We start from the raw sequence: 144,179 nt of genomic DNA on the forward strand, positions 1-144,179 counted from the left end.
TGGTTCAAAATGGCAAAAGGGTTGAGGCTGAGCAACTTTTAGTTACAAGAAATCTCAAACTTCAGACTTTTATGAAGAAACTATAAATACTGGAGAGGTTTAAAAAAATCATACTCAGAGATATGGCACTTTATAAGAGTGAGCCTATGTGAAATAAACACACCATGTGATCAAGCTGCAGTTATTTACAGTGTTCATAGGCATTGTCTTCTCAACCTTCACACATCAAATCATTTCAATAAGCCCATACAGTTTTTTGGGAAGTAATTACAACTAGAAATGATAGCAAAACCATATTCTCAAAGGACAGTGTTGTACAGTAACCTAATGATGCAGATAGAATATCATTTAGTACGTTTTAAAAGAATTATGAAGAACACCGCCAATGACATTGTGCTGTGTCCTTTAATGTGTAACACAGTACTTTAAATATTAAAGAAATATAATGCCTTTAAATGATTCAAAGATATCTACTAATTTTCAAAATTTATTTAAACCCAGGAAAAGAGTGCACCTATTTGTGTCATAACATATATAAATTCATTTCAAAAAAATTTGTTTATAATTTGTCCAGCAGTAAATGGTAAGTTTTGCAAGAGAATATATAGTCCTAATACACTCACCTCTGTCTACATCCTAGAGTCAAATATTACTTCAGTCAATTTTGTATTATTAAAAAGAATGTAAAGAAATATTCAGCGTAAACTGACAAGTTTAATAAATGTCACACATATATCTATTCATTTATTTGACAAATATTTATTGAGCTTATAGCTGAACAAGCACTGGGCTATGTGCTGAATGCATAGCAATGAACAGGAAAATAATGTCCTTGTCCAAATGGAAAAAACATGCTAGAGCCACATTAAGTAGTTTATATGTACACTCTGTGAATCCTGAGCCAAAATAAGCTAACATCATTAATTTCACCCATACCAAAATCACATTAGGTAGACTGACTAATAATTTAAAAGTTCACTAAGAAGAGCAAAATTTCAAAACTGTATGTTTCATATTCTAAAATCATTATTTTTAGCTTCTCTAAAAATTAAGTTTTGGCAATATATATGCATAATATATATTTTATGATATAACTGCACATATATCTATATATAAACAAAATAAACACATTTTAATGTTTCATTAATAATTTTCCAAACTTGAAAAATATATCTTAAACATGTACCTACAAAGCAACAGGCATTAACTGAATTCAATAAAAGCACAGAAATATATACTTTACAGTCATTATTTGATTTCTAGCCCAGATTTATATTGAGTCAAAGCTGTTACCATCTGTTTACTATTTGGTGGCCAGTCTTAAGTGAATTGGTAATCTTAGTCCAGCTCATTTCTTGCTAACTCAGATCATGTTAAAAAAACGACTGCCACTAAATTAGAAATAACTGAAACCAATGGTGGTCTAAATATCAACTTGAAAGATTGCTGGAATCCACTGTTCAATGAGCATGGCAGCTTACATATCACTTTTAAGGTTTCATACAATAGAAATGTCACAGAATTGCTGGTTGGTAATTTCAACATAGTTTTAGAAAATTAAAAAAGAAATAAAGAAAAACGGCAACAAAGAGGCAACTTTAAAGTTTTATAAGACTAGTAATGAAGTGCTTCAGTTCAGTTCAGTTCAGTCGCTCAGTCATGTCCGACTCTTTGCGACCCCATGAATCGCAGCACACCAGGCCTCCCTGTCCATCACCATCTCCCGGAGTTCACTCAGACTCACGTCCATCGAGTCCGTGATGCCATCCAGCCATCTCATCCTGGGTCATCGCCTTCTCCTCCTGCCCCCAATCCCTCCCAGCATCAGAGTCTTTTCCAATGAGTCAACTCTTCGCATGAGGTGGCCAAAGTACTGGAGTTTCAGCTTCAGCATCATTCCTTCCAAAGAAATCCCAGGGTATGTACTTGTTCATTCAAGATTATGAAGTTATAAGTTCATTTGAACATATTAATCACAATTATAAGTGATAAACAATATGAATTTCATATATATAATATATATAATAATATATACACATACACACATGCATATAAACATACACATGAAACAAATCTGTGAAATAATGCTGATATGTATTTCTCCTTACCCTCTGAGCACTACTGCATACTGTCAGTCAGTGACAGTACAATGGAATATCTCACTGGATAATATTGTCTAAGGAGTGTTTGGAACAGATGCTACCAGGCATCAACCAGATCATCCCTTAGGACTAAGAATTGCTAGGAATGCTGCCAAAGAAAGGCTTCAGCTCTCAGCCATCAGGCAACAGTCAAATCACATTCAATGACTGGCCAGACACAGGGATATGAACCCCTGGGTCCCTCACCCCCACAATTCTTAAAATGTGCTTCCCATTTCAAAAGCTCTTTGTGGAACCAACCGAAGCCTCCATCAAGAGTTCATGACACAGATGTAGAGAACAAACTGATGGTTACCAAGGCAGGACAATGGGGTGGGATGGATTAAGGGGTTGGGACTGACATGTATACACTACTATGCATAAAATAGGTAACTAATGAAAAGCTGCTGTACAGCACAGGGAACTCTACTCAATGCTCTCTGGTGATCTAAATGGCAAAGAAATCCAAAAGAAGATAATGGCAACCCACTCCAGTCTTCTTGCCTGGAGAATCCCAGGGACAGGGGAGCCTGGGGGGCTACCGTCTATGGGGTTGCACAGAGTCAGACACGACTGAAGCAACTTAGCAGCAGCAGCAGCAGCATATGTATACTTATAGATGATTCACTTTGTTGTACAGCAGAAACCAACACAACATTGTAAAGCAATTATATTGCGATAGAAAGACGCATGTACCCCAGTGTTCACTGCAGCCCTACTTACAATAGCCAGAAGCAATCTAAATGTCCATCAACAGACATTTAGAAAAGATGGTGCACATATACAATGGAATATTACTTAGCCTTTAAAAATAATGAAATTCGGTCATTTGTAGAGATGTGAATGGACCTAGCGTCTGCATTACAGAGGGAAGTCAGAAAAACTAGTATCATACATGAATGCATACTTGTGGGATCTAGAAAAAACAGTACTGATAAACCTATTTGCAGGGCAGGAATAGAGAAGCAGGTGGACATGGGAGAGAAGGGAAGGGAGGTGAGGATGAGTTGGGAGAGTAGCATTGACATATATACACTACCTTGCGTAAAACAGTCAGTGGGAAGCTTCTGTATAGCATAAGGAGTTCAGCTCAGCACTCTGTGTGTGACCTAGATGGGTGGGATGGAGGGTGGGAGAGAGATTCAAGAGGGAGGACATATATGTAAACGTATAGCGGACTCACTTCCTTGTACAGCAGAAACTAACACAACATTGTAAAGCAACTATACCCCAATTTTAAAAAAATACCAGGGGAGTTTCAAGAGGTTTTCACCTTTAGTAAATATACAAATCCACTGTAATTGAATCCGTTCAGTTCAGTTTAGTCACTCAGTCATGCCCAAATCTTTGCGACCCCATGGACTGCAGCACTCTAGGCTTCCCTGTCCATCACCAACTCCTGGAGCTTTCTCAAACTCATGTCCATTGAGTTGGTGATGTGATTGAATAAAAGGCTCTATTATATTGACTTTAAAAATTAATAAAGAGAGTTCATGACAGAATTTTCCCTTAGCTCACTCCCGCTTCCATCTCTTCTCTACCCTGGTATTGATCACAGATGCATGCATGCTTGCTAAGTCACTTCATTCGTGTTTGACTCTTTGCCACCCTATGGACTATAGCCAGCCAGGCTCCTCTGCCCATAGGATTTTCCAAGCAAGAATACAGGAATGGGTTGCCATGCCCTTCTCCAGGGGATCTTCCCAACGCAGGGATCAAACCTGTGTTCCTTAGGTCTCCTGCATTGGCAAGCAGGTTCTTTACCACTAGCACCACCTGGGAAGCCCACAGAAACATTCCCTAATAAATCACTTACAGACTGATCTCCATCTCAGTCTGCTTCTTGTGAAAGCTGCAAGTGTTCTGACATATTCTGCCAATAATCTTCCCTTCTTAGTGCTCTCTGGCATTAGGTGAGCTCACCACGGTTTGTTTATGTCTTCATTCAAGCCATTTATTGACACAGTTCTTAGAGAATTATTTAGATGCATGACAAAAATTGTTCAACCAGTAACAGAGACCCACACACAAAAAACGTATCACAGTGGACTGAAAATTGAGTTTCTGGAGTTTGGAATCCTTCAATAAAAATTAAGTAAACAGTGAGTAATGAAAAACAGGCAGCTAGAGATTTGTGGGAGCCCTTTGACATTCTGAGGAACACTGTGAACATCAAGGCAGCTTGAAATGAGCAGAAATTCCAGCTGGAATTCAGAGCTTCATGCGTTTCAAAGAGAACAAAAAAAGGGAGATCAATGAGCAATGCTTGGATAGGATCACAACAGGACTACACTGACTTTACCCCAAATTGTACTCATTCAGTCAGTGCTCCCATATTCCTAGGACTGGATCACCCACTTGAAAGAATATTTGGCTATGTTGAACAGCAATGAAGAAAAAGAGCTCAAAATTCTGGACACAGTGATCAATATGATGAAACATTTGCCTTCATGAAATTCAGTAAGTTTCAAAGGAAGTCATTTCAAGACTAACACATAATAACTTTTCTAACAAAGTTATTTCATCTTAAATATACATATTCCTATTTTTTATAGTTTCAATATGATAAAAATAAATACATTAAAACTCTTGGTATAACACAATCCACTCAATTTATGAAGCTCTCTCTTCACTAATGATGGAATTAAATGATGCCAAATTACTGAAAATGTGTTCTTCCAAAAGCACCATCTGGATTCTTGATAGAGTATTGGCAGCTGGAATCTTAGTTCTTAAATTTAACAGTACTCTTGGGCCTCTAATTTGGCTAGTCCATTATAAGCTAGGTTAACTAACAAAGGGTCACTCTGCTTTGGTTATGTAACATTCTTTTCTCTTTCACTTTTAGAAAACAATGTTAGTTTCAAAATGCAAGAGATGAAATTCTCAGCCATTCATTGTATTATATTTAACACTGTTGGTCCCTAAATACTTTCATAGAGAAAAATGATATGAATTATTATTAATTCATTCAACTTTATTCATTTATGTAAGCTTCTAAACCCATGAGATCTGAGAACACTTTCTTTCATTCAATATTGTAAGACCAGCCCTTAGGAAGGAGAAGGAAATAGCAACCCACTACAGTATTCTTGCCTAGAGAATCCTGGGGACAGAGGAGCCTGGTGGGCTGCCGTCTATGGGGTCGCACAGAGTCGGACAAAACTGAAGCAACTTAGCAGCATCAGTGCTTAGGATAGTGCCTGTAACTTATTAAGAATTCATGTATTATTGAATATACAAAAAAAAATACACAAATGAATGAATGGATAAGTGCATGAACTAATTCTTCTTTTACCTCCCAGAATGGGCCTGAGTTACTTGTGCATCACATGCATTTTTTCAATTAACTAATTAATTTCAAAAGTAAACATGAGCTAAAACTTAATCGATCATACCAAAGCAAAACTTGTCCCCTAAGTATAAAGAAATAGCTTCAGGCAAAAGTTGACCTGAAAAAGATTTCATTGATTGCATCATAAATACACAGATTTTCATCTTGCACTGCCTGAAAAGATTCTAGTTTTGGTTTAAACTAATTTAGAAAAATCCTAACCATTCACAGTAATGTCTTCCCAAGTTTTATTTATACAACAGAGGTTTTCTTCTACACAGTTGGAAGGAAAAAAAGCTAAATCAAATATAATTTGAATTTTCTCTAAGGGAGAGGGAATTTTTAGTTGAGCAAATCATCCTAGGTAGAGATTTCTTGAGTATTTTATACCAGTAGTTAACAAATCAAGGTCCAAAAAATTATCTGGGCAAAGTAAGAACAGAATTTCCAGACCTTGCACAAATTATGTTTCCTAACTTACAAAGTCAAGACAGAAATGGCATTTAGAGGGACAATTCACTGTTGATACAGGCCCTTAAAGAAATAACTTAAGAACTGTCATTGTTTGCAGATGGCATGATACTATACTTAGAAAATTGTGAAGATCCTACCAAAAAACTACTAGAGCATATCAATGAATTCAGTAAAGTTGCAGGATATAAAATCAATACACAAATTTCTTGCATTTCTGTACACTAACACAGAAAGATTAGAAAGATAAATTAAGGAAACAATCCCTTTTTATCACTGCATCAAAATGAGTAAAATACCTAGGCCTCTCTCTGCCTAAGGAGACAAAAGACCTCTGCTCTGAAAACTATCAGATGCTGATGAAATAAATCATGAAGACACAAACAGATGGAAAGAAACACTATGTTCTTGGATTGGAAGTGTCAACATTGTCAAAGTGACTAGATGACCCACGGCCATTTACAGATTCAAACAACCAATACCATTTTTTTTTTTTTTCACAGAATTGGAACAAAAATTTTAAAAATCTGTATGGAGTTACAAAAGTCCCCAAAAAGCAATCTTGAAGAAGAAAAATAGAGCTGGAGGAATCAAATTCCCACACTTCAGATAATACTAAAAGGCTACAGTCATCAAAAGATTATGGTACTGGGACAAAAACAGAAATTTAGAGCAATGGGATGGGACAGAAAATCTATAAATAAAGCACACAGCCATAGCTAATTAATCTATGACAAAGGAGGCAACACTATACAGTGGAGAAAACAGTTTCTTCAGGGAATGTTGCAGGGAAAATCGGACAGCTGCATGATACTATGGAATAATGAAATTAGAACATTCTTTAATACCATATACAAAAAATAAACTCAAAATGGATTAAAGACCTAGATGTAAGACCTGATGCTATAAAACTCTTAATGCAAAATACAGGCAGAACACTTCGACATAAATTGCAGAATATCTTTCTCTGTCTCCTGGAATACTGGAAATAAAAACAAAATCAAATGGAACCTAATTAAAATCAAAATCTTTTGGACAACAAAGGAAAATATTAACAAAGCAAAAAGACAACCCACAGAAAGAGAAAATGTTTGCAAACAGTGTAATGAACAAAGGATTAATCTTCAAAATTTATAAATAGGTCATGTAGACTGAAGCAACTTAGCAGCAGCACGTAGCCCTATATCAAAACAAATAACACAATCAAAAATGGTCAGAAAAAATAAGCAGATATTTTTCCAAAGAAGACGTACAGATGGCCAAGAGGCACATGAACAGATGATCAACACTGCTAATTATTAGGAAAAGGAAATAAAAACTACAATTAGCTAACACCTCACATCAGTCAGAGTGGCCATAATTAACAAGGCTAAGGACAATAAATTCTGGAGAGAAAGTAGAAAAAAGGAAACCCTTCTGCACTGTTAGTGGGATGCAAATTTATACAACCAGTATGGAGAAGAGTGTGCGTGCATGATGTCAAGTTGCATCAGTCGTGTCTGACTCTTTGTGACCTTATTGTTCGTAGCCTACCAGGTCCTCTGTCCATGGGATTCTCCAGGCAAGAACGCCAGAGTGTGTTGCTATGTTCTCCTCCAGGAGATCCTCCCAATCCAGGGATCAAATCTGTGTCTCTTATGTCTCCTGCATTAGCAGGTGGCTTCTTTTCCACTAGCACTAGGTGGGAAGCCCAGAGTATGGAGTCTCCTTAAAAAACTAAAGCCAGATCTATCATATGTTCCAGAAATCTTATTGCTTAACATATATCCAGAGAAAACCATAATTCAAAGGGATACATGCAAGCTCAATGTTTGCGGCAGAACTGTTTATATTAGTCAAGACATGGAAGCAACTTAAGTGTCCATCAACAAAGGAATGGATAAAGATGTGGTATGTATATCCAGTGGAATATTACTCAGTCATTAAAAAAGAATGAAATAATGCCATTTGCAGCAACAGGGATGGACATGGAGATTTCCATACTAAAGGAAGTAAGCCAAACAGAAGAAAACAAGTATCATATATCACTTTTATGTGGAATCAAAAAAAAAAAACAAAAAAAACAAAAAAAAAGGTACTGATTGACAAAATAGAAACAGGCTCACAGACTTAAGAAAATAAACATGATTACCAAAGGGGAAACGTGGTGCCAAGGGATAAACTGGGAATTTGGGATTGACATATACACAGTTATATATTTAGAATAGATAACCAACAAGGACCTATTTTATAGAACATGGAACTCAACTCAAAATTATTTAATAACCTAAATGGGAAAATAATTTGAAAAAGAATAGATACACATATAACTGAATCACTTTGCTGTGTATCTGAAACTAACACAATACTGTTAGTCAACTATACTCCAATATAAAAGAAAATTACAAAAAAAAAAAAACTTTAAGAGGCTAGCACTCAAGATTAGAAGCTCCACTTCTTTTTTTCAATGATTCTAGAGTATATCTAGCTCTTAGAAATCTATTTAAAATAACCTCAAAAGATGTATCCATAAATCATAATGTCAACTAGTTATACTGCACTCAGTGCTGATCATGTCCATTAAATATACATTTACCCTGTGCTGCTGTAAAATGAAAGCCAGAATATGGGAGCTGAGGTAGTACTGGTCTAGTTTGTCCATGGCAGGAGAAAAGAAGAGCTGCCTTTCCTTGGCTCCAAAAGGAAGACACACCTCCCTGGTGGCTATTATTTTCCTCTCTTGCTGTTTCTCAAGGCAAGGCTGGAAACAGCTTTCAATACCAGCTCTGTTTAAGGATTTTGGCAGGTTTCCCCACCCCTCTCTTTTTTAATGTTAAGCAATTAATTAGCATTAATTAGAATCAATACCTTACTGGAGACTATTATTTTTGCATTGTCATAAAGGTCTAGGGTTATAAGAAACTAATTTTTTCTTATATATTTTTATTGATTTCTTTCTTAGGTGACAAAGTTAGTTTGAAATTCTAAGCTACTATTTTAGTTGTAAATTTCTCAGGGTACTTTTAGTACAATTTTGGCCTATGTACAGGCCTCCATTTAAAACTATAGGTTTTCTCTATCAGATGGATAACTTGTGACAACCTACTGGATAGCTCAGGAAACACTACTCAGTGCTCTGTGGTGACCTAAAGGGGAAGGAAATCCAAGGAAGAGGGCATATATGCATACGTGCGGCTGATTCACTATCCTGTACAGCAGAAACTAACATAGCATTGTAAAGCAACTATATTCCAATAAAAATAAAAGATAAAACTATAGGTTTTCTACAGCTACATGTACCCTCATCAAGCAATAAGAGTTTACGCTTTTGGTCCAAGTCTGAAATACTGTATTTTTACATATCTTGGAGCACTGACCTTGTTCTTATCCTAGTATCAGTTCAGTTCAGTCGCTCAGTCATGTCTGACTCTTTGTGACGCCATGAACCACAGCACGCCAGGCCTCCCTGTCCATCACCAACTCCCAGAGTCTACCCAAACCCATGTCCATTGAGTCTGTGATGCCATCCAACCATCTCATCCTCTGTTGTGCCCTTCTCCTTCCCTCAATCTTTCCTAGCATCAGGGGCTTTGCAAATGAGTCAGCTCTCCACATCAGGTGGCCAAATTATTAGAGTTTCAGCTTTAACATCACTCCTTCCAATGAAAACCCAGGACTGATCTCCTTTAGGATGACTGGTTGGATCTTCTTGCAGTCCAAGGGACTCTCAAGAGTCTTCTCCATCACCACAGTTCAAAAGCATCAATTCTTCGGTGCTCAGCTTCTTTATAGTCCAACTCTCACATCCATACATGACTACTGTCCTAGTATGGCTCCTTGTTATTTTCAGACTAATTCTAATATTTTATTAGACTGTAGTTTCTTGTAGGCAGGAACATTGTTTCATTACATTATGCACTGCAACACTAAACAGAAGATCTAAACTACCTAGCAGTATCAACAAAATGTAGAATGGAACGAATTATTTCACCAAAATAATCTATTACTTTTATGCATAGAGGCTGCATAGAAGAAGAGATTTTATGATCTTTACTAACTTGCAAATTTCTAAATCCAAACAAAAAATATGTATTTGTTTGAACATATCTTATGATTCTACATGGAAAACATATTCATTCATTGTAAATGAAATCTTGTAGCAAACTATGCTAACCAATGTCTAGGAAAATGATACATGGCAGTGCTCTATCACAAGGTACAGACTGCATTTGACTCTATTACCTGGGATTAAATGCTCCATAATATATATCATATCTATCATTCAGGAATTTGTCATATTATTATGTAAATATATTGATTCTTATATTTCAATAAACCAATGAATAGAGATTCTGAATGGAAGATGAAGAGAAAACTAAAACACAACTTTGTCAGTAGATTTTGTGCCAAGACTTCTTTTCTGATCCCAGATATACAAGTGCAGAGAAATAAATGTTCTATTTTCTTGCAAAGAAAGAGTTAACTGAAATTCTTCACCACTTGCTAAAAAGAACAAGCAGCAGGTCAAGGAGACCTCTCCATAACAGGCAACCAAATACAAGTCAGAGATGCAATTAAGAGCATTGAAATTTCAAAGGAACTGTGTGTATCTTAAATAAACAAATCAATAAATTGTACTTATTCTCTGAGTTTGAATTGGTTCTAACTGAGATAAAATGATCTAAGATACCAAATTGCTTAACTATATGTTTTAAATCATTTTATTTCTCTAGTTCAAACTGCACTACAGCTCTATATAAAATCTTTGTAATATTTTTATAACAGAAAGCTCAGTACATAGTGTATTAACTAGTGAACTATCAATAATATTTAGTTTAACTCAGACTGGAAGCCTCCCAGATTATGAAAATCATAACAAAGTCCTAAATGTGCTTGCACTTTAAGGATTTTACTCTAAAAAACTGAATAATCATCATTTATACCATCTTTAGTCCATAAATGACCTATACTCTCAAAATACAGATTTTACAATAATTTTCTCAGATGCAGTTCAATAGTATCCTAGATATTTGAAAGTATAGCTGGTAGTGCTTCTGGAATTTGCCAGTTTTTGGTTTTATTGTTTGTACTTATGTTTGGTACTTAATCATATATTTGTTAGATATTCTTGTTAAAGGAGATACTTTTCTGTTAACGGCCATGTTAAACATGAAAAAGAAACTGTGTAATAAAAGATACAGATAAAAAGCAATCTTTTCAAAAATTTACATTTTTAAATTAAAAAGTAAAAAGCTTACTTACCATCACTATAAATACATAAGGCATAGTTAACCTCTTGTAATTTTATCTAAGAGTCCCTTCTTAACTTCATATTGATTTTCGACAGAGCACAGGAAAATGGAAGCTTGAAGAAAAAAACCTATTGAGTTCCAGTAATAGTGAAATTGAAACAAATATATCCATTAGTGTGAATTCCTTTGTAAGGAAATTTGGATTTAAGTCTAGAAAGATTAGATTGTTAACAACATCAATAAAATAGACATATAAAGTCAGGTGAAAAAAGTGTCTCTGATTAAAACATTTTGTTGTTGTTGTTCAGTTGTTGCCAAGACACCTCTGACTACAACCTTGTGAACAGCTGCATGCCAAGCTTCCCTGTCCTTCGGTATCTCCCTGAGTTTGCTCAAACCCATGACTAAGGCTCACATTAGGAACTCCTTATTGCCAAATTCAGACTTAAATTGAAAAAAGTGGGGGAAACCACTAGACCATTCAGGTATGACCTAAATCAAATCCCTTATGATTATACAGTGGAAGTGAGAAATAGATTTAAGGGCCTAGACCTGATAGACACATTGCCTGATGAACTATGGACAGAGGTTCATGACATTGTACAGGAGACAGGGATCAAGACCATCCCCAAGAAAAAGAAATGCAAAAAGGCAAAATGGCTGTCTGAGGAAGGCTTACAAATAGCTGTGAAAAGAAGAAAAGTGAAAAGAAAAGGAGAAAAAGGAAGATATTAGCATCTGAATGCAGAGTTCCAAAGAATAGCAAGGAGAGATAAGAAAGCCTTCCTCAGTGATTAATGGAAAGAAATCGAGGAGGACAACAGAATGGGAAAGACTAGATATTTCTTCAAGAAAATTAGAGATACCAAGGGAATATTTCATGCAAAGATGGGCTCAGTAAAGGACAGAAATAGTCGGGACCTAACAGAAGCAGAAGATATTAAGAAGAGATGGCAAGAATACATAGAACTGTACAAAAAAGATCTTCATGACCCAGATAATCACAATGGTATGATCACTCACCTATAGCCAGACATCCTGGAATGTGAATTCAAGTGGGCGTAGGGAAGCATCACTACGAAGAAAGTTGGTGGAGGTTATGGAATTCCAGTTCAGCTATTTCAAAACCTAAAAGATGATGCTATGAAAGTACTGCACTCAATATGTCAGCAAATTTGGAAAACTCAGCAGTGGCCACAGGACTGGAAAAGGTCAGTTTTCAATCCAATCCCAAAAAAGGCAATGCTAAAGAATACTCAAACTACCACACAATTGCACTCATCTCAGAGACTAGTAAAATAATGCTTAAAATTCTCCAAGCCAGGCTTCAGCAATACTTGAACCATGAACTTCCAGATGTTCAAGCTGGTTTTAGAAAAGGCAGAGGACCCAGAGATAACATTCAGAAAACTAAGATCATGGAATCTGGTTCCATCACTTCATGGCCAATAGATGGGGAAACAGTGGAAACAGTGGCTGACTTTCTTTTGGGAAGCTCCAAAATCACTGCAGCTGGTGATTGCAGCCATGAAATTAAAAGATGCTTACTCCTTGGAAGGAAAGTAATGACCAACCTAGACAGCATATTAAAAAGCAGAGACATTACTTTGTCAACCAAGGTCTGTCTAGTCAAGGCTATGGTTTTTCCAGGAGTCATGTGGGGATGTGAGAGTTGGACTATAAAGAAAGCTGAGTGCCAAAAAATTGATGCTTTTGAACTGTGGTGTTGGAGAAGAGTCCCTTGGACTACAGAGGATCCAGCCAGTCCATCGTAAAGGACATCAGTCCTTGTGTTTATTGGAAGGACTGATGTTGAAGCTGAAGCTCCAATACTTTGGCCACCTGATGCAGAGACTCATTTGAAAAGACCCTGATGCTGGGAAAGATTGAGGGCAGGAGGAGAAGGGGACGACAGAGGATGAGATGGTTGGATGTCATCACAGACTCAATGGGCATGAATTTGGGTGGACTCCGGGAATTGGTGATGGACAGGGAGGCCTGGTGTGCAATGGTTTATGGGGTTACAAAGAGTCGGACACAACTGAGCGACTGAACTGAACTGATGTTAACATTTAAAATATATAATGCTGATAAAACTGGAGTAATACTTAAATTGTACTTTCTCATTGTACAGTAGATATTAGCTATGTAATATGTGTGTCCCCTGATGTTTCTTTTTTATGCTTTATATTATAGCAATTTTTCATCACATAGAATGAAGAACAAATAATATAGTTAATACTCATATACCTATAATCTAGATTGGGCAACAGTGATAGTTTATTATACTTATTTCTCTATATTTTATGAAATATTTTTAAACATATTACATATACTACAACATTTCATTCCTAAATATTTTAATGTGTAACACAAAAATATTATTCTACATGGCCAAACTATAATTTTCACTACCAACAAGATTAAAAATAGTCCCTTACTATCATAAATACCCAATTAAAATTCAAATTTCCCAAACTTCCCTAATAGTCTTTTACAGCTGTTTTGTTCCAATTGTGATCAAATAAAACCATAAATTTAATGCATGGTAATTTTTATATCTCTTAGTTTTTTTGTTTTTTTTTTTTTTTTTACTTCATTTTACTTTACAATACTGTATTGGTTTTGCCATACATTGACATGAATCCACCACGGGTGTACATGTGATCCCAAACATGAACCCCCCTCCCACCTCCCTCCCCACAACATCCCTCTGGGTCATCCCCATGCACCAGCCCCAAGCATGCTGTATCCTGCATCGGACATAGACTGGTGATTCGATTCTTACATGATAGTATACATGTTTCAATACCATTCTCCCACATCATCCCACCCTCTCCCTCTCCCTCTGAGTCCAAAAGTCTGCTATATATCTCTTAAATTTTAACAATCGCTTTTCTCCACTTCCAGCTCTCACTCTAGAAAGCTGGAAAGTTGTCCTTTAGAAGGTACCAATTCTGGATTCATCAGGAAGTTTACTCATGTTATCATTTAATAAGTTCATTTGTGTATTTTGTATACGGAGAATTTAATGTATATTCTTTAGAAAGTATGTATATCTATGAGATAAATCAGATTTAGGTTAAATACCATGGAAAGGTTACTTTATAAGCTGGCAGTGGAAGTCAGAAGGGTGATAAATTTAGGGAAGGAGGGATTAGTGAAATGGGAGGTGGGACAGATTCTGCGGTAGAGACAGTGGTCTGTTTTGTTTCTAGATGTTAGTTATGCATGACTGTCCAGAACTGGGAACGTTAATTAAGCTGTGAACTTTTAACTTTAAAATGTTAATTTTAAACTTAATTGTTTTAGAAAGAAAAAAGAATATCACATATGCTCCTGATCTATAGAATCGTGTCATTATGTACATAATGCTCGGTTATCTTAACAGTTTTTCTAAAATGATCACACTGAAGCTGTGACAACCTTAACTTTCCCTTACACATAATTTTTTCCCTTATGGACAGGCAGCTATTTGTGGAATGATGTTTTGGTGCCCTGAAAATATTAAGTTTACCATTAATCTTACATCAAATAATTTTAGTAACCACTGATGTTCCTTGCCTAAATCTATTAATCAATTTCTTTATTCATTAACTGTAAAAAGAATGGTGTTTATTCTCCTATAGTTTCTAAAATTAATACACAAATAAAAAGCAAATACAAGTCACTGCTTGTATGCTTCAATATATAGAAAGTTGTGGCTTATACAAATGCATATGTACACATACAAGTGCATGTTTTAACTCTCCCCTTATAAAAACCCATTATACTATAAATTTCATATTGTAAATTTATGCAGTATGACTTATGAAAATCCCTCCAAGTGTGTTAGTATATACAATTCAATACATCATTTTTTTTAATGAATCCACAACAGTATAGATATACAATCATTTCTTCAGCCATTATTTTTCCCATTTTATGTTGCTATCAAGAATTTTGCAGTTTATGTCCTTGGGTATGTATGTGTGTATACACACACACACACACACTCTCTCTTAATTCTTGAAGGATTGTATTTTAAACCTTTTTAGATATTTTCATCTTGCTTTCCAAAAAAGAAAAAAAATTTAGAACCATGTACATTTTTTCTATTGGTGTTTGAGAAAAGCTATCTATCTTATGCCAACTGGTATAAAATGATATTTTATTATTACTTTCTCTAATAGTTTGAGAATCTCTGCTTTTATTTGCAGAATAGTTCAATTTTTTTTGTTGTTGTTGTTAGCCTGGTTAAATTCTTTGCCTTCTATATGTTTGATTTATTTATACTTTTACACTCAATTGATAAGAAATTTTTACAAACACCATTATCAGGATATAGAATTCTAGCTTTAAGTATTTTTTAAAAAATTTTAAAGTCTTTTTAATGATTTTAAGAATCCATTTTAGTGATATGAAACCTGATACCTCTCTGATTTTTATACTCTGTTAAGTAACAGTTGTTATTTTTCTTGATGGCCTCATTGAGAATTTCAACTTTATCTCTGGAGTTCAGAAATTTCACAAAATTAAAAATGAGCCTCACTTTATTGTTTATTCCTACTCAATATTTGACTATCTTAATTCTAAATACTCATGTCTTTACTTCTTTTAATCAATTCCTTCTAATTTCTTTTTCTTTTTATTCTCTAGAATTCCTAATTGGCTATAGTCTGCCTTTTGACTTTTTCCCTTAATTTTTAAGAATTCTGCATTTTTTATGACATTCTAGATTTTTGTTTTTAGTATGGTCTAGGAAACAACCTCACGTTTATCTTTCCACTACCTACTTTGTTCCTAAGCTATGTTCACTCCTAATGTAATAATTTTACCAATATTTTAAAAGTCAACATTCATTCCTTATTCATTCATTCATGAATATTTACTGAGTACATGAGGAATGTATTGGAGACTACAGAGGTATAAATAGAATACTGTATGCAGTGACACACAGTGATCCTATTCTGATAGCTCATCTGAGGATAAGAGCATTGCCCTGATGCAGGTGTGCAGCTGCAAAGTGAGAAAAGATTATTTATTGAAAATGCAGACTCAAGTATTCTTGCCTGGAAAATTCCATGGACAGAGGAGCCTGGGGGGCTGCAGTCCATGGGGTCACATGACTGGGCACACACGCATGAGAGGGGTGGAGGGAAACGGAAATGGGTTGGTAGCAATAAACAGAGGTAGAAGTAAAAAGAACAAACAAACATGAAAATGAAGAGTGCCTATGTCAGAGTGGAGAAGCTCACAACAGATAACATTGCATATGTGCTTGCTAGTTGATAAATCTCAGCTATGTCCATTGTGTACAACATCTGATGAGATGTTCAGCAAGGCTGTAATTAATTACTGATAAGAGAAATAAGTCTCAGAAGGCAAATCCCTAACATCACTGAAATTTCTAATTCTCTTTTATCTGCTTGTTTTCTTTTCTTTCAAATAAACCACAATTCCCAGGGATCTCTGGAAGAGTAATAATGCTATTTGATACTCTAGAAAGGAAGAAGAGAAAACTGATACTGCCTGGACATGAAGAAAAGTGGGATGAAGAAAGTCACCTTTTCTAAAGTGTATGCATGTCTTTCCATATAGCAAAAATAAAACAAAAACAGAAAAGGAGTGAAACTACTGAAACAGAGAAAGAGAAGAAGATAATGTGTACAATAGGCAACGGTCAGGAAGATAATGAAAAGAAACAGCCCCAGGACATCACTTGTCTTAGCATCATTGTCCCATCTGCTCTCTAAATTCTATGCCTTCAAAAGTAGGAGTGAAGAGGAGACCCCTAAAGCCACAGTGCCCTTGCTAAGATTGCTCTTCTTTAGGCAGGTGGAAAGGATAGTTAGGGTGTCTGGGATGACCATGGACAACTGCTATATTTTAAATGGGTGATCAACAAGGACCTACCGTATAGGTCCTTGCTCAATGTTATGTGGCAGGGAACCCTGCTCAATGTTATATGGCAGCCTGGATCGAAGGAAGTTTGCGGGAGAATGGATACATGTAAATGTATGGCTGAGTTGCTCTGCTATGCACCTGAAACTATCACAACATTGTTAATCAGCTATTCTAGAGTAAAAAGTTTAAAGTTTAAAAAAATTAAAAATGCCATCTTACGTTTTCAAATATAAAAAAGCCATATGTTCCACTGGCTTCTGAGAAGTGCCAGGATTCCCAATGTTACCCATTACAGGCCAGAACAAGGTATTGGAAAGAACAATAATTTGAAATGAGCTATGGGCTGTGGTTGTAGCTACAGTACACAGCCTCTGAAATGGCTTCCAAAGATCCATGACTTCTTCATCCATGTCCTCATATCGGTGCCTTTGTGCAATCCACTCTCCCTCCACTTTCCGGCTTGCTCCATCAATATTCACAGTCTCTTCAGTACAACCTGCCTTAGAAATTCTGAGCACTGACTGCATCATAGTTAGTTCACTCGCTAAGTTGTGTTGAACTCTTTGCAACCCATGGACTGCAGCATGCCAGGCCTCCCTGTCCATCACCAACTCCTGCACTTTATTCAAACTCATGTTCATCGAATCAGTGATGCCATCCAAAAATATCATCCTCTGTCATGCCCTTCTCCTTCCCTCAGTCTTTCCCACCATCAGGGTCTTTTCAAATGAGTCAGCTCTTCGCATCAGGCCAAAGTTTTGGAGTTTCAGCTTCAACATCAGTCCTTCCAATGAACACCCAGGACTGGTCTCCTTTAGGATGGACTGGTTGGATCTCCTTGCAGTCCAAGGGACTCTCAAGAGTCTTTTCCAACACCACAGTGCAAAAGCATCAATTCTTCAGCGCTCAGCTTTCTTTACAGTCCAACGCTCACATCCATACATGATTACTGGAAAACCCATAGCCTTGACTAGACAGACTTTTGTTGACAAAGTCAAGTCTCTGCTTTTTAATAGACTGTCTAGGTTGGTCATAATTTTTCTTCCAAGAGGTAAGCTTCTTTTAATTCCATGGCTGCAATCACCATCTGCCGTGATTTTGGAGGCCAGAAAAGTTTATTGTTTCCCCATCTATTTGCCATGAAGTGATGGGACCAGATGCCATGATCTTCGTTTTCTGAATGTTGAGCTTTAAGCCAACTTTTTCACTCTCCTCTTTCACTTTCATCAAGAGGCTCTTTAGTTCTTCTTCAGTTTCTGCCATAAGAGTGGTGTCATCTGCATGCTGCTGCTACTAAGTTGCTTCAATCACGTCCAACTCTGTGTGACCCCATAGATGGCAGCCCACCGGGCTCCCCCGTTCCTGGGATTCTCCAGGCAAGAACACTGGAGTGGGTGTCGTCTGCATATCTGAGGTTATTGATATTTCTCCTGGCAATTTTGATTCCAGCTTGTGCTTCATCCAGCCCAGTGTTTCTTATGATGTACTCTGCATATAAGTTAAATAAGCAGGGTGACAATATACAGCCTTGACATATTCCTTTTCCTATTTGGAATCAGTCAGTTGTTCCATGCCCAGTTCTAACTGTTGCTTCCTGACCTGCATACAGATTTCTCAAGAGGCAGTTCAGGTGAACTGGTTTTCCCATCTCTTTCAGAATTTTCCGCAGTTTATTGTGATCCACATAGTCAAAGGCTTTGCCATAGTCAACAAAGCAGATATAGATATTTTTATGGAACTCTCTTGGTTTTTCCAAAATCCAGCAGATGTTGGCAATTTGATCTCTGGTTCCTCTGCCTTTTCTAAAACCAGCTAGAACATCTGGAAGTTCATGGTTCACATATTGCTGAAGCCTGGCTTGGAGAATGTTGAGCATTACTTTACTAGCATGTGAGATGAGTACAATTGTGAGGTAGTTTAAGTATTCTTTGGCATTGCTTTTCTTAGTGATTGAAATGAAAACTAACATTTTGCAGTCCTATAGCCACTGCTGAGTTTTCCAAATTTGCTGATATATTGAGTGCAGCACTTTCACAGCATCATCTTTCAGGATTTGAAATAGCTCAACTGGAATTCCATCATCTCCACTAGTGATGCTTTCTAAGGCCCACTTGACTTCGGATTCCTGGATGTCTGGCTCTAGGTGAGTGAAAACACCATCATGGTTTCTGGGTTGTGAAGATCTTTCTTCTATAATTCTTTTCTGTATTCTTGCCACCTCTTCTTAATATCTTCTGCTTCTGTTAGGTCGATACCGCTTCTGTCCGTTATTGTGCCCATCTTTGCATGAAATGTTCCCTTGGTATCTCTAATTTTCTTGAAGAGATCTCTAGTCTTTCCCATTCTATTTCTTCTTCTATTTCTTTGCATTGATCAATGAGGAAGGCTTTCTTATCTCTCCTTGCTATTCTTGGGAACTCTGCATTTAGATGCTTATATCTTTCCTTTTCTCCTTTGCTTTTTACTTCTCTTCTTTTCATAGCTTTGTAAGGCCTCCTCAGACAGCCATTTTGCTTTCTTTCATTTCTTTTTCTTGACGACAGTCTTAATCCCTGTCTCCTTTGCAATGTCACAAACCTGCATCCATAGTTGATCAGGCACTCTATGAGATCTAGTCCCTTAAATCTTTTTCTCACTTTCACTGTATAATCATAAGGGATTTGATTTAGGTCATACCTGAATGGTCTAGCGGTTTTCCCTACTTTCTTCAATTTAAGTCTGAATTTGGTAATAAGGAGTTCATGATCTGAGCCACAGTCAGCTCCTAGTCTTGTTTTTGCTGACTGTATAGAGCTTCTCCACCTTTGGCTACAAAGAATATAATCGATCTGATTTCAGAATTGACCATCTGGTGATTTCCATGTGTAGAGTCTTCTCTTGTGTTGTTGGAAGAGGCTGCTATGACCAGTGAGTTCTCTTGGCTAAATGCTATTAGCCTTTGCCCTGCTTCATTCTGTACTCCAAGGCCAAATTTGCCTGTTACTCCAGGTATTTCTTGACTTTCTACTTTTGCATTCCAGTCCCCTATAATGAAAAGGACATCTTTTGGGGGTGTTAGCTCTAAAAGGTCTTGTAGGTCTTCCTAGAATCATTCAACTTGAGCTTCTTCAGCATTACTGGTCAGGGCATAGACTTGGATTACCGTGATATTGAATGGTTTGCCTTGGAAATGAACAGACCATTCCGTCGTTTTTGAGACTGCATCCAAGTACTGCATTTTGGACTCTTTTGTTGACTATGATGGCTACTCCATTTCTTCTAAGGGATTCCTGCCCACAGTAGTAGATATAATGGTCATCTGAATTAAATTCACCCATTCCGGTCCATCTTTGTTTGCTGATTCCTAGAATGTCGATGTTCAATCTAGCCATCTCTTGTTTGACCACTTCCAATTTTCCTTGATTCATGGATCTAACATTCCAGGTTCCTATGCAATATTGTTCTTTATAGCATTGGACCTTGCTTCTATCACCGCTCCCATCCACAGCTGGGTGTTGTTTTTGCTTTGGCTCCATCCCTTTAGTCTTTCTGGAATTATTTCTCCACTGATCTCCAGTAGCATATTGGACACCTACCAACCTGGGGAGTTCATCTTGCAGTATCCTAACTTTTTGCCTTTTCATACTATTCATGGGGTTCTCAAGGCAGGAATACTGAAGTGATTCACCGTTCCCTTCTCTAGTGGACCATATTCTGTCAGACCTCTCCACCATGACCCACCCGTCTTGGGTAGCCCCACACGGCATAGCTTAGTTTCACTGAGTTAGAAAAGGCTGTGGTCCATGTGATCAGATTGGCTAGTTGTCTGTGATTGTGGTTTCAGTCTGTCTGCCCTCTGATGCCCTCTCTCAGTGCCTGCCATCCTATTTGGGTTTCTCTTACCTTGGACGTGGAGTACCTCTTCACTGCTGCTCCAGCAAAGTGCACCTGCTGCTCCTTACCTTGGATGTGGGGTAGCTCCTCTTGGCTGCTCCTGTGCCATACAGCCACTGCTCCTGCATGATACACTCAATCAATTCCTGACTGTATCAGTTGTCATGAAAAATACAATTGTCCTCAACTACCTTCATGTCTTATCAGATATTTATCTCCTAATCCCTAAACCCTTTCACCCTGCACTCTATAACACAGAGTTCATTATTAGAAAAATATTCCAGATCTTTTTTATTGTTCCTGTGAATATTCGCTTCTGATACCGGACTCCTCCCTGAAATCCAGACTTCCCTTGCAGCTCTCTCAATTTTCTTATATACATCCCTTATCCTACTAGGCCTGAAGGTGATGAAGGTGTCCTTGCTTCATTCACATCATTTCTCCCAACCTTACACACACTCAAAAAAAAAAAAAAAAAACAACTGTAGATTTGAGGCTCTATTAGATTATCTCACCCACTATCCATTTTATCCTGCATCATGCAGAGACTTCAGTTCACTCCCTTTGTTTCTTCAAGATTATAGCTTCTAATATAATCTCCACAATCATTCTCATAACTTTGATAAGTTTTCAATCAACATATAAGTAGTTTTTCTAACCCACTGCCTCTGAATGTTTTGACCTTCACTCCAATGATTACCTTATTCACAGTCTCTCTACCTCACCTCAGGATGGTCCAAATGGTCATTATCAAAAAGTATACAAACATACCAAGAATAAAAGAGAGAGAACACAAATAAAATGAAAAAAGATAAATAATAACTGATATACAGAAAATCATAAGAGAATACTATGAACATACTATGAACATTCATAATACTATGAATATATGCCAACACATCTGATGGCCTAAACGAAATGGACAAGTTTCTAGAAACATACAGCAAGCACACTAAAATTTAATAAAGAAAAAATACATCATTTGAACAGACTGATCACAAGGAGTGAGATAGAATCTGTAGTTCAAAAACTCCCTACACAAAATAGTGCAGGACCATGCTGGCTGGATGAATCACAAGATGGAATCAAGACTGCCAGGAGAAATATCAACAACCTCAGATGTGCAGATGATACCATTCAAATGGCAGAAAGCAAAGAAGAACTAAAGAGTCTCTTGAAGCTGCAAAAGGAGAATTATAAAGCCAGCTTAAGACTTGACATTCAAAAACTAAGATCAAGGCATCTGGTCCATCACTTCATTGCAAATAGATGGGGAAACAATGAAAACAGTGACAGATTTTATTTTCTTAGGCCCCAAAGTCATTCCAGACAGTGACTGCAGCCATGAAATTAAAATATGCTTGCTCCTTGGAAGAAAAGCTATGACAAACATAGACAGCATATTAAAAAGTAGAGACATTATTTTTCTGACAAAGGTCCATCTAGTCAAAGATGGTTTTTCCAGTAGTCAAGTATGGATGTGAGAGTTGGGCCATAAGGAAGGCTGAGCCCTGAAGAATTAAAGCTTTTGAATTGTGGTGTTGGAGAAGTCTCTTGAGACAGCCTTTGACAGCAAGGAGATTGCAAAGAGTTGGACATGACTTACTGACTGAACAACAAAAGCAATATGGCTAGATGAATTTTACCATACATACAAAGAACTTATACTGAGTCTTTTCAAACCTTCCAAAAAATTGAAGAGGGGGGAACACTCCCAAAGACTTTTTATGAAGCCACAATCACCCTGAAACCAAAAACCAGAGGAATATACAACCAAAAAAGAAAATAACAGGCCAATATCTTTGGTGAATATAGATCCAAAAATTCTTGACAAAATATTAGCCAACTAAATCCAGAAACACATCAAAAAGATTATATATCAAGTGAGACTCATCCAAGGTTCATAAGGATGGGTCAACATTTGCAAATCAGTCAATGTGATATAACACATAAACAAAAGGGAAAAAAATGACATGATCATCCAAATAGATGCATAAGCATTTGACAAAATTCAACAAACATTCATGATAAAAACTCTTACCAAAGTGGGTATAGAATAACATAACTCAATATAATAAAAGACATTTATAACAAACTCACAGCCAATAAAATACTAAATGATGAAAGACTAAAAACATTCCCACTAAAATCTGGAAAAAGACAAGGATGTTCACTCTCATTTCTTTTCAACATAGTATCAGAAGTCCCAGACACAAAAATCAGACAAGAAATAAAAGGTATCCAATTTAGAAAGGAAGATGTAAAATTGCCATTATATGCAGATGACATGATACTATATATAGAAAAACTAAAGACTCCACACAGAAACTACCAGAACTGATAAATTCAACAAGGTAACAGGATATAAGATTAACATACAGAAATAGATTGCATATCTTTACACCACCAACAAAATATCAGAAAGGGAATTAGAAAAACAGTATCTTTTAAAATCATATTCCCCAAAACAAAATACTTAGGAATAAACCTGACAAAAAGGATGAAGGAGTTATATGTTAAGAACTATAAGCATTAATAAATGAGGCTGAAGATAACTTAAAGAAATGAAAAAAATATTCCATGCTCTTGAAGAACTGTGTGTACATGCTCAATCACTCAGTCATGTCCAACTCTTTGCAACCCCAGAGACTGTAGCCTGCCAGGCTCCTCTGTCCATGGAATATTGCAGGAAAGAATACTTTAGTGGGTTGCCATTTCCTACTCCAAGGGATCTTCCTGGCCCAGGGATTGAACCTGTATCTCTTGCACTAGCAGGTGAATTCTCTACCACCATGCCACCTGAAAGACCATCTTGAAGAATTAATATTGCTAAAATTGCCATACTATCCAATCTACTGACTTAATATGATTCCTATCAAACTACCCATAACATTTTTCACAGAACTAGAACAAATAACTAAAATTTATATGGAACCATATAAGGCCCAGAAATGCGAAAGCAATCCAAGGGGAAGAAAAAAGAACAAAGCAAGAAGCATAATCCTCCCAGACTTCAGACAATATTACAATGCTACAACCATGCTACTGGCATAAAAACAGACGTGTATTAAAGCAACAGAAGAGGGTACCCAGAAATAAACCCAGATAATTACAGTCAGGGTGTTCTTTGGAAGGAATGATGCTAAAGCTGAAACTCCAGTACTTTGGCCACATCATGCAAACAGTTGACTCATTGGAAAAGACTCTGATGCTGGGAGGGATTGAGGGCAGGAGGAGAAGGGGACGACAGAGGATGAGATGGCTGGATGGCATCACTGATTCAATGGACATGAGTTTGAGTGAACTCCGGGAGATGGTGATGGACAGGGAGGCCTGGCGTGCTGCGATTCATGGGATCACAAAGAGTCAGACACGACTGAGCGACTGAACTGAACTGAACTGAATCTTTAACAAAAGAGGCAGGATACACAAATGCTAAATGAAAAAATAAGAGCTGAAATAGATCACCACTCCAGGTTTGATGAATGAGACAGGTTTGCTCAGGGCTGGTGCACTGGGATGACCCTGAGGGATGGGATGGGGAGGGAGGTGGGAGAGGGGTTCAGGATGGGGGACATATGTACACCCACGGCTGATTCATGTCAATGTATGGCGAAAACCATTACAATATTGCAAAGTAATTAGCCTCTAATTAAAATAAATTAATAAATTACAAAAAAAAACTACAAAAATAAGCCCAAAGCAAATAAGAAATTGGTAACTGTTTTTAGTCACTAAATCATGTCCAACTATTTGAGACCCCATGGACTACAGCAGGCCAGGCTTCTCTGTCCTACACCATCTCCTGGAGTTTGCTCAGATCACGTACACTGAGTCAGTGATGCCATCAAACCATCTCATCCTCCTCTTTCATCCCCTTCTCTTCCTGCCTTCAATCTTTCCAACATCAGGGTCTTTTAGAATGAGTAGACTGTCTGCATCAGGTGGCCAAAGTACTGGAGCTTTAGCTTCAGCATCAGTCCCTTCAGTGAATATCCAGGGATGATTTCCTTTAGGATTGACTGGTTTGATCTCCTTACTGTCCAAGGGACTATCAGGAGCCTTCTCCAACACCACAGTTCAAAAGCATCTGTTCTTTGGCTATCAGTCTTCTTTATGGTCTGAATCTCACATCTGTATATGACTACTGCAAAAACCGAAGCTCTGACTATATAGACCATCGTCAGCAAAGTGATGTCTCTGCTTTTTAATACACTGTCTAGGTTTGTCATAGCTTTTCTTCCAAGGAACAAGCACTTTTAATTTCATGGCTGCAGTTACCATCTGAAGTGATTTCAGAGCCGAATAAAATAAAATCTGCCACTGTTTCCATTTTCCTCCATCTATTTCTCATGAAGTGACAGGACTGGATGCCATGACGTTAGTTTTCAGAATATTAAGTTTTAAGCTAGTTTTTTCACTCTTCTCTAAATTGGTAATAGGAACATGCATATTGATAATTATCTTAAATGTAAATAGATGAAATGCTCCAACCAAAAGACAGAGACTTGTTGAATGGATACAAAAACAAGACTCATATATAGGCTGTCTGCAAGAGACCGATCTCAGCCCTAAGGGGAGGGAAAAAGATATTCTGTGCAAATGGATATCAGAAGAGAGCTGAAGTAGTAATCCTCATATCAGACAAAATAGACTAGAAAGAAAAGAATATTACAGGAGAAAAGGAGGACACTACATAATAAGCAAGGGATCAATCCTAGGAGAAAATATAATAATTGTAAATATTTATGTACCCAACATAAATTCTCAGTGGAAAACTAACTCCAGAAAGAATGAAAAGACAGAGTCAAAGCAAAAACAACACCCAGTTATGGATGTGACTGGTGATGGAAGTAAAGTACGATGCTGTAAAGAGCAATATTGCATAGGAACCTGGAATGTTAGGTCCATGTATCAAGGCAATTTGGAAGTGGTCAAACAGGAGATGGCAAGAGTGAACATCAACATTTTAGGAATCAGAGAACTAAAATGGACTGGAATGCATAAATTTAACTCAGGTGACCATTGTATCTACTACTGTGGGCAGGAATCTTTAAGAAGAAATGGAGTAGCCACCATGGTCAAAAAAAGAGTCCAAAATACAGTACTTGGATGCAATCTCAAAAATAACAGAATGATCTCTGTTCATTTCCAAAGCAAACCATTCAATATCACAGTTATCCAAGTCTATGCTCCAACCAATAAAGCTGAAGATGCTGAAATTGAATGATTCTAAGACCTAGAAGACCTTCTAGAACTAACACCCAGTAAAGATGTCCTTTTCATTAGAGGGGACTGGAATCCAAATGTATGAAGTCAAGAAATACCTGGAGTAATGTGCAAATTTGGCCTTTGGAGTACAGAATGAAGCAGGGCAAAGGCTAATAGAGTTTGGTGAAAAAAGAAAAATGCACTGGTCATAGCAAACAGCCTCTTCCAACAACACAAGAGAAGACTCTACAGATGGACATCACCAGATGGTCAATTATGAAATCAGATTGATTATATATTTGCAGACAAAGATGGAGAACCTCTATACAGTCAGCAAAAACAAGATCAGAAGCTGACTGTGGCTCAGATCATGAATCCCTTATTGCCAAATTCATACTTAAATTGAAGAAAGTAGGGAAAACCACTAGACCATGCAAGTATGACAAAAATCAAATATCCTAGAACTATATAGTGGAAGTGACAAATAGATTCAAGGAACTAGACCTGATAGAGTGCTTAAAGAACTATGGACAGAGGTTCATGACATTGTACAAGAGGCAGTGATCAAGACCATCCAAAAGAAAAAGAAGTGGAAGAAGGCAAATGGTTGTGATAGGAGGCCTTACTAACAGCTATGAAAAGAAGAGATGCAAAAGGCAAAGGAGAAAAGGAAAGATATACCCATCTGAATGCAGAGTTCCAAAGAATAGCAAGGAGAGAAAGAAAGCCTTCTTCGGTTATCAATGCAAAGAAATAGAAAAAAACCAATAGAATGGGAAAGACTAGATATCTCTTCAAGAAATTCAGAGATACGAAGGGAACATTTCATGCAAATATGGACTCAATAAAGGACAGAAATGGTATGGACACAACAGAAGCAGAAGATATTAAGAAGAGGTGGCAAGAATACACAGAAGAACTGTACAAAAAAGATCTTCACGACCCAGATAATCATGACAGTGTGATCACTCACCTAGAGCCAGACATCCTGGAATGTGAAGTCAAGTGGGCCTTAGGAAACATCACTACAAAGAAAGCTAGTGGAGGTGATGGAATTCCAGTTGAGATATTTCAAATCCTGAAAGATGATGCTGTGAAAGTACTGCACTCAATAAGGCAGCAAATTTGGAAAACTCAGCAGTGGCCACAGGACTGGAAAAGGTCAGTTTTCATTCTAATCCCAAAGAAAACCAATGCCAAATAATGTTCAAATTACTGCACAATTGCACTCATCTCACATGCTAGTAAAGTACTAGTCAACATTCTCCAAGCCAGGCTTCAGCAATATGTGAAACGTGAACTTTCAGATATTCAAGCTGAATTCAGAAAAGGCAGAGGAACCAAAGATCAAATTGTCAACATCCGTCGGACATCAAAAAAATCAAGAGAGTTCCAGAAAAAAACATCTACTTCTACTTTATTGACTATGCCAAAGCCTTTGACTGTGTGGATCACAACAAACTGTGGAACATTCAATGGGAATACCGGATGACCTGACCTGTCTCCTGAGAAATCTGTATGAAGGTCAGGAAGCAACAGTTAGAACTTGATATGGAACAAGAGACTGGTTTCAAACCACAAAAGGAGTATGTCAAGGCTGTATATTGTCACCCTGCTTATTTCACTTACATGCAGAGTAATCATGAGAAATGCAAGACTGGAGGAAGCACAAATTGGAATCAACATTGCCAGGAGAAATATCAATAACCTCAGATAAGCAAATGATACCACCCTTATGGCAGATAGCCAAGAAGAAATAAAGGGCCTCTTGATGAAACTGAAAGAAGCGACTGAAAATGTTGACTTAAAACTCAACATTCAGAAAACGAAGTTCATGGCATCTGGTCCCATCACTTCATGGTAAATAGATGGGGAAACAGTGGAAATAGTGAGACTTTATTTTTGGGGCCTCTAAAATCACTGCAGATGGTGACAGTAGCCATGAAATTAAAAGATCCTTGCTCCTTGGAAGAAAAATTATGACCAACCTAGACAGCATATTAAAAAGCAGAGACATTACTTTAACAACAAAGGTCTATATAGTCAAAGCTATGGTTTTTCCAATAGTCATGTATGGATGTGAGAGTTGGACTAAAAAAAAGCTGAGTGCCGAAGAATTGATGTTTTCGAACTGCGGTGTTGAAAAAGACTCTTCAGAGTCCCTTGGACAGCAAGGAGATCCAATCAGTCCATCCTAAAGGAAATAAATCCTGAATATTCATTGGAAGGACTGATGCTGAAGCTGAAGCTCTAATACTTTGGCCACTTCATGTGAAGAACTGACTCTTTTGAAAAGACCCTGATGCTAAGAGAGATTGAAGGTGGGAGGAGAAGGGGATGACAGAGGATGAGATTGCTGGATGGCATTAGTGATTCAATGGACATGAGTCTGAGTAAACTTTGGGAGTTTATGATGGACAGGGAGGCCTGGCATGCTACAGTCCATGGGGTCACAAAAAGTCAGACACGACTGAGCGATTGAACTGAACTGACTGATGCACCCAATACAGGAACACCCAAAACGTAAGGCAAATGCTAACAACCATAAAAAGGGAAATCAACAGTAAAACAATAATAGTGGGTGACTTTAACAATCTACTTACACCGATGTACAGATTATCCAAACAGAAATTTTAAAAAGAAAACAAAACAAAACAAAAAAAACACACAGGGCTTAAATGACACATTAGATAAGAACTCTGTTGATATTTACAGAGCATTCCATCTGAAAGAATACACTTTCTTCTCAAGTGCAAATGGAACACTCTCAGGACAGATTATATCCTGGTCACAAATCAAACCTCAGTAAATTAAGAAAATTGAAATCATATCCAGCGTTTTTTCTGATCACAATACTATGCAATTAGAAATTAATTACATGAAAAAATACTAAAAAAACAGAAACACATGAAGGCTAAACACAGGCTACTAAATAACCAAGAGATCACTGAAGAAATCAAAGAGGAAATTAAAAAAAATACCTAGAAACAAATGACAATGAACACATGATGACCCAAAACCAATGGGATGCAATAAAAACAGTTCTAAAAGGGAAGTTTATAACAACATAATCCTACCTCAAGAAACAGGAAAAATCTCAAGTTAGCAAATTAACCTCACATCTAAAGGAACTAGGGAAAGAAAAACCACCACTACCACAACAACAAAAAGTTAGTGGAAAGAAAGAAATCATAAAGATCAGAGCTAAAAAAAAAAATGAAATAGAAATAAAGAAACAGTAACAAAGATCAAAGAAACTGAAAGCTGGTTCTTTGATAAGACAAACAAAATTGATAAATCTTTAGCCAGACTCATCAAGAAAAAAAGACAGGACTGAAATAATATTAGAAATGGCAAAAGAAAAATACAGATATAGAAAGCATCATAAAAGACTACTTCTACTGAAAGCAACTATATGCCAATAAAACGGACAACCTGGAGAAATGGACAAATTCTTAGAAAAGGACAATCTTCCAAGACTGAAACACAAAGAAAAAGAAAATATGAACAGACAAATCACAAGTAATGAAGCTCAAAATATGATTAAAAAGCTTCCAGTTAACAAAAGTCAAGGGCTGAATGGCTTCACAGGTGAATTCTATCAAATATTTTGAGAAGAGCTAACAGTAAAAAAGTTGGCTTAAAGCTCAACATTGAGAAAACTAAGATCACTGCATCCAGTCCCATCACTTCATGGGAAATAGATGGGGAAACAGTGGCTGACTATTTTTCTGGGCTCCAAAATCACTGCAGATGGTGATTGTAGTCATGAAATTAAAAGACACTTACTCCTTGGAAGGAAAGTTATGACCAATCTAGACAGCATATTAAAAGGCAGAGACATTACTTTGTCAACAAAGGTCCATCTAGTCAAGGCTATGGTTTTTTCAGTGGTCATGTATGATGTGAGAGTTGGACTATAAAGAGAGCTGAGCACTGAACAATTGATGCTTTTGAACTGTGGTGTTGGAGAAAACTCTTGAGAGTCCCTTGGACTGCAAGGAGATCCAACCAGTCCATCCTAAAGGAGATCAGTCCTGGGTGTTCATTGGTAGGACTCATATTGAAGCTGAAACTCCAATACTTTGGCCACCTGATGCAGACAGCTGACTCATTTGAAAAGCCCCTGATGCTGGGAAACATTGAGGGCAGGAGGAGAAGGGGACGACAGAGGATGAAATGGTTGGATGGCATCACTGACTCAATGGACATGGGTTTGGGTGGACTCTGGGAGTCGGTGATGGACAGGGAGGCCTGGCGGGCTGCAATTCATGGGGTCGCAAAGAGTCAGACAAGACTGAGCTACTGAACTGAACTGAACATCTAACCTCCTCAAACTTTTCCAAACAATTACAGAGGGAGGAAACTCCCAAACTCATTCGATGAAGCTACCATCATCCTGATACCAAAATCAGACAACTATATCACAATAAAAGAAACTTCCAAGCCAATGTCACTTATGAACATAGGCAAAAAAAATCCCCAAGAAAATACAAGCAAACCAATGCAATCACACCTTAACAGAATATATACCATTATCAAGTAGGATTTATCTAAAAGATTCACAGGTTCTTCAAATATGCAAATTTAAAAAATATGGTACATATTGACAAACAGAAAAATAAAAACCATGTAATCATCTCAATAGATGCAGAAAAATATTTTGACAAAATTCAAATGACACACATTTTGACAAAAACTATCTAGAAAGTGGGCAGAGGGAACCTACATCAACATAATAAAGGCCATAAATGACAAACCCACAGCAAACACCATTTTCAATGGTGAAACAAAAAGCATTTTCTCTCAGATCAGGCACAATACAAGGTTGTGCACTTGGGTCACTTCTAATCACCATAGATTTGGAAGTCCTAGTCATGGCAATGAGAGAAGAGTTTGTTTGTTTTTAAAAAAAGGAATCCAAATTGGAAAAGAAGAGGTAAAACTCTCACTGTTTGCAGATAACATGATACTATACATCGGAAATCCTGAAGATGCCACCAGAAAACTATTAGAGGTAATCAATAAATTTGGTAATATGGCAATATGAAAATTAATGAAATATTTTACATTCCTATACACTAACAATGAGAGATCAGAAAGAGAAATTAAGAAAAGAATCTCATTTACTGCAACAAAAAGAATAAAATGCTGAGGACTAAATCTACCTAAGGAGACAAAAGATCTGCACACAGGAAAATTTAAGATGATGAAAGAAATTAAAGACAACATAGATGGAGAGTTATACCATGTTTTGGAGTGGAAGAATCAATATTGTGAAAATGACTATACCATCCAAAGGAATCTACAAATTCAAGGCAATTCTATCAAGTTACCAATGACATTTTTCACAGAATGAGAACAAAGATTTTATGATTTGTATGGAAACACAAAAGATTCTGAATAGCCAAAGCAATCTTAAGAAAAATGGAACTGGAGGAATCAGGCTCTCTGACTTCAGACCATATTACAGAGATACAGGAATCAAGACAGTATAATGCTGGCACAAAAACAGAAATATAGATCAATGAAACAGAATAGAAAGCCCAAAGATAAACCTATGCACCTATGGTCACTTTAATTATAGCAAAGGAAGCAAGACTATACAATGGAGACAAGACAATCTCTTCAAAACATGGCACTGGGAAAACTGGACAGCTACAGGTAAAACAATGGAATTAGAACACTTCCTAACACCAAACACAAAAATAAACTCATAATGGGTTAAAGACATAAATGTAAGGCCAGACACTGTAAAACTCTAAAGAGGAAAACACAGGCAGACACTCTTTGACATAAACCTCAGCAAGATCATTTTTGATCCACCTCCCAGACTGAAGAAAATAAAAACAAGCAAATGGACCCAATTAAACAAACAAACAAAAAATAAGAACTCTGCATAGCAAAGGAAATCATAAGATGAAAAGACAGACCTCAAACTGGGAGAAAATATTTGCAAGTGAAGCAATGTAAAAAGGATAAATCTCTAAAATATACAGACAGCTCTTGCAGCTCAATATAAATAAATAAATAAATGAGAAGACACAAAAAGACATTTTTCCAAAGAAGACGTACAGATCGCCAACAAACACATGGAAAGATACTAAAGATCACTAATTATTATTAGAGAAATTCAAATAAAAACTACAATGAGATATCACCTCACACCAGTCGGAATGGCCATCATCAAAATATCTATAAACAATAAATGCTGGAGAAGGTGTGAAGAAAAGGGAACCCTCTTACAATGTCGGTGGGAATGTAAATTGGTATAACCATTATGGAGAACAGTATCCTTCAGTTCAGTTCAGTTCAGTCACTCAGTTGGGTCCAACTCTTTGCGACCCCATGAATCACAGCAGGCCAGGCCTCCCTGTCCATCACCAACTCCTGGAGTTCACCAAAACTCATGTGCATCGAGATGGTGATGCCATCCAGCCATCTCATCCTTGGTCATCCCCTTCTCCTCCTGCCCCCAATCCCTCCCAGCATCAGAATCTTTTCCAATGAGTCAACTCTTCGCATGAGGTGGCCAAAGTACTGGAGTTTCAGCTTTAGCATCAGTCCTTCCAAAGAAATCCCATGGCTCATCTCCTTCAGAATGGACTGGGTGGATCTCCTTGAAGTTCAAGGGACTCTCAAGAGTCTTCTCCAACACCACAGTTCAAAAGCATCAATTCTTTGGCACTCAGCCTTCTTCACAGTCCACACATCCATACATGACCACAGGAAAAACCATAGCCTTGACTAGACGGACCTTAGTCAGCAAAGTAATGTCTCTGCTTTTGAATATGCTATCTAGGTTGGTCATAACTTTTTTTCCAAGAAGTAAGCATCTTTTAATTTCATGGCTGCAGTCACCATCTGCAGTGATTTTGGAGCCCCAAAATATAAAGTCTGACACTGTTTCTACAGTTTCCCCATCTATTTCCCATGAAGTGATGGAACTGGATGCCATGATCTTCGTTTTCTGAATGTTGAGCTTGAAGCCAACTTTTTCAGTCTCCTCTTTCACTTTCATCAAGAGGCTTTTTAGCTCCTCTTCACTTTCTGCCATAAGGGTGGTGTCATCTGCATATCTGAGGGTATTGATATTTTCCCAGCAATCTTGATTCCAGCTTGTGTTTCTTCCAGTCCAGCGTTTCTCATGATGTACTCTGCATATAAGTTAAATAAGCAGGGTGACAATATACAGCCTTGACATACTCCCTTTCCTATTTGGAACCAGTCTGTTGTTCCATGTCCAGTTCTAACTGTTGCTTCCTGACCTGCATACAGATTTCTCAAGAGGCAGTTCAGGTGAACTGGTTTTCCCATCTCTTGAAGAATTTTCCACAGTTTATTGTGATCCACACAGTCAAAGGCTTTGGCATAGTCAATAAAGCAGAAATAGATGTTTTTCTGGAACTCTCTTGCTTTTTCCATGAGCCACTGGATGTTGGCAATTTGATGTCTGGTTCCTCTGCCTTTTCTAAAACCAGCTTGAACATCAGGGAGTTCACAGTTCATGTGTTGTTGAAGCCTGGCTTGGAGAATTTTGAGCATTACTTTACTAGCATGTGAGATGAGTGCAATTGTGCAGTAGTTTGAGCATTCTTTGGCATTGCCTTTCTTTGGAATTGGAATGAAAACTGACCTTTTCCAGTCCTGTGGCCACTGCTGAGTTTCCCAAATTTGCTGGCATATTGAGTGCAGCACTTTCACAGCATCATCATTCAGGATTTGAAACAGCTCAACTGGAATTCCATCACCTCCACTAGCTTTGTTCGTAGTGATGCTGTCTAAGGCCTAGCTTGGCAGAAACTAAATACAATATTGTAAACCAACTGTACTCCAATAAAAAATTCATTTCAATAGTCAAGTCCTAGAAGCAACCTAAACAATCATCAGTAGATGAATGCATAGAGGTGGTATATATACAATGAAATGTTACTCAGCCATAAAAAAGTCATGAAATAATGCCATTTGTAGCAACAGATGGACCTAGAGATGATCATACAAAGTGAAATAAGTCAGACAGAGAAAAAGAAATACCATATGATACACTTATATGTGGAATCAAAAATAATGATACAAATGAATTTATTTACAAAATAGAAACAGACTCACAAACTTTGAAAACAAACTTATGAATTCTGAAGGGGAAAGGTGGGGGGTGCTAAACTAGGAGTTTTGTATTAACATATACATAGTATTATATATAAAATACATAATCAACAAGCACTGACCCTCTAGCACAGGGAACTCTACTCAATATTTTGTAATTACTTATATTGGAAAAGAATCTGAAAAATAATCGATATATGTATACATGTATATATAATACTGAATCACTTTGAGAGACACAATATGGCAAATCAACTATATTCCAAGATAGAACAAGAATTAAATATAGGGAGAGAAAAAAGGAGGCAAGAATATGTTAACAAAACAACCTCTTCATCAAGTGGTGCTGGGAAAGCTGGACAGCCACTTGTAAGTCAATGAAGTTAGAACACACTCTTTCAACATACACAAAAACAAACTCAACATGAGTCAAAGACTTAAGTATAAGACATGGCACCATAAAACTCCTGGAGAATATCATAGGCAAAACATTCTCTGAAAAAACTGCAGCAATGTTTTCTTAGGTCAGTATCCAAGGCAATAGAAATAAACACAAAAACAGACAAATCGGACCTAATCAAACTTAACAAACTTTTGTACAGCAAATGAAAGTGAAAGATGCTCAGTTGTGTCTGACTCTTTGCGACCCCATGGACTATACAGTCCATGGAATTCTCCAGGCCAGAATACAAGAGTGGGTAGCCTTTCCACTTTCCAACAGATCTTCCCAATCCAGGGATCGAACCCAGGTCTCCCACACTGCATACAGGTTCTTTACTGCTGAAAAAACCACAAGGGAAGCCCAAGAATACTGGAGAGGGTAGCCTATCCCTTCTCCAGAAGATCTTCCTGAGCCAGGAATTGAACCTTTGTACAGCAAAGGAAACCAGAAATGAAACAAAAGATAACCTATAGAATGGAATAAAATATTTGCAAACCATGTGACTGATTAAGGCTGAATTTACAAAACATATATGTAGCTCAAAGAAGTCAACAACAAAAACCAGCCACCCAGCTGAAATTGACATTTGGAAATAGACCTAAATAGATGTTTGGCAATTCAGATGGCCATTGGGCACAGGAAAAGATATTCAACATCAGTAGTTACTAGGGAAATAAAAGTAGAAACTACAAAGAGGTACAACCTCATTAACAGTCAGAATCAGTTCAGTTCAGTCGCTCAGTCATGTCCAACTCTTTGCGACCCCATGAATCACAGCACGCCAGGCCTCCCTGTCCATCACCAACTCCTGGAGTTCACTCAAACTCACGTCCATCGAGTCCATGATGCCATCCAGCCATCTCATCCTCGGTCGTCCCCTTCTCCTCCTGCCCCCAATCCCTCCTAGCATCAGAGTCTTTTCCAATGAGTCAGCTGTTTGCATGAGGTAGCCAAAGTACTGGAGTTTCAGCTTTAGCATCATTCCTTCCAAAGAAATCCCAGGGCTGATCTCCTTCAGAATGGACTGGTTGGATCTCCTTGCAGTCCAAGGCACTCTCAAGAGTCTTCTCCAACACCACAGTTCAAAAGCATCAATTGTTCGGCACTCAGCTTTCTTCACAGTCCAACTCTCACATGCATACAGGACCACCAGAAAAACCATAGCCTTGACTAGACAGACCTTTGTTGGCAAAGTAATGTCTCTGCTTTTCAATATGCTGTCTAGATTGGTCATAACTTTTCTTCCAAGGAGTAAGCATCTTTTAATTTCATGGCTGCAGTCACCATCTGCAGTGATTTTAGAGCCTCAAAACATAAAGTCTGACACTGTTTCCACTGTTTCCTCATCTATTTGCCATGAAGTTATGTGACCAGATGCCATGATCTTCGTTTTCTGAATGTCAAGCTTTAAACCAACTTTTTCACTCTCCTCTTTCACTTTCATCAAGAGGCTTTTTAGTTCCTCTTCACTTTCTGCCATAAGGGTGGTGTCATCTGCCTATCTGAGATCATTGATATTTCTCCTGGCAATATTGATTCCAGTTTGTGCTTCTTCCAGCCCAGCGTTTCTCATGATGTACTCTGCATATAAGTTAAATAAGCACAGTCAGAATGGCCATCATTAAAATGTCTACAAATAAAAAATGCTGGAGAGTGTGTAGTGAAAAGGGAATCCTTCTACACTGTTCGTGGGAATGTAAGTTAGTGTGATCACTGTGGAAAACAACATGGAGATTCTTCAGAAAACTAACAATAGAATTACTATATGATCCAACAATCCAACTCCTAAGCATATATCCAGACAAAAAGGTAATCCAAGATGCATGCATCCCTGTTCATAGCAGTATTATTCATACTATTTAACAGATGGAAACAAGCTAAATGTCCAATAACACATAAATTCATAAAGAAAATGTGGTACATATACACAGTACAATATTACTCAAACATAAAAGAACAAAATAATGCCATTTGCAGCAACATGGATGGACTTATATATTAATGTACTAAGTGATGGCATCCAGCCCCATCATTTCATGGTAAATAGATGGGAAAACAATGGAAACATTGACACACTTTATTTTCCTGGACTCTAAAATCACTATAGATGGTGACTGCAGCCATGAAATTAAAAGATGCTTGCTCCCTGGAAGAAAAGCTATGACAAACCTAGACAGCATATTAAAAAGCAGAGACATTACTTTACCAACAAATGTCCATATAGTCAAAAGTATGGTTTTTCCAGTAGTCATGTATGGATGTGAGAGTTGGACCATAAAGAAAGCTGAGCACCAAAGAATTGATGATTTTGAACTGTGGTGTTGGAAAAGGTTCTTGAGAGTCCCTTGGACTGCAAGGAGATCAAACCAGTCAATTATAAAGAAAATCAGTCCTAAATATTCACTGGAAGGACTGATGCTGAAGCTGAAGCTCCAATACTTTGGCCACTTTTAGTTCTTTGATATAAAGAACTGACTCATTGGAAAAGAACCTGATGCTAAGAAAGATTGAGGCAGGAGGAGAAGGGGATGACAGAGGATGAGATGGTTGGATGGCATCACTGACTTGATGGACATGGATTTGAACAAGCTTTGGGAGTTGGTGATAGACAGGGAAGCCTGCTGGCGTGCTATAGTCCATAGGGTTGCAAAAAGTCAGACTGAGCATATGAACTGAACTGTAATAAGTGAGGTAAGTCAGATAGAGGAAAACAGATGAGAATGACACTCATATGTGTAATATAAAATATGACACAAAGGACCCTATCACTGAAATAGGAAACAGAATCATGGACATAGAGAACAGACTAGTAGTTGCCAAAGGGAGTGGGCTTAGGGGAGAGATGGAGTGGGAGGTTGTGGTTAGCAGAAGTAAACTTTTATAAATGGATAAAAAACAAGGTCCTAGTGTATAGCACACAACTATATTCAACATCCTATGATAAGCCATAATGGAAAAAGAATATTTAAAAATTAGTGTGTATATATAAAACTGAAGCATTTTGCTACAAAGAAATTAACACATTGTAAATCAACTATGCTTCAATAAAAATAAATAAATTGTTATCTAAAAAGTACATAAATAATTAACGCTGGAGAGTGTGTGGAAAAAAGGAACCCAACTACACTGTTGATGGGAATCTAAACTGTATGGAGGTTCCTTAGAACCTCCATAAAAGAAGAGTTGCCTTATGATCCAGTAATCCCAATCCTGGGCGTATATCTGCAGAAAACTAATTTGAAAATATGCATGCACCCCTATGTTCACTGCAGCACTATTTTCAACAGACAAGATGTAGAAGCAACTTAAATATCCATCAAGAGATGAATGGATAAAGACAATGTAGTGTGTATACATATCCACCCACACACATATAGGTACATATACACATACATACACAGATGATGGAATATAACTCATCCATTTAAAAAGAATGAAATAATGCTCCTGGCCATTTGCAGCAACATGGATGGACCCAGAGAGTATCATACTAAGTGAAGTAAGCCAGATAGAGAAAGGGAAATATCATATGATATTGCTTATATGTGGGGGAAAAAACTAAGAACACAGCATCCAGTCCCACCACTTCATGGCAAATAGATGGGGGAAAAGTAGAAGGGGTGACTGATTTTATTTCCTTAGGCTCCAAAATTACTGTGGATGATGACCCGCAGCCATGAAATTAAAAGACATTTGCTCCTTGGAAGGAAAGTTATGGCAAATGTAGAAAGCATATTAAAAAGCAGAAACATCACTTTGCTGACAAAGGTCCATATAACAAAGCTATGGTTTTTCCAGTAGTCACGCTGGACCATAAAGAAGGCTGAGTGCTGAAGAACTGATACTTTCAAATTGTGGTGCTGGAGAAATTCCTTGAACTGCAAGGATATCAAATCAATCAGCCCCAAAGGAAATTAACCTTGAATATTCATTGCAAGGACTGATGCTGAATCTACTCTGGCCACCTGATGCAAAGAGCTGATTCCCTGGAAAAGACTCTTATGCTGGGAAAGATTGAAGGCAAAAGGACGTGGTGACAGAGACTGAAATGGTTGGATGGCATCACCAACTCAGTGGACATGAATCTGAGCAAACTCAGGGAGATAGTGGAGGATAGGGTAGCCTGGCATGTAGTATTCCATGGAGTTGCAAAGATTTGGACACAACTTAGCAACTCAACAACAACAAATAACCTCTGTTCATTTTCTTTATATGAAATAACCCTTTTCTTTAAAGTTTTCCTCCTGTCCAGTGGCCATTCCTAAAGTTTCACTGCTGCCTCCATCATCTTTCTTAGTAGAATATCCAAAATTTATTCAGTTCCCAGACCCAGTCCCCTTTATAGTTATCCCTATACCCTTGATGGACCTACAAGTTCAATGGCTATAAAATCATCAATACATTCATTATATCCATATATATTTACCCCACTGTCTATTCAAACATATGAACCAGATGGTCCTTTTAAACATAAGCCATATCATGTCTCTCATCTCTTAAAATTACTGAAATTCCCATCATCGTGATACCCTATAATATCCTACCTGATCTGGCCTCCCTACTACCTCTGACCACATCACATACTATGTGCCTCTCTGCTCACTCTGCCCCTTGTGGATGGCTTTGCCCAGCTATTTACCAAGCATGGAATTTCTTCAAGATTATTGTTTACTGTTCCCTTTGGCTGGGATGGTCTTTGCTCAATACTTCAAGACTCATTTCTCACCTCTCTCAGTGTCCAATCAAAAGTTACTCTTTTTAAGTTATCTTTTACAAAACTAAAATAAATAAATCCTCACATGCAACAGTATAACAGTCTCTAAATATTTTTACACTGCTTTATTCCAGAGTAATTTTCATCCTCTATGTACACATGTGTGTATGTATTTTTCCTTTTTTATTATTCTTTCTAGAATATAAATTTGATGACAGTGGGGGCCTTGTTTATTTACAGTTGTATCTTTAGAACCTAGATGCATGTCTGGCATACAGTGAGTGCATAATAAATATTTATCAAATGGATACATTCATGCAAGAAAGATGGGATCAAATTGTACAAATTCTGGGGTTGGGAGAAAGCGATTTGGACTTTATTTAGTAACCAGTTGATAGTTCTCAGATTTTTTAAAATATTGACATATTAGAGCACTGCTTTAGAAAGATTAACCCAGAGTGCTCTTCAAGATAACAAGACAGGTGGATAGGCAAAAGGAATAGAAAGCAGTAAGGAAGTTTTGCACTAGTATATTGGCCAGGTAGACATAAATAAATAGATGGGTATTCTAATATTAATATATCCAGGCAGGAAGACACTTCAGATATAATTTAAAAATCGTAACTGAGACTTCTGATAACTGTACTAATACATATGCTTTAATGGATTTTTCAAAACGGCGCTTTACTGTTGAGATTGACACTTAGAGCAGACTCTCCCTGAAATTTTTGTGGAGATTAATATCTCCTTGAATCCCATCTGGTTCAGGAGTTTCAAATCATTTGATAAAAGTATCTATGGATTAGTTCCCTTAACACATCTGCCAAGGGAACACATAGCCTCTGATTTCTCCCCACCATGCCCTGCTCTTACGGGCTCCAGCTGACCCTCTCTCTTCCTTCCACCCTCACGACCTCTATTTTAATTGGGTTTTCAGCCCTGAAAACACACATCTGGTTCCCAGCCCGCCCATTAATCTGAGGGCTGCACTCCATAAACTGACAGACCTCAAAGCTCATCAAAGGGCAATATTTACATGAACCAACAGAAAAGCTTTCATTAAATAAGGGCTGGAGGGATCCCATTTAAAAAGATAATAGAGCTGTCAGTTTTCTTGATAATTAATGTACTTTTCCATAAAAGTCCAAAACCATATTTATGAACCAAAACAGATAAGCACTTTATATGTATTCTGATTTCTCTCTTTCACTGAATTTCTTTTGAGAACACAGACTATGTGTCCTAGTGTTCTGAATATTTAACTTTTGTGATATACACCCTGTACTCTCAAGGGATGTCTAAAGATGGGAAAAAAAAAAATGCCTGGGTTATCCCGTATCTTGTGTAAAAGTGTCAGTTACTCAGTGGTGTCCAAGTCTTTGCCACCACATGGACTTTAGCCTACCAGGCTCCTCTGTCCATGTAATTCTCCAGGCAATAATATGGGAGTGGGTAGCCATTTCTTTTCTAGAGGATCTTCCCAATCCAGGGATCGAACCCAGGTCTGCTGCACTGCAGGCAGATTCTTTATCATCTGAGCCACCAAGAGTGCTAGAGTAGGTAGACTGTAACCCACCAAGCTGCTCAGTCCATGGAACTCTCCAGGCAAGATCTGGAGCGGGGAGCCATTCCTTTCTCCAGGGGATCATCCCAACACAGGGATCAAACCTACCTTACCATACAACAGTGGGCTTCCCTGGTGGCTTAGATGATAAAGAATCTGCCTGCAATGTGAGAGACCTAGGATCGACCCCTGGGTTGGGAAGATACCCTAGAGAAGCAAATAGCTACCCACTCCCATATTCTTGCCTGGAGCCTGACAGGCTACAGTCCATGGGTCACAAAGAGTCAGACACAACTGTGTGACTATCCTATAACATTAGATATGTTGTATTTAAAAGCTTAACATTTTTCATTCCATATATAGTCACACAAATTATCCCATAGGATACATTTTTCAAAAAAATACAGCAGACATAAGGAAGAAACAAATGACATTTAACATTGGTTTCCTAACAACCTAACATGTGCCTCAAGGAAATAAAAATAATTGTTAGCTAACTGTAATTTGATACACCAAGCCTTCTATATATAACACTCCCCTTGTTCATCTCAGTGGCGCTCTGGTCACTCTACAGTCTGCCCTCTAATGGAGTCATGTCTCCACTGCCACCCTTGAGCTTGCCTGTCCGGTTCCTTGATGACAAACCTTCAACATATGTCAAGCTGACATTGCTAAAATCCGATCATGTGATCTTGTCCTTTTCTAGTTGAAAAACCTCTCAGGGTCTCGCTTGTATAGGTCTATAATACGAAAACTCTTTTGGTGAGCACACTCCTGACTTCTAGTCATGCTATTGAATACATAATGCAACCTTTTAAAGATTCCTAAATATCCCATATTGTTTTACACTGTTCACATGCTGTTCTTTTTCCAGAATGCCCATTATTTTTTATTGAAGGATAGTTCATTTTTTGCAGGGCTTCCCAAGTGGCTCAATGGTAAAGAACACTCCTGCCAATGTAGGAGAGTCAGGTTCAATCCCAGGGTCAGGAAGAACCCTGGAGAAGGAAATGGTAACCAACTCCAGTATTCTTGCCTGGGAAATCCCATGGACAGAGGACTCTAGCAGGCTACAGTCTTTCGGGTCACAAAGTGTCAGGCATGACTTAGCAACTAAAACAATGCAGTTAATTTACAATGTTGTATTAGTTTCAGGTGTATAGCAAAGTGATTCTGTTATACATATAGTCAGTGTGTGCGTATATATACACACATCTTTTAATATTCTTTTCCATTACTGGTCATTATAAGATATTGAGTATAGTTCCTTATGCTATACTTGTTGGTCCTTGTTGGTTATCAATTGTATATACAGTTCAGTTCAGTCACTCAGTCGCGTCTGACTCTTTACGACCCCATGAATCGCAGCACACCAGGCCTCCCTGTCCATCACCAACTCCTGGAGTTCACTCAGACTCATGTCCATCGAGTCCGTGATGCCATCCAGCCATCTCATCCTGGGTCGTCCCCTTTTCCTCCTGCCCCTAATCCCTCCCAGCATCAGAGTCTTTTCCAATGAGTCAACTCTTCACATGAGGTAGCCAGAGTACTGGAGTTTCAGCTTTAGCATCATTCCTTCCAAAGAAATCCCAGGGCTGATCTCCTTCAGAATGGACTGGTTGGATCTCCTTGCAGTCCAAGGCACTCTCAAGAGTCTTCTCCAACACCACAGTTCAAAAGCATCAATTCTTTGGTGCTCAGCCTTCTTCACAGTCCAACTCTCACATCCATACATGACTACTGGAAAAACAATAGCCTTAACTAGATGGAACTTTGTTGGCAAAGTAATGTCTCTGCTTTTGAATATACTATCTAGTTTGATCATAACTTTTCTTCCAAGGAGTAAGCTGTCTTTTAATTTCATGGCTTCATGGCTGCAGTCACCATCTGCAGTGATTTTGGAGCCCCAAAAAATAAAGTCTGACACAATTTCCACTGTTTTCCCATCTATTTCCCATGAAGTAATGGAACCAGATGCCATGATCTTTGTTTTCTGAATGTTGAGCTTTAAGCCAACTTTTTCACTTGCCTCTTTCACTTTCATCAAGAGGCTTTTTAGTTCCTCTTCACTTTCTGCCATAAGGGTGGTGTCATCTGCATATCTGAGGTTATTGATATTTCTCCCAGCAATCCCATATATACAGTAGTGTACATGTTAATCTCAAACTCCTGATTTATCCCCCCCTCCAATTCCTTCCACTTTCCCCTTTGATAACATTAAGTTTGTCTTCTATGTCTGTGAGTCTATTTCTGTTTTGTAATAAGTTCATTTACATCATATTTTTAGATACTGTATGCCCATTCTGTTCTAGTTGAATTCTTATCATTTCTGCAACAAAGTTCAATGACCACTTCTTCCAGAAAGCTTTCCCCTACCCTTCAGTCTAATGTACATGTTCCCCTATGCCTGTTCTTCAACAGCTCCCTGGACAGATCCCCATGCCAGCACCTGTTAGTAATGCTGACTGCCTTGTATTTCTCCTAAGTGTGGCTGCTGCTTTATTCCCACATTGGAGCACAGGAGCTGATATATAATAAATAGTAAATGTGTCTGTTGAACAATTAAAGGTGATGCATTTGTTGATTAGAGGAAAAACAAAAATATTAATAAGAAAATTAAATCATCCAAATTTCAGCTAGTTAGATAACATTATGATGCTTTTAAGGGAGATAAAAAGTGGGTTAGGAGGACAGTAGCAGTTTTAAGATGTGAGCTCAGCAGAGGACACTTGAATGAAATTGGAAGATGTAAAGAGGGTCCTGGGGATGGATACCTGGGAGGAAACAACTCACCAGAATGAACAGCAAGGGCTAATGCCCTGAATCCTAAAAGAGATCAGTCCTGGGTGTTCATTGGAAGGACTGATGTTGAAGCTGAAACTCCAATACTTTGGCTACCTGATGCAAAGAGCTGACTCACTTGAAAAGACCCTGATGTTGGGAAAGATTGAAGGCAAGAGGAAAAGGGGACGACAGAGGATAAGATGGTTAGATGGCATCACCGACTCAATGGACATGAATTTGGGTAAACTCTGGGAGTTGGTGATGGACAGGGAAGCCTGGCGTGCTGCAGATCATGGGGTCACAAAGAGTCGGACAAAACTGAGCCACTGAACTGAACTGAATGCCCTGAATTTGGGGCGTGGGCACTGCACACAAAAGCAGAATGTCAGCCTCTGGGGAGCAGAGTGAGTTAGGGGAAAATGAAGTCCAGCGGAGAGTGAGGAGGAGGGACACAAGTCATATAGAAACTTTGGGACCAGTATAAGGATTGGCTTTTGCATCAAAAGAGATGGGAAATATTTAAACAGGGCAGGAAATTTCAATTTTAAAAGAATCACGGCACTTGGCAGTCTAGAAATGCTACTAGCTCCTGTGCCATTAGGAATATATACTTTATTAAGACAGCTATTGAAAGTGAAAGTGAAGTCGCTCAGTCGTGTCCAACTCTTTGTGACCCCGTGGACAGTAGCCCACCAAGCTCCTCCATCCATGGGATTCTCCAGGCAAGAATACTGGAGTGGGTTGCCATTTCCTTCTCCAGAGGATCTTCCCGACCCAGGGATCAAACCCAGGTCTCCCGCATTGCAGGCAGAAGCATTAACCTCTGAGCCATCAGGGAAGCCCCTAGGGAAGACAGCTATTACTTTAGAATGAGCTTAACTCATTCTAAAGGATAAACTCAATTGTTTTACCTTTTAACTTAGAAGTCTCTCCACCATGTTCTATTATCTCATTTATTGCAATGTCTAGGTTTCCTTCACTGCCTTTCCTTTTCTCAAGCACAGGGGTGGCCCAGGGCTCATTCTGATCCCTCTTCTGGTCTTCTTGCTATTATTTACACTGATGCTTATCAACTGCCAGGTGACTTTTCCTATCAGGGGATGTTTGAAAATGTCTGAAAACCTTTGTGGCAACCAGACAGGAAGAGGTGCCACTGGCTTTCAGTTGAGCCACAGATAGAAGGGTAGAAGCCACGGGTGCTGCTTGACATCCTTCAGTGCACAGGACAGTCCCCAAAGCAAAGAATCAGTGGGCTCAGAATGGCAGTAGCACTGAGACTAAGAAACTGGTTCACACATTTCCCATTGGCATTCATATAATGACCCCCTCTTTTAAATTCCATTAGGATCCTAAGGATTTCCTCATTACACACCGTGGTCACCTCTCACCTGTGCTCCAGATATGTAAAAGTGAAAACCGCTCAGTTGTGTCCGACTCTTTGCAACCCCATGGACTATGCAGGAATTCTCCAGGTCAGAATACTGGAGTGGGTAGCCTGTCCCTTCTCCAGGGGATCTCCCCAACCCAGAAGATCGAACCCAGGTCTCCTACATTCCAGGTGGATTCTTTACCAGCTGAACCACAAGGGAAGCTCAAGAATACTAGAGTGGGTAACCTATCCCTTCTCCAGCGGATCTCTCTGACCCAGGGGTCAAACCAAAGTCCCCCACATTGCAGGTAGATTCTTTACTATCTGAGCCACCAGGCAAACCCTGGGAAGGTCTACAGATAATCTAAGCTTAACACATCTATATTAAGATTTCAGATTTGCCCACTCAAAGCTGATCTCTTTCCAGCTTCTTCATCTTAGTAAATGGCATCATCTGGCCTGAATATGAAACCCAGGAGCCATTTCTGACTCATTATTTCTCTTATACTCCACATCTGAAAAGATGTTAAGTGCTATAGGTTCTGCCTTTCAAATGCATTGTTAATCTATCCTGTTCTTACTGCCACCGCAGCTAAAAATATAGTCTAAGTACCATCATGCCCCAAGAATAAGGCAATAAACTTCAGAAGCAATAAGCTTCTGAAGTGTCATTTGCCTTTCACGCTTATCCCTTGATAATCATTCCCCACACACAATAGCCAAGCATATGCTTTCAAAATAGAAATCGACAGATTTCCCTAGTGGTCCAGTGGCTACAACTTCCTTTTCCAATGCAGGGAGTGCTGGTTCCAGCCCTGGTTGGGGAGCTGAGACCTCCACATGCCTTGTAGCCAAAAAACCAAAACATAATGCATATACATTTGCGCAAGAACCTCTAAAGAACTAAAGAACCTCTTGGTGAGGGTGAAGAAGGAGAGTTAAAAAGCTGGCTTAAAACTAAATATTAAAAAGAACTAAGATCATGTCATCCAGCCCCATCACTTCATGGCAAATAGAAAGGAAAGTGTGGAAGCAGTGACAAATTTCCTCTTCCTGGGCTCTAAAATCACTGGCCATTTAGATGATGGCAACTGCAGCTACGCAATCAGAAGATGATTGCTTCTTGGCAGGAAAGTTATGACAAACCTAGGCAGTGTGTTGGAAAGCAAAGATATCACTTTGCTGACAAAGGTCCATATAGTCAAGGCTATGTCTTTCCAGTGGTCAAGTGTGCTTGTGAGAGCTGGATCATAAAGAAGGAAGAGTGCCAAAGAATTGATGCCTTTGAACTGTGCTGCTGGAGAAGAGTTGAGAGTCCCTTGGACAGCAAGGAGATCAAACCAGTTAATTTAAGGGAAATCAACCCTGAATACTCATTGTAAGGACTGGTGCTTAAGCTCAAGCTCAAGCTCCAATATTTTAGTTACTCCATACAAACAGCCGACCCACTGGAAAAGACCCTGATGCTGGGAAACATTAAGAGCAGGAGGAGAAGGGGGCGACAGAGGGTGAGATGATTGGATGGCATTACCAATGCAATGGACATGAATTTGAGCAAACTCTGGGAGACAGTGAGGGACAGGGAGGCCTGGTGTGCTGTAGTCCATGGGGTCACGCAGAGTTGGACACAACTGGGTGACTGAACAACAACAATGCATATATACGCAATCTAGAAAAATGGTACTGATGAACTTCTCTGCAGGACATGAATAGACGCAGAGGCAGGGAATGGACTTGCGGAAACAGCAGAAGAAGAAGCGGGTGGGATGAATTGAGAGAGTCGCACTGACATGTACACACCACCACGTGTAAAACAGATGGCTGGGGGCAAGCTACTGTGTAACACAAGGAGCTCAGCTCGGTGCTGTGTGCTGGCCTAGCAGGGTAGGATGGGCGAGGGAGGTGGGAAGGGGGCTTACGAGGGAAGGAATATGTGTAATGAAAAGGAAAGTGAAGTCGCTCAGTCGTGTCCAACTCTTTGCGACCCCGGGCTCCTCCGTCCATGGGGTTTTCCAGGCAACAGTACTGGAGTGGGTTGCCATTTCCTTCTCCAGTGGATCTTCCCAACCAAGGGATCGAACCCGGGTCTCCCACATTGCAGGCAGATGCTTTACCCTCTAAGCCACGAGGGAAGCCCCAGGAATATGTGTATAGGTTAGTTAATTTGATCATGGTAATCATTTCACAATATTTATGTATATCTAAAATAAGCAATATTAACAACATTAAATGACTCTATTTTATATATATATATATATATATATATATATATATATATACACACACACACACACACACACACCAGAAGCAATACTATAACAAATTCAGTAAAGATTTTAATTTCCCACAATGATAAAGCCCTCCCTGGTCAGGCCCCTTCCCTTTAGAGCTTCCTCTCCTGTCACGGTGTCCAGCTTCCTGCCACCAGACCATGACTGGTTTTCTGGCTATCCCTCAAGATACCAAACTCAGTTCTTTGGGGAATGTTCACTTGATGCTTTCTCTGACAGGGATTCTCTTTCCTCACAATGTCAAGCCCCGTCACTCTCATTTTATCCAATTTTATCCTCAAATATCAGGTTATGCGCTCTCCACTCTTTCTGAAAAAGCAGCCCTGTCCATTACCACCCAAGTCTGTTTTCTTCCCCTGCCTCATTTTTCCTCTTAAAACTTCTACTCTCCCAGGTCCTATTAAATATTTACTTGTTTCCTTCCTCTTCAACTAGAATATTAGCTTCTGGAGGCCAAGAATCAGTTATCTTTCCTTGAAAACATTTCCAAGAGCAGTAATAGTCAGATCTTGACACATTGTGTAACTCAATGAAGATTTGTTGAAGAAATAAATGAGAAGTCATTGCCTTCAGCCATTTCTGCTTATACAAGTATTCTATAGATGCCTTAATTAAGATTGCTTCTTCTTTTCTGCCTTCCATAATTTGTGTCTAGTGCTTTCTCTAACTATGATTAATAGTGATCTTATTTTCTATTTTAATCATTTGAAAAAGAGCAAACTGGAAATGGTAATTTATCCAAAGCAATAATCTTCCATCTCTCTCCCATGGAGACAGGTCTATGGTAAGTTCCATGGAGGATACTGGATACTATTTCATAACCTTAAATCAGAAAAATTTTTTACTACATTTTAGCAATCAAATTAAATAAGACTAAATTAAAATTATACTTTAACCTAACATAAAAACTGGAGAAAATATTTTGATAAGGAAATTGAATTTTCTTATTAAGATAGACTATAATATTTTAATCATATACATTCCTCAGAGGAATTAGTTCCTTTTGTGCTAGACACTTACAACATCGTATGTAATAGCCCCAGCAACAGAAAATTAATTGCAGGCAAGATGAATGGGAGTAGTAGCATAGATAAAGAATTACTAACAGAACCATCTTTTGGTGATTTTTCAGAGGGTGCCTCACAAACTTTTTGTTTTGTGACAATTAGGTCATAAAATACAATCAGAAGGAGAACAGGAGGGCTAGCCAGTGAGCAGAACAAAAGTTCCACATATTTTCCAAAGTTAGAACGTTTGATGATGCAAATCAGAGGGGGAGTTTTCTGCCATGCTCCAATTTTCACAGCCTGGCACTTGCTATAACCTATGGGTCACCTGGGTCAGGAGAGAGAAGTGAGGCAGAGGATCAGTGAAGACTGGATGCAAAAGTGCCTCTAAACACTTCACATCTACCAACAGAAGGGTGAAAATGATTAAAACATTAATCCAAGAGGGCAAGGTGATTAAAATTTCAGGCAGAAGCTGGCTAAGAATGTATTGTTTCCTATGTGTCTTTTAGGATATTTTCTGATTTAACTTGGCTCTGAAAGAGCTTATTTTGGATTGTACCAGGAAGGTTAGATAAGGAGTGTATTTCATAAGGCAATTTTGTATGAAACCAACTGCCCGAGGAGATCCATGAAATTTTTCACAGGTTAACTAGTACAGTTATTAAATACATCTGTACAAGAAATGAACAGTTTCCCAAATGCTACTTAAATTGGAAGCACGTGGAATATCTCTCATATGCACATAAGTGTATTAGTACAACAGATAATGACACTGCATTATGTTATGGTTAATATTAAGCTTGAATTTAAAAAAAATTTTGGCTGTATCATGTTGCATGTGGGATCTTAGTCGTCTGACCAGGGATTGAACCCAGGCCCCTTGCATTGAAAATGTGGAATCTCTTAATCAGTTAATAATCAAGGAAGTCCCCGAGCTTGATTTTAAATACAATAGAATTCATAAAATAATAGTTGAATCAGAATAAATATTAACAAAATGCCTGGCACATGCTATAGATTGGAGTTAAAAAGATAAGTTGCATTATTTGCCCTTCGGGGCTTCCCAGGTAGCTCAGTGGTAAAGAATCCACCAGTCAAGCAGGAGACACAGATTCAAGCTCTAGGTCAGAAAGATTCCCTGGAGAAGGAAATGGAGACCTATTGCAGTATTCTTGCCTTAGAAATTCCATGAACAGAAGGAGCCTGGAAGGCAACAGTCCATGGGGTTGCAAAGAGTTAGACACAACTTAGTGAGTACACAATAACAACAACAATTATTATCCTGGGAGGAGCTCCTGATTTAATATGAATATATAACCATAAGGTAATACTCCTAACTTTCTCGCCAATCAAGATTATCACTACTATCCAGATATTACTTCAACTCTTCAGGAAATTAAAGAATGTTTTAATATCACTCATAAATGTAAATGCATCTCATGTGACTGTGACCTTGCAGCTACATACAAAGAGGCTTTTGCCAAACAACAATATCAGAAATGATACTGAATGCAAAGATTAATCTTAAAATTATCTGAAATATCTCATTTTGTCTGACTTTGTCTAAGGGCAGAAGTTCATGGATGTCCAGATAACTACATATCTATTGTTTTTTAGTCAATTAACTGAAAACTATCACTACTCCTTCCCACATCTTTTTGATTATAGATCTTATCATCTCTGAAATAACAGACAATCCACTTGTGCACAGAAGTAAGACAACTTGGGATCTGAAAACTCAAATATTTCTATATTCCTATTGGTTATGGAAAGAGTAAAACAGTTTAAAGTTTTAACTGATTTTTTGTTTTGTTTTGTTTTGCTCTGACAAGTACTTACCCACCATACCCCACTGGTGTTTTAGGTTTCTTTCATGCAAAACTCAGGTAGTATTTATTGAGCATTTATCATGTAACAAGCACTGACTTAGGTTCTGGGCATATTTGTAGTTTTTGTTATTCAGTTGCCCAGTTGTATCTAACTCTGTGCAATCCCATGGACTGCAGCATGCCAAACCTCTCTGTTCCTCACCATCTCCTGGAGTTTGCCCAAATCATGTCCCTGTATCAGTGATGCCATCCATCCAGCTCATCCTCTGATGCTCTCTTCTCCTTCTGCCTTCAATTTTTCCCAGCATCAGGGTCTTTAGCATGAGTTGTCTGTTCACATCAGGTGACCAAAATACTGGAGCTTCAGCTTCAGCATCAATCCTTCCAATGAGTATTCAGGGTTGATTTCCTTTAAGATTGACTGGCTTGATCTTCTTGCTGTCTCAGGGACTCTAAAGAGTCTTTTCTAGCATCACAGTTTGAAGACATCAACACTTCAGCACTCTGCTTTCTTTATGGTCCAGCTCTCACAATGGTACATGACCAAAGAAGAGACCATACATGGCCTTGACTATATGGAACTTTGTTGGCAAAGTGATGTCTTTGCTTTTCAACACACCGTCTAGGTCTTTCACAGTTTTCCTGCCAAGAAGCAATAGTCTTCTGGTTTCATGGCTGCAGTCACTAACCACAGTGATTTTAGAGCCCCCAAATGGGAAATCTGTCATTGCTTCCACCTTTTCCCCTTCTATTTGCCATGAAGTGATGGGTATATACTAGCAAGCAAAAGCTAAACAACAACAACAAAATGCAGATGTATTCCCTACCTTCCTGAAGTTTACAGTCAACTGGAGCATACAAATATTGATCAAAAACCCATATGAATGTATAATAAATGGAAAGCAACAGTTGTAGTAAATGATATTGAAGACAAGGTGATTGGGGAGAAATTGAGTGAATTGCAGTAAGCATTTGCGGTCAGCAAGAGACTTTAAGAAAAATGAGGAATGGGCAGATATTCAATGAGAGGGTTAATCTGGTGAAAGAGGAAGTGAAAGTCCAAGCAAAAGAGTAATATTTAAAAGGCTCTATGATGAAATAATGCAAGTCATGTTCCAAGAAGAGAAATAAAGCCAGTATGGCTAGAAAGCAGAATGCAAGGGAGAACACAAGCAGGTAAGTGATATAAACAGGGAACAGTCTTTAGAAGCCATCCACAAGAAGTGCTTTTAGGGTAAGAAAATAAAAAAACTGCTTTGGTCTCAATGCTGACTACTTTGAATGCAGTGGAGAAGAAAGGCAGAGTAGTTTCAGAGTGACCAGTTAGCAAGTTACTACAACTAAAGAAATAATAGGAGTGGGTAGTGGTCAATACAGATGGAAAGAGGAATACATTGGAAGTATAGAAAAGGCAGAGGAACCAGAGATCAAACTGCCAACATCCACTGGATTGTTGAAAAAGCAAAAGAACTCCAGAAAAATATCTACTTCTGCTTTATTGCCAAAACCTTTGACTGTGTGGATCACAAGAAACTGTGGAAAATTCTAAAAGAGATCGGAATACCAGACCACCTAACCTGCCTCTTGAGAAATCTGCATACAGGTCAAGAAGCAACAGTTAGAACTGGATATGGAACAACAGACTGGTTCCAAATCACGAAAGGAGTATGCCAAGGCTGCATATTGTCACCCTGTCTATTTAACTTATATGCAGAGTACATCATAAATGTACATTGGACTAGAAGAAGCACAAGCTGGAATCAAGATTGCTGGGAGAAGTATCAATAACCTCAGATACGCAGATGACACCACCCTATGGCAGAAAGTAAACTAAAGAGCCTCTTGATGAAACTGAAAAACGACAGTGAAAAAATTGGCTTAAAACTCAACATTCAGAAAACTAAGATCATGGCATCTGGTCCCATCACTTCATGGCAAATAGATGGGGAAACAATGGAAACAGTGATGGACTTTATTTTGGGGCGCTCCAAAATCACTGCAGATGGTGACTGCAGCTATGAAATTAAAAGACACTTGCTCCTTGGAAGAAAAGTTATGACCAACCTAGACAGCATATTAATAAGCAGAGACATTACTTTACCAACAAAGGTCCATCTAGTCAAGGCTATTGTTTTTCCAGTAGTCATGTATGGATGTGAGAGTTGGACTATAAAGAAAGCTGAGCACTGAAGAATTGATGTTTTTGAACTGTGGTGTTGAAAAAGACTCTTTGAGAGTTCCTTGGACTGCAAAGAGAAAGTCCTAAAGGAAATCATCCTAAAGGAAATCAGTCCTGAATATTCAGTGGAAGGACTGATGCTGAAGCTGAAACTCCAATACTTTGGCCACCAGATGCAAAGAACTGACTCATTTGAAAGGACTCTGATGCTGGACATAATTGAAGGTGGGAGGAGAAGGAGACAACACAGGATGAGATGGTTGAATGGTATCACTGACTCAATGGACATGAGTTTAAGTAAGCTCTGGGAATTGGTGATGGACAGGAAGGCCTGGCATACCACAGTCCATGGGGTTGCAAAGAGTTGGATATGACTGAGTGACTGAACTGAACTGATGGATGGTGTATAGACAGTAAAACTTACAGGATTTGGGTGCAGATTTGATATCAAATAGTTAAAAGTAGAAAAGTTTTATAGATGGCCAGTATATTTCTATCTAGAATAACTGTATCATTCGCTAAATTCATGAGTTCAGTTTTGGACACATTAATTTGGAAATCATGAAGAAATACAAGTATAAATCACAGCAGGTGGTTGGGTATATGGTTTTGGATATCAAAGAAATTATAAATTAGAAATATACATGAATACATTAGCAAGATGTCCACTAAAGCCATAATCATGGATCATATTTGTGGAGAAGCAGACAGTGAGAAGAACCAAAGGACTGTATCTGAGCTTTGAGGAAATTCAATCTCTTAGTGGTCAGAAGAAAATTACAGCCTAAAAAGAAGTAAAGCAAGAGTGGCCACTCTTGCCACCTTGTTCAACATAGCTTTGGAAGTCCTAGCCACAACAATCAGAGAAAGAAAAGAAATAAAAGGAATACAGATTGGAAAAGAAGTAGCAAAACTCTCACTGTTTGCAGATGACATGATCCTCTACATAGGAAACCCTAAAGATGCCACCAGAAAATTACTAGAACTAATTAATGAATATAGTAAAGTTGCAGGACATAAAACACAGAATTCCCTTGCATTCCTATACACTAACAAAGAAAAACCAGAAAGAGAAATGAAGGAAACAATGTCATTCACCTCTGAAATAGGAAGAATAAAATACCTAGGAATAAATCTACATAAAGAGATAAAAGAATGCAGAAAATTATAAGACATCAAAGAAATAAATCAGACACAAACAGATGGAGGGATATATCATGTTCTTGGATCGGAAGAATCAATATTGTGAAAATGATTATACTACCCAAAACAATGTACAGATTCAATGCAATCTTTATCAAACTACCAATAGTATTTTCCATAAAAGTAGAACAAAAAATTTAACATTTTGTATGGAAACACAAAAGACCCCAAATAGCCAAAGCAATCTTGAAAAATAAAAATGGACCTGAGGGAATCAACATTCCTGATTTCAGACATACTACAAAGCTACAGCATGGTACTGGTACAAAAACAGAAATATAGATCAATGGAACAGGATAGAAAGTGCAGAGATGAACCCAAGCACCTATGGGCAAATGAGCCAAGCATATACAATGGAGAAAAAGCATTCTCTTTGATAGGTTGTGCTGGGAAAAGTGGATAGCTACATGTAAAAGAATGAAACTAGAAGATTTTCTAACACCATACACAAAAATAAAATCAAAACAGACTGAAGACTTAAATCTAAGATAAGAAACTATAAAGCTCTTAGAGGAAAACAGAGGCAATACACACTTTGACATAAACCACAGCAAGATCCTCTTTGACCCACCTCCTAGAATAATGGAAATAAAGATAAACAAATGGGACCTAATTAAACTTAAAAGCTTTCCACAGCAAAAGAAAAAATAAACAGGATTAAAAGACAACCCTCAGAATGGGAGAAAATAATTGCAAACAAAATAACTGACAAAGGGTTAATCTTTAAAATATATAAGCAGCTCATCCAGATCACTAATGAAATATCAGAAAAATAAACAGCCCAATCAAAAAATGAGAAGAAGGCCTAAACAGACATTTCTCCAAAGAAGACATACAGATAGCCAAAAATCACGTGAAAAGATGCTCAGCATTACTCATTATTGGAAAAAATGTAAATGAAAACTACCAATGTGGTATTGCCTCACACCAGTCAGAATGCCCATCAGCAAAAAATCTACAAACAATAAATGTTGGAGGTAATGTGGATAAACAGTAACCCTCTTGCACTGTTGGTGGGAATGTAAATTAACAGAGCCACTATGGAGAACAGTATGGAGAGTCCTTTAAAAATTAGGAATAAAACTACCATGTGATCCAGAAATCCTACTACTGGGCATATACCGTGAGAAAACCATAACTGAAAAAGACACATGTACCCCAATGTTCATAGCAGCACTATTTACAATAGCTGGGATACATACCTAGATGTCCATCAGTGGATGAATGGATAAAGAAATTGTGGTATATACATGCAATGGAATGTTATTCAGCCATAAAAAAGAACAGATTTGAGTTATTTCTAGTGCAGTGAATAAACCTAGAGTCTGCCAGATAAAGTGAAATAAGTCAGAAGGAGACAAACAAATATTGTATATTAATGCATATATATGTAATCTAGAAAGTAGCACTGATGAATCTATTTCCAAACAGTTTCCATTAGGGATTTAGGCATAAACATAGGAATTTGTGGGGAACACAATTCACTTCATAGCAGAGTACCTGCAATGAGAAAGCCTCAGTTTGTTTTAATTCTGTTGAGAGATTAAGTAAAACAAGATCTAGTCACAAATAGGTCAACAATGACCTTAGTAGGAAGAGTCTCATTAGAGTGGGTAGGCTTGCCAGACAGAGACAGGAAGCATTATAAAACTCTCTAAAAGTTGGTCAAGTGAAGGAGGGGAGAGAGAGAGGGCAGTTTGGCAATGAGCATCTCTTGCATTTGAGGTGAAAAATAGCTTAGAGGTGATTTGAGAAGTTATTGGTGCTTTGAAGCTTTTAAAGTCTGGTTCTCCCTGAAAAACTCTCCCTGAGCTCTGATTTGGGTTGAAACTTAGCCTCTGGCATACTGATTTAATGAACTGATTAAATCTACCAAATTATTTCTGCCTTCTATTATATGTTACACCAGTAATCAAGAGGCCATATTTATAGGGAAGTAGATAACAGAAACTTAAAATGCAGAAGTGTTAAGTGGCCTGCTTAAAATTTCATAGTTAGTAAGTAGTAATACTGAAAGTAAAACATTTTTTCCTCCTGATTTCTAGTTATAGCAAACCAGTTTCTCCCCCTCAACACCCTGTCAGTAACTCTGACTTTTTGGCTGGTCCTCCTTGGTGGCTCAGATGGCAAAGAATCTGCCTGCAATGCAGAAGACTCAGGTTCAATCCCTGAGTGGGGAAGACCCCCTGGAGAAGGAAATGGCAACCCACTCCAGTGTTCTTGCCTGGAGAATTCCATGGACAGAGAAACCTGGCAGGCTATAGTCCATGGGGTCACAAAGAGTCGGACACGACTGAGCAACTAACACTTACTTAACACACTAGGAAGCCACCATTTCCCTGGTGGCTCAGATCCTGCAATGCCGAGAACCCAGTCTGATCCCTGGGTTGGAAAGATACCCTGGAAAGGGAATGGCTACCCACTCCAATATTCTTGCCTGGAGAATTCCCATGGACAGAGAAATGTAGCTGGTTTTTGGGGTCCATGGGATAACAAAGAGACACATCTGAGTGACTAACAATTTCACTTTAACACACTAAGCACTTCAGTGCCTCAGGACATCTGCACTTAATGATGGTTCTTCAAATGCTCCTCTATTGAATGTCTAAATGGCGTACTCCTTCACTCCCTTTAAATTTCTGATTAAAGGTCACCTTGTCATGGAGACTTTGGCTGACTTGTCTAAAATTTCAAAGATCCTTATTTTCATTCATTCTTCATTTACTTTCATCAAAAGATTTACTTCCCTGTATTATCTGCCACTTATTTTTGTTATCATTTATTATTTCTATCCCACAACAACTGGAAAGTATGTATTGTAACAGGAGAATTGGTATTTTTTCACCACTATATCACTAGAGCTTTGAACTGTACCTATCATGGGATAGGTGCTCAATAAATGTTCTTCAAATAAATGAAGGAAAAAAAATCCTTAATATAGACACAACAATGTTTTGACTGGGTATTACTTCCAATGCCTATTCTTTTTAAGTAATGCTAGAAAATAATTAAAGGCAGATAAAAGCAATTCTAAAGGGAGTTAAAACAACATGGCCCAAATATTCATCTGTATTAAGTACCAGTTTGATTCAATGAATACATTTAGAACATGAGTTCTTAATGTATGTGCATCTTCATGGACCACTGAGGATGGAATTCGGGGGTCAATATACCATGAATAAATGTATAAAGTAATAAGATTTTAGCATGTTTAAGCAGAGGAGTCCATTAAAAATCCTGACACAAGAATATTTTTTAATATATTTCTTTGTGGCAGATACTCCTCCACTTCCCAACCCCTAAAAAATACTGGTTGCACTTTGGCCTGATGGGAATCAAATGTGCCTACTATCCAGAGTCAGTTCCTCATAGTTTAGCCATACTGTGTGCATTTATGTATAAAATAAAATATTATCTCTACCCTGATAGAAATGATGATATAGTTCATATTTATTTTTTAAAAATCCTACTATGGGCACTTTTTTGTATGAAGTAAAATAAATATTCAACATCAACGTGTCATTGGCTTATTGTATATTATTTTTTGTTTTACTCTGAATTGGTCTTTACCTGCAGTTTGAAGGAAAGTTACATGGCTAAAAATAGCCTGGAGCTAAAACTCCCCTTCAGGTCCTCCCCACCATTCTATGCAAAACAAAGAACTCTCTCATCTGAAGAAAAAAATGGACATTAAGGTTGATTATGCCCAGCGCCCAGCCGGTCCCAGCCTCTCGAGGATCTCCAGAATTCTTTGCCCCAGCCTTTAAGAGACAACTAATCCGAACAACCTTGGAGAAGAATGGGCCCCCTTAAGACAGTAGATTTCTACATGCATGCCTATATATACTTCCTCTTATCCTGGGTTAGTGCAGCAGCTCACTAATCTGACTGCTGCCCTTTCTCACCTCATTAAAGGTGATCTGTTCCTGTAAAGTGCTGGTCTTATTCTTTTTCCTAACCTTGCCTTCTCTGACTCCCTTACCGTACACAGTTAATAACATCTTAATTCATATACGAGTATAATTAGCCCATTTTACAAATAACTAAGCTGAGGTTAGGAGACATGCAACAATTTGTCTAAAATCACACAGCAATAGAAAACTAACACACTATATTGGATATTATTCTTAATGAAATTCTTCATAAATTGAAATTCCATACATAGCTCAGTGTTTGGTGCACTTGTAAAGATCTGAACTAGTTGTCAATATGGCTATCTTGAAGTTTGGGAGAAATTTGGTATTAGATTGAAAACAAAAAATATGGTGTAGTTGTCTTTTTCACTTTAAAATGTAGTACTAAGTTGGATAATTTAAATAGTCATTATTTGGAGGATTATTTATTTCCCCTAGGATATTCTGAATTCTGTTATTATTACTACCACAATGAAGATTAAGATAGTGAGCTCCAGAGTCTTGGTCAGAATGGAATATTAAGGTGATTTTCATAGAATTAGGGTTCCTAACTATGGATTTGGCTTCTTTGAATACTTGGGCTTTTCACTCTCCATAAGTATGCATGACAGGAGCCACACTGCTTCCTTTGCAGAATGCTAGTACTTATCTCTTACACTGGGCTTGGAATCATCAAGTTTTAAAATAAATAAATAGAACAAATATTGTTTCTGGTATTTTACAATTGTGTTTCCCCAGAGCAATGTACTTGAATGTTGACTGGTGGGCCTCAGAATTTGTGAATTAGATGTGTGATCTAACGAAGTCTCTAAGCTCAGTCCCATGAAGCAATGCTACCATCAGGGAGGAAAGGGACCAGCCCAGCCTACTAATTTCAGAGCATCCAAACTACCCGAGGTGCTAGGAGGCCAGGAAGCGCTGCATCCTTCAGAGGAAGCATATGGAAAGCCTGCCGCTGAGGTCAGGCATCCATCCTGTTGTGAGGCAGCACATTCAGGACCATCTGTGTCCATATGTTTCAAGAATATGTCCCTGTGCTATGAGGGCTATAGAACGGTTTGTGGAAATGAAACAGTAAGGTTCAGGGACAGAATAATCTGCAAAGTGTGGATTATTTCTGAATCTGTGTGCTCTGTCACTCAGTTGTGGCCAACTCTTTGCCACCCAATGGACTGTAACCTGTCAGGCTCTTCTGGCCATGAAATTTTCCAGGCAAGAATACTGCAGGGGTTTCCCATTTCCTTTCCAATTTCTGAAACTACAATCTTGTAAATAACGGTATTTTTTTCTGTTTTGTTTTAGGTTACTGATACCACCTTCCTTTTCTTCTGGAGTGACAACAAACACATAGAAATAAAATTACCTGTTTTTTGTACACCAGTTAAGAAAGACAAGAATACTCAATACTTTTGAGAAAAATTACAATAGGAAATGGTAACCCACTCCAGTATTCTTACCTGGGAAATCCCATGGGTATAGGAGTCTGGCGAGCTATAGACCATGGGGTCACAAAAGAGTCGGACACAACTTAGCAACTAAACAAACTACTTCATGTAGTCTTTCTTGCACTGGGACTATGGTGATGCAGTTGCTGTAAAGCCAATAACTCACTAATTACTACCTCCTCACCAAGAAATTTAATTCAACCTTGCATGGATTAAACAGAGAGCCTCCTAACAAAGTTCTCTTTTTCTAGGGATCAATTTTATCATCTTCAGAATTAATACATAGGTTGATCTGATTAAATTCTTTGTTTCATTCTAGTCCATATATTCTAAAATTATGTAACTTCAGGGAGTAAAAATAAATTAAATTGCTAAAATAAGGTATTGGTGTAAAATATTTGCAAATGTATTTTTAAATGATTATTCCAAATATTCAAAATGCAAACAAAATCAGAAAAATCATTTGATTACTTGCTAAGTAATCAACATTTATGAATTTATCAATTTTAACCTGCAATTATAAAATGGAGATTATTAAGACTCTGGACTTAGTGAGGAAATAAAAAAAGTAAATGTGATCTTTGATGCAACTGGGGAAAAAATCTTTCTCTGTACTTTTAAATCATGTGTCAATAATGCTAAGCATGGTGACCAAGCAAATAAAATTCTATTAAATGTCATTTTATTGCCCAATTACATTAGACCACCTGAGATATTTAAAATAAGCCTGAGGCAGGAAAGGAGAAAAATTAAGCCATTCATCTTTTGACTAATTTGCTCATGAAACAGACGGACTCATGTAGGACTCCTTTCAGATAAAACATACCACATGCTTTCCTGATGTCCAGAGTCATGTTAATCTACATATTTTTGATTCATAATTAATTGTCAAAATTATGATATTTTATTTAAAAGGCCCCCTATTGAGAAAGAATATTATGTTAGAAATTTATGTATTTTTCAAAATTAATTTCCACAATGCCCATGATAGATCATAGCATAATACTTCACAGTCAGAGCTACACCTGTCAGCTATGTTTAATCCCCAATAACAAGGCTAGTTTTGCTCACTATCAAGTGGGATCTCCATCTCTGTTTATGACTATATAGATCTCCTGAATTCTAACTCAAGAAATAAATATATGCAAACATAAAACTTAGGGTGAGAAAAGGTAGAGAATGAATCATAACCTTGATTTCACCTTGAGTGTAAATCCTACTAAAAAGGAGACATATAACCACAATAAGATATCACTTCATACCCACTAGAATGACTGCTGTTAAAACCAAATGAAACATAAAAAGCAAGTGTTGGTGAAGATGCAGAGAAATTGGAACCCTGCACACTCTGAGGGAAATGCAAAATGGTACAGTAACTATGGAAAACAGGATGCTGCCTTTATATATATGGATGAACCTTGAGAACATACAAAATAAAATAAGCCAGTTATTAAAGTTCTTTTTATTATGCTCTTAAAAGAATTCAAATCATAGAGACAGAAGGAAAAATAGGGGTCATCCAGGGAGTGGGGTGGATGGGACGGATGGAAGCTATGTTTAATGGGCATAGAGTTTCTAATTGGGGAAGACGGGAAAATTTTGGAGATGAATGGTGGTCATGGTTGCAAAAACATGAATATACTTAATGCAGCTTAGTTTACCCTTAAGAATGTCTAAAAAAAGTATATCAATATCACATTTTTAAAGGGAGAATTATATTGATAGCTAGGAAATTTGAAAGTCCTAAAAAAAAAGTACAACATGAACTATTTCTGACATACTGGATTTCACTGTCTTAGAAATCTAAACATTATAGGTCTTTCACATTCTTAGGGAAAAAACTTAAACAGAAAAGTATGTCCCTCCTCTTTGTAACAAGGAATATTTGTTTTTGTTTTCTTCCTTTTAGGTTACAGATAGGGCTTCCAAGATGATCTTTCCGTTTACAAATCTTTCTAGATGTCTTTTTCTTTTTTTTTTTCCTTGCTCATCCCAAGTTTGTGAACATCCACTATGCCAAGTCACTAAACAAGGCACCACTGAAGGATTCTGTTCATTTGAGGAAATGCGGATGGCTTTCTTTGGCAATGCCAGTACCGTCTGCTCCAGAAAAGTCTTTGCATGTAGAGCTACTGCCCTTTTCTTCAAACTTATCTTCTGATTTGGAGAGTAGATAACTTGACCTGGTTAAATTCAGAAACATTGATTTTCTCTTTAATTTATAGTTTGATGAACTAAAAAGTAAAATTATTGCAAGGTAGAAAATCCTTTCCCTGTGCAGACATGTTTTACTGCCTGCAAGATGAAAATGAACAATTGTTTTTCTTTTTCTTACAGCACATCTGATCTCCCTACATATTATGAATAACTAAATCTAGGTAAATAAGCATGTTCCAGAATAATTGGCTTTATCGTTTGCCCACCAGATATAAACTATACTTTTAATTTTCTCTATTCCTTAATCATTTTTGATACAAATGTTCAATAGGGGTTTAAATCCTTTTCCCAAGCTTCTCTTTTATCATGTTTCTAATTACCTAGCCTAATTGCTCAGAACCTTTAAGAGCGTGTGAAGTTTTTTAAATGGTTTTCTTTAATTATGATTCTTTTGTGAAGAAAATGCTGCTAAACAAAAGTTAATAGTGAATGCTGAATATCTGTGTTATAGGAGTAAAAAGAAGGAAAATAAATATTTGCTTTAAGAAAACTGATTTTGTCCTTTCCAGGCTTCCTGTCCCTATAAAAGACTCAAGATTCATGCTCATCACATTTATTTGATAAAAAATTCATACAGCATATAAACACAATATACATACAGCTTATTTCTTTTACAGTTCCACACTTTACATACATATTCAGTATCAGAACAGTTTAAAAAAAAAAAAAAGATATATTGAATATTTTAGATAGGTATTTTCTCCCCAGTATAGAAATTTAGAGACCTACTTAAGCTCTAAAGACAAAGACAGTGATTGTAAGCAGGAGGTATGGTTGACACTTTCCTCAGTAGGTTGTTTCCAACTGGACTCAAAGTTTTTGTTTTTCTGTTTTTTTTAAGTAATTAAAACCTCTGTTAAAAAATGGTGTTATGGAAAAACATTATTATATGTGGTTGTGTTTAAGATTTCAGTGAATAAAATGGTATGTCAAAAATTATTTTCCCCATAGTACACATAAAACTGTGTAGATATGAGCCAGATATTAGAATCAGAATTTGGCTTGCTATGGGATTGCACAGACTGGAAGGCTGCATTCATTTCTAGAGATTCTAATGATAGCTGGAGGGTCAGGTGGATATACAGAGGTGCAATTGAGAAGAAGCAGGTGACAGTGTTTCTTAGAGATCTGCATTCGGGAATGGAAGCCCGAAAGGTTGAAGAGATTATGAATTTAAATAGAAAAGCAGAATGAAACAGGGCTAGAATTTGAAAAACGAATGTCAGGATGAGATTGTCTGAGACAGTATAGGTGCGAGTCAAGGTATCTTATTTGATAAGGGAATAAAATAGAGATGTGAGCTGGACGGGTCAGGCAGTTAGTAAAGGTGCAGTTAAAGCTGATTAAATTATGATATACCAAAGAGGCTGAGGACAGGTCAAGGTACAAAAAAGGGGTAAGGGAGCACACACCCTTAAAATCACTCGGAATCAGAAGTAACAAATTGCCCACGGTCATCCCAACTTGGACTGGCTGCCTGATCAGGTCCCAGACCTCAACAACCAGGAGCATCTAACGGAATACCATGTTATGCCAGCCCCTACCCTGCAAAGGCATCAGAGGGAATAGTCCCCATGGGAAAACCAGGTCCTGGGATTAGGCAAATGCCTTGCCCTGCTCCCGTGACCCAGCATCTCCCAGCCTTTGCAGCGTGTCAGGTCCTAAGCTGCTCGCAACTGCACAGCTCGCTCATGAGCAGTACGCGGCCTCTTCAGCGGTCCTTGGTGCACATGGCCCTCATCCAGGCCTGTGGTCGCACCGCACACCTTCACAGCCCGCAGGGTGGAGGGTACCCTTTCCCCCAAAATTACTCTGAAGCGGCAGATACAAATTTGCAGCCGTAAGTCCCATTTGAACTTGCTGCCTGAGTGGCTCCCAGATAACACAGCATGGTCAGCATACCCATCCCAGCCCTTCCAGGGCAGTGGAGGAACCCGGCGTGTTTGCTTCCGGGGGAACATTCCCCGTTGGGGAGGTTAGGTTTTGCAATTATGCTTATGGATCTTCTAGTAAAAACCTGTCAGAGACTCAGCTTCTGATGCTTACTCTGTTCCAAGTTCCTGGGTACCAAAAAAACGAACACACACAAACGCACCTCGCCACGAGGCCTTTGGCATCCAGGCCCTTCCAGGAAGTTGCAAAGGTTGGCCCCGCCCTGGCAAAGAGGTAGAGTTCCCTTGCGTTTTGCCTTAAGAGGAATACACCCCAGGGGGCAAAATTGAGCTTGGGGTTACACAAGCGTCTTGTTCCCCAAAGCCCACCCCTGGAACACAGCGTCTCCCCACACTTGCCCTGCCGGCCCGCGCTTCCGCAGGACTTACCTGGTTAGCGGTCCTCTGGCAGCGAGGTCTACGAGGCCTGCAGAGCTGGGTCCGGGCTCCAGACACCAGCAGAGCCTCCAAGGTGAAGGGCCCCAGCACCCTAAAAACCATTTTGAGGCTGCAGCTGCAAACTGACGACCGACAGTTCCCGCTTGAACTTCCTGTGGCATCAGCGCCCTGGCCTCTCAGGCTCCAGGAGAAAGTAGGGCTCCCAGGAGTCTTTGATCTGTCAAACTCTGGCAAGCCTGCAGGCCCGAGGCCTGAAAAGGTAGCAGAGTAGCCTTGCGTTTTGCCAGGAGGGGAAATATTCTCTAAGACCCCGTTTTGGTGACCCGGCTTCTCCAACATCTGTTCCAGGCCACCAGCTACCCTAAACCTGCTCCATGCTCATGGGCCTAAAGAGCCGCTTCATAAGGCCTTCCAGCATTCTGAGCTAGGTTCTGGCCCCAAATTCATGCAGAGCTTCCAGTGTAGAGGGAAGTCCACCCAAAAATCAGTCTGAGACAACAGATGCTAACTGACAACCTTCAGTCCTCATCTGAACCTCCTGCCAGGATCGGGCCCTGGGTTTCAGAAACCAGTGTTCGCTCCCTTTCCAGCAGCCTCTGGGGCACCCGGCCAGGTGTTCTCCATCAAGGCAGGATGCACCCACCTGCTTTGCCTTAAGGATGATTATGCTCCTTAGGGTTTGGCACCCTCGATCCGCTGCTCCTGTAAGCCGGCTTCTCCAGGCCCCGGCCCAGCTTGCCCCAGGATGGGAGGATACACACCTTGTGAGCCGGCGGTAGCTCAAGCACAAGCACCTTGTGTACTTGGCAGGTACAGCAGGCCTTTGGTCAACCTGGTGCTCCGAGCCTTTGAAGCCAAGTACATGCTTGAAATGCCAGCACAGCCTCCAGGATGAGAGAGCCAACCCGCTGAATATCACTCTGCGTGGTTAGCGCCAAAATACCCTCCAGCCCCCATTCGGACTTACTTGCTGTCAGATGCCGAGCTCCTTCAGTTACATAAGGTTCCCAGGTGTCTTTTATTGGAGAATATTTGTCAGCCAAGACTGTCCAATGGCCTTAGGGAGGCCGTTCCCCGTTGCTTAGTCTAGTCTGAGGTTAGGCTTACCCCTTTGAACCCCTAATGCCCGCTACTGTGACCAGGCTTCTGTACAGCTCCAGGCTCTGGCTCCCCACTGCTGCATGGCAGGTACACGCGCATTTCACATCCTTTCAGCCTCCTGGGGCCTGCCCACCTCCAGGCCCCCAACGTGGAAGAGCCGCCGTGTTGGAGGGCGCCCCCCATCCTAAGTCACTCTTGAGGTGGCAGGTGCAGATTGACGACCATCAGTCCTGGTTTGGATCTGCTGCCTGGCTTTTCCAACAGGGTTCTGGAATGTCTCCTTGTTGTTCAGTCACCAAGTTGGCAAGCCAGGCTTTCCTGTCCTTCAGTATCTCTCGGAGTTTGCTCAGACTCCTGTCCGTTGAGTCCATGATCCCATCCAACTGTCTCATCCTCTGTCACTCCCCTTCTCCTCCTGCCTTCAATCTTTCCCAGCATCAGGGTCTTTTCTAATGGGTCAGCCCTTCGTATCAGGTGGCCAAAGTACTGGAGCTTTTGCATCAGTCCTTCCAGTGAGTGTCTCTTACTGGAGACTATATTGGGAACTGCTTGCCTAAAAGATCCTTTGTAGGAAAAGGCAAACTGAGCCTCCTCTCTGCAGAAACAACTCCGTGGATGCCTAATGGGAGTGGCATCTTTATGCAAGGCAAAAAGAAACAGTCCCTCCCTCGGCATGGACCTACTTCTGCTGCAGTTGGACAAGAATGATTCCAGAGCCCACCCGGATCCTTGCCATGGTGTCTCTGTTCCAGGCTCACCACCGATCCAGCCATGGGCAATCCAGATATCTGCCTCATGTACCACTCCTATAAATGAGATCAACAGAAGAAGAGCTTCAGTCTTCTGTCATTTGTTTATTTAGAAATACACATTAAACACCTGACCTGTTCCAGATATTGTGCTTTGCTAATTCATACATTACTCAGATAAAACGCTGCTTTAAAGGTAAGAGCATGGGTCAGACTGAAACTGGAAAGGATGTGTGATCCTACAGACTAGCTTGTGGTAGAGTAACATCCCATCACGAAATCTGTATACATTCCATATAGTGCATTTCTAGAAAAAAGTGAAAGTTTTTAAAGAATGAAAACTTTCAAACTTAAAAATTTGAGGTAGAACTTTTAAAAAATGGACTATCAGCATCCCACACCTAGACTAAATATGTTTAACCTCTTCTTGGTGACTAGAAGTACTTTCATTAACAAGCATTATTATGAAATATATGGAGGATGTAGGTTCTGACATTGTCTCAGCTACTGCCTAGCCTTGTGAATAAAAAGCTGTTCTTAGATCTTAGTAGGTGAGCTGTAACTTCTTGTCCAACTCTGTAATTCTAAGTGTAAGCTCTGTTTGTGTATGTAATGTCTAGATGAGATTTAACATACAGCATTTATCATGTGACAATATTCTTAGCAGTTTATGTATATTAACAGACTGAATCACCTTGAAAACCCTGGGAAAGGGCCACTTTTATTATTACAGTTTTTCAGTTGAGGAAATTATGGAGAAAGGGGTAATCCGATGGCTCAAAAGTGATGAGTTTGCATGCAGGCATGATGAGACAGTTGGAGAGCATACTGATTCAGTGGACATGAACTTGGTTAGACAAACTCTGGGAGATAGTGAGGAACAGGGAGGTCTGGTGTGCTGCAGTCCTTGGGGTCACAGAGTTAGACATGACTTAGCAACTGAACAAATACAATGTCTCCCCCAGAGTCTCTGCTCTTAACCAAGATGCCAAAGGCTATCAGATTTCTTTAGCAGCAAAAGTGTTATCCGAACATCTGGTCAAGTGGAATCCTGATACATAAAGCAAGTCAATGCTGAAATACTGCAGTAGGAGAGAGGGTATTGGGGTGGATGGGGTAGGCAGCCCAGACTATCTGGTCTTCTCTTCTCCCCCTTCAAATGCTTCCATTTAAAGGATAAGATATTAAAAATTACTGACAAATTCAAAATACATGATATCTGATTCTTTTCAAGTTCTAATATTTTGACTCCATAACTTTAGAAAGTACAGGCATTCACCATTGTTTAAAACATACTTACTGCCTTTTATAGATCCATCCAGAATATAAAAAAATAATAAATCTTCTTGTACAGAAAAAGATTATTTTTGCAGATTCTCCTTGTGAGCATGAAAGATGAATATTACCCTGCAGTTGTGCTTGCTACATTGCAATTACTTTCTCAGCAGTATATTAATTAGTCAACTCCAGTAGTCTAGAACTCTTTGATGCTAGGTAATGAGATTAATAATAGATTCTTATCAACTCTCCCAAAGCTACAACAGACATCAAGTAGTTCTAATCTGCATTGCCTATACATGGCATGAAAAAGCTTTTTAGGAGTCCAGGGCTAAATCAGGACCATTTGTGTTCAGCACGCTGCAATATTCAGTGCTTACACGAGTAACGTCTGTGAAAACAGCATCACAGCATTGCACTGCACACCTGGTGTAGAATGGATTGGCTTATTTAAATTATGCACATAAGCCGCTTTCTCTGTAGGAATAATCTGACAATAGCTGTTGTCTGATGTATGGAAGTCTCTAAGAAACAAATGGTTTGTAGATTAGGAGATACTAGACACACAGACGGAGAAGGCAATGGCACCCCACTCCAGTACTCTTGCCTGGAGAATTCCATGGACGGAGGGGCCTGGTGGGCTGCAGTCCATGGGGTCGCGAAGAGTCGGACACGACTGAGCGACTTCACTTTCGTTTTTCACTTTCATGCATTGGAGAAGGAAATGGCAGCCCACTCCAGTGTTCTTGCCTGGAGAATCCCAGGGACGGGGGAGCCTGGTGGGCTGCCATCTATGGGGTCGCACAGAGTTGGACACAACTGAAGCTACTTAGCAGCAACAGCAGATACACAGAGGGATTCCCAGGTGGTGCTAGTGGTAAAGAACTTGCCTGCCAAGGCAGGAGGTGTAAAGAGATGCAGGTTCCATCCCTGGGTTGGGAAGATTTTCCTGGAGGAGAGCATGGTAACCCATTCCAGCATCTTTGCCTGGAGAATCCCTTGAACGGAGGAGGCTGGTGGGTTACAGTCCAGAGCGTTGAAAAGAGTCAGGCAGGACTGAAGTGACTTAGCACACAGACATTCAGCAGAGAGTATATGTTGAGAAACATCTGCATTAAAAAGAAAATACATAGAATTTCTCTTCTTGAGGGGTTCAAAATTTTCTCAACAGAACAGTATTGTGCATGGAGGAAAAATAGGAATCATAGACATATTGTTTAAAAGTTAAAGCTGGACTCTGTATAGTATATCTTTACTAGACATGCACGCATAGAAATATTCAAATCCACACCTAATGTGTATATAGTTTTTCTGTCTTGTACAGTACGTTCGTTTCCTTTTTTGTATCGTGGCATACCTGTATTTGACCTGCAAAATGTGGTCACATGTCTCTTCATGTGCAGAAGTTCCTAATCATCATGTGAGGACCTCAGTGGAGCTGTCTCCTCCTGTAGCCCCTCTGAGGAAAGACCCATGGAGGAAACTGAAGCCTTTCCTACACACTGGTTTATGTCCCATGTTTTCTTGGAGCATAAACATTATCAACAGGAATTTTAAGGTTTTTTTCCTTTTCATTTCTGTATCAAAATGGGGGGGCATATATGTGTATGTTGGTGGTCCTTTTAGTTGTATCCAGATAATATCTCTGGATGCAAGAGAATAAGTATATATAGAGAATAAGTATTTGCTCAAGATTATATCATTAAGTTACATATATATATATATATATATATATATATATATATGGACTTCCTTGGTGGCTCAGATGGTAAAGCGTCTGTCTACAATGTGGGAGACCCGGGTTTGATCCCTCGGTTGGGAAGATCCCCTGGAGAAGGAAATGGCAATCCACTCCAGTACTATTGCCTAGAAAATCCCATGGACAGAGGAGCCTGGTAGGCTACAGTCTATGGGTTCACAAAGAGTCAGACATGACTGAGTGACTTCACTCAGTATGTGTATATATATATAATTTATAAAATGTTATATCTGCATGATAAGATTGAAATTGAACACCTACAACATACTCGATTTTTAAAAAGTCAACTGAAAATGGATCATAGACCTAAGTGTAAAGGCAATATTCGTGCAACCCATAGAAGAAAACAGAGAAGTAAGTCTTTGAGGCCTTGGGGTAAACTGTGGTTTAGAGTACAGTTTGGCATTTCCTCAAAATGTTAAACATGTGATCAAGTAAATTTACTCCTATCTATTGACATATAAGAGGATGAAAAATGTATGTCTACACAAAAGCTTGAATATTCAGAACATTATTCATAATGACCAAAAGATAGAAACAACTCAAATATTTATCAACAGATAAACTGTAGTGTATCTGTTCAATGAGTTGTTAAGTCCTAAAAAGGAATAAAATACTGATACGTGTCAAAAAAAAAAAAAAAAAAGAATTCATTGCCGGAAATGTTTAGTCAAATTCCCATTTAAAGGCCTGATGAATCCAAATGCTCATAGTGTGTTCATATTTTTCTTTCTCATAAGATAAAAATATAATGTATTGTGACTATTAAATATTTCTCTCAAATGCATCATAACAAAATTACTAAGCAGCTTTCTCAGATGTTTACATGTCACTTCTGCACCAAAGGGAAGTGGTTTGGTAAAGCTCCAGGAGTAAATATTTCTGACTTATCCTTTGTTAACACTGATGCTATGGACTAGTGGGTTCGTCTATAGAGATTACCTCAAAGACACCAAAGGGGTAGAGACTAGCCCTCTTTGTGACCTGTCATATCTGTCCCTGGAGAAGCTACAAGAAGATTCAGAACATTCCTCTGCTTGGAAGTAAGTGTTCATGCAGTTCTAGGCAAAATCCTTGAAGGGAAATTGACTATAACTAGACTGTGATCCTGGAGAAGGGAACACAGAGGACATTATGGATGGCATCATGTGATGTTGGGGCTGCTGGAGTGGGAAAACAAGAGAAACTCCATCTTAAAACCTGTCAGTCATCTTAAGGCAGGATGTGACCTGCGCCTGAAGTTTACTCAGGAATGAGGGAACCACAGTTAAAGAAAAACTAGGTCTCCTTGGAGACCCCCTCCTCACAGATAACAAACAGAGATTGGAAGTTGAGGTCAGTTTGCTCTTGTTAGATTAATGATAGTGATATCCCTTTGACATATAGCCCCTTGCAATTCTAATTGTTAATTCTTTCTGCACTTGTATATTATAAAACTGAGTAATGTAGCTGAAAAACTGAATAATGTAGCTGACATGTAACCACTCATGAGGCAGGAGATATAAAGCTGTGTCTTCTATAGTCATCAGGGTCCTTTTTGGAAACCATATACCTTGGACCTGCTGGCATAATAAACTGTACTCCACTGTCTTGAGTGTCCACCAAGATGTGCTTTGTGACTTCGGATTCCACAACAGTGAGAAAGTCAATTTCTAGGTAGGTTGATAAGAAGTTTGGGGCCCCCAAGGAGGAGAGAGGAGTCTGGGTCTCTTGAAGACGAGATAGGGGTCTGGAGGTCTCAAGGAGGAGAAAAGGACAAATGTTTTCTTTTACATTCCTTAGTCACAGAAAACTGTTTTTGTCTTTAAGCCTGGACCTGATGATTACACAACAAAACAACTCAGCTTAAACTCTATACTAAGGATTATATAACAACAATGTATCTTGCTTGAGGACAGTTTCTTCTTCTTGAAAACCTTCTGACTAATCGTGTTATCTTAAAATGTACATTATGGGAGTGGGTCTGGTAAGATCTTTCTATTATTTGTTCTAATCCTGTCATCTTAAAATGTAGATTGTGGGAGTGGGTCTAGTAAGATCTTTACAACCTTGAGACATTCTTTTAATTTATTGTAATAAACAATTAAAAAAGTATATAGCTCCCTTCCTAAGACTAGCAAGTGGGGCACTCTGCCCCTTTCTGATGTCTATGTCAGGAGCTTTCTCTGTCTCTTTTCACTGTAGTAAAATTTCTGCCACACAAGAGCCCTAAGTGGTCAAGCCTGTTCTCTGGTCTTGAAGCTAAATCTTCTTCTTCAGATATCATGAATCCAGCGTCGCTCACCATAAGCTATCACGTGGTCTCAATGGACACGAGTTTGAGCAAACGCCAGAAGATGGTGGACAGGGAAGCCTGGCATGCTGCAGTCCATGGGGCTGCAACAGTCAGACACAACCGAGCGACTGAACAACAACGGACTATGATCCATGAGTTAGGCACGTGAATTCAGAGGTTGTTATATGCATGGCTTATCGTGTGAGTTTGTGTGAGTATATGTTACTGCGAATGGGTGTAGTGTGTGTGTAGCTATTAGAAACTACAACTCTCACTAGAACGAGAGAACTTACACTACCTTCTCGTTCTTCCATATCCTCCCTTTAACACGTCAGTCATATTATTGCCCAGAAAGATCAGACTGAGATAGTTAAATTAATGAGAAAACTGAGGCCATTATTTCAGGATTGACTTTTTAGTATATTCTGTGTTTATTATTATGTGATTTTATTATTGAAATTTGAATTTGCTACACTGAATTGACAGCGTTCAGCTCACTAGAGTGTTCTCAATGTCTGTCAGGTTGCCGGGTGACAGAAAGAGACCTGAGAAATGTTCCAATCGGTGAGATTTTCAGTGCATTTCTAGAAAGAATGGGCTTTATTATCAAGTCACGTTCCTGAATTCAACAAAGATCCTTTTTAATTGTCATCTAAGTCAGAAGTTGCTCTTTTGTAAAATGTTTTGTTGTTGTTGAATTCTTAGAATGCAGGTGTTCTCTGATGTCAGGTACTGTCTTTCCCTGCCTTCTTTAGCGCAGCGTAAAGGGGCCTTGCTCGCCTGACTGGGTTCATGTTTACCAACCATAGTGCTTGCCTGGGATTACAAGAACTTGACAGAATGTTCTAGTACAATATTACACCCAGGAAAAACCCATTTCCTCCACCACTTGCCTACTTATAGCTGATGCACCTGATTTTATTTGATCATTTACTAAGTCAAAGTTATGAAAGTTTCTGTATTATCAGAACCGTAAATATAAAAACATACTTTAAGAAACTCTCAAAATATGCATTTTATTCAATTCCCTACACTTCATTATTTTAACTGTATCTTATTCACATAAAATGCCTTTTTTTCCCTTTTTTTTAAAGGGCATATAATGTCTCTTGGGCTTCCCTGGTAGCTCAGCTGGTAAAGAATACACCTGCAATGCAGGAGATCTCAGTTAGATTCCTGGGTGGAGAATTTCCCCTGGAGAAGGGACAATCTACCCATTCCACCAGTATTCTTGGCCTTCCCTGGTGGCTCAGATGATAAAGGATCCACCTGCAATGTGGGAGCCCTGGATTCGATCCCAGGGTTGGGAAGATCCTCTGGAGGAGGGCATGACAACCCACTCCAGTATTCTTCCCTGGAGAATCCCCATGGACAGAGGAGTCTGGCGAGTTACCTTCCCTGGGGCTGCAAAAAGTCAGACACAACTGAATGACTAAGAACAGGACACACAACATGTGTCTCTTAGAATATTGGTATTTTGAAATCAGAGTTTTGGACAGTCTCCTTTAAGGTGCTGTTGAAATGGAAATGAGATAACACATTAAACTATACCATTTTACTAAGTAAAAATTCTATTTGTCAAATATTTGTGTAACATTGTTCAAAGAAGGGACAGTGGAGAGAATATGAAGACCCCAATATTGATGGAGATTTAAGCCCTGGCCCAGGATACAATTTTTGTTGGGTACGTTCTGAGCATAACATGGTCAGAAGAATACATTTTAAATCAATGTACAGAGCCTTCTGATGCCACCTGGAACTATTTGTATTTAGAAGCACATTTGAACAGATACTGGTTAATTGAGATCAAAGAATTCAGCAGTTTTCTTTATGTGATTTAATAGTATTTGTGGTAATCACCCTTCCTTGTTTCAACATTTCTATAGAATGCTTATGTAATAGACGTTTAGTAATAACAAATAAATTATAAACATTTTAAAGTAAAATTCAAAGACTTTGAAAATTAAGATGGTTAAGTCACAACTTTTATAATCTTTGTTTCTCAGTTTTTATTACTGTTACCATTATAGTCTTCTGAGCACCACAACTACCAAATATTCCTTTGTTTTCATGTCATCACATAGTTGGTGGTTGTTATGCAGTGAATTGTACCTCACCAAATTCTGTGTTGAAGTCCTAATCGCTAGTACCATAGAATGTGACTGTACTGACTATAAGGTCTTTAAATAATTAGGTTAAATGATGCCATCAGGATAGGCTCTAATCCAATAAAGAGGTAATTAGGACACAGAGAGATGACCAACAGGAGGACACAGCCACAAGGCAGCTATCACAAGCCAAGAAGAGAGGCTTCAGTAGGAACCAAACCTGATGACACCTTGATTTTGGACTGCCAGCCTCCAGAGCTGTGAGACAAGAGTTTCTGTTGTAATGAATAACTTGGTCTGAGGTTTTCTGTTTTGGCAGGCCTACCAGACTTATGCAGTGGTGATACAGGATATTCTCTATTTACCCCTTCTAATCCAACTTCTACCCTCGTCCTGTTCTATAGAAGCTGATATTTGTGAACTCTGATCAATGGTTTCCCCTAGCAATAGCTTCAGGCTGGCTTCAGTGAAAGGAAAGCCTTAGCAGAGGGTCTGCAGCCAGGAGGAGAGTAAGATATGGCCATTGCTCTCCTGGCTTCTTCTGACTAGATGCCTTCAGGTGTCAGCCCTCCTTGAAAGCTTCAACTGCTATCCAGCAGCCCTCAGTCACAGTGTCAGCTACTGGCTCAGGGTCCCAAAGCTCACTCCACTGGCCCCTTACCAAGCCAAGCTGGTAACACTCCTGGCTATTGCTCCCCTACTCGAGTTACTGTCCATGTCTTGCCCACACCTTCATACATCTCCCCCTTGTTAGCCATCATCATCTCATTTTGAGCCTACCTACCATGACTGCCAGACACGCAGGCAGCAGTTGAGTGGATGTGAAGGGAACAGTCTATTCTTAGCAAGACTGAATCAAAAAGTCAACACTACCTGGTTGGAATATGTACTTTATGTTAATATGCTGTCTCATTTTACCTGCTCCTTTGTATTCAATCTGACAGTTCCTTAAATAGATGGTACAATCAATGAGTAATTAGTGAGGGACTATCTTACAATACCTTTTAAAGATATTCATCTGCTAGAGTTGATGCTTTTAATATCCTAAATGTAATTGCAGGTTACTCTGAGAAATCTAAGAGGGCAGAATTAATGTTAGCATTTCTTAATTCATAAGGTCTCAAAAGCCTTTTTGTCACTCAAACTCACCCTATTTATGTTTTTCTTACAAGAGTTTAAAGGTGTTCATAAATCTAGAGATTGATAAAAGTGAAAAAATTTAGTTCAATAAATGTATTATATATTAAAGTATCATTAACTTATTTATGAGCCCCCCAACCCAATGGCTGACAGTAAAGAATCTGCCTGCACTGTGGGAGACCTGGGTTCAGTCCCTGGGTTGGGAAGATCCCCTGGAGAAGGAAATGGCCACCCACTCCACTATTCTTGCCTGGAGAATTCCATGGACAAAGGAACTTGCCGGCTACAGTAGGTGGGGTTGCAAAGACTCAAACACTAACACACATACACACACACACACACACACAACTTATTTATATTGAACTGAAACTATGTTTAAAGTTTTATACTATAAATAATATGAAATAATTACCAAACATACTCTAATATACAAATAAATCACTTGTCAATTTTAACCTTATGTAATTTCTTCATCAGACTTCCAAATTTTTTAAACTTTTTGTTTATTATAAGCAAATTGTCAGTACTGTGCTAAATATTTATAATTGTGCCTCTGCTGCCATCTAGACGTTAAGAGAAGGCATTGCATGCAGGCTTGAAATGATACATAAGAAAATTCTGACAGTATTTTGTTACATTCTTTTTAACATACTCTTGCAAAAAAAAAGTATCAGAAATGTAAAAACACATTAATTATTATATAGTATAATGCAGCCAAACTTACCTTAGTAGTTAACCTTTAATGAAAGAAGAAAAAGAAGGGAAAATGTAAAACGATGAAATAAGTCATATTAATTCAAGAAGTTTTAATTAGAATAAGCAACTCTGTAAATTAACATGATAAATTAAGGTTAGAGCACATGTAATTTACTCTCTTAACATGGATCTTTGCAACTCTAATTAATCTACCACCATTAATTGTTCTTTTATAATATATCTGACCTCTTCCTTGAAATATTCATAAATTTCATGAGGAAGCATAGAGTGAAGCTATTTAATGTCAGGCTCTGGGAAGAATAAACATCAGGTTCAAATCCCAGTTCTGACACTTCAACAAGTGCTTCATCCTCCCAATGTCATGTTTCTTATCCATAACAGAGATATGATAATACCTGCTGCATAGATTTGCCTTAAGGATTAAATCCAATGACATAATCCCTGTGCCAGATACAATGTTCAGGACATTTTACTTAACAGGCTAGATACGATCTCTCTCAACACTCCAGTCTGGAGGGGTCTCCCTGAATTTCTTAAGGATGCTGGCATCCCCTCTCTGCACAACCAAAATGATGTGTCTAATATTTACCATGTGCCATCTCTGCTGTTTTCTTTTTCTGACTAGAAACTTCATTCATCTTGAACTTACACAATCCAGACTCTGCCGAAATACAAACAGATCGATAGATATAGATGTTCATTTCCTCACAATTCCACCCGCTTGTCATCCTACAAAGAGATTCACTCTCAAGGTTCAATGCACATTGCTCTCTGTGTTTTTCTTTTCTATACATCTGCTGGCACAGATTTTATTATTTTTCATGCTAATGAGATTATTCTATGCATCTTCTTGGGAGCTAGCTCTCAACTGTCATTCCCCAATCTGAATTCCACTCAGTTTGGCACCTACTCCAGCATGTTTTCACATCCAAGAATTAGATTTGATTTGAGAAATGTTGAAAAATAATGCAAAATATTGCTAGAGATTTCTTAGGAAAATGAAGCTATTTTCAAAATACTACTCCCCATTCCAACTGCCATGTTTCTCCTCTTGCTTTGTCTCCCACCTCCAGGCCCTAGAACTTCAGGCTTTAGCCACCTACCCCCACTCACAAGTCTTCTATGCTTTTCCTTCCTTACAATAATTTATTTTAAAGAATGCATTAGTTAGCTATTGTTCTGCATCACAGCCCATCTAAACTTGGTGGCTTAAAGCAGACATAATTTATTATTTCTTATACCTCTGTGAGTTAGTCGTCCATCTGGGAATCTCTTCATCTGGTCTTGTTCAGATTCACTCATGTGGCTGCAATCTGATGCCTAGATCTTGGCTAGAAGCCTCACTCACATGTCAAGCACGCCAGCTGTCACCTTGAGTGTTCTTATTTTCCTTCACAGGCCCTCTTACCCTACGATAGACTAGAGTAGACTTCTGTACAGATGACAGTTTTGAGTTCTAGTGAGGGAAAATATCTAGTCTTGGCAGTAACATGTGGTCACTTCTTCCACCTTCTAGTGGTCAAGAGCGAGCCAACACAGGTTCAAGGATAAAAGGAAATAGACTCCATCTATATATGAAGCAAAGAGGCAAAGAAATCACACTAAAAATAGGCAGCTTGGTAGAGAAGTTGCTGTCACCTTCACAAAAGGTCTACCATAAAGACTTTGCTGGTCATTTAGCAACAGTATCCAAATGGACAAGTTCTAGCTAACACTTGTATACACCTCATATTGTTCCCTGGTTCTGTGAGCTCACCATGATGGTGCTTACAGGTCAGTACGGACCACTGTACTCAACTCTTAAAATAAAGGAATGCCTTTATCTTTGTAAAGCAAAGTCTGACTCCAGTCTTTGATGTCTGATTGTCAGCAGTATTTAATTCTCACTCCTCTCTCTTCCTCCTCTGTCTCACATCTGGCAAAATTGACAAGAAAACCTAGGTGCTGTCTCCTCTGGTGCTGATAGGAATTTAAGTGACACACATGCCTATTGACGCAGGAGCTTTCAATCTTGTTCACGCACCCTAAACAACATAAACATCCCAAGCCAGTCACTGTTCTCTTTATCAAATCATTTTGGACCAATTGGGAGGGCTGCCCTGCTGTATCTATAGATCTTCATTATGTAAGTAATCAACTTTTTTTTTCTATTTTCTTGGTGCATGTGTATTTGTTGCAGGGAGTGGGTGGGATTAGAGAAGGGGCCGTTAGCTTTGACAGCTGAACCAAATTTTGAGTGGAGGCCCATGTTCTATCTTAACAGCAGCCACAGTGGCTGGCATTGTGAGCAGGATTATCCAGACAACAGCAGTCAAGTCACCACCAGTGGTCTTTCTTTCTTTCCTCGTTGGCTCTGCTGTCTGCTGATGACCAAGCACTGTGAGTTTGCTGCTTTGCACTGCATTTGCTGAGTTCCAGCAAGCCTCTGTTATCAAATTTAACTGGCTGAAGTTGGGATTTTTAATAATTCACATTTAGGGAAAGGATTATAGGGTTGGGTTCTCCTTATTGTGGCTCTGGATCATGTATCTATCTCCAGACATATCTGTGTGTCTTAGGTTGAACCATGTGTCTTGATTTCAACCTAAGTGGAGACTGACACTAGACTCAAAGGAAAGACCCTTCCTATGTGTTTTACCAGGCCTTGGCCGCTGTTTCAGAGTGCTCTGTCCAATAAACAGACCCACTGTATAGTTGTTCCTCTGGAAGGAGAGAGCACTGTTTGAGGAGCAATCATGTGAAGATTTGAATTACCAAAGCCTGTGTTGCTAAAGGCTGATGTCTCATTAAGATTCTATAAACGGCCTTTGCTGCTACTGATGCTGATACCTCTAATTTCAGAAAACATCCTTGTCCTCAGTGTTTTAGGGAGAGACATCTATGGCAACTCTCGGGCATAACCAAAGGGTTAAATATTTCCATGGAGGAAACACTTAAACCTGATGATATTGATTTGAGACTCTCTGGAAGAAGGGATTTATAAACAATAGAAGGAGAAAAGGAATCTCCTCAAAGTTCATCCAGAAACCACCAAAGTAAAATAAAAAAGGAGAGAAGGGGAGAGAAAGGAAATACAAACAGAAACCAGCATAAACAAAGGAAGAAATTTTAAAAACAAAACAAACGAAAAACTTGAAACAGAGATCCACAAATGAATTGAATCAGAATTTCAAAATTTGCTAACATAATTTCTACAACAAAAAATGAAAGGGCAATGACTGAATTGTGCACCTCAACAAAATAGTTTCTGAATTAAGAGGTTAAATCTGCTGAAATACACCCACTGGATAAACTTCATGGCTTAATCACTACTGGGGCACAAATTACAGTTATACTGAGATTGCATTACATTTAAACTAGGTGCTACCTATAATCTTGCTGCTGCTGCTGCTGCTAAGTCGCTTCAGTTGTGTCCAACTCTGTGCAGCCCCATAGACAGCAGCCCACCAGGTTCCTCTGTCCCTGGGATTCTCCAGGCAACCATACTGGAGTGCGTTGCCATTTCCTTCTCCAATGCGTGAAAGTGAAAAGTGAAAGTGAAGTCGCTCAGTCATGTCCAACTCTAAGCGACCCCATGGACTGCAGCCTACCAGGTTCCTCTGCCCATGGGATTTTCCAGGCAAGAGTACTGGAGTGGGGTGCCATTGCCTTCTCCATATAATCTTGAGGAGTTCCTAAATGCAAAATAAAGGACAAATAATTATGCCTCACCATAACCACTGTAACCATGGTCTTGCCTAAATTCCCATGATCATCACATCCATAGCCCTAAAATACTGCCTAGTAGATGTGGACACTGTGATGAAATGAGTAATAAGTTTAAATCAAATTCAGTGTTTGGCAATTTATAAACTGACTAGACAAATCAGACTCCATGGACCTACTTACCCCATCGGTTTCCATTAAAAATAGTTAATACAATTCAAAATAAAGTAAAATAGTATTTGAAACCCATTATACAAGACCTTTTAAGGAAAGGGGTGATTATACTTACTAATTCTCCATTTAATGTACAAGTTTAGAAATATAACTTGGAAAGAATAGTGACTCACAGTAGACAACTACAGCTGTAATGCTATGGCCCAACCTATTAAGGTCCCCATATGGTCAGAAGAAGCCACCACTCCTTAGCCCCTTGTATACCTGGATAGTCCCTTGGGATAAACTGGATGAGCAGAGATAAGAATCCCAATACTCTAGTGATGATATCATCACCATGCTCACTGGAGAGCTGTTGCTTTATATATCTCATCCAGGATGACCCTGATAAAGGATAAGCACAAAGGTTAGCACAACTGACCAACTTTTAGGTAATCATCTTAGTACTACCTTCTGGCCAATAGGCAGCTTCAACTGCACATTTTTACTAACTCTTGGTCATTTGTCAATAATCTAGCTGCCTGGTCTGGCCAGTAGCATCAGGACAATCCCTTGTCCAAAGTTGCCCACTCTGAGGTGAAGAATTCTAGGAATTTCTTGCCTTAGATATCTTCAAAACAGACATTAAAGCTACATATATCTCTGTACATATTAATGCATGAAATAAGACCTCATCAAGACACTTTTTACACTATTTGGTGTACCACATATTATCAATAGTGACTCACTTCACTTTCCAAAATCCACATTGCTGGGCTCTTGAACCGAACTTTCACCTCTTTTACTAGCCTCTGGCCATATGCTTGAAAAACAATAATGACCTACCTATACAAATTTCTACTCAATTAAATAAAACATGGTACATACCAATCATCAATCAAACATCGGGAGTGACTAATAATAGTGTGATTCCATTTTTGAAGTTTGAGTGATGTCATCTTTGAAGCTTCATGCCTCTGTCTTTCCCTTTTTCTGAACATCTTAGCAAGCAGATAAGAAATCTTGGACTCTCCCTCTTTTAGTGACTGTGTTAGTTTAAATTTATAAAAGTCCATGCCCGTACGGGAACCCTCACTGAACCCTCACTCTCCAAACACCATCAAAACTCCAAGCCAATATTTTTTTTTTCCTGCTCTGCCAAGCCATGTTCAGACTAGTTTTAGAGGCTAGCCTTGTTCTTCTATGAAATCCTAGCCATATAAGTGATAAATCTTTCAATATCCTTTTGGTGCATGTGTGGCATCATTAGTCTTGCCAACGAGATCAAATTTGGGGTCCAAGCACAGTCCATCCTTCTTCTGAGAGAACATAACAATCTTTAAATCTTATTTTTAGAGAGATAAGTTTGATACAATGAAATAACATTGACTTTGAAGTAAAAAAAAAAACCAAACCAAGGATTTTATTTCTGAGTCTGCTACATCTTAGCTAAGAAACCTTTGAGCAAGTTGTTTAATACATCTCAGGTTCAGCTTATAAGACATAAACAACTATTTCCAAGATCAAAGAGTTCAGAGCTGATGTGAAATGTACACTCATGTAAATAAGGAAGGATTCAAATAAGATTCTCCCATCTATGTGTTTTTCACATTCATTTGATGTTTATGTCCTATGTTAAATCCTTACATCTGTAAGCAAAGATGGTCAAATTCCTAATGCCAGGTTAAGAAAGAGATTCCACAGAGTTAACACTGTTAATGTTACATGATCCCCAACCATGTGAAAAAGTTTTCTTTTTTCTAGACTTCTTATTCAGTCGTTTCTGACTCTGTGACCTCATGGACTGCAGCACACCAGGTTTCCCTGCCCATCACTAACTCCTGGAGCTTGCTCAAACTCAAGACTTCTTATTACTTATCTGATTCTCTTTCCTTGTTGTTCAGTTCCATTCAGTTGCTCAGTCGTGTCCGACTCTTTGTGACCCCATGAATCGCAGCACGTGTCCTTGTTGTTAGGGTTAGTTAATTTCTATGCTTTCTTTTTATTCCTCAAACCCAATAGACACCTTTGTTAACTTTTGTAACACTGTGGTTTTAAAAGAGTGTTTAACTCGGTGACCTATGAGGGTTCACTACAAGACAACTTATTGAGGATATCTATGATTTATGCAAGTTAATCTAGAGTAATACAAGTCTAGCAGTGATAAAAGAAACCTCTCCTGATGTACGGAGAATCAAGCCATGGGCACATCCTTTGGCACTATTCAAGAAGGAAGAACTTTTTGATTAAGAGATAAGACAGTATTTTAATCCTTGTATCTCTCCTTATTAGCTAAGATAGGGCAATTTACTTAACTCTTTTAAACCTAGGTTTACTTTAAAATAAGATAAGGAATATGATAACACTTACTTAGGGCTGATCTGAGAAGCTAAATAAAGCACCTAAAGTGTTCAGAATAATGACTGGCAGATAATAAGAAACTAAATATGTATCATTGCTACACAGTGCCAGAATAAAAGCTCCCCCTGTAGAGATGTGTGTTTTCCTAGATATCCTGCTATGATACTGTACTTGAATAATGTGGTGGTTGGTTCTTTTATACACAAACATCTAATTTCATAAGAAATACAAAATTAAAGTTGCTTTCCTTCTCTAGTTTGAATGATATGTAATTTTCCAGGTACAGGCTGAACACAGGTAAGACGTGATGTACTAGGGAAACAAGATGCCTCGGAATGGTCCACCTAGTAGCCTTTATAGATGATCGCTGCAAGTATAACATAAGGAACAGGTTTGGTGGTTTTAAAGAGGCACTGTGCCATGTGCTGCACTTACTTGCTCAGTTGTGTCTGACTCTTTGTGACCCCATGGACTGTAGCCTGCCAGGCTCCTCTGTCCATAGGTATTCTCCAGGAAAGGATACTGGAGTGGGTTGCCATGCCCTCCTTCAGGGAATCTTCCCAATCCAATGATTGAACCCAGGTCTCTTGCATTGCAGGCAGATTCTTTACTGTCGGAGCCACCTGGGAAGGCCAAGAATACTGGAGTGGGTAGCTGATCCCTTCTCCAGGGGAACTTCCCAACCCAGGAATAGAATTGGGATCTCCTGCATTGCAGGCAAATTCTGGATTCTTTACAGATGAGTTACCTGGGAAGTCCAAAGAGGCGCTGACAAACACAATAATATGCTTTGCTTCAAGAGATGAAAAATAAATTCCCTCCTCTTGAGTGAGGTCTGAATTAAGTGACGCATTTTTAATGAATAGAATATAGTTGAAGTAACTATACGTCACTTCTGAGATTGACTTATGCAAACATTGCAGCGTCAAGTCGGAGTTCACTCACTTTTTATTGGATCACTTATTCTGGGGAAGCCAGCAGTCATGTCATGATGGGCAGTCTTTGGAGAGGTCTGTCAAAATTCTCCAAGTCAGGCTTCAACAGCACATGAACCATGAAATTCCAGATGTTCAAGCTGGATTTAGAAAAGGCAAAGGAACCAGAGGTCAAATTACCAACATCCGTTGAAACATCAAAAACGCAAGAGAATTCCAGAAAAACATCTACCTCTGCTTTATTGACTAGGTCAAAGCATTTGACTCTGTGGATCACAACAAACTGTAGAAAATTCTGAAAGAGATTGGAATACCAGACCACCTGACCTGACTCTTGAGAAGTCTGTATGCAGATCAGGAAGCAACAGTTAAAACTGGACATGGAACAACAGACTGACTCCAAATCGAGAAAGGAGTACATCAAGGCTGTGTATTGTCACCCTGCTTATTTAACTTATATGCAGAATACATCATGAGAAATACTGGGCTGGATGAAGCACAAGCTGGAATCAAGACTGCTGGGAGAAATATCAATAACCTCAGATATGCAGATGACAGCACCCTTATGGCAGACAGTGAAGAAGAACTAAAGAGCCTCTTGATGAAAGTGAAAGAGGAGAGTGAAAAAGTTGGCTTAAAACTCAACATTCAGAAAACTAACATCATGACATCTAGTCCCATCACTTCATGGCAAATAGATGGGGAAACAATGGAAACAGTGACAGACTTTATTTTGGGGGGCTCCAAAATCACTGCAGATGGTGACTGCGTCCAGAAAATTAAAAGACACTTGCTCCTTGGAAGAAAAGTTATGACCAACTTAGACAGCATACTAAAAAGCAGAGACATCACTTTGCCAACAAAGGTCGATCTAGTCAAAGCTATAGTTTTATCAGTAGTCATGTACTGATGTGAGATTTGGAATGTAAGGAAAGCTGAGCATGGAAGAATTGATGATTTTGTACTGTGGTGTTGGAGAAGACTCTTGAAAATCCCTTGGTCTACAAGGTGATCCAACACTAGTCCGTCCTAAAGACAATCAGTTGAATATTCATTGGAAGGACTGATGCTGAAGCAGAAACTCCAATATTTTGGCCACCTGATGTGAAGAACTGACTCACTGGAAAAGACCTTGATGTTGGGGAAGATTGAAGGCAGGAGAAGGGGACCACAGAAGATGAGATTGTCAGATGGCATTACTGACTCTATGGACATGAGTTTGAGTAAGCTATGGGAGTGGGTGATGGACAAGGAGGCCTGGCATGCAGCAGTCCATGGGGTCGCAAAGAGTCAGACACACCTGAGCAACTGAACTGCACTGAACTGAACTCGTGTGAGAGGAACCAAAGTCATTCAAAAATAATCAAGAAAATACTGAGATCAAGAGGAGCACAATGTGAGTGATGTTGAAAGGGAACCCTCCACCAGTTAAACCTTCAAATGGGATGACAGCCCTGGCTGTCATCTTTACTACAATCTCAGGAGACACCATATGCCAAAGGCACTCAGTTTTGCAGCTCCCTGGTTCCCAACCCATGAAATAATACAATTTTATTGTTATAATTTGCTAATATTTACAGATGATTTATTACATAGCATTAGATAGCTAATACAGCTGGAGTAAGATTGCTTAGTTATGAAAAAACTAGATATTTGCCCAAATAAATGCAGTTAGAATGGATAGAAAATACTTTTTATGAAAGATTAGAAATAATCAGCATAAATTACATAATTATATAATGTATATTATATTCATTGCTAGAAAATATTATTCATAAACAAATTAAGTTTGGTGTCCAATAAGATCAGGTAGAGATATGGGTGCTAAAGTTTTGAACCTAGAAGAAATCACAATTATACAAATTGCTGACACAACGTGAATTTAACAAATCACAGCAGTTCATAATTTCACATTGTGCCAAATCAGTAGCTCCAATGATATGGGCAAGAACCTCAAAAAGTTGTGCTAAGAATAATATAGAGCAAATTAGAATCATGAATTTGTAAACAAATATACCTCATACAATAATGACATTTTTTGTTCACTCACAGGGGACATTTTCAAGGACTCACTAATTTTTATCTGCCTTTTTAAATGAAATGATAAGTCCTTGGTATTTAACAAAGGTATTTCCATGTATGAAAGTTATAGAAAATTTGCAGGATAATGGCCATCGTGCAAATTCAGGTCCTATCAGAACATATATGGTAACTTGACACCATAAAACTATAAACTGAACCATAAAACTTTAAAAGGAGTAACTTCTAATGAGGAAAGAAATGATCAGTTCATAAATTTTATGGTTCTGCAATTAGGTTGTGGTTGATAGAGCAGGGTAAAGTTTAAAACTATGGGCTCATAACACTTGAAAATATGAGAAACAACAACTAGTATTGTTAGATAATCCCCTAAAATGCACAAACATGAAATATCCACATTCAGATATGGGGTTCAGCATATTTTCATGTACTGTATTGTCCATAACCTAGAAAACTTGTTTCTAGACAGATGTTATTATAAATGTCTGCTATATTCTTATAGTTTAATTTCTAACTAGAAATTTTAAGAACTCACATTCCTGGGGACTGGCAGCTTTTAGGAACAAAATTCTATGCACACATTGTTACAGATTTTGCCAAAGTAATCCTATGGTCCTAGACATAAATTAAATATATTGAAAAAATGAATTATTTATTGACACATAGTGGCACATCATATTTTAACTCATTCTATAAAGCTATTTTCTTCATTATACAATTTTCAATGTGAATTTCACTTTATGAAATTTAATCTTTGTCAATAGTGCTTCCAGCTAGTATGTAATAAGATGGTTGTTATTTTTCAGCAAAGGTTGCTAATTTTTTCAAAGACTTTTAGGATTCCCATTGGAATCCCAAATGGGACTTGTTCATGATACAAATATGGAGACTTTTTATTGGGTTGGCAAAGAAGTTGGCACAGAAAAACCCAAACAAATTTTTGGCCAACCCAATATAACATTATAAGAAAAACTACCTACGGTTCCAGAAAACTTAAAATCACAATATGTATGTTCTCTTTAAGAAAAAAAAAATCCAACCTTTTGTTTCTCAAGAAAAAATATAACAAAAATCTGTACCATGAAAAATACTTTTTACTTGTCTTCTTTGGCTTCTGGTACAACACTGAATCATAGATTCAGGGGGAAAAATGCCAAATGATATAAGGAATGGTGGCAGCTGCTGAACAAGAATAAAACAGGCACAATATGTAGCAAGAAAAAATAAAGGATCTATGGAAGGTTGAAGAATTTAGCTTTCTCTTTTTCAGGTCAGGATTTGAATTCTGGTTTCTCAGCTAAACCTTCATATAATATTGACTCTGATTTTAAGACATTATCAACTGCAATTTCTTCATCGGTAAAATGGGGCTATTAAGAGTACTCACCATGAAGAACTGTTGGAAATACTGTGAGAGACAGTATATTTGAAGGGCTTCCCAGGTGACTTAGTGGTAAAAAATGTGCCTGCCAAGAATATACAATGGAGTAAAGACAATCTCTTTAACAAGTGGTGCTGGGAAAACTGGTCAACCACTTGTAAAAGAATGAAACTAGATCACTTTCTAAAACTGCACACAAAAATAAACTCAAAATGGATTAAAGATCTAAATGTAAGATCAGAAACTATAAAACTCCTAGAGGAGAACATAGGCAAAACACTCTCAGACATAAATCACAGCAGGATCCTCTATGATCCACCTCCCAGAATTCTGGAAATAAAAGCAAAAATAAACAAATGGGATCTAATTAAAATTAAAAGCTTCTGCACAACAAAGGAAACTATAAGCAAGGTGAAAAGACAGCCTTCTGAATGGGAGAAAATAATAGCAAATGAAACAACTGACAAACAACTAATCTCAAAAATATATAAGCAACTTATGCAGCTCAATTCCAGAAAAATAAACGACCCAATCAAAAAATGGGCCAAAGAACTAAATAGACATTTCTCCAAAGAAGACATACGGACGGCTAACAAACACATGAAAAGATGCTCAACATCACTCATTATTAGAGAAATGCAAATCAAAACCACAATGAGGTACCACTTCACACCAGTCAGAAGGGCTGCGAGCCAAAAATCTGCAAGCAATAAATGCTGGAGAGGGTGTGGACAAAAGGGAACCCTCCTACACTGTTGGTGGGAATGCAAACTAGTACAGCCACTATGGAGAACAGTGTGGAGATTCCTTAAAAAATTGCAAATAGAACTACCTTATGACCCAGCAATCCCACTGCTGGGCATACACACCGAGGAAACCAGAATTGAAAGAGACACATGTACCCCAATGTTCATCGCAGCACTGTTTATAATAGCCAGGACATGGAAACAACCTAGATGTCCATCAGCAGATGAATGGATAAGAAAGCTGTGATACATATACACAATGGAGTATTACTCAGCCATTAAAAAGAATTCATTTGAATCAGTTCTGATGAGATGGACGAAACTGGAGCCGATTATACAGAGTGAAGTAAGCCAGAAAGAAAAACGGAAATACAGTATACTAACACATATATATGGAATTTAGGAAGATCGCAATGACGACCCTGTATGCAAGACAGGAAAAAAGACACAGATGTGTATAACGGACTTTTGGACTCAGAGGGAGAGGGAGAGGGAGAGGGTGGGATGATTTGGGAGAATGGCATTCTAACATGTATAGTATCATGTAAGAATTGAATCACCAGTCTATGTCTGACGCAGGATACAGCATGCTTGGGGCTGGTGCATGGGGATGACCCAGAGAGATGTTATGGGGAGGGAGGTGGGAGGGGGGTTCATGTTTGGCAACGCATGTAAGAATTAAAGATTTTAAAATTTAAAAAATAAAAAACTAAAAAAAAAAAAAAATGTGCCTGCCAAGTAGTAGACAGTCTCAATCACTGGGTCAGGAAGACCCCCTGGAGAAGGAAATGGCAACATACTCCAATGTTCTTGCCTGGGAAATCCTATGGAGAGAGGAGCCTCGTGGGCTATACAGTCCATGTGGTCATAAAAGAATCAGACACAACTTAGCAACTAAACAACAACAACAGTATATTTGAAATACTTAGCATAGAATCTAGCCATCAGCATACTGCCAGTCATAATTTATATATATACATTTTATAGATTATAAAATAATATATTACCATATATATAATGTATTTACTATTTTATTACTCTCACCATTATTAATGACATAATTAATATGTTCATAGTCATCAATACTACAAGCAGATGTTATTATTTATTTCAAATTTATAAGGAAGCAAAAGGGGAGAGAATTTAAGTAATTTGCTTATATTTCCACAGTTAGGTAGTTTCGGAGCTACAATCCGACTTTAAGTTTTTGTGACACAAAACTCATGCTCTTTTAATGCACCATAACACTTCCATTTCTCCTTTTAGACCAGAATAGAATCCATCAATTCCTCAGTATAGTATAGCCTAGCTAGGTTGATGGTGAGGTGGTCAGAAAAGATATAAATCACTCAGATAGTTATCTTTTTAAGTAGATAGACTTTGAACCACCTTGAACAGTGACCATAAAATTAAGGTAGGATTGTGTACAGTATCTCTCTATATATTTTAAAGTCAGATGAATGACAAGCAAGATATGCCAATTGTGGCACTGACAAAATAGTATTATGGCAGCTTAAAAAATTCAGGACATATATTTAAAATAGTCTTTTCACCATCTGTCTCACAAGTGTCAGACTTGCTTAAGTGACTGACGTGCACATCTGGTGAGAGTCTCCTGTGATCCATCTGCATATATACCACTTGCCATATATGCCACTTGCTTGACGGGTGCTAATTTGAGAAGCCTGTGCTCTAAAAATAGTCATTTAATGGCTAGTAAGTATTCATTCACTGACATGCGCATGTGTGTTTTCAAAATGTCTCACATAAAACTATGTCATTAGGAGGATGAGAACAACTGGAATTTGAGTTTCATTCTTAGTCCTTGTAGCATATGGTTCTAACTAATGTAAGCATATTTTTTTTTCACTTGTAAAATAGTACTAATAAACTTCCCTGTGTATTGGTGCATTCAGCAAAGTAAAACAGGTAATTCACTAAGTAGTATGCTTTGTACATAGTAAATACATACTAACTACGCTGCTTTTTATTACTGTTCTAGTACTATTACTGCTACACTTAATACACAAAGCAAGAAAATGAATTACCTGTGATAGAAAAAGTACAGTCACTTGGAGACAAATTAAAGAGTTTAAGATACACAAAGTGGAACTAGAAGAAAACAAGGACCTTGTAGTCTAAATTGGGTGGCATTTTAAGTATTAAATAATAGGAAGAAATTACAAAAAAGTCAGTAGAAATGTAGATATAAAAGACAAAATTTCTGCCCAGAAGAACTACTTTAATCTAGCCTGAAAATGACAAATGTTTGAGAGGGTATGAAGAAATGGGAATCCTCCTACTCCTACATTATTGGTAAGACTGGATGGCTAACAAACACATGAAAAGATGCTCAACATCACTCATTATTAGAGAAATGCAAATCAAAACCACAATGAGGTACCACTTCACACCAGTCAGAAGGGCTGCGATCCAAATGTCTGCAAGCAATAAATGCTGGAGAGGGTGTGGACAAAAGGGAACCCTCCTACACTGTTGGTGGGAATGCAAACTAGTACAGCCACTATGGAGAACAGTGTGGAGATTCCTTAAAAAATTGCAAATAGAACTGCCTTATGACCCAGCAATCCCACTGCTGGGCATACACACCAAGGAAACCAGAATTGAAAGAGACACATGTACCCCAATATTCATCGCAGTACTGTTTATGATAGCCAGGACATGGAAACAACCTAGATGTCCATCAGCAGATGAATGGATAAGAAAGCTGTGGTACATATACACAATGGAGTATTACTCAGCTGTTAAAAAGAATTCATTTGAATCAGTTCTGATGAGATGGATGAAACTGGAGCCGATTATACAGAGTGAAGTAAGCCAGAAAGAAAAACATTAATACAGTATACTAACACATATATATGGAATTTAGGAAGATGGCAATGACGACCCTGTATGCAAGACAGGAAAAAAGACGCAGATGTGTATAACAGACTTTTGGACTCAGAGGGAGAGGGAGAGGGTGGGATGATTTGGGAGAATGGCATTCTTACATGTATACTATCATGTAAGAATTGAATTGCCAGTCTATGTCTGACGCAGGATACAGCATGCTAGGGGCTGGTGCATGGGGATGACCCAGAGAGATGTTATGGGGAGGGAGGTGGGAGGGGGGTTCATGTTTGGGAACGCATGTAAGAATTAAAGATTTTAAAATTTAAAAAATAAAAAACTAAAATAAAAAAAAAAACAAAGAAAAGCAGAGACATTACTTTGCCAACAAAGAAAAAAATTTAAAAAAAAATAAATTGGTACAACCACTATGGAGAACAGTATGAATTTCCCTTATAAAATGAAAAATAGAACTACCATATAACCCAGCAATCCCACTCCTAGGCACATATCTGGAGAAAACCCTATTTCAAAAAGATAGATGCACCCCAGTGTTCATTGCAACACTATTTACAATAGCCAAGGCAGGAAGCAACATAATGTGCATTGAGAGAGGAATGGATAAAGATGCGGTATATATATAGGACGGAGTATTCCTCAGCTATAAAAAGAATGAAATAATGCCATTTGCAGAAGCATGGAGGGACCTAGAGACCGTCATACTGAGTAAAGTAAGTTATACTGAGAAAGACACATATGCTATATGAAATCTGAAAAAAAAAAAATGATACTAATGAACTTATTTGAAAAACAGAAACAGACTCAAGAGATTTCAAAAACAAACTTATCATTACCAAAGGGGAAATGTTGAGATGGGTAATGGATTAGGATCTTGGGATTAACATACACACACTTCTATATATGGAATAGATAATCAGCAAGGACCTACTGTATACCATAGGGAACTCTACTCAATATTCTGCAATGACCTATGTGGGTTAAAAAACCTGGAAAAGAATGAACACATGTATATGTATATGTATATGTATATGTATATGTATATGTATATGTATAAATGAGTCACTTAGCTCTACACTTGGAATTAATACAGCATTGTTAATCAACTATAAGGCAATAAATTTTTTAATTACTAAAAGCTAAATAAAAGATATAGGACCTAGAAACCTACTTTATAAAAATAATTTGCAATGTTGAAAGAAATGATTAATACTTCTAATATGCAAAGATCTTTTCAACCAACAATGAAAACACTGAAACTTCCTTTTAAAAATAGCAACTCTACCTAAACAACGTACCTAAATAGTAAAAATAATTGTTAAAAGTAGGAAAAACGTTTATCCTCATTAATTGGAAAGGTAGTCAAATTAGTGCAATGATAAGAATTTATTTTCATTTAACACTCAGAAGCTATTGTCAAATGTTAATATTTTTTTAGAGTAAAATAGATCAGGTTGTTAATATCTACAGGGTGTAAGAAAAATATCTGATAATTTGTATCAAGAAATTTCTAAAATATTAACCTAGTAATTTAACGTGGTAATCTATCCTGATTTACTAGCATTCAGACAAATGCCTATGTTCAAAATATTGATTTTAGTATTCTTTTATTTCAAAAACTGAAAACAAGTTGAAAATCAAAAATGGAAAACAAATCCTTGAATAAGACACTTAATAAATATTTTCATGTAAATTTACATTATTATATCATATTATTATTATATTACTACATTACCAAATAAAATTGTTAACAGTCATGAAAAATTATGTGCAAATTACCCTAATAGAAAATTGCTAGAAAGAATTTTAAGCTAACAGTAGAGTCAACTCTTTGTGTTTCTGCTTCTGGCAGGACCAACTTCCCTCACTCAGCTCATACTTAACCCTTCTGATTCAGTAGCCCTCTGTAGCAGGGCTGATGGTGGTAGCAAGGATTGAGGTCCTGGCCCTGGGGAGAAATACTCAGAGGTGTACTGCAGGACATGTGGAGGACAGAGTTCAGGAGTCTGAGAACCCAGTTACCAAAACCTCCCTTTCCAATGCCTGTCAACCCAGCCTCCATAAACTCCCCCTGCCTTCACTGGGTCTTGACCCTCCCTGCCTAGATCAGCCACTGGGTCCACCGTGTGGGCACTCTTGCCCACTGCTGCTCTCATTAATAGTGAAAGAAAAATTACAGAGGGTGTTTACTTTATTTTTCATTTATGTATTTTAGACCTTTATATGGGTCACAAATCTGTTTTTATAATTAGATTATAATTAGAACAATACTACTTGAAATCCATGGAGGCTATGCAAACTTGGAGTGTTGTATAAACTCTGTACATTAAAAATATTTTTAAAACTTGGTGTTGATGATTTCTTATTGTCCACATTGTGATCCCTCAATGAGTAACTCTCCAGCTCCAGTGGAATGAGCAGTCAGAAGGCAATCAAACAAGGACAGGTATACATGTCCTCACTTGTGTCCAGCGAGAGTCAAATCATCTCCAGCTTCACTGAAGAGCAATCATTGATTTCCTTACAAAGGTGGAAATGGAAGGAAACCTTTGACTATTTTTGTTTCTTTCCGAAAAACAACGTAATGAATCGTTTGAGTCTGCTATGTTGCAAGGCAATTATACAGTGACAAACTGTCTCTTGAGATAGGATCCAGGTGCTGTACTTGATGTGTAATACAGAAACTCAGAGAAAATGAACAGCTTTCATTGTTCATTATGGTTCTGTGAACCAATGATTAGAACATTTTAAATCTTCTGTCTCTCTCTCTTACTCTTCCTTCTCGCTCCTTCTCTTCAATTAAGGTAGTTTAGTCATGACATTTTCCTTTTTCCAAGAAGAAATGTGTATCGAACAACAACAAATGAAAACAATTTCAAAGATGCTGGTTTTAAACACGACATATTCTGTTTCAAAAAGAAAATAATTACTTTAGTTGGAGGAAAGTGGAAAGTTCTAAAAGTTTGTAGTAATTGAAAGCAAATCAGGCAAGCTGTGATCAAAGGGAACTAACTATATCAGCAACAGTCAGTGCCCACTTTGAAAAATATGATCAAATACATAGGTAGGTACAGATATAGATATAGATACATATATACACATTCACACACAAATACAAATATATAGTATATACAGTTATTTGTTGTTTAGTCGTTCAGTCATGTCCAAGTCTTTGCAACCCCTTGAACTGCAGCACACCAGGCTCCCCTGTCCTTTACTATCTCCTGGAGTTGGCTCAGACTCATGTCTACTGAGTTGATGATGCCATCCAAGCATCTCATCCTCTGTTGTCCCTTCTCCTCCAGCCCTAAATCTTTCCCAGCATCAGGATCTTTTCCAATAACATATTTCCCTGATATGGATATATACATATAGATTATATTACATTATATCATATATGATATAATGTATCTTCCTTCATGAGTGTTCAGAGTAAACATTTGGAAAACCATCTTAAACTCATCATTTTATAATCCCTAGAAAGGATAATTGTATAAAAGATATCTCAGTATATGTGCTTAGGGAATTAAAAACATAATTATTTCTCTCATTTCAGTGTGGCATTCACCTTTACCAAGTTGACAGTACGATATTAATATTGTTTGCAAACTAGGGGGACACTCTTGTTAGTAAAGATTAAGGAGTAAGCAACACTAAATTACTACTTTCATAATGAAACTTTCAATATGTTTCATAAAACATTTATAAAACTTATTTATGTGTAGTGCAGTCAAAAGAGGAGGAGGGAAGAGAGAGGAAAGGGGTAGAAAGGAAATTTTCTTGTGTCTCTATTACCCTTTATACAGTCACTTTTATATTCTACAAATATTCATGGAGCTCCTAGTACAAACTGGGCACCCTTCCAAGCACTCTGGGACATGCCTGGGGAAATAAAGCACCCAGAAGCAACTGTTCCTATACTCTGCTTCCTCTTCACAGATGGACAGAACTCATACAAAATTAAGACATGTTGATACTGAATTTTGTTGCTTTTGAAAATTCTTTTCATATTTAATTCATTCTAAAACAGGAAATGTGTTTTTTAAATCTTTGTTCTACTCCATACTACTTAGCCACTTTAGTGTCGAAATACTCTATATGGATAATATCTGGCACAATGAAAATTTTTTTTTGGTGGAAAAGGATTGATGATCCTTCATAAACATCTGAAATACTTTTCCTGGATATAAAATTTCAGCAATAAAACATTCAAGGAGATCTAAGTATTTTCCTCATGTTTCTTGATTTTTCTCTTCTTTCCTTATTTAAAAAAAATCAATTTGGTAGATAAAGGAAATGACCGACATGATTTAAAACAATAAAACTTAAAATCCTTGAAGAAATAATTACTGTGAAATTCTAAGTAGCCCAGACACTTATATCTAGAGTAGAAAGATCTCCACTAACAAACTTATATTGCTGTTGAAATATTGTTCTTTTATTAAAAAGTAACAATACTTCCGTAAAACATTAGAAACAGGGCTCAAGATAAATGGGTCCCTTTTGTTCATTTTTACATTAATGTACAGGGCTTCCCAGGTGGTGCTACTGGTAAAGAACCTATTTGCTAATGCAGGAGATGGAGATTTGACCTCTGGTTGGGAAGATCATCTGGAGGAGGGCAAGGCAATCCACTCCAGTACTGTTGACTGGAGAATCTCTTGGACAGAGGAGCTTGGTGGGCTATAGTCCGTGGGGTCGCAGAGTTGTACACGACTGAGGAACTGACACACAGGCACACACATTTCCTTTAAGATTCACTGGTTTGATCTCCTTGCAGTTCAAGGGACTCTCAAGAGTCTTCTCCAAGACCACAGTTCAAAAGCATCAATTTTTTGGTGCTCAGCTTTTTTCATAGTTCAACTTTCAACATCCATACATGACCACTGGAAAAACCACAGCTTTGACTAGACGGACCTTTGTTGACAAAGTTATGCCTCTGCTTTTTAATATGCTGTCTAGGTTTATCATAGTTTTTCCTCCAAAGAGCAAGTGTCTTTTGATATCATGGCTGTGGTCACCATCTGCAGTGATTTTGGAGCCCCCCCCAAAAATAAAGTCTGTCACTGTTTCCAATGTTTCCCCTCTATTTGCCATGAAGCAATGGGACTGGACTTCATGATCTTAGTTTTATGAATATTTAGTTTTAAGCCAACTCTTTCACTCTCTTCTTTCACTTTCATCAAGAGCTTTTTAGTTCCTCTTCATTTTCTGCCATAAGGGTGGTGCCATCTGCATATCTGAGGTTATTGATCTTTCTCCCAGCAATCTTGATTCCAGCTTGTGCTTCATCCAGCCTGGCATTTCACATGATGTACTCTACATAGAAGTTAAATAAGCTGGGTGACAATATACAGCCTTGACATACTCCTTTCCCTATTTGGAACCAGTCTGTTGTTCCATGTCCAGTTCTAACTGTTGCTTCTTGAGCTGCATACAGATTTCTCAGGAGGCAGGTAAGGTGGTCTGGTATTCCCATCTCTTTCAGAATTTTCCACAGTTTGTTGTGATCCACACAGTCAAAGGCTTTGGCATAGTCAATAAAGCAGAATATGTTTTTTCCGGAACTCTATTGCTTTTTCAATGATCCAATGGATGTTGGCAATTTGATCTCTGGTTCCTCTGACTTTTGTGAATCCAGCTTGAACATCTGCATGGTCACAGTTCATGTATGGTTGAAGCCTGGCTTGGGGAATTTTGAGCATTACTTTGCTAACATGTGAGATGAGTGCAACTGTGCAATAGTTTGAACATTCTTTGCCATTGCCTTTCTTTGTGATTGGAATGAAAACTGACTTTTTCCAGTCCTGTGGTCAATGCTGAGTTTTCCAAATTTGCTGGTATGTTGAATGCAGCACTTTCACAGCATCATCTTTTAGGATTTGAAATAGATCAACTGGAATTCCATCACATCCACTAGCTTTCTTTGTAGTGATGCTTCCTAAGACCCACTTGACTTCGCATTCCAGAATCTCAGTCTCTAGGTGAGTGATCACACCATTGTGGTTATCTGGGACATGAAGGTCTGTTTTGTATAGTTCCTCTGTGTATACTTGCCACTTCTTAATATCTTCTGCTTCTGTTAGATCCATACCATTTCTTTCCTTTACTGTGCCCATCTTTGCATGAAATATTCCCTTGGTATCTCTAATTTTATTAAGAGATCTCTAGTTTTTCCCATTCTGTTGTTTTCCTCTATTTCTTTGCATTGATCACTGAAGAAGGCTTTCTTATCTCTTCTTGCTATTCTTTGGAACTCTGCATTCAGATGCTTATATTTTTCCTTTTCTCCTTTGCCTTTCACTTCTTTTCTTCTCTCAGATATTCTACTTGGGAAGAGACAAGCAATAAACAGTCTAATGCATAGCATTTTAAGTCGCAGGAAGTGTTGAAACAAGAGTTTGCAAACAGGGGTTTGCTATTTATACAAGGGAATCAGAGAGATGGCCCCGCTAAGGGGATATTTGAGCAGAGTCCTAAGAGAAGTGAGAGACCATGTTGTGATATTCTCTGAAAGAGTCCATGATGGGAGGAAGAACAAGGGCAAAGCCAGGAGTCAGGAAAGTTTTGATGTGTGTCAGATATAGCAGGGAGCCAGTGGGTGAAGTAGGAAAACAAGGATGAAATTATGGCTGATGAGGTCAGAGAGATAAATATTTAGGACTGATGAAAGTGAAAGAAGAGAGTGAAAAAGTTGGCTTAAAGCTCAACATTCTGAAAACTAAGATCATGGCATCTGGTCTCATCACTTCATGTGTCAGACTTTATTTTTGGGGCTTCAAAATCACTGCAGATGGTGGTTGCAGCCATGAAATTAAAAGATGCTTACTCCTTGGAAGGAGGGTTAAGACCAACCTAGATAGCATATTAAAAAAACAGAGACATTACTTTGCCAACAAAGGTCTGTCTAGTCAAGGCTATGGTTTTTCCAGTAGTCATGTATGGATGTGAGAGTTGGACTATGAAAAAAGCTGAGCACCAAAGAATTGATGGTTTTGAACTGTGGTGTTGGAGAAGACTCCTGAAAGTCCCTTGGACAGCAAGGAGATCCACCCAGTCCATTCTAAAGGAGATCAACTCTGGGTGTTCTTTGGAAGGAATGATGCTAAAGCTGAAACTCCAGTACTTTGGCCACCTCATGCGAAGAGTTGACTCATTGGAAAAGACTCTGATGCTGGGAGGGATTGGGGGCAGGAGGAGAGGATGACAGAGGATGAGATGGCTGGATGGCATCACTGACTCGATGGACTTGAGTTTGAGTGAACTCCGGGAGGTGGTGATGGACAGGGAGGCCTGGCGTGCTGCGATTCATGCGGTTGCAGAGTCAGACATGACTGAGCGACTGAACTGAACTGAACAAATCATATAGAGTTTTTGACTTTGACCTTTTTAAAATTTATTTTTAACTGGAGGATAATTGCTTCACAATATTGTGTTTGTTTCTGCTGTACATCAACATAGGACTTTGACTTTTACATTGAGTGAAATGGGGACTAACTAGAGTGTTTTGAACAACAAAGTGATATCATCAACCTGCTATATTTATGACTGTAGCTTTGTAGTATGGTCTGAATTTGAAGTCTTCTGTGGTTTCATATGAATGTTAGTAAAAATGTAAAATGTCATGGGTATTCCTGGGTTGGGTAGATCCCCTGGAGAAGAGATAAGTTACCCACTCTAGTATTCTTGGCCTTCCTTGGTGGCTCAGATAGTAAAGAATTCACCTGCAATGCAGGAGACCTGGGTTCAGTCCCTGGGTTGCAAAGATCCCCTGGAGGAAGACATGGCAACCCACTGCAATATTCTTTCCTGGAGAATACCCATGGACAGAGGACCCTGGCGGGCTATAGTCCATGCAGTTGCAAAGAGTCAGGTTTGACTGAGCAAATAAGCACAGCAGATTCTGATAGGGATTGTATTGAATTTGTAGGTTACTTTGGGTAGTATGGCCATATTAACAACATCAATTTTTCCAATCCAAGAACAAAATTATCTTTCCATTTCTTTGTATCTTTTTCAAATTACTTCATTAACATTTTATAGTTTTCAGGATTAGGTCCTTTACCTTCTTGGATAAACTTTTTCCTATGTATTTTATCCTATTTGATATGATTGTTAACGGGATTACTTCCTTAATTTCTCTTTCTGAGAATTCATTATTAGCATATAGGAAAGGGATGGACTTTTTTGTGTTAATCTTGTATGTTGCAACTTTATTGAATTTATTTATTAGTGCAAATATGTTTTTGTGGCAATTATAGGGTTTCTTATGCAAAAGAGTGAAAGTGTTAGTTGCTCAGTCATGTCCAGCTCTCTGCAACCTCATGGACTATAGCCCCAAGAATACTGGAGTGAGTAGCCACTTCCTTCTCCAGGGGATCTTCCCCACTCCAGGATCAAGCCCAGGTCTCCTGCATTGCAGGCAGATTCTTCAATGTCTGAGTCATGAATAATGCCATGTCATCTTCAAACAGTGACAGTTTTACTCTTTTCTTTCCAGTGTGGATGCCTTTTATTTATTTTTCTAGACTGATTGCTGGAAGCACATCTAATCTTTTTGTGTTGATTTTTGATTATGGAACATTCCTGAAACTTTAATTTTAATATTTTTAGAGTTTTCTACATATAAGTTGATGTCATCTATGCCCATCACCTAAACTTCCCAGGTGCCACAGTAGTAGTAAAAAATCTGCCTGCCAATGCAAGAGATGCAAGAGAAGGGTTCAGTCCTTGGGTCCGGAAGATCGCTTGGAGCAGGAAATGGCAACCCATGCCGGTATTCTTGCCTGGAAGGTACCATGGACAAAGTAGCCTGGAGGTATACAGTCCATGGTGTTGCAAAGAGTCAGACATGGTTAATCACACATACACACACATGCCCACCACATCCATGGCAAGACACCAAGTTGTTCTATTTCTGGAAAAAACTAAGAATGAAATTGAAGTGTGAGTTACTGCCCATCATAGGCCTTCAGTTCACTTCAGTCACTTAGTCATGTCCAACTCTTTGCGACCCCATGAACCGCAGCATGCCAGGTCTCCTTGCCCATCACCAATTCCTGGAGTCCACCCAAACCCATATAGAGCATTGATGACCAATATGCTCAAAATGGCATTTTCAAGCATGTTTGTATAAGTAAGCTATCAAAGGAGACAGAGATGTCTCCCATCCCAAAGATTCTTTTTCTTTCCTGCCCCTAGTAGATTTTCTTCCATTTCAGGATGATAAGAAGAATACCTCCCTCAAACCTTGCATATGTGCTTATTCAAAATATTACAGAGTGATAAAGATATTGTCTTTCTTTGGACAAAACAGTGAACAGATTTGCCAACAGCCTCCTTTATAAAACTGGGCCTTATTAGTATCCATGGATCAGAGGTAAAGAATCCACCACCCAATGCAGGAGCTGCAAGTTCAATCCCTGGGTCAGGATGATCTCCTGGAGGTGAAAATGGCAACTCACCCTAATATTTTTGTCAGGATAATCCCATGGAGAGAGGAGCCTGATGGGCTACAGTCCATGGGGTTGCCAAGAATGAACATGACTAAGCACTCAAAGATTAATTGTCAGGATTCCTCCCCTGCCATACTGTCTGCTGTGCACATAGGCAGCAACAAGATCCCATCATTTCAGTCTTGGGGGATTAGGGGATGGGTTACCTGACACAACAGTGTTACTCTGGTTACTGCTGTTGCTGTGAGTAATAAATTGTCTTTTGTCTCTTACCCTGGATATTCACCTCTTCTGCCAAAATATATACTGGTAAGAGAACACCAAGGAGAGATAATAAAGTCTTCTTATATGAGCAACACAATGAAATAGAGGAAAATAATAGAATGGGAAAGACTAGAGATGTCCTCAAGAAAATTGCAGGATATCAAGGGAACATTTCATGCAAGGATGCAAGATGATAAAGGACAGAAACAGTAAGAACCTAAGAGAAGCAGAAGATGTTAAGAAGAGGTGGCAAAAGTACACAGAAGAACTATACAAACAAGTTCTATACAAACTACAAAAAGTGGAGGGGACACATGTATACCTGTGGCCGATTCGTGTTGATTTTGGCAAAAATCATCACAATATTGTAAAGTAATTATCCTCCATTTAAAATAAAATAGTTAAATTTGAGAAAACAGGTGGCAAGAATTCACAGTAAAACTGTACAGGAAAGAACTTAATAACCCAGATAATCACAGTGGCATGCTCACTCACCTTGAGCCACATATCCTGAAGTGTGAAGTCAAGTGGAGCTAAAGAAGAATTACTCTTAACAAAGATAGTGGAGTTGACAGAATTCCAGGTGAACTATTTAAAATCTTAAAAGATGATGCTGTGAAAGTACCACACACAACATGCCAGCAAATTTGGAAAACTCCACAGTGGCCACAAAATTGGAAAATGTCACTTTTCATTCCAATCCCAAAGAAAGGCAATGACAAAGAATGTTCAAACTACTGCACAATTACTAGCAAAGTAATGCTCAAAATTCCCCAAGCCAGGCTCCAACCGTATGTGAAATGTGAACTTCCAAATGTTCAAGCTGGATTTAAAAAGCCAGAGGAACCAGAGATCAAATTGTCAACTTCCACTGGATCATCAAAAAAGCAAGAGAGTTTCAAAAAAAAAAAAAAAAAAACCCACCTATTTCTGCTTTATCAACTATGCTAAAGCCTTTGACTTTTGTGGATCACAACAAACTGTGGAGAATTCTGAAAGAGATGGGAATACCAAACCACCTTACCTGCCTCCTGAGAAATCTGAATGCAGGTCAAGAAGCAACAGTTAGAACTGGACATGGAACAAAAGACTGGTTACAAATTGGGAAAGGAGAAAGTCAAAGCTGTATGTTGTCACCCTGCTTATTTAACTTATATGCAGAGTACATCATGCGAAATGCCAGGCTGGATGAAGCACAAGCTGGAATCAAGAATGTCAAGAGAAAGATCAATAGCCTCAGATATGCAGATGGCACCACCCTTATGGCAGAAAGTGAAGAGGAACTAAAGAGCCTCTCGATGAAAGTGAAAGAAGAGAGTGAAAAAGTTGAATTAAAATCAACATTCACAAAACTAAGATTGTGGTTCCAGTCCCATCACTTCATGGAAAATAGATGGGAAAGCAATGAAAACAGTGACAGACTTTATTTTGGGGGTTCCAAAATCACTGCAGATGGTGACCACAGCCATTAAATTAAAAGGCACTTACTCCTTGGAGGACAAGCTGTGATAAACCTAGACAGCATATTAAAAAGCAGAGACATTACTTTTCCAACAAAGTTCCATCTAGTCAAAGCTGTGGTTTTTCCAGTAGTCATGTATGAATGTGAAAGTTGGACTATAAAGAGAGCTGAGTACTGAAGAATTGATGCTTTTGAACTTTGGTGTTGGAGAAGACTCTTGAGAGTCTCTTGGACAGCAAGAAGATCAAAGCAGTGAATTCTAAAGGAAATCAGTCCTGAATACTCATTCGAAGGACTGATGCTGAAGCTGAAACTCCAATACTTTGGTCACCTGATGCGAAGAACTGACTCAATGGAAAAGAGCCAGATGCTGGGAAAGATTGAAGACAGAGGAGAAGGGGAGGACAGAGGATGAGATGATTGGATGGCATCACGAACTCTATGGACATGCATTTCAGCAAGCTCCAAGAGTTGGTAATGGACAGGGAGGCCTGGTGTGCTGCATTCCACAGGGTCGCAAAGACTTGGACATGACTGAGTGACTGAACTGAACTGATCTGAATAATTAAATTGCAAACAATAAAACACTCAGATCCTTTGCATGTTCTTGAAATATAAAGCAACATATGTTTTTACATTCACTTTAAGTTTCTTTGTATTGGTTACTTTAAAATGAAGATAATTTGAAATAGAGACTGAGAAAGAATAGCCAATAAAATAAGAGTTTTCATTACTGAAAGAGAGTTGGACTCTAGGAAGTCAAGTTAAATGAATTTTACTCCACGAAATGTTCCTGGCAACGGAATGAAATATAGATGGCACCCTGATCAGATTTAGTATGATAGTTTATTCGTGACTTGGGCATGAGTTGTCTCAGTGGAATAATAGAAATGAGATTGGTAAGTATGGGTTCAAGAAGGAAGGGAGGAAGACAACGGACATAACAACTAGAGATATTCCAATAGAGCTGGGGGAATTGAGGGTCAGGACATTTAGAAAAAGTTTACCCCTGACCAAAACTTTACTATTAAATAATGATATCAAGAGAATCTGATTCTGTCAGATTCTCTTTCAGGTACAGCATGCAGCCTATATGCAGAATGTTAGAGCTGTCAGGGTCTTAAATTTCTTGACAGATGAGAATTTAGAACTCATTTGTGAATTAACAGCACAATTCTGAATTATGATTGAGAAGGTCCCTGTATTGGCTAGCTATAGTTTTAGATTAATGAAGATATATTCGATTTTAAAATGATTGCTAGGTGATTTACATTTCAATTGACTCTGGGAATTTAGGGTTTATTGCCTGGGGAAAACCCTAATCCTCATAAAGTATGATTGACTACTACTCCATTGTTAGGGGGTTATAATTTGATTTTAGCCAGGACTTACTATGCAATTTAGTTTTTTTTTTTCTCCTCCTTAAATTCTCTACTTTCTTATATATATACATTTTTATATATACACATTATATATACACATTTTTTAATATAGAGTCGCATCATTTTTGGTCCTTGCTTTTATTATGTGCCAAAATGGCCATCTCAAACTTCACAGCTGCTCGCCAATTCCAGAGAGTTTTGGTTAATGCAGCATCTGCCTTGTCTGTCTTGCGCTTGTCATGTATTAATACCCAGCTTCTTGCAGCTCAAAGACTCTCTCAAGCATACAATAAATAAGTTTCAATGAATTAGAACCTTCTGCTTTAGCTGATATTAGAAGTTTTAGTTGTTCTTGTTGCTTTGATTTTCTCTTTTGGCTAGTTTAAATTTTCTCTTGTTTTATCAGAATGGCTCAAATAGTCAAGGATTAAAACATATTTTTAAAAGGTTAGAGTTTGTTTTTGTTGTTGTTGTTGTTTTTATCCTAGGATACATCAGTATTCCCTTTCAAGGAAAACAAACTGGTTTAGAAATAATTTTAGAAGCTAGATATTATGAGATTTTTTTTGTCACATAACTAAAAATGATTTCCATTTCATAGTGATATAGAATATACTATATTGAAGACATTCTAAAACTCAGGATTACAATTTTTGAATTTTATTATATTTTTATATGTATATATTTTACTACATACTTTAAGATAATTACAAAACAAAAGTATTTAATATGTGATTTTCCCCCTTAAAGAAGTTTCTACCCAAAGAGAAACAAAGTAGAGAACAAGAAATACAATACTAACTTTCACCTTCTGTAAGACGTATTGCATGTGAGCATTACATTTTAAAAATCTATAGGAAAAATAAATAAAATATTACACCAGGATAATGAATGGATATACTACTTTTAACTTTGCTTATATCCTTTTTCCTTTTCCAAGAGTTCAGTTAAATACATGAAACTCCTCTGCAGAAAAGCTTTTTGCTGAATGCCAAAAGTCAGTTACTAACAATCTTTTGAATGTAGCTTTTTTATTCTGTACGCCTGATTAATTCTGTATGCATATGATATAGATGCTATTCTGTAGACTGTGTAGGTAATAATAATAAAATAATAATAACTATATTTATACTTTAAATGTCCAAGAATTTTAGATACCGTAATTCTTTTTATCCTCACAACATGTTTACAAGATTTTTCCAACTTTCTGACAGTTCAGAGTGACACAGCTAGTATTGGAAAGCAATTCTGAATGTACTTAGAGTCAATGTGCTAACCTTGACTGCTTGTACTGTCTCTCCTAATTCTATACTTCCCCTTTTGATTCGATTAAAGGTACAAAATTAACAAAATCTGGGTATTTTTTCTTTTTTCCTCACAATATTGATTTCCAATACACATTGTTCTTTACTGCATGAAGTAAATGTAAAATGAAATGCCATCTCTAGTTACATATATAAATTAATTTGATTTTAAATTATTTATAACATGTGTATTTATATTTAGCAAGGAAGGCAGCTTTTTTGATCATACTATATTTTATTAAAAATTTCCTTGACTTGAGGTTTTCATTCCCCAAAAGTTACTTTGTTACAATGTAGACTGTTGGTTTTGGGATAATTCATTAGGATGGATTATGACATCTTTCTCTCTAAAGCTGGAACCTACAATAAAGAAAAAACATACAACTATGAATGATTGAATCATAATGTCACAACATAAACTTCTTTAATACTTGATATTCTAACATGAAATTCAGGTTGGAACTGCCTTAAAATTAGAAGTTTGGCATTTCTGATTATAACAAATGCTAGAAATACATCTTAATTCTTAGTGGAGAAGTGTAGTTGAAGGAGAAAAGAAGAAAATATTGTTTTAAATAGGAAGGTTCCAAAGCAAGATAATGGTTACAAAAATAAAGTTCATGCCTTTGTGAGTATTGTCATCACTGGCAGAGTGAATGTGTTTTAATAATATTGGGTTGGCCAAAAAAGCTCATAAGATTTATGGGAAACCCAAAGGAACATTTTGGCCAATCCAGTATAAATCAGAACTATGAACTGATAGGTATAAATATACTTAGAGGTGATACAACATTTGAAATTAAGATTCTCTTATTTAACATATTTAGTTGTTACAAAATTTGTTGCATTTGATATCTGCCAAGATTTAATGAAAATATCACTTATATTCAGATCTTTTGAGATGGAGAAGGGAACATTTACATCTCTCAAACTAGTACTGTTTTAAGAGGTAAAATGTGTTTTAATTAATTTTTTGGGGGTATATTTGCTTTATAATACTGTGCTAGTTTCTACTGTCCAGCAAAGTGAATCAGCTATATATATACATATACCCCCTCTTTTTTGGATTTCCTTCCCATTTCGGTCTACAGCGAGCGCTGAGCAGAGTTCCCTGTGCTATTCACTAGATTCTCACTAGTTATCTATTTCATAAGATCATGGCATCCAGTCCCATCACTTCATGGGAAATAGATGGGGAAACAGTGGAAACAGTGTCAGACTTTATTTTGGGGGGCTCCAAAAGCACTGCAGATGGTGATTGCAGCTGTGAAATTAAAAGATGCTTACTCCTTGGAAGAAAAGTTATGACCAACCTAGACAGCATATTCAAAAGCAGAGACGTTACTTTGCCAACAAAGGTCCAGCTAGTCAAGGCTATGGTTTTTCCAGTGGTCATGTATGGATGTGAGAGTTGGACTGTGAAAAAGGCTGAGGGCCAAAGAATTGATGCTTTTGAACTGTGGTGTTGGAGAAGACTCTTGAGAGTCCCTTGGCCTGCAAGGAGATCCAACCAGTCCATTCTGAAGGAGATCAGCCCTGGGATTTCCTTGGAGGAAATAATGCTGAAGCTGAAACTCCAGTACTTTGGCCACCTCATGCGAAGGGTTGACTCATTGGAAAAGACTCTGATGCTGGGAGGGATTGGGGGCAGGAGGAGAAGGGGATGACCCAGGATGAGATGGCTGGATGGCATCACTGACTCGATGGACGTGAGTCTGAGTAAACTCCGGGAGTTGGTGATGGACAGGGAGGCCTGGCGTGCTGAGATTCATGGGGTTGCAAAGAGTCGGACACGACTGAGTGACTGAACTGAACTGAACTGGTTTATACAGCAATTCCAGTCTCCCAATTCATCCACCCCTTTTCCTGCCCTTGAAATCCATACATCTGTTCTCTACATCTGCGTCTCTATTTCTGCTTTGCAAATAAGTTCTTCTGTACTGTATCTCTCATTCCATATACAAGTAATATTATACTATATGTTTTTTCTCTTTCTGACTTATTTCACTCTATATGACAGCCTATAGATCCATCCACATCTTTGCAAATGGCACAATTTCTTTCCTTTTTATGACTAAATAACATCCCATTTTATATATGTACCACTTCTTTATCCATTACTCTGTTTCTGGACATATAGGTTGCTTCCATGTCCTGCTATTGTAAGTAGTGTTGCAATGAACATTGGGGTGCATGTTTCTTTTTCAGTTTTGATTTTCACCTAGTTTGTGCCCAGGAGTGGGATTGCTGGGTCATGTGGTAGTTCTATTTTTAGATTTACAAGGAATCTCCACACTGTTCTCCATAGCCACTGTACCAATTTACATTCCCAGCAACAGTGTAGGAGGGTTCCCTTTTCTCCGCATCCTCTCCAGCATTTACTTGTAGACTTTTTAATGATGGCCATTCTGACCAGTGCGGATGATACCATCATTGTACTTTTGATTTGCGTTTATCTTATAATTAGTGACGTTGAGCATCTTTTCATGTGCTTTTCGGCCATCAGTATGTCTTCTTTGGAGAAATGATAGCTCATGCAGCTTGATTTAAAAAACTCAATCAAAAAATGAGCAGAGGACCTAAAATGCATTTTTTAACTTATGTTTTCTTCAGTCTTGGTAGTATCAGTTATATGTGATCATGAAAAACATGAATTCTAAACATACTTTTTTTGTTTTCAACAATTTTCCAGCTTGTGCTACTGCCTATTCAAATGAGGATCTCTCTGTCAATCTTGTAATGTATTTTCCTTTGCTGTGCCTCCCATAAAGGTCTGCTGTCACAGAATTATCCTTCTGTTAGAAATCAAAATAGAGCAAGCAAGATACATTTATAGAAAGGAGATTCCACTTACATCCCCATTGAATGAAAAATATTATGCTAAAGTGTACTCTGAATATTTATAAAGTAAATAAGTAATTTATAAGTAAACAAAATCTTTCCAAGCTCTTTCCTGAATGTCCACATAGAGACTTAAATCCTTCCATGAAGATGGATTTGTAGTTTTAATTCACATACTATTCCTAAAAATGGTCATAATTTTGTAAATTTTTTCCTCAGTTCCACTCTATGTAATTTAGGTATACAATGAAGATCTGTTAAATATTTCTGTGATTTAATCTAAAACATATGATTTGGGATCAAGTTAAGGTAACATCTGTAGTCCTATCTTTTTTTTTTAACTGTTTCAAGCTCTATATTATGTTAGAATGTCAATTAGCCTTGAAGGAAGTTCCTCAATCCATTTCATTTATGAAAGTTACTCAGTATTGTACTGACTAGAACTGATCTCAGAAATAATATTTTAAAGGATATTTTCCAACATCCATATTAATAAATAACTGTATTTTATTTTTTAATTTAATTTAATTTTTTGGTTATGCCACACAGCCTGTGGGATCGTAGCTCCCCAACCAGAGACTTGGACCCAAGTCCCCTGCATTCCAAGCATGGAGTCTTAAGCACTGGACCACAAGGGAAGTCCCAGAAGTAATATTTTCATGTACTTTAGAAAGTGGTAATTCCATGAATAACAGGGTTCTGCTTGTTCATTTCTACCAGGCTCATGACTTAGGGATCAGATATTCTTCAATAAAGAGTAGCAAGGTTGGATACATCAGCACCATTTAAATGTTATGCAGGTTCCTCCAGCAGTATAGTGCATCGGTTTTTTCACCAACCAGGACTCTCAACAGTAGAGTTGTCCAGAGTTAGTGAAGGATGTTAGGAATAGTGGAAAGAGACTTACAGGTACCAAAAGATATGTGCAGAGCTAAATGAAGATAAAGGCTCAATAGACTTATTGCTTCATGCATTCATTGAATATATATTGATTGAATGTCTTTCAGTCTCAATGATAAACTCTGCAGCAGTGAGTGGGATAAAAAAAATTAATGAACCATAATCCCAGTCTCAAGATTCTTAGATACCATTAAGTAACTTGTACAATATTGAGAAAGGGGTATGTCAAGGCTGTTTATTGTCACCCTGCTTATTTAATTTCTATGCAGAGTACATCATGAGAAATGCCAGGCTAGATGAAACACAAGATAGAATCAAGATTGCCAGGAGAAATATCAACAACTTCAGATATGCAGATGTTACCACTCTAATGGCAAAAATAAAGAAGAACTAAAAAGTCTCTTGAGGAGAGTGAAAGAGGAAAGTGAAAAAAAAAAAAAAACTGGCTTAAAGCTCATCATTCAAAAAATTAAGATCACGGCATCCAGACCCATCACTTCATGGCAAATAGATGGGAGAAACAATGGAAACAGTGACAGACTTCATTTTCTTGAACTCCAAAATCACTGCAGATGGTAACTGCAGCCATGAAATTAAAAGACACTTGCTCCTTGGGAACAAAAACATGACAAACCTAGACAGTACATTAAAAAGCAGAGACATTACTTCGCAGACAAAGGTCCGTATAGTCAAAGCTATGGTTTTTTCCCAGTAATCATGTATGGATGTGAGAGTTAGACCATAAAGAAGGCTAAGCACTGAGGAACTGATGTTTTTGAATTATGATTTCAGACAAGACTTTTGAGAGCCCCCTGGACAGCAAGGAGATCAAACCAGTCAATCCTAAAGGAAATCAACCCTAAGTATTCATTGGAAGAACTGATGTTGAAGTCAAAGCTCCAGTAATTTGGCCACTTGATGCAAAGAGCTGACTCATTAGATAAACCCTTGATGCTGGGAAAGATTGAAGGCAGATGGGGAAGGGGATGACAGTGAATGAAATGGCTGCATGGCATCACCAACCCAATGGATATGAGGCTGAGCAAGCTCACCGTGAAGATGAAGGACATGGAAGCCTGGCATGCTACAGAACAACAACAGCAACTGTATGTGTGTGTGTGTGTGTGTGTGTGTGTGTGTGTAACTGATTCATTTTGCTGTACAGAAGAAATTAACACAACATTGTCAATCAACTATAATTTAAAAACTATAGAAATTATCAATAAATTTTGGAAAAAATCTGAAACAGATTATAAAAAGAATTCCAGTGGATCAGATAGTAGTTCTTAGAAACTGCGGCAAGATGTATGAAGAAGATTTAAACAGAAGCAGTTATTATTAAATAAATTCAGCAGAAATTAACAATGTGCCCAGAACTATGGCAACTGGTAAACAAGGGTCAGGAGATATTCAGAACTCCAAACAAGCAAGGAGATGTCTTTCATTAGAAAACATAGTGTTATGTAAATAAAAAATTTGGTATCAGAGGAAGGCTCAAACCCTTAGGCAATCAGATTGACTCAAACAAGACAAGGCTGAAGTCCTAAATATGATAAGACCCGTGGCAGGTTCTTGTTGATGTATGGCAAAACCAATGCAATATTGTAAAGTAATTAGCCTCCAATTAAAATAAATAAATTTAAATTTAAAAAGAAATTATATATGATTTTCATCAGATATACTAAGATACAAGGGAATGAAAAATAAAATAGGGGATGGAATTGGTAGTAAAAGAGATACATCTCAATCACTGTAACTGTAGTTTCTAAATGGTTAGAAAAATTACACAAATGAAGATATTTAATGTTAAGCAAACTTGGTATAAAATGGAGCTGACTTGCTTCTCCTCTGGTATATGGTTAAGGATGGTATGGATCCCAGATCCTAGGATAAAGGTGAACTTCACCAAAAGAGTTGAACTCTTCAGCTATGGGCACTTGAAGAATGTGGAAACCATGAAACAAGATGGTCCTAAAGAGAGAACTGCTAAAACAAAACAAAACAAACAAAACATGGATATTCATTGCCAGCGCTTACTCTCTAGTCCCCACCTCCATCGTTTCTCATTCCAACAGAATCCTGGATTTGATGCAAAGTGTACTCCCTCAGCTGTGTGAAAATGAAAGTCTTTGCAACCCCATGGAATATACAGTCCATGGAATTCTCCAGGCCAGAATATTGGAGTGGGTAGCCTTTCCCTTCTCCGGGGGATCTTCCCAACCCGGGGATCAAACTCAGGTCTCCTGCACTGTGGGTGGATTCTTTACTGGCTGGGCCACAAGGGAAGCCCAATAATATTGGAGTGGGTAGCCTATCCCTTCTCCAGGAGATCTTCCTGACCCAGGAATTGAATTGGGAGTCTCCTGCATTGCAGGTGAATTCTTTACCAATTGAGCTATGAGGGAAGTCTGTGACTAGGGGAAGATGAACTCATTCTAGTTCCTAGGAAGATATCTGAATTAGTTGAAGGCAATCAATTGATGGTAATCTCCTGAAGGTTGCTATTAGTCCAATGGTGAGCAAATGATCTAAATCAACCCAGTCAATATATCCTTGAAGCATGTACTCTATGCCTAGAGGATTGATTTTTTCTTTTGTTCTGTGATCAACAAAGCATGCCATTATCACTGGCAGTTATCTGGCAGGGAGAACAAGCCTTGTGATTAATCAAATATGCAAAATAGTAAAATGCTAAGATGGAAAAAAAAAAGATGGTTGCTTGTTAACATCATTAAATCATCATGCAGAAAGTCACCCAACCTCTAGACTACTAGACATAGGAGACAATAAATATCTTTATTGCTTAATCCAGTATGCTTTTAGTTTCTACCCTTACTGTTCAATGTACTTTGTGTTGGGCTTTTCTACTCTTGCAGTTAAAAGCAAGAGTAAAAGCTTCACTGGCTATTATGGTGCTTAATTGTAAATAGTAATATTTAAAATATTGATCTTCTTTTCCTGAATCTAAGATTCTGCTCCTCCCTGTAACATTATTACTCTCACTCTGGTCAGCTGGCCAGTTTTGAAAATTATTCTCTCCAGATTTGAAAGCAAATTTTTCTTCCTTTATTTAGGGATTCAAAACTGCAAATATTTTTGAGGGCAAAAAAGGTAATGAAAATGTCAACATTTGCCAAGGATAAGAGAGTAGGTCATATTTTTCAGACTTCAGTTCGATTTCAGTGGGCCACAGCCAGCCCTTTTAAATGAAAGAATACAATTGAGTAGGATAGGACAGGGTAGATAGACTAGACTAGACTAAAACCATCAGAATATATTCCACAGATGAAATGAGGATAAGTACCATTCTGTATTTGTCTGTGTGCATGTTGGTACATGTGTGTGTGGGGGGGAGGGAGTCTGTGTAACAATATAACATATGTTTCTTATATTGTGCATAGCTGTCAAATTAATTTTTTTTTTTTTTTTGGCAGCACCACATGATGTATGGGGTCTTAGTTCCCTGACCAGGGACCAGACCCCTGTTCCCTGCATTGGAAGCACAGAGTCGAAACACTGGACTGCCAGGGAAGTCTGAGTAGCTTTCAAATTTTGAAATGCATTGAAGTAGGTAACATATGCTTTATTTAAAAACATTCACACTTAAAAATAAATAAAACAATGCTCTAGCCAAAGAAAATACATATGCAGGTAGAAATCAGCCTAGGCACCAGCAGCTGGTAACAGCATGTTGAATTCTTCATGTATAATACTAATTTATTTTCCCATTAAATATGATCAAGAATTAATATTTTGGAATCAAATTACTTACACTGAATTTATCAGTTCTCATTAAATTTCCAGTGCATCCTGATTAGATTCAGGTGAGTATAGCTCTGTTACCTGGTCATCGTCATCTAACCCACTCCAGTACTCTTGCCTGGAAAACCCCATAGACGGAGGAGCCTGGTGGGCTGCAGTCCATGGGGTCACTAGGCGTTGGACACGACTGAGCAACTTCACTTTCACTTTTCACATTCACGCATTGGAGAAGGAAATGGCAACCCACTCCAGTGTTTTTGCCTGGAGAATCCCAGGGACAGGGGAGGCTGGCGGGCTGCTGTCTATGGGGTCGCACAGAGTCGGACACGACTGAAGCGACGTAGCAGCAGCGGCATCTTCATCTGCTTGGCTTTGTTTCTCATTTCTCCTTTAGTAGTTTTCAAAATCCTGTCACCAGGTAACAAATTGATAATGCCCCATCAAAATGCCACCATGTGAGAATGAAACATCAGAATCTTTTAACTACTTTGAAAGCAAACTAATTACGAAAATGAGTGTTAAGATACAGTCAATGCAACTTTAATACCCAAACTTCTCAACCTCCAGAATTTTTTTCTCCTCAGTGATTACCTTGTTTTTCTTTTCCACTGGTAAACCTAAAAACAGATAACTTTCTTTTTCCTTAAATGAAAACAATATGCATTCAAAATATATATCTGAGATATTTTTCACAGCCCAAATTCTCAAACTAATCTTTTATAAGCATTGTAATTGGGAATTTTTATTAGAGATAGCCTTTTCAAGCAAATACTCAGGATATCTGATAATACAGAAAACAATGCATAGTAGGAACTTTTTAAAAATGCAGTTTCTGAATCTGCTAGTTTCTAAAGGACAAGGTACTTGAAATATATAAAGGAAATATCCTACATCAGCTTCTATCTTACTATTAACTGTTAAAGCTTAGAAGAAATAAACTTGAGGAACAAAACTGTAAACACAACGTATCAAACTATTTTTTCCTTCTCATGACAGTGTAAATTTTTTGCCTCCTCCTTCACAGTCAATACTCTCAATTTAGTAATTTTCAAAATATATTACACACATACACACAGGCTTCCCTAGTGGCTCAGATGATAATCTGTCTGTAATACAGGACACCCAGGTTTGATCCCTGGTTCAGGAAGATCCCCTGGAAGAAGAAATGATAACTCACTCCAATATTCTTGCCTGGAGTATTCCATGGACATAGGAACCTGTCAGGCTACAATCCATGGAGTTGCAAAGAGTTGGACACGACTGAGCAACTAACACTTTCACTTCACTTTCATATATGTATATAGTCTTTTAACACTTTTAAACATAAATATCAAGTTCAGGAGACTAAAATAGGTAGACAAATTTAGAAGGTAAAAACACAGAGGAAAAGATCAGTTGCCACATTTTACAAATGATTGTCTGAACTCCTTTTCTGGTCATTCATCTTGGTAGATAGTATTCCAATACCCCTTGCCACTTGGGCCACAAGGTCTGAACCATTAAAACCACCATATTGTCCAGAAGATGGATCCTGCCACCAGAACTCTGGCCTTCATGTGGTACCCATCCACATGGGTCTGGGTCATCTTTGGATATTTGAAGGCAGTATTGGTGGAAATTTGCTTGGACAGGAAGCTCTTTTTTCAACTCTTCTGTGTTTCTCACATTCATTCTTTCATGCTGGGGTAAATCTTTTAGTTATGGAGCTGGTTTGCAAATCTCTTGATACTAATTCTTCTGTTCCATCTGAGAGAGGTAAAGCTTATGTAAGTTGATAGGCAGCCCAAGGCCCTTAAAGGAGAAGGAGGCAAACATTATTTTATCCATTCTTTAGCCTTAGGACATGTTTCTTTTACACCCTGTGCTGATACTGCAACGTGTCTTGCTTGAAACCTCGCCTTTATTTAGGTTTGGAGCTAACGATTACACAGCACAATAATATATCTTACTCATGAGTAGGCTTTTCTTAGGCTCTATGTTAATAATTATAATTGTAACAAATTTTGCCTGAGAACCTGTTTTCTCAGCAACAATGTTTCTTGCCCAGAGACACATTGACTAGAACTGGCTCCTTCTGGCTAATCTTGTACTAAAGTTATCTCAAGATGTATGCCTTGGGAAAGGGTCTGTTGGAACTTTTACAACCTTGAGCAGCCAGTTGCTTTTTATCTATTTTCAGCAGCCAGCTGAAAAGTACATAATGCCCTGCTCAAACTAGTTAGGGTGGATACTCTGTCTACCCCCTGCTGATGTCAGACGCCTTCCCTATCCTTTCAGTTTAATAAAATCTCTCCTACACAAAGCTTTGAGTGACTGAGACTGTGTCTTTGGTCCAGAGTGAAATCTTCTCCTTTGGAGGCCATGAACCCACGCTGACGACCATAAGCCATTACATCTTGCTGAGACGTATTTTTATGGTTTTTCCATTTCTCATCGTGTATAAAAACTGTGGGATGATTTGTTTCCTTAACTAGTTCTTCTGACTCTTAACTTATGTCATAGCCTATTTCTTCCATCCACCAGTACATGATCTGAGTCAATTTATTTTAATATTAAGTAGACAGATAAAGAATCGTTGGCTAATGTCTAACTTTATAGTGAGAATACATTGTCTTATTACTTTGATTAGATTTAAACCCACACCAAAAGCAAAGTATAATTGTTTGAAATTGAAATCTCACTCTTAACTAGTATAAATTAATGTTTTATAAGTTTAATAGATGATATCTCAGTGGCTAGTAAGGAACTGTTAACTCTTTTGGTTGATATGGCTTTTTCTTAATTAATCATCTTATAATTAGTATTAATTTATAGTAATGAAATGTCTTACTAATGAAAAAATACTGAATAATGTATCAACTAATAGCATATGTCAAATTAATGATTTAGTGCAATTTGAGAGTAATCATTAAATTCAAGTTATTTTGACTCTGACATTTAAATATATCATGAACAAAAAAATCTGGTGTACATGGTATTTTTACAGGAAAATAATGGATTTATATTTCAAAAGCAGAGATAGAAATACTCCAAGTATACTGTCGAAAAAAAATCTACTATTTTCTGATTTACCATGTGTTTGGGACACATGAATCTAACTAGGTAAATATTTCAACCATTCAACCCAGTTAATATCATTAAGCGTTATACAACTTAAAAATATATTCTGTATTTGAAAAGTTAACATTAATGATCATCATTGTCACCATCCTGATCACTAATCACAGCTGAGGACATGGATGTCAGGCTGATCAGAAAATTTAACCCTAGATTTATTTTAGTGTTGGTGACAGAAATAGGTTTCCTTTACCAGATCCTATCATTTCAATCTAGGGATTTAAGAACTTGGCACTTTCATGCATGCAATACATATTAAGGCTGCTGCTGCTGCTAAGTTGCTTCAGTCGTGCCCGACTCTATGTGACCCCATATACGGCAGCCCTCCAGGCTCCGCTGTCCCTGGGATTCTCCAGGCAAGGACACTGGAGTGGGTTGCCATTTCCTTCTCCAGAGCAGAAAAGTGAAAAGTGAAAATGAAGTTGCTCAGTCGTGTCCAACCCTCAGCAACCCCATGGACTGCAGCCTACCAGGCTCCTCCGTCCATGGGATTTTCCAGGCAAGAGTACTGGAGTGGGTTGCCATTGCCTTCCTGACATATTAAGGTTAGCGGGCAATTAAAAATATAACAATTTAAAATAATTAGAGAAGAAGTATCTGTATCAAATGAGAGAATATTTACAGTACATGTGTAATCATGATCTAGTTGTAATCAGTCAGGCATTTATTTAGGAGGGAGGATCACCAGAGACAGACTTGTGAAGCTGGCTCAAATGAGTGCAGGCTTAGAGGTGTGTGTGTGTGTGTGTGTGTGTGTGTGTGTGTGTACAACTGAACTTGGCTGTACACTTGAAACTAACACAGCATTCTAAATCAACTATAAGTTAATTTTAAAAAAGAAGAAGGCAGTTAGCCTTGTCACTCTCTAGTTTACTAAACAGCAAATCCTGTTGATTTCAAATATCTATCAGTAAAACAAGTGCAGCCCACTTGTCTACTGCCTATTTCTTGGAATGAGGCAAAATCTTCATTGATTCTCAGTCTGCTATCCTTAAACCCATCCTCCAAACTTCTGACTACAGGATGGAAAATGAAACACTGACGATCTTGATTGTCTCAACATAATTCAGGTGTTGCCACAGCTTGAAAAGTAAGGTCCAGGCTCTATAGTTCTTCATGTCCTCTTTACTGCCTTGTTCTTTAACGGTATTACCCCACCACCACCACTTTCAGAATTAAACTTTACACTCTACAGATACAGGATTCCATGCAGCTCTCCACAAACATCAAACTATGTGGTCTGCACTAACACAATTTATTTTTCCTTTCTTTTCTACATCACTGATCTCATCCATCAAGAGCCCAACATATGTATGACATTATTTCTTTTAACACGTTGTAAACTGACAACCATCAAAGAATACATCAGATGGAGTTGGGTACTCTCACTGCAATCTAAATATACCCCTCTCACAGTTTTAAACAGGCATATTAAATTATCACATGTATGTGTCTAACACCAAGCTGTGGCATACCTCAGAGATTTTGTGGGCGCAGTTCCAGGCCTCTGCCAGGAATCAAATATCCCAACAAAATGAGTCACACAAAATTTTTCGTTTCTCAGTATATATAAAAGTTATGTTTATACTGTGTGCTGTGCTTCGTCAGTCAGTCATGTCTGACTCTTTGCAACCCCATGGACCATAGCCTGCCAGGCTCCTCGGTCCATGGAAATTCTCCAGGCAAGAATACTGGAGTGAGTTGCCATGCCCTCCTCCAGGGGATCTTCCCAACCCAGGGATCGAAACCTAGTCTCCCACAATGCAGGCAGATTCTTTACCATCCGAGCCACCAGGGAAGCCCATTTATACTATACTATGGTCTATGAGGGAGCTTGGTGGGCTGCCATCCATGGGGTCACACAAGGTCGGACACGACTGAAGCGACTTAGCAGCAGCAGCAGCAATTTGTTTAAAATGATGTACATACTTTAATTAAAAAATAATTTATTTGTCAAAAAATGCTAACCATCTTCTTGGGGAGAAGCGGCGGAGGGATAAATTGGGAGATTGGGATTGACATATACACATCAGGTAGCTCAGTGGTAAAGAATCTGCCTGCCAGTGCGGGAGACAGAAGAGACACAGATTCGATCCCTGGGTTGGGAAGATTCTCTGGAGTAGGAAATGCCAACCCACTTCAATATTCTTGCCCAGGAAGTCCTATGGATAGAGAAGCCTGGCAGGCTACAGTCCACAGAATCACAAAGAGTGAGATACGATGGAGTGCGCATGCTTGATCACACTTGATATATACAATAGATAACTAATAAGAACCTACCTTATAGCACAGGGAGCTATCCTCAATACTCTGTAACGATCTATATGGGAAAAGAATCTAAAAAGAGGTGACACGTGTATATGCATAACTGATCCTTTTTGCTGTACACTTGAAAATAGCACAACATTGTAAATCAACTATCCTCTAATACATTTTTAAAAAATCCTATCATCTGAAAACACAGGGTTGATACAAACTTTGAATTTGTAAAAAATTACAATATTTTGTATCTCAGTAAAGTGAAAGTGAAGTCGCTCAGTCGTGTCCAACTCTTTGCGATCCCATGGAGTGTAGTTTACCAGGCTTCTCTGTCCATAGGATTTTCCAGGCAAGAGTACTGGAGTGGGTTGCCATTTCCTTCTCCAGTAAAGCAAAGTATAATAAGATGACATCTGCCAATATGTAGCTGGACAAAAAGAGTCAGTCATGCCCAATTTCTCTTTCTAGCTTTGATATCTAGCACTTTGCTTCTAAATGTAAGACCAGAAACTATAAAACTCCTAGAGGAAAATATAGGGAAAACATTCTCTGACATAAATCACAGCAGGATCCTCTATAACCCATCACCCAAAGTAATGGAAATAAAAGCAAAAATAAACAAATTGGATCTAATTAAACTTAAAAGCTTTTGCAGAATGAGGAAACTATAAGCAAGGTGAAAAGAGAGCCTTCAGAATGGGAGAAAATAATAGCAAATGAAGCAACTGACAAAGAATTAATCTCAAAAATATACAAGCAGCTCATGCAGCTCAATACCAGAAAAATAAATGACCCAGTCAAAACATGGGCCAAGGAACTAAAAAAACATTTCTCCAAAGAAGACACACAGATGGCTAACAAACACATGAAAAGATGCTCAACATCACTCATTATCAGAGAAATGCAAATCAAAACCACAATGAGGTACCATCTCATGCCAGTCAGAATGGCTGCAACCCAAAAGTCTACAAGCAATAAATGCTGGAGAGGGTGTGGAGAAAAGGGAACCCTCTTACACTGTTGGTGGGAATCCAAACCAGTACAGCCACTATGGAGACCAGTGTGGAGAGTCCTTAAAAAACTGGAAATAGAACTGCCATACAACCCAGCAATCCCACTGCTGGGCATACACACTGAAGAAACCAGAACTGAAAGAGACATGTTTACCCCAATGTTCATCGCAGCACTGTTTATAATAGCCAGGACATGGAAGCAACCTAGATGTCCATCAGCAGATGAATGGATCAGAAAGCTGTGGTACATATACACAATGGAGTATTACTCAGCCATTAAAAAGAATACATTTGAATCAGTTCTAAGGAAGTGGATGAAACTGGAGCCTATTGTACAGAGTGAAGTAAGCCAGAAAGAAAAACACCAATACATTATATTAATGCATACATGTGTAATTTAGAAAGATAGTAACAATGAACTTATATACGAGACAGATTCTACAATTCAGTGCTTTGTCCATATGATGCAGAGAAGAGGTGGATATGTGAGGTGGAGGAAAACAGTGAGAGGAAGAAGACAAAACCCACAAAGCCCACATCCTGATTCATCCTACTTGCACCTATTAAAACACATGCATGTGATTTTGACTAAAGCAGTTGCATGAATGTTAAAGTTTCAAAATGCATGAGTATTTATACTACATTACAGAAATATGTAGCTTTAAGGGAATGTGAATACGTTTTTTTGAATATGTTCTATTCTTTTAAAATCCAATAGGTATTACATGATAAGACAATCCTCATAAGGCTAAGAATGGAGATAATAATAGTCAATGAAATAGCTGACAAATAATTAATTTCCAAAATATACAAGCACCTCATGCAGCTCAAAAACAGAAAAATGAAAACCCAATCAAAAAATGGGCAAAAGACCTAAACGGACATTCTCAAAAGAAGATACAGATGGCTCATAAACACATGAAAAGATACTCAACTTCACTCATTATTAGAGAAACGCAAATCAAAACCACAATGAGGTATTGTCTCACACCAGTCAGAATGGCCATCATCAGGGTGTGGAGAAAAGGGACCCCTCCTACAATGTTGGTGGGAATGCAAACTGGTACGGTCACTATGGAGAACAGTGTGGAGATTCCTCAAAAAACTGAGAATAGAATTGTCATATGACCCAGGAATCCCACTGCTGGTCATACACCCTGAGGAAACCAGAAATTAAAGAGATACATGTACCCCAAGGTTCACTGTAGCCTATTTACAGTAGTTAGGACATGGAAGCAAGCTAGATGCCCATTGGCAGATGAATGGATTTGGACGTTGTTATACAATGGAGTATTAATCAGCTATAAAAAGGAACACATTTGAGTCAGTTCTAATGAGGTGGATGAACCTGGAGCCTATCATACAGAGTGAAGTAAGTCATAAAGAGAAAGACAAATACTGCATATTAAACCTGTATAGGGAATTTAGAAAGACTGTACTGATTATCCTACATGCAGAGCAGCAAAGGAGACACAGAGGTAGGGAACAGACTTTGGGACTTAGTAGGAGAAGGCGAGGGTGGGGTGATTTGAGAGAATAGCACTGAAACATGCGCATTACCGCATGTGAAACAGATGATCAGGGCAAGTTTGATGCATGAAGCAGGGCACCCAAAGCTGGTGCTCTGGGACAACCCAGAGGGATAGGGTGGGGAGGAAGGTGGGAAGGGGATTCAGGATGGGGGACACACGTATCCCTGTGGCCAATTCATGTTAATATATGGTAAAACCCATCACAATATTGCAAAGTATTAAAATAAAATAATTGGAAAAAAAACACTGTCCATAAATGTTCATGATTTTATTTTCATTTTTCTTTTCCCCAGATAAAATAACTGCATTAAGATAATGTTTGAACCTGGTAGGTGTTTGGTTCCTAATGCAGCTGTGTTCAGGGCATCAGTGGGATAAAGCAGAGATGTCAGTGCACCTTTATGTGGTCAGTCATGTTACAAAGAAGTTTTCCAGTCTTCATTTTTCCTATGGGAAGTTTTGAGTGCCATTAAAAAATATATGGGCTTGCTATGGCTTTCCATGGTACTTAGTGCATTATGGTGTATTTTGCTGATGTGCAGTAAATGACTGTTTACTAGCTGAATCGTTAGCATACTAGTAAAAATGTGCTATGTAGAACATATTGGTATAGTTTGAAGAGCATCATCAAATGACCAAGAATATATGGAAAAGTGGCTTTTATGACTGATAGCATAGTGGTCTCTGCCATGTAGGGACACTGTAGAGGAACCCATTTTTCTTCTCCATAAGGAGCATATGTCTTTTGAAAAGATGCAGACAGTACAGTATGGATCAAATAAAAATAGAAATAACACTTGTCTTTCCATCTCACCTCCAAAATAACTTCCCAGATACAACCTCTGATGACAGCTTGGTCTATAAGGGTCTGCATATTTGCTATGCCACTGTAATTGAATGGCATAGAAAAACGCAAGCAGAACTTTTCCTGCTGTTCTGGAAGAGTTGGTGGCCAGAGATGAGGGCAAATGAGTGCAAGCCAACAATTGGCATGGTTAACTGATTCTGTTTCCTAATGTTGAGAATTGGAACAAAAATAAATACCCTTCCTGACTCAGAGTATTTTCCTTTTAATTGATGAAACATAAGTAGACATGGACTATATTTATAAGTCATTACACAAACAGGACATTATTCTGATTCCTTAAAAAAAAAAATTGGAACTATCATGCCCCAAAAGAAAGCAAGAAGTCCTGAAGCCTAAGAAAACATACCAGATTTAGATATGTTAATTAAATTGAATGTAAATTTTGTGATTAAATCAGTGCCTGCTCAATAAAATGCCTGATCAACTAAAGAGTAGTCACTAAATAAAAATCGATTTTAACATTTCATAAGCTGTTCATGAAACCAAATGACGGATCAGACATCTATTAAAATTGATTATATATTTTCTTCTTGTTTCAAAAAATGTACTTGAACTTCAGAACAAAATAATATTCTGTGCATTACTATTGCAGCGTGAAGGGCACAGAGGAGTACAGTAAACAGCGTGCCTCAAATGAAAAGCGTCACAATCAGCTTGTACGGCTGTGCCTTATCAAAACTTTACATATTTTATTATATCTTTTTATGTTTTTAAAATACAGGGGAATGTAAGAGATAGAGAAAAACCAAAGATCCAGAAGGAATTTTGTAGCAGGAGATAAACTGTGAGAGTTGAACCATAAAGAAGGCTGAGCACTGAAGAACCGATGCTTTTGAACTGTGGTGCCGGAGAAGACTCTTTAGAGTCTCCTGGACTATAAGGGGATCAAACAAGTCAATCCTATAGGAAATCAACGCTGAATATTCATTGGAAGGACTGATGCTGAAGCTCCACTACTTTGGCCACCTGATAAGAAGAATCGACTCATTAGAAAAGACTGATGCTGGGGAAGATTGAGAGCAGAAGGAGCAGCAGGTGACAAAGGATGAGACGGTTAGATAGCATCACCAACTCAATAGACATGAATATGAGTAAACTCCAAGAGACAGTGAAAGACCAGGGAGCCTGGCATACTGTGGTCCCTGGGATTGCAGAGTCAGACACGACTTAACAACTGAATAACAACAAACAAAACTAGGAGATAAAATCCCTACACATACTAATATAAGAATTTTATCTTCATGTTCCTTTAATTTTCCAGGCAAGAGTACTGGAGTGGGTTGCCATTTCCTTTTCCAGGGGATCTTCCCAACCCAGGGACTGAACCCAGGTCTCCTGCATTGCAGGTAGATGCTTTACCATCTGAGCCATCAGCTGCTGCTGCTGCTGAGTCACTTCAGCTGTGTCCAACTCTGTGCGACCCCATAAACGGCAGCCCACCAGGATGCCCCGTCCTTGGGATTCTCCAGGCAAGAACCGTGGAGTGGGTTGCCATTTCCTTCTCCAGTGCATGAAAGTGAAAAGTGAAAGTGAAATCGCTCAGTCGTGTCCGACCCTCAGCGACTCCATGGACTGCAGCCTACCAGACTCCTCCATCCATGGGATTTTCCAGGCAACAGTACTGGAGTGGGGTGCCATTGCCTTCTCCGTGAGCCACCAGGGAAGCCCTTATAACTGATTGTGTTCTCCTAAATTCATATGCTGAACTCCAATCCCAAAGAAAGTAAATACCAAAGAATGCTCAAAATACTGCACAATTACACTCATCTCACACGCTAGTAAAGTAATGCTCAAAATTCTCAAAGCCAGGCTTCAGCAATATGTGAACCGTGAACTTCCAGATGTCCAAGCTGGTTTTAGAAAGGACAGAGGAACCAGACATCAAATTGCCAGCATCTGATGGATCATCGAAAAAGTGAAAGAGTTCCAGAAAAACATCTATTTCTGCTTTATTGACTATGACAAAGCCTTTGAATGTGTGGATCACAATCAACTGTGGAAAATTCTGAAGGAGATGGGAATACCAGACCACCTGACCTGCCTCTTGAGAAACTTATATGCAGGTCAGGAAGCAACAGTTAAAAATGGACATGGAACAACAGACTGGTTCCAAATAGGAAAAGGAGTATGTCAAGGCTGTATATTGTCACCCTGCTTATTTAACTTCTTTGCAGAGTACATCATGAGAAACGCTGGGCTGGAGGAAGCACAAGCTGGAATCAAGATTGCCTGGAGAAATATCAATAACCTCAGATATGCAGATGGTACCACCCTTATGGCAGAAAGTGAGGAAGAACTAAAGAGCCTCTTGATGAAAGTGAAAGAGGAGAGTGAAAAAGTTGGCTTAAAACTCAACAATCAGAAAACTAAGATCACAGCATCCAGTCCCATCACTTCATGACAAATAGATGGGAAATAGTGGAAATAGTGGCTGACTTTATTTTTAGGGGCTCTAAAATCACTGCAGATGGTGATTGCAGCCATGAAATTAAAAGGTGCTTACTCCTTGGAAGGAAAGTTATGACCAACCTAGACAAGCATATTAAAAAGTAGAGACATTACTTTGTCAACAAAGGTCTGTCTAGTCAAGGCTATGGTTTTCCAGTAGTCATGTATGGATGTGACAGTTGGACTATAAAGAAAGCTGAGCACTGAAGAATTGATTCTTTTGAATTGTGGTGTTGGAAAAGACTCTTGAGAGACCCTTGGACTGTGAGGAGATCCAACCAGTCCAGCCTAAAGAAGATCAGTCTTGGGATTTTTTTGGAAGGACTGATGTTGAAGCTGAAACTCCAATACTTTGGCCACCTGATGTGAAGAGCTGACCCATTTGAAAAGACCCTGATGCTGGGAAAGATTGAGGGCAGGAGGAGAAGGGGATGACAGAGGATGAGATGGTTGGATGGCATCATTGACTCACTGGACATGAGTTTGAGTAGGCTCCAGGAGTTGGTGATGGACAGGGAGGCCTGGTGGGCTGCAGTTCATGGGGTCTCAAAGAGTTGGACACAACTGAGCAACTGAACTGAACTCCTACTGGGATGGTATTAGGAGGCGGGCCTTTGGGAGGTAACTGGATATCATAGGGTGGAGCACTCATGGGTGGGACTCTTGCTCTTCCAAGCGTCAGTAGAAAGTTTGCTTCAGTGGTTCTGTTGTCTGCCTTGTGAAGAGGTAAAATATCAGGGGTCTGCAACCTGGAAAATGGCCCAGACCAGCATCTGAATGTTCTGGACCTTGATCTTGGACTTCTAGCCTCCAGAACTGTGGGAGATAAATTGATGCTGTTTATTATCTTGCAGTGTATGGTATTTTGTTATAGCAGCTGAAACAGAGACAGTCCTATAGTAATACATCCCAGACATATATACATCTTTACATATATATTAATGCATAGTTGCTACATAGTTACACATTTAGTAACACATCTCTAAATACATAATGGGAATGAATGGAGGAAAGTGATTCTTTCCCTAATGGCTTCAGACTTCCCTAATTATTTATTTTTAAACATCATTTCTTCAAGTCTGGAAGCTCACAGGGGCTTGAGGGATTCTGAATTCCTGCTCAGACGCTCCTCATTTTGGGGTGCCGAGCAAGACATGGTCTCTCCAGATTTATAAGAATCATCACTGAGAAATTGTTTGGTTAGAACCAGGGCCAGAGTGGCTGTTTCTCACCCCATTTTGCTTTGAGCCAGGGCACACAGAGGAGGAGACCCAGGCCTGCCCTCATGGAAAGACCCCTCTGGCAGAGAAGTCGGAGGACTCGGATATCAGCAATCTGCATCCAGTGTAAGCAGAAGTGAGATGCAAAGGACCACACAAGGTGCCAAGGTCTCCAGGAAAGGGCAGAGGGTGACTTCCCATAAAGAATACTGTCTTCAAGACATGGAGGTTCACTAGACTCCATTCTTCATGCTGCAAAACTACACCAGCTATAAGGAATCGGGCTCGGGTGTTGAGGCGGGCATAGCACAGTGAAGATTGAAGCTGAAGGGCCCAGAGAAGGCTGGAGAAGCAGGTTTCCAAAGAGATCTGGAAACTCCTGGTAACTTACTTGTGGGAAATATGGAAATAAAAAATGGTTGGAACAGGACGTCACCAAGTAGCCAAAGAGAACTGTGTAAGGCCAGAGCAGAGGGGAAGGTCACGGCCACAGCTGAACCTGATGCCAGGGTTGAGGAGCCCAGTCACTTCCTCTGCATCTAGGGAAACTGAGGCCCAGAAAGAAGGGACTAGTCTTTTGAAGATGAAAGCAGGGTTGGGGGTGGGTGGTGTGCAGGGCAAGCAATGGAAAGCCTGTTCTTACTCTCTGAGGACAAGCAAGTGGTCATATCAGTGCTGCTGGGTCTGGGGCCAGCCAAGGATTAGCTTTGAGGATGGAGGGATAAGAACCAGTGGCAATGTTTATTTTGATCAATCCCTGCCACCTCCTCTCCTTCTCCTGGCTGCCCCTGCCTCCCCTGGGGCCTTCCTAACACCTGCTGCGTCAGGCAGACCTTACATCTCCTCTGGCCTTACGCAGTGGGGTCACCCTCCAGGCACAGGAAGGATGGTGGGGGTGATGCACAGCCTGTGGCTAGCGGAGGCAGACTTCTGCCCTTGCACTTGTGTTTCTGCAGCAGCCTGGAGCCCATCTCCAGGGACATTTCCGCACTGCCCCATCTCAGCCTGGGCCCAGGCCGAGCCAGTCTGTGGGTGCAAGTCCAGAAGGGGACAAAACACCATTTGCAGCAGGGTGCACGAACTTGGAGGGTGTTATGCTAAGCGAAATAAGTCGGACGGAGAAAGACAAATACTGCATCACATCACTTATTGTGGAATTAAAATACAACAAATCAGTGAATATAACAACAACAAAAAAGTAGTCTCACAGATACAGAGGACAAGCTAGTGGTGATCAGTATAGGGGAGGGGATTAAGAGGTGCAAACTATTAAGTATAAAATAAACTACAATGACAAACTGTACAACATGGGGAATACAGCCAATATTTGATAATAACCATAAAAGGAGTATGACTTTTAAAATTGTGAACCACATGTTATATACTTGTAGCTTGCATGATATTATACAGCAACTGTTCTTCAGTTTAAAAAGGGGGACAGGTTTAAGAAGCAGAAGCCATGGTCCGCAAGTCCCTCGCATGGGGGTCTAGGCGGTCAGAGGCCTGTGGCTCCCCCTGCTGGTCACAGATATTCCTGCTATGCTCCCATCTGACCACTCCTACACTGTCAACCAGCTATTTGTATCGTACTTTTACTGAACTAAATGTTCAAAGATGCCCCAAACCATCTTCAGTACTACACTGTTTTCGTAGATTTTAGTTTTATAAATATGAACATCCATTTAAATTTCCCAAACTGCCATTTTATATTCTTAAGCTATGTGAAAAACTGAAATTTTTATTACTCATTGAGAGCCAAAATTGAGAGTGATGATGCATAAATTAGCCGCAAAATACTTTTTTAACATGTTTTAAAAGCATTTCTTTTCCCAGATAGTATTACTCTGTGAAACTGACCTATAACTATGATCTCCATAATCTGTCTAGTTTTTAAGGACATTAATGCTTAGTCATTAGACTGGGGGACAAAAAGAAAAAAAAAAGCATCATGAATGATAATTTCAGAATCAGCCTGTGACCCATTACACCTCAGTGGATTTGGCGGCTGATCTTTTCTCATTGTGGTGTAACCCCAGCATCCCTGGTTCATTTAATTCTTTAAACTTTAATTAAAAACAGCAGGAAAAGCCAAGAAGATAAAGCAGATGAAAATCCCTTTATAGCTTGGAGTTCAATGAACAGCAGTTTGAAGAGATGAGGAAAATTTTGCTCAAGTATGAATATGATTTATGAAAATTTATTTCTTGTGGACTATCATTTTACAGAGGAAAACTATATCAATCTTCTGTCTTGTTGCACCAGACATACCAGAATCAGGCTATTTGAAAAGTCTGTGTATCAGACATACAATGTTCTTTTACCTAGATTGTAAAAGAGCTTTTTTTTTTTTTCCTTCTGTAGTATTATTTAGGCTTGTTGTTAAATTTCCTCTACTGTGGTATCAGATTCATAATCTTGCAATGTGGTCTGAACTGAATGATGTGACCATTTCTGTAATACAGCAAATAAGAGGATTTAGCTATAGGGTTGTTGAAGGGTGAATTAACCTTCCTGAATTATCCTATGCTATGGAAGTGGTCTGGGTGCAACATAATTGTAACTAGAATTGGGATCCAGAGTTAATATAAACGAGACTATCACCTAGCTGGGTGCCCTGTACATAAGATGTATTCTATAAGTGTTTTCTCCATAAATAAATGACTACATGAATGAAGTATCGGGGGAGGCAGAAAAGACTAGTCCAAGACTAATGATGTGGTATAATAAACGACACTGTAATTGTAATCTCCTGAATGTATTCATATTCAAGAAGATATTCATATGGTCCTAAAACCCAAAAGTGCACTGAGCATTATTTAAATACAAAATAATGTTAATTTTCAAACATATATACATAATCTGATGATGAATAAAATAACTTATATAAGTTATAAAATTCAGAGTAACCTGGACCATTATTTACTTCTCTCATCAATGCACAGTAATAGTACTAGTACACATTTTCCATATTTTAAGGGTCTTCCCAATGGCTCACAGCAGGAAAAGATCTGCCTGCAATGCAGGAGACACAGGAGATGCAGTTTTGATCCCTGGGTTGGAAAGATCCCCTGGAGAAGGAAATGCAACCCACTCCAGTATTGTTGCCTGAAAAACCACATGGACAGAGGAGCCTGGCATTCTCCAGTCCAAAGGGTTTTTGCAAAGAGTTGGACACGGCTGAGCAACTAAGTACATGTAGGCCATGAAATATTCTCAAAGCATGACCAAGACTGTCCTTTTACCCCTGGTCAGGTACTGCTCTGTGTTTTGTGTGTATTTTCTTGCTTTGATCACATACTGACTCTATTAGAAGTTTCGATCCGTATCTCTGTTTTGGAAATGTGAAAGTGGGGTGCAAGCAGATTACAGAACAAGCAAGCATTTTTAGGAAGTGAGTTAATATGTTGTTAAGCATCTGGATGACGCTGGCACTGTATTACCTGGCAACAAAACACAGCCATTGCTCTGAAACCACATACACTCGAGCTGGGGAGACAGTTAAAAAGAATGTGATGGGGGAGCAGAGGTGCTGGGGGACAACTTGGGCAGCACAGTGTGTGGTTTGGAGTGGTCAGCAGGGATGATTTCTGGGGGAAAGGACAGTGAAGCCAAGACCTGAGGTTTAAGTCAAACTTTTCTGTGTTAGGGGAGCTTGAAGGAGAGTGGTCATTCCAGACAAAGAAAACACAAATTCAAATGCAGAGTAAGCCCTGATTGGAGGACCTGGAAATGGGGAAGGGTTGATATTATGTAATATGGGAATGGCAGGGATGTGTCTGAATGGTTAGCTATTTAGGAGACATTTTTATAGAGGTTGGTAATAAAAATGGAGGTACATATAAAATGGAGGGCTACCTTTCTAACAAGACTCCCCCATTTTCTAGGAAAGGGGTGACCCTTTCTACAGGGTCACCCTTTGTACAGGATGCTTTTCCCATGTGAGGACTCTGTCCTGTAGCCAGTTGAGAGTTCCAAGGGCAGCATGCATGCTAAGTCACTTTACTTGTACCAACTATTTGTGACTCCCTGGACTGTAGCCCACCAGGCTCCTCTGTCCATGGGATCCTCCAGGCAAGCAACTAGAGTGGGTCACCATGCCCTCCTCTAGGGGATCTTCCCGACTCAGGGATCGAACCCGCATCTCTTCCCTCTCCTGCGTTAGCAGATGTGTTCTTCACCACTCACTCCACATGGAGCAGACCTCACCCAAACTGACACACTGATGTCTTTTGTGGGATTTCTCAAGCCAGTGTGTATAACTCATTTCCTCCTGGTGGTCCTAAATCCATGACACATAACAGCTTTATGTTCCTTCTCAAAGAAAAGAAGAAAATCTGGAGTAAGAGAGAAGTAAGGGCTTCCCAGGTGATGCAGTGGTAAAGAATCTGCCTGCCAATGCAGGAGACATAAGAGACATGGGTTCAAGCCCTGGGTCAGGAAGATCCCCTGGAGTAGCAAATGGCAACCCACTCCAGCATTCTTGCCTGGAGAATCCCATGGACAGAGGAGCCTGATGGGCTACAGTCCATAGGGTTGCAAAGAGTCAGACACAACGGAACGGACAGACACACACACACAAGAGAGAGAAGCCGGGGTGAGGAGTAAAGTGAATCCTGAGATGTCTCTCCCTAGAAGCACATGCCCAAGAGTAACAGTGCGTATGTATGACACTCTAGTCTTAGCCTTTGAATTTTCCAATTTACCTAAGTATTTATGGTAGTGGGGTTTCTACCATTTGAAACAAAAGACAAATTAATCGACAAATTAATTCACTGAATAGTATGTGCTGTAGATGTATTAGACTAGGCTGTGCCAAGATTCCAAAGTGGCAAGGAGCTGAGATAATGTGAAAGTATGCCTTCTGTTTGGCCAAAAGATATAATGAAGACAGAAAAGAGACAGCAAGGTTTAGAATAGCTCATTCTCATACGAATGAAGAGATAGCATGGGATCTTGACTCACAGAGTTGCAGAATTTGTTGTTAATAGCCATATATTCTTTGGTGGCAAATCCATCCAACAGTGGCTGGAGGAGTGTCATCTACGAATCAGGCAGAGTCTTGTCTCCTGCAAATTGGGGTCAGAGAGCAGCATGGTTTGATACACATATAACATATACCACCAGTCACCAGATCTTTTTCTTACTCTCCACTCACCTTCCCTATCTGTGCTCTATTTTCATCTAAGTCATAATTTGAGTGAAATTTACTTAGATGGAGCTTTCACTCTCTTTGCTTGAGTTCAAAGACTGACTGTCCTCAGTTTGGGGAGTGGTTAGAGAAGGAGGCAGATGCTGCTGCTGGAATTAGAACTGACAGAGCCACAGATGGGTGGGTGTGGCTTTTCTAGGGTCCAGCTGAACATGTTAAGATACTTCTACCTAAATTCCTAAATTTACCCACCCAATAAAGTAAGGGAGGGAGTGGTGGGGATGAAGACTGACTGCTCAATGAAGCCTGAACTTAGAGGTCAAAGAGGAAGCACTGATGTTAAAGTGGTGAGACTGAGGCGGAATGAAAGAGACAAACAGCCCTGATGTTTGAGGTGCCTGTGGAACACATGCCAGTTGCTGTGACCAGTAGACAATCAGATAGCGATACGGTGTCTAGATTTTCACCACTGGTATAGCTGGAGGTACATAATCAAACTTCAACAGCATGTAGATGGGCATTAAAACAATAGGACCACACGAAATTGCATGGGACAGTATCAGTTCAGTTCAGTTGCTCAGTCGTCTCTGACCCTTTGCAACTCCATGCACTGCAGCACACCAGGCCTCCCTGCCCATCACCAACTTTTGGAGCTTGCTCAAACTCATGTCCATCGTGTCAGTGATGCCATCCAACTATCTCATCCTCTGTCATCCCCTTCTTCTCCCGCCTTCAATCTTTCTCAGCATCAGGGTCTTTTCCAATGAGTCACTTCTTGGCATCTGGTGGCCAAAGTAATGGAGTTTCAGCTTCAGCACCAGTCCTTCCAATGGGAGGGTATACAGAGCATGAAGTTGTAGGGTCACAAGGCCAGGCCTTGCTCGTTCCTTCTCTCAACATGAACATAAAACATTATTTTGTAGAGCTGGTAGATTAATAATAGCAAGTATGCCCCCTTTGAAAGTTTTTACTAAAAATCCATGATGCTTCAGTAATGGCATGATTTCCATATCTCTCCTTTTTGTCTGGAAGCCAGATGAAACCACTCATCACGGCGGAAATACAGAATCAAGTAATACTATCTTCACCATTTTCATCAGTTACTTATAATATCTTCCATTTCCTGGTATTCTCCGTGTGCTCCCTTTCCGCCTAGAGTGAATCTGATAAAGTAACAAGCTTGGGAAGGCATTAATACTTACCTTCGATCAGATAGATTTATCAATACAGCTAAACTGATACTGCAAAGAAAGCTGCAGGGCCCCCAGGCATAAGGCCAGCTGGGCTTTCATTCTTCCTAGATTATCTAATTTAAAGACGTCCTCGTTTTGAATCAGCTTCTGTCTATCCAGATTTCTTTAGGTTTAGGGCACACATTGAAGATACTTTCCCCTCAATGCAGTAAGCTAAATAATGACTCCCAAGGCTATCAGGTCCTCACACGTGGAACTTGTGAACGTTACCTTACATTCAAAAGTATCATTTCAGGGACTTCCCCGGTGGCCCAGTGGGCAAGAGTACAAGCTCCCAGTGCAGGGGTCCTGGGTTTGATTCCTAGTCAGGAAACTAGATCTCACATACTGCAGCCAAGAGTCAGTGCAGCCCAATCGATCAATAATTTATGAAAAGCATCAGATGTGATTAAGTTTTGAATCTTGAGATGGCAAGATTATCTTGGGTGATCTGGGTGGACTCTAAGTGTGCTCAAAAGAGCAAGGTAGAGGGAGATTTGACACAGAATGCAGATGAGAAGGTGAGGTAAAGACAGGGCATACAAAGATCTGAAGGTGCTGGACTTGAAGGCTGAGTGATAGGTCCACAAACCAAGAAATGCTGGCTGGCAGCTGGTAAAGAATTCACCTGCAATGCAGGAGACCCTGGTTCGATTCCTGGGTCGGGAAGATCCACTGGAGAAGAGATAGGCTACCCACTCCAGTGTTCTCAGGCTTCCCTTGTGGCTCAGCGGGTAGAGAATCTGCCTACAATGTGGGAGACCTGGGTTGGATCCCTAGGTTGGGAAGATACCCTAGGGAAGGGAAAGGCTACCCACTCCAGTATTCTGGCCTGGAGAATTCCATTGACTTTATAGTCCATGGGGTCGCAAAGAGTGACACAGTTGAGTGACTTTCACATGAGGACACAGATGAGCGACTTTCACTTTCACTTCCCTTTTTCACAAGGGGCTGGAATAGGCAGGGCAGGACTCCCTCTTAGTGCCTGTAAAGGAAACATCCAGTCTCTAGAACTGTGAGAGAATAAGTTTCTGTTGTTTTAAGCTACCAGGAATGTGGTATTGTGTTACAGTATTCACAAAAGAAAAAAAAAGAAAACTAATTCACAGGAGTCAAAATTTGCCTTTCTTGTACTTTTCGTTTACCTTTGCATGTTGTTTGTATATAATTGGCTTTTCGACCTTCCGCACATATTTATTATGTGTAAATTTTAGTTTAATTTCTGTCTATTTCAAATCTAAAAGGCTCTGTTAAATCCACATCATGGAAAAAGAAAGAAAGGGGAAAAAAAAGAAAGCTAAAGTAAAAGTGTTAGTTAGTCGTGTCCAACTTTTTGAGACCTCATGGACTGTAGAGCACCAGGCTCCTCTGTCCATGTAATTCTCCAAAAGAAAGGAAGGAGGCAAGAAAAATGAAGAGCATATTTTATCAGGAAGTTGCAACTCACATTTAAGATGAAAACAACAAACTGATATGTCATTTCTATAAATAAAATGATTTTTTCCTATTTTATTAAATTTTCAGATTATGTGAATGGAGAAAAATCATTTGTTCTCAACTTTTCAGTTTCTATTTGATAATGTATGACTTCTGCCTGGGGGACTTGCATTTGTGTTCATATATTGTGATAGCCAGGGTGTCAATGATGGCAGGGTCAGTGATGTTTGCCAACTGTCTTATCCTCCCCAAACTCACGCACACGTTTCCTGGCACCCTTTCAGTTAAGCACGCCCATGTCACTAGTTCTGGTCAATGAAATACGGACAAAAGTGACCCATACCAATTCTTGCCAGAGGAGGTAAAAGTTCCAAGCTTTAGTTCCTATGAGGCCTCCTCTCCTACAGCGGTGAGAACCGAGACTATAGCACATGGTTCAGGTGCCATGTAGATTCTGGATCAGCCTGCCTGTAGATCCTGCTGACCCAGGCAAGACTTGTACGGTGAGAGAGAATAAATGTGTCTTCCATAAAGTCACTGACATTTCATGATGTTCATTGAAGCATTTCCTAGCCTGTTTAGGGCAAATGCACAGTGTTTCTTTCTTACTCTTAAGTTTCTAAGAACAGTGTTCAAATCAAGAACTGGTAAAGAATTTGAACTTAATGATGATATTTTAGCAACTTCCCCTGGAAAACAGTTCAGATTTAGAAGAAAATACTCTGTTAGCCCAACTTGAAATTTAGGAAACTTTGAGGTAAGAAATAATCATTTTTTCAAGAATATGTCTGTGTGCTCAGTCGTGTCTGATTTTTTCCTACCCCGTGGACTGTACCCTGCCAGGCTCTGTTGTCCATTGTATTTACAAACAAGATACTGGAGTGGATGCATAATTTATGTGCAGTAGTGCATGACTCTCTATAAACACATTTTAGTATACTGCAAAACACATATTTGTCATTGTCTTTTTGTTCCTTTCCACAGATTTAGACTGCTAACCTCATCAAAAGCAATAGCTAGAAAACATTACTTTTATGGAACTGCATTACAAAAGTTTTTCATTTTAATGAACTACTTTGATAAAATTTAGTAAATATTAAGAATTTTATTGTCTCTAAATAGAGAAAAGTGGTATAAGTTTGATAAAATATGTTAAAGATATTTGAATTATGAAATAATGAACATGTAGTCAATATGAACTTGACAAGGGATATCTGCTAGAATAGAAAAATTTCATGCTTTAAGTAAAGGCATACATGATCATGTTAGTACTGTACATTTTGAAACAATGTTTATGTCATGATATTTTAGAGACAGAAATAGCTAATGTAAGGGAAATACTTGATCAATTAATGTAGATGAAGCAATAATTCGTTTGGAAATATTTACTGAATTTAGAGGTTGATTGCTTATCTGAAAAAAAACAAACAAACAAAAAATGTGGGCATTCACTAGCTTATCATGTCTTCTGAAAAACAGATAATCTGTAATTTCTTGTTCCAGGGATTCTTCATTAGACATGTTCTCATTGGAGTTTTCAACCAGATGTGAAAGCTCAAAGAATTCTCCAGAGAGTTTTATTACAATCAAACTTGAACAGCCACTTGGAAAACATGTCATTTTTCAAATCTTTAATAGTAAATGTAAAATGCACATGGTTGAAATGGAAAATAACAAGCAGAAATCCCTCAGGAACTTCACTACAGGGATGTCTGCTGGAAAAGAAAATTCTAATGATCCATGGAAATAGAACAATAATCAAATTTGTAGATGTAGGAAGTGATAATTGTAGCAGAGGCACTTAGAGGACCATGACACTGTAGAGGAAGGTCAACTGTGCAGAACAGCAAGTAAAATCATTATTTTGGAACTGACAAGCATTCTTACATTTTCTCCTCTGAAAACCATATCTATCTAAAATTTATTTCTATGAACATCTGACTGGAACCCTGCTCTATGAGTTCTTCTGAGACTGATTTGCACCAATTTCCCATCAAGTGTATTATAACAAATATATTTAATAGTATCTCAAAGTCGACATTTATTTATTTAAAATGGTGCTTAATTTATTCAAAGGCCAGAATGAAAAATCAAAATGGCTACTGAAAGATAAAATAGCTTATGCAAATTGATCAAATTGAGGTGAGAACAAGGTATCCCCTTGATTCTCTTCGTCTTGTACTTAAAATTAACAAATCTAAAGTCATTTAGTAAAACACATTTCCAGCTTAACAAAATTCACACATAATTTTCATTTCCATATGAAGCATCTTATATGGAGTCAGTTTAATTATCTACAACCCTTGAATGACATTTTTTAATCCTTTGTGGTTCACTGGAAAGCTCCATAAAATATAACTAAGTGGTGTGTTCATTAAAATGTCAGAAATATTTTCGAGACCAAATAGCACAGCATATTTTTCCTAAGTGTAGTAATAATACAATAACTGTGCCAGGAGGGTATAATTAACAACCGTTTAAGAGAACAATTGTCTTAAATTATTCAGGAGCTTCATGCATAGCATCTTAATTAAGAAACAAACTTATTTTTAGGTTCATCCCAGGCAAAAAAAAAAAAAAAAAGAAAAACTGAAAACAAATGTAATGAAAAATATGTTTTCATAGTTTATTTAATATATTTTACACATAACATTGCTACAACTGTTTTGACAGGGCACTTCAAGTTCCATTAACACTAACAGAATATTGTAGCTTATACAGAATTTCAAAAAGTATAGCAGTGATTGTATTCTACTTGAATCTTGACACCAACTCTGGGGAACTGGGAAGCTGAAAGCCCCATTATGGAGCCATATTCTGTTTAATGTGTTTTAACTTGTAACAGAGCTATAACCAAGTCCTGGGCTACCTACCTTTTTTTCACTAAGATATTATCTTTTTATCACTAAGATAATCACGTACCTCTCAATCACTAAGCCTTGCTCAAGTTTTGTTGTAGGAGCTTTCAGAATCATTCTCCACAGTTGTGCAGAAGACATTTAGACAACTAGCCCTCCTCAGCAGCAGCTGGTGTGGGTTTCTACAGGGGGAGATATTATTTGTCAACTCATGCATATCTTGCAAGAAGGCTATCCCTCTGCCTGCAAAAGAGAAGCTGGCCTACCTGCCTCTCTATTGGCCCTGCAATAGCTGCTCACCTGTCTTCAGCGGACATTTTTCTTCCTAAGTAAATACATATCTCTAGTCTACCTTAGATAGTTGGATTTTGAAATGATTACAGGAAATTTAGAGGCAAGAAAGTTTTCCATAAATGGACTAAACACTACAATGAGAAGAGAGATTATCAAAGTGGATATTTAAAAAAGGAAAATTCAATGATACATTGTTCATGATACTTTAAAGATACTACCTAGCTCAAATAAAGGGTTTCAAAAGATGAAGTAATCATAGAGACACATCAGCAGTTGTGTGGCAAATTACAATTCTACTTTTAGAATTATATTTAAATTCTATATAGATTTAATTTTAAATAAAAATATTTTATTTAAAAATGAGATAAAGGATATAAACACCAAGAACAAGAAAATGATTTGACTATAATTAAGATAGGCTTCAAAGTAAAGAAAGAAAGAAGGACATTTTGCAATGACAAAAGCATCAGTTTATCAAGGTGAACTTCAAAATGCTTATTTCTTTGCAGAACAGAACTTTAAATGCATTAAGTAAAATCTGGCAGAATTCATGAATAGAAAAAGCAATAAGTGAGGTTGAAGATTTTAATACTCCTCTCAGTGACTGATGGAACAAGTCAAGGAAAAAAACAACAACAAATATATAGGATATTTGAAAACCACAGTCAATTAACTTGAAATGATTGATATTTATAAAAAACTATATCCAACCGTCAAAAAATATACATTTTTCCTACTGCACAGAGATGTTCCCTAAGACAGATTATATGCCAGTCTGTAACACATGTCTCAATATACTTCAGAGGACTGAAATCATATGGAACATGCTCACTGACAAAATGATAGTAGAAATAATGACATTAAGCTATCTAGCAGAAAAAAAATAAGTAAAGACACCTCAGAAGAACCTATTAGTCTGAGAAAAATCAAAAGGCAAAATATAAATATGCGAAAAGAATTATAATTAAAATGTATAATTTTAAACTCCCAAATAAAAGGATTTGAAAGTTGCAGGTAAACTTTAAAGATTAGGAAGGAAGAAATATATATAAAATCAATAATCTAAGCTTTTAGTTTAAGTTGGAAAAAGAAGAACATATCAAATGATAGTGCCAGGACTATAGACTACCTCTTTTGTGGACCATTTTTAAAGTCTTTATTGAATTTGCTACAATATCATTTCTGTTTTATGTTCTGGTTTTTTGGCTGAGACATGTGGGATCAGAGCTCTGAACCAGGGATCAAAGCCACACCTCCTGCACTAGAAGGCAAAGTCTTAACTAATGGACCACCAGGGAAGTCCCAGGACTACAGGATATTTTTATGAAGAAAACGGGCAACTGTAATCCCTACCAGACCAGAGAACTGTCTGTCAAAAGAGTAATAAGACTGTCATGTGGCATATAATAAAAACAAGAACTAAAATTCATAACAATAAAACACAAAGGGTAGGAATAGTTAAACAGCTAAAATAGTTAAAGTTTTCTCAGGGAAAGGAGTACAATAAGGCTGTATACTGTCACCCTGCTCATTTAACTTGTATGCAGAGTACATCATGCAAAATGCCAGGCTGGATGAATCACAAGCTAAAACCAAAACTGCGGGGAGAAATATCAACAACCTCAGATATGCAGATGATACCACCTAATGGCAGAAAGTGAAGAGGAACTAAAAACTCTTTTGATGAGTGTGAAAGTTGAGAATGAAGAAGCTAGCTTAAAACTCAACCTTCAAAAAACTAAGATCCTGGCATCTGATCTCATCACTTCATGGCAAGTAGCAGGGGGAAAAGTGGAAGCAATGAAAGATTTTATTTTCCTGGGTTCTAAAAGCACAGCAGATGGTGATTGCAGCCATGAAATTGAAAGCTTGTTCCTTGGAAGTAAAGGTATGACAAACTTAGACAGTCCATCTTAAAAGTAATGGTATGACAAGCTTAGGGTATTAAAAGCAGAAATATCACTTTGCTGATAAAGGTCTATATAAAGTTCTGATTTCCCCAGCAGTCATGTATAGATATGAGAGTTGGACCATAAAGAAGGCTGAGCGCCAAAGAATTTTTTTTTTTTTTTTTAATTGCGGCACTGGAGAAGACTCTTGAGAGTCAACCTGCCTGACTTCAGGCTCTACTACAAAGCCACAGTCATCAAGACAGTATGGTACTGGCACAAAGACAGAAATATAGATCAATGGAACAAAATAGAAAGCCCAGAGATAAATCCACACACCTATGGACACCTTATCTCTGACAAAGGAGGCAAGAATATACAATGGATTAAAGACAATCTCTTTAACAAGTGGTACTGGGAAAACTGGTCAACCATTTGTAAAAGAATGAAACTAGAACACTTTCTGACACCATACACAAAAATAAACTCAAAATGGATTAAAGATCTAAATGTAAGACCAGAAACTATAAAACTCCTAGAGAAGAACATAGACAAAACACTCTCCAACATACATCACATCACAGCAGGATCCTCTGTGACCCACCTCCCAGACTACTGGAAATAAAAGCTAAAATAAACAAATGGGACCTAATTAAAATTAAAAGCTTCTGCACAACAAAGGAAACTATAAGCAAGGTAAAAAGACAGCCTTCGGAATGGGAGAAAATAATAGCAAATGAAGCAACTGACAAACAACTAATCTCAAAAATATACAAGCAACTCCTGCAGCTCAATATAAGAAAAATAAATGACCTAATCAAAAAATGTGCCAAAGAACTAAATAGACATTTCTCCAAAGAAGGCATACAGATGGCTAACAAACACATGAAAAATGCTCAACATCACTTATTATCAGAGAAATGCAAATCAAAACCACAATGAGGTACCATTTCACACCAGACAGAAGGGCTGCAATCCAAAAGTCTACAAACAATAAATGCTGGAGAGGGTGTGGAGAAAAGGGAGCCCTCCTACACTGTTGGTGGGAATGCAAACTAGTACAGCCACTATGGAGAACAGTGTGGAGATTTCTTAAAAAAACTGGAAATAGAATTGCCTTATGACCCAGAAGTCCCACTGCTGGGCATACACACTGAGGAAACCAGAATGGAAAGAGACACGTGTACCCCAATGTTCATCACAGCACTGTTTATAATAGCAAGGACATGGAAGCAACCTAGATGTCCATCAGCAGATGAATGGATCAGAAAGCTGTGGTACATATACACAATGGAGTATTACTCAATCATTAACAAGAGTACATTTGAATCAGTTCTAATGAGGTGGATGAAACTGGAGCCTATTATACAGAGTGAAGTAAGCCAGAAAGAAAAAACACCAATACATTATACTAATGCATATATATGGAATTTAGAAAGATGGTAACGATAACCCTGTATGTGAGACAGCAAAAGAGACAGAGATGTATAGAGCAGTCTTTTGGACTCTGGGAGAGGGAGCGGGTGGGATGATTTGGGAGAATGGCATTGAAACATGTATAATATCATACAGGAAACGAATTCACCAGTCCAGGTTCGATGCATGATACTGGATGCTTGGGAATGGTGCACTGGGATGACCCAGAAGGATGGTACGGGGAGGGAGGAGCGAAGGGGGTTCAGGATGGGGACACGTGTATACCTGTGGTGGATTCATGTTGATGTATGGCAAAACCAATACAATATTGTAAAGTAATTAACCTCCAATTAAAATAAATAAATTTTTATTAAAAAATAAACAAAAGAAAAGAGTCTCTTGGACTGCAAGATCAAACCAGTCAATCTTGAAGGAAATCAGCCCTGAATATTCATTGGTGCTGAAGCTGAAGCTCCAAAGCTCCAACACTTTGGCCACCTGCTGTGAAGAGCTGACTTACTGGAAAAGACCCTGGGAAAACTTGAAGGCAAAAAAAGAAGACGGTGACAAAGAATGAGATGGTTAGATAGCATCACTGACTCAATGGACATGAAATTTGAGCAAACTCTGGGAAATAGTGGAGGACAGAGGAGCCTGGCGTGCTGCAAGGTCACAGAGTCAGACACGACTTACTGAGTGAACAACAACAACAGGTCCTAACACAGTCAAGAATTTTGTAAAAGTCATGATTTATACTAGACTAGAATAAGTCTGTCAGGCAGGAAGTAATATTTAGGATAAACTAATACATTCAATAGTGGACAACAGTATCTGTAAGTATAAAAAGCATATTAATAAAGAGAAAAATAGAATGTTAGACATGTTCCATATCCCAAAAGTACGTAAGAAAGAAGAGACAAAAGAACTTAAAACATGAGGGTCTAAGAGAAAGCAAATTGTGCGGTAGTTATGGATCCAATTTATTGATAATCACATTAGATATAATTAGACTAATTTTTAAAGTTAAAAATATCGAATTGTGATGAAAGATCTTTTTATAATCTCATCATACATATTATTTGGAAGAATCCCCTAAAACATTAGGAAATGGAGAGATTAAAAGTGAAAGGCTAAACTTATACTATGTAAATCCCAACTTTTGTAGTTATAGTAATATTAAGCAGAGCCAATTTAAGTTGAGTTGTTACTAGGGATTAATGTGGACACTTCAGAGTGATAAAGGTATCAATTCTTAAGCAAGACATAAAAATATTAAATCCAAAGATATCACATAACCTCAAAAATATGACAATATAGTGATATTTGTTTCAAGATGATCCGTGTTAAAGCACCTAGCAATGTATGAGAAAGTAAGTATGCTGTGTCACTCACACCAACTCAGGAAATAGAGTTCAGAAGAACTGGGATATACTTCCTGGGCTGCAAACAGCCAGCTATGTGGACTTCCGTCTCTTCATTTCCTCTAGCAAAATTTGAGGACTGGATCTCATACAGCACTACATTGTGCTATTGCAAAGAAGGGAAAGTAGTGACAATGTTACAAAGTAGTTTAGACAGAGAAACTTTCGACATCTAAAGAAGGACTACCTTACAAACCCAACCTCACAGTTCAGTTAAGTCACTCAGTCGTGTCCGACTCTTTGTGACCCCATGAATCGCAGCACCCCTGGCCTCCCCGTCCACCACCATCTCACGGAGTTCACTCAGACTCACATCCATCGAGTCACTGATGCCATCCAGCCATCTCATCCTCTGTCATCCCCTTCTGCTCCTGCCTCCAATCCCTCCCAGCATCAGAGTCTTTTTCAATGAGTCAACTCTTTGCATGAGGTGGCCAAAGTACTGGAGTTTCAGCTTCAGCATCATTCCCTCCAAAGAAATCCCAGGGCTGATCTCCTTCAGAATGGACTGGTTGGATCTCCTTGCAGTCCAAGGGACTCTCAAGAGTCTTCTCCAACACCACAGTTCAAAAGCATCAATTCTTCAGCACTCAGCTTTCTTCCCAATCCAACTCTCACATCCAAACTTGGTGTTAATCTTTCTATACACCCACCAGCTTCCAGGGGTAGAAATGGTGAGAAACTATAATTTGTAGACCCAAGTCACACTGGCTCTTTTATATATCATAGCCTATTTATGTATTATCCCAGTTCTTCAGCCGAAAACTCTGGAACTCACAGAAACTGCCTTCTTTCCCCCAAGCTAGTAGATGCCAGGGCTTCTGAATTCTCCATGCCTTAAGAAAAATTTCTCAAAGTTTAATTCACACTTCTGAAAAACTTAATGAATCAATTAAGTGGCTAGAATGATTCTTAATTTTTTTTCACAGAGAAAGAAGATTTGAGAGTCTGAAACTCCATCACATAAGGTGTCTACCCAATCTCGGTTTATAGATGTTGACATTGATTGACTGGCTTAGCATGGTTGCTAATAAATATTTGCTGACTGCATTAATGCAGTAAAATTGAATAACACTGCACAGAGAGTTCAAATTTCATCACCAATTAGCTGTGTGATTTCTGACTTCAATTTCTCTAATTATAATTAGTTCAAATTTACTAGTTTCAAATACAGGTTCGAATGCCTGGGATGTTATAAATATAAGTGACTTGCCCGAGGTCATGTATCTATCTAGAAATAGAGTAGGCACTGGAATCTCCTATTGAAATGAGTTTTCTTATAAAACAATTACTTTTTAGACCAAGTGCATTTTTAAATTGCAGGCTCTATGCTTAAGGGATTTTGTACTGTTGCTGCTGCTGCTGCTGCTGCTAAGTCGCTTTAGTCATGTCTGACTTTGTGCGACCCCATGGATGGCAGCCCACCAGGCTCCCTTGTCCCTTGGATTCTCCAGGCAAGAACACTGGAGTGGGTTGCCATTTTCTTCTCCAATGTGTGAAAGTGGAAAGTGGAAGTGAAGTCTCCCAGTTGTGTCCGACTCTTAGCGACCCCATGGACTGCAGCCTACCAGGCTCCTCCGTACATGGGATTTTCCTGTTGGGTACTATTAATTAATCAAATCAGTTTCAATCATGAGAGCCTGCAGTACCACCTTTAAATACTGCATAGCACTCCAACTGGCACATAATGTGTAAGAAAAGCCTACATTTACTCTACACTTGGCACTCTACACTCTACTACCAGGCAATATTGTAAGGACTTCACATTGACTCACTGAATCCACATCAGTGAGGTAGGTCCTACAGTATCTCCATTAAAGAATGAAAAACAGATATGTGTAAAAGTGCACACATACACACACACACACACACACACACACACACACACAGTAACATGCCCAAGTTATCTACTTTACAGAGCAGCCCTCCTGCCTTATCCACAGACTTCCAAGACCCTTAATAGATGCTTGAAACCATAGAGTACCAAACCCTAAATATACTTTTTTTCCCTATATATACATACCTATGATAGAGTTTAATTTATCAAAGATGAACTGTAAGAGATTAACAGTAACTAAGAATAAACAATATACTGTAATAAAAGTTATGTGGATATGGTCTATCTCCTTCTTTCTTTCAAGATACCATATTGTACAGCACTCCTCTTTATTCCTGTGATTATGTGAGATGATAAAATGCCTAGTGGATGAGATGGAATCAGGTGAATGACTGCATATTGTGATGTAAGGTTAGGCTACTGCTGACCTTCTGACAAGACATGAGAAGAAGGATTATTTGCTTCAGAAGATCTTGGGTCATCGAGCCATGACCATACAGATGGCTGGATGGCAGGAACCGACTGCGCCCAACACTGGGCATCTCGGATAGGTCAGGGTGTGAGGGTGTGAGATTTCATTACCTTATCACTCAGGAAAACATAAAGATTATGAACTGTTTATTTCTAAAAATTTCCTTTGAATATATTCAAACCATGGTTGAACACAGGTAACTGAAATAGTGGAATGCAAACCCGCAGATCAGACAACACTAGTGTGTAGTTTGTAGATGGCAAGGCGAGAATTCCTCTTCGCATTTTGTGTTCAGTGGTTTGGTGTATTATTAATTTATTTGTTAATTGGAGTATAATTGAGTGGTTTGTTTTAGATCAGGATAAAAGTACTGCTGCTTTCCTCAGCGTGAAAGAAAACACAGTTCATATTAGGGGAGTTTTAACAATATAGGATTTTACATACATGAAACAGCTAAAAGATTGCCATCCTACATATGTCAGATTGAAGGGAGTCCTACATGAGGGCTTCGGATCAGTAAAACAGCAACTGTGAGTTTAAAATATTTCTGCCGTACTTGTAATTGCAAGTAGTCGCAGGGAAGAAGCAAGTATAGATTGACACCAAACTATTTTTTTTTTCTTTTTCCCAACCCCAAAATAGAGAAAACATGCTTTGAGAATGAGAAGAAATGAAGCTTTTAGTTTTGATGAAATCAAATATATTCAGGAATCAAATGGAATGCATTGTTTTAACCAGCCACTAAACTAGTGATTCTTTCCTCTACTGCACCCGACATTCTTTTTAAATATCACCAAATGCTGACATACCATCATTTGACAGAGATTGCTTGTCATAAATGAAATATATTCTTAGAGTGTCTTTCACTAATAACAGTCCTCACAGCTGTGAGAACAAGGAACAACACCCCCTCCCCCTGACAGTCCTCCTTTATTATCTGTCCTTTTCTGAAATGTCAACTTGCAGAAATCTTTAATATGTAGAGAATGGCTCCATCTTACCATAAATACCCCGAATTCATAAAATCGCCTTGCACACAGAAAGAGCAATAAGTTAAGAATGAGATGTGGAGTTCATGGTGCTGGTACAAGTTTGTTTATATTTTCAAAAGCCCATCAGCTATCATGTTTTCAGTTTGTAATATTTTCATTTGCAGAAAACTTTATACCATCCACTTGGAAATAAGCCATTAAATCATATAGGGATTATTGCATAAATAATGAATGAACAAGTGAAAAATAGGGTCATTTAATTTTCTTTAAAACAAAATGGACTCTGGATTAATCTCAGAATGTTCTTTGGGAAACAAAATTCATTATTTGGCATATAATGTTCAGAGTCTTTCTATTTATGATTTTACAAAGCACCTATAGTGCAATTTTATAAGCTGCATGCATCTAAGTATGGATTTAAGTACTTAAAACATAATTAAATTTAACATAATCAACAACATATACTTTAAGAACCCAGGGCTCTTAAAGACAAAATTTTACCGAACTAATGTATTAGGAGATTATCACCTTATATTTCATTTACCAATAAAATGTTAATTTCTGAAATACTTTATTTTTTGAGTGCTGCATAGTGGGATATCACTGCAAAATTAGTTAGAAAATTATCTTTAAATGTGACAAACACCCATATGTCCACATACATCAGAGTTCAAATCAAAATTATTTATAATTCTGAAATAGGAAATAAACCAAGTTTAATTGAATAATAATAGTTTCCATATAGTAATAGGAAACAGCTATCAAAATGATAGTACAGATCTACACTGATTTATTAATAAATTCTTATCACATATCACAGTATTTCTAGATAAAATATTATGCAGTTACTTGGTATATAGATGTATAGCTATGTGGTATATATACAGATCTCCAGTTAGAGACTATAGTCACAGTTTTAACACTTCTTACCTCCTGTACCAGTTATTACTACATATATGTGTATATACACATATAAATACATATTTGTTTTTATATAAAGTAAATGTGCACATATGTGTATCAGATCAGTTCAGTTCAGTTCAGTTGTGCCCGACTCTTTGTGACCCCATGAATCACAGCACGCCAGGCCTCCCTGACCATCACCAACTCCTGGAGTTCACACAGACTCGTGTCCATCGAGTCAGTAATGCCATCCAGCTATCTCATCCTCTGTCATTCCCTTCTCCTCCTGCCCCCAATCCCTCCCAGCATCAGAGTCTCTTCCAATGAGTCAACTCTTCGCATGAGGTAGCCAAAGTACTGGAGTTTCAGGTTTAGCATCATTTCCTCCAAAGAAATCCCATGGTTGATCTCCTTCAAAATGGACTGGTTGGATCTCCTTGCAGTCCAGGGGACTCTCAAGAGTCTTCTCCAACACCACAGTACAAAAGCACCAATTCTTCAGAGCTCAGCTTTCTTCACAGTCCAACTCTCACATCCTTACACCACCACTGGAAAAACCATAGCCTTGACTAGATGGACCTTTGTTGGTAGAGTAATGCCTCTGCTTTTCAATATACTATCTAGTTTGGTCATAACTTTTCTTCCAATGAGTAAGTGTCTTTTAATTTTATGGCTGCAATCACCATCTGAAGTGATTTTGGAGCCCCCCAAAATAAAGTCCGACACTGTTTCCACTGTTTCCCCATCTATTTCCCATAAAGTGATGGGATCAGATGCCATGATCTTCGTTTTCTGAATGTTGAGCTTTAAGCCAACTTTTTCACTCTCCTCTTTCACTTTCATCAAGAGGCTTTTTAGTTCCTCTTCACTTTCTGCCATAAGGGTAGTGCCATCTGCTTATATGACGTTATTGATATTTCTCCTGGCAATCTTGATTCCAGCTTGTGTTTCTTCCAGTCCAGCGTTTCTCATGATGTACTCTGCATAGAAGTTAAATAAGCAGGGTGACAATATATAGCCTTGACGTACTCCTTTTCCTATTTGGAACCAGTCCGTTGTTCCATGTCCAGTTCTAACTGTTGCTTCCTGACCTGCATACAGATTTCTCAAGAGGCAGGTCAGGTGGTCTGGTATTCCCCTCTCTTTCAGAATTTTCCACTGCTTATTGTGATCCACACAGTCAAAGGCTTTGGCATAGTCAATAAAGCAGAAATAGATGTTTTTCTGGAACTCTTGCTTTTTCCATGATCCAGCGGATGTTGCCAATTTGATCTCTGGTTCCTCTGCTTTTTCTAAAACCAGGTTGAACACCTGGAAGTTCATGGTTCACGTATTGCTGAAGCCTGGCTTGGAGAATTTTGAGCATTGCTTTACTAGCGTGTTAGATGAGTGCAATTGTGTGGTAGTTTGAGCATTCTTTGGCATTGCTTTTCTTTGGGATTGGAATGAAAATTGACTTTTTCCAGTCCTGTGGCCACTGCTGACTTTTCCAAATTTGCTGGCATGTTGAGTGCAGCACTTTCACAGCATCATCTTTCAGGATTTGAAATAGCTCCACTGGAATTCCATCACCTCCACTAGCTTTGTTCCTA

The sequence above is a fragment of the Capra hircus genome, chromosome 16 (genome assembly GCF_001704415.2).
Source record: "Capra hircus breed San Clemente chromosome 16, ASM170441v1, whole genome shotgun sequence".
In the NCBI taxonomy this organism is placed as follows: Eukaryota; Metazoa; Chordata; class Mammalia; order Artiodactyla; family Bovidae; genus Capra; species Capra hircus.